This window comes from Myotis daubentonii, chromosome 11, assembly GCF_963259705.1.
Source record: "Myotis daubentonii chromosome 11, mMyoDau2.1, whole genome shotgun sequence".
Taxonomy (NCBI): Eukaryota; Metazoa; Chordata; class Mammalia; order Chiroptera; family Vespertilionidae; genus Myotis; species Myotis daubentonii.
The window spans coordinates 37,902,052-38,046,230 of NC_081850.1; the positions used below are offsets into that span (position 1 = coordinate 37,902,052).

Sequence of the window (144,179 nt, forward strand, 5' to 3'; positions counted from 1 at the left end):
TCTACCCAGGGAGTTGTAAATGGCACGAATTAAGGCATCACGCCAAAGTAGATGGGCTATAAAGTTTTACAGGGGAGCAAATGAATTACCCCTGTGATGGCTGAACAAGGAGAAGGAATCATCTTTGGCTACTCCTCTTGCCCTCCTTCTCACATTGTGAGTGGTAGCTACAGGGGAGGTGCTTACCTGCCCCATTTCTGCTTGGGCAGAGGGTGGGGCTGCAGCCTGCCTTGGCTCCACGGAGGAGGGACCTGGGATTTAAGTGGAAGACTCCCTTATGGATTAGCATGCTTATTGGGGGATCTCCAACGGATGGGTGTGACTAGGGATGAGGCGAGGGTAAAGAGTGTTTTAGGAGCTCTCAGCAGTCACGTGCCCCGTGCCCTCACAGCCAGCCTGTTCCCCGAGAGCTGCAGCTGTCCCCATTCAATCTTCAGGGAGCACCAGGGCACTGGGACCAAGACTTCTCACCAAGTCCCCATCGAGACAGATGTCCTCCATCCCATTAGGACCGCTGCAAGTGTCAACCAGGTAATACCTGGCAGATCTTCCAGTCCACCCCATGCATTTCTTTTACTTTTGCTTTCAATGAAATTCAAAACAGGACCCCAAAAGTGCAGATCTGTCTTCTCCACTGTCCCCCCTGCCCCTAAATCCCAGCCTTTCCCACTCACCTTTTCGTTAAGCACCGCTGCCAAGATGCTGTGCATCCTTCCAGCCTTTTTTCTACTCAGTTGCAAATATGTGTGTGTATTTAATGTATAAGCAGGTTCACACAATATGTATTGTCCTGCAACTTGACTTTTTCCTTAGCAACATGTCTTGGAGAATTTTACACATTGGTTCATGTAGAATAGCTCACTGTTTTTAACTGATGGAGAGCATTCCTCAGTCAGTCAGATATACCTTAAAAAGCTGTGATTCCGAAATCAAACAAAGCCAAGAAAACATCCAGATGTCATTTCAATGCAATCCCCCCATACTATTTTTAAAAAAATATGTTTTTATTGATTTTTAGAGCGAGATGAAGGGAGAGGGAGAGAGAGATAGAAATATCAATGATGAGAGAGAATCATCAGCTGCCTCCTGCACACCCGGGGATGGAGCTGGGAATTGAACCAGTGACCTCTTGGTTCCCAGGTCAATGCTCAACCACTGAACCCACACCAGCCAGGCCCCTCCTTACTTTTACATAGAAATATTTCAAACATACAAAATAGTGGACAGACTAGTACAGTGAACAACTTAAAACATTCTTAGAAGTCAAAACCCCCAAAGGACATGGGATGATAAATGTATTTCTTGGGTGAGTGGAAACAAGAATCATTCCTGTTGGCTACAAATTCTGATCTTCCAATGATCTGACATCTTTTCTCTAATGTTCGCCAAGAAAGTAAATGTCTGCCTAGAGGGTGGGCATCTTTTTATCCAAAGGAAAACTTAGAATCAAGCATGGAAAGGAGATATTACATAGTAGTAAAATTGGGTGAAATATAGCTATACTCAACATTACCTGAATAAATCTGAGAAATCTAATTTTCAGTGAAAAGAGCTGGTTGCAGAAAACTACATTCAGTGTGAGTCTATTCCTACAAAGCTCAAAAGAAGCAACTCCAAACAATATATTGTTTTAGAAAGATTGTATATCTTGGTAAAACTTTTAAAAAAAAGACTGCATAATTTAAAGTAGTGATAACCTCAACACAAATATGGGGGAGGGTTAGGATTTGGAAACATGTGGCTTCATTAGAAGCACTGGTAATGTTTTATTGATTATTGTGTGGCAGGACCAAAATACAGTTAGCACATTGTATGCTGGCACCATTGTTTATTCAGCCATTCTTTTTATGTCAATTAATTAAAAAAAATTTTTTTTCTATTTAAACAGAGAGGAATTCTTGAGCATATTTCTTTCAATGCTTGTGTGAGGATTGGGGGAGGGGAGATAGAGACCTAGAAATAGAGTTGCTGGGATACCATTGTAATAAACCCAGTTGTTAATAACAGGAAAGGAGCAAGGGAAGGCCAGATAATATAAGCATGCCACTGTGCCAGGAAGCTGCAGTTTATCACTTTCCAGGTCTGTCCCCCACAGATCCTGGGGGAAGGGGCTGACAAAGGAGGAATAAATGACTGCCCAGTCAGGTCTGGGTGACATAGGGAAGGTACTTTCCTGTCAGTCACACCTGGGAACAGGTCATTGGCCAGAGTAGGTGTGGCCACTGCCAGCACGGGAAAATTTAAGATACTTAAGCTCCTAAAGGAAGGAGTTCTCTCTCTTGGGACACTTGTTTCAGGGAGTCAGCTCTCACCTCCCTGTTTTCTGCCCATATGGCCCACAGCCATGCAGGCCCGACACAGTGACTAGCCTAATGCTGTACTGGACCCAGCTCTGCCATGGAACAGACACTTTGGACTCTGGCTTTGCTTTTAGCTCTGCTGAATCCCCAGCTGTACATTTTCCAGGACCGGATTAAGGGAAATGGGACTTTGCAAACCTAGGGATGTAATTCCACGAAAATAAAGACCACTCGTCCTCCCATGCGAGTCTCAGAAAATTCTTTTTCTGGAGATATCATAAGGACCCAACCCCCAGTATTCAGTGGGGAAAGGGATCCCCCCATTTCCACCAGTGGACACCCCATTTCCACCACCAACAGCGGGGTCAAAGAGTGAGGAGACTGTAGTTGAGACTCCCGAGAAGTTAACTGTAAAATTCAAGGACCACGCAGGCAGCGAAGTCCAGGCTGGAAACAAGGCTCTTTCTGGGCCTATGTGGTGCACCTATTACCAGCAAAGCAAACACCCGTCTCACCAAGGCAAGTGCCCCACTTTAAACTGTGATTTGACGCTTTCCCCATCTTGTCTGTCCAGCCTGCAGGCAAAGCACAGTATCAGTTTCAGAACCTCAGGACACAGAACACAAGAGCTGCTGTCACAGAGGCAGCAGAATAGGGCTTTGTCTCCGGGGAAGGGAAGGTGGTTTTTCTGGGACTGCCCTGGTGCCAGGGGCAGGGGCGAACCTCCGCTGGGCTCTAAGTCAGAACTCGGAGTTCTTGCCCCATTTTCCTGAGCACTGCCTCTGCGGCCCATGGAGGCGTCTCTTTTTAGTTCTCTGAGCGGATTTTGAAATGTTTAGTCTTCAGAATGGAAATGTTTATTAGTTACTGAAAATGCTGTGTTGCTGGGTACAGGACAGCACAGACAAAGGAATACATACAGCATGTACCCAGAACCAAAAGGGTGGGTGGGAAAAACAAAGATAATGTCAGATACCAGCGATGCCGGCCAGAGTCCCTTTCTTCCTACCTGAACACATTCAAAGAAAACCCCGAACCAAGCCTTCTTTGAAATGTTCATTTCACACACAGAAAGAGATTAAGCAGATGGTTGGTTTATTTTGTGGGTGTATGCATAAAAAAGTATGTAGATACAAGGTGGGGCAAAAGTAGGTTTATAGTTGTGAGTATGTGAAACATAGTTTATTCTTTATTATTAGTTAATTATTGTGTTGATTTCCAAATGAATAAATGTAAACCTTTCACCCCACTCTGTACATAAAATAAATATGCCACCCAAACACATGTAAGTGGCAACATCAACTTCATACCAGATTAAATCAGTGGCATGGATTAAAACATTTTTTATCTTTTCCTAATTTTTTACTAACTTAGGGAGTATCAAGTTTCCCCAAATACCTTATCATTTTTTTTAGGGATTGGTTGGTTTGAATCAGGAATGAAACAAGGATTACATGTTGTTTCACTGACATTACTTAAGTCTTTGAATCTATAGGTCCCTTCCCCACTCCCCATCATTTTTAATGCATTGCTGCTTGTTGAAGAAAGTGGATTATTTGTCTTTTTTAGTTCTGGATTTTGTTGATTATACCTGGGTAGCAATGTTGTTTAACACATTTTTCTATTTCAATAGTTCCTATAAACTGGCAATTGGGTCTAGAAGCTTGAGCAGGCTCAGGTTTGTTATTGGTAGCAAGAATGTGTCCTTTGTGATGTGTATTTCCTTCAGATTGCACATGTCTAGTGATCTTTTCCGCCTTGCTCAATTATTAAAAATATATTTGTATTGATTTCAGAGAAAAAGGGAGGAGAGAGAGATAGAAACATCAACGATGAGAGAGAATCACTGATCAGCTGCCTCCTGTATGCCCCTTGATGAGGATCCAGCCCGCAACCCAGGCATGTGCTCTTGACCGGACTAGAACCCGGGACCCTTCAATCCGCAGGCCCAAGCTCCATCCACTGAGCCAAACCAGTCAGGGCTTGCTCAATTGTTTTATGAGGGTTTTGGAAAGTGCCGATATTCTAATTTTGTCACCCCCTTATTTATTGCTTAACTTATTTGATTTTTATATCTATCTCTTTTATACTGAAAAATGTTAATTCTTAAGGACGTTAACATAATTACTTACTACTAACATTATGATTGCTGAGAAGCAGTCTGTTTTTTTTTGTTGTTGTATTTTTTAAAAAACATTTTCTTCGTCTTTAGGGTACATACCCAAGGGATGTAGAGTCAAATACTTATGTTTTAAAGTCACCTGACATAATTTCCCTTTACATGGGCAAGCCCCCAAATTGGTAACTACATTCATTTGTTGCATTTTGCTTTTTAAATGTTTGATTTAATTTTTTCAGAATTATGTAAAATTTAATCATTCCAAAGTCAAATCTATAACAAGTTATAGTCGGAGAACTCTAGCTTCTATGCCTGTGCTTTCCATCTTTTCCCTCTCTCTCAAGTAGGTAGCCATTTATTTACCCTTCCATTAAAAAAAAAAAAAGGCAAACACATGTATGTTCCTGCTTTCTTAGGTGAACAGTGGCACACTACAATACACCTTTATTCATCTTGCTAGCACTTTGTTTCTGACAAACTACTGTTCATCTTTTTAAAAACTGTACTGTCTTCTAGGCTCAATCTACCCATTTCTTAGAATAATTTGTTGATAGGTACCTCCAGAAGTTTAAAGTAAATGAACCTGAGTTTTCTGAGAAGCAGTTATTCATTCCCTTACTTCTGGCAAAGGTTCATGTAGGGAGAGGGAAGGAGGTTTTGGCAGTCTGGAATGAATGAGAGGGCATGACCTTCCCAGGAATTTTTGTTATTGTGGTAAAATATGCATCACATAAAATTAACCATTTAAACCACTTTTTAAGCATACAGTTCAGTAGGGGGGTGGGGAAAGGGAGAGGGAACCTCATACGCCCACACCCGGGAACAGCCGGCTACTCGGACTTGTGCCCCCACCGGGAATCGAACCAGCAACCTTTTGGTGCACGGGCCAGGGCACCTCCCCAGGATTCTAAACAAGATGAGGTGAAAGGAGCACCTGCTCGCCAGGGGCAGTCTTGGACACTAGGCAGATTCTGCTCTCCCGGCTGGGCAGGGATTCCGGTTGTGACTAAGCGGACTCTGGGGTTAGCGCTCCCGCCCTCACCTATTGTCCCAGCGGGAGGAACCGGTATTTCCGGATTGGGGCCTCAGACCCTGTGATCCTGGCTAAGGGTGAGGCCGGTGGGGGAGGGGAACGGAAGCTGATCGCAAAAGTTAACTTTCCACCGACCTCATTAACCTGCTTCCCACCCACGCCCGCCAACAAAACAAAGACCCCAGTGCCACCAAACACACACACAATGGCCGGAGCTAGCCTCTTCCAAAAGCACAGCCCTGCAGAGGGCTGGAAAGCCGACCTGGACACGAATTAAGAAAGAAGTACAGCGCGTTCCGCTTGCCCTGGGCCGGAGGAAAGCTCAGGGCGGTTTTGCAGAGAAGGGAAGAGGTAGGGCAGTGCGTTGCGCTGGCTGGAGTGACTAGGCGATCCTTGCAGCCTCGGCCCCTGCCCCACCGCTGGGTGGCGTGTGGGAGCCTCGCATCCCCGTCCTTCCAGACACCCCAAAGTAACGCTGCAAAAAAAAACAACAAAAAAAAAACCACACACACACACACACACACAAAACTGCGTCTCCTCCCTCCGTGTCTCGGGGAAGCAGGTGCCAGCCGCTGCCCACCCTCGAACCCTCTGAACCGCCGCTCTCTGGCTCGCCGCTGACCAACTCCCTCTGCCCCCAACTTGGATATATATTTTTATTTCTCCCAAACCTCCAAACAGGAAATAGCTTGAGTCACAATAATACACAGGAGCGGCCGCGGAGGCCAACTGCGCCCGCCCATTCCCGGGGCAGCCTCCTGCTCTCGGGCTCGGGCGAGGCGCCACGAGCGACGCGCGCGGAGCGCAGGGGACAGCAGCCCAGCAGCCGGCGCCGCGTGGGAGCGCGCCCCAGCGCAGACGGGAGCCACCCGCATCCTGCGCCCGACTCTGCCGCCCGCGGACGCCAGCCGCCTGCAGGCGAGTACCGCGCCCTCCTCCCTCTCCTTCCCCGGCCCCGAGCGCCCGCCGCGCGGCGGGAAAAGACCTGCCCCAGGCGCCGCAGCCCGGGCTCTGGCGACGCTGGGGGACCTTCCTCCTGCCCCAGCTTCGGTGAAGGAGGGGTTTGCGGGGTGTGGCGGGGCGCTTGCACTCTTGATCCGTCGTGTGGACGGAGGTAAGGGGCAGCGCGAGTGAATGCGAGGTCATGTCTGCCCGTCCCCTCCCCTCCCCACTCCCATTTCCTTGAGCTCTTCTTGATTGAGGAGTGGGTTTTTTTCCTTCCTGGGGGGATGCTTGGCTGACTTTTGCTTCCCCATGCCCCCGGGGGACGACGGCGTATTATAGGGTTTGTCTGGGGAGCCGTTTGGAAGTGGGTTTGAGCACGTACCTGAGGCGACGACAAGTACCTGGGGGCCACTTTCTGTTTCCTACCTGGCCTTGCGCCATCTCCTCCAAGGGATGGGAGCGGTCTCGCTTCCTGTTGAGCTTCTCTGGAACCCCGTTTAAAGGCCTCTGAGTTTCTGTTGGCACTGCCAGCCTTTGCGGTGTTATCTGGAAGGGGCAGGAGCGGGTGCCTTGGATTTACGGGCGCCCAGGGTTAGTTGGAAGCAGGTAAGGCCGCCTGAGCTGCCAGCCCGCGGGGCCGGGGCACTGCGCACCTGGGAATCGCACTGCAGCCCCGGCCGCCGGCGGAGCGGGGGTCTGTGCCCCCTGCCCCGCAGAACTTTGGAGAACCTGTTTCCTTTATTTATTTGTTTATTTGCACTTTCTGACTCATTTGTAAGGGAGGGGCCGAGTTTGTCCACACGCTGGGCGTTGTCCGTTTTCTAGGGCTGCATTGCAAGGTTCTGCTATAGGGAACTCAGTCCAAACGGAGTTGGAAGTCTTTATGTTGGATAAAGGCCACTGAATTCCAGGCATACTTCGAGCTGGGGAAGGGCCTTTTCAAGACTGTTTTGAAGTCGGCTGGAGGGCTTTCTGCAGAGCTGCGTCTCTCCTCAGTCACTTCTTATCGCCAGTAGCTGCTTCCTAGTCCCCGGGGTGGGTGGGTGGGTGGGTACTCTTGGAAACCCTCTTCAGTCAGGTCTTCTAGCCAAGTTTCTCAACGCATTTTACGAACGGTGATTGGTTGGTAAGTGAAGTCTTTAGCCAATTGGCTTGCAAGATCAGCTCCTCTGTGCTTCCCTGTGAGAGGACCTGGTGCTAGATTTAGACTGATAGGGTGGCCTGCCCGGGGACCTGCTGCTTCCAGTGAGGTCCGCAGCCCAGCAGCGGCATCATCTGGGGACCTGCTAAAATACAGGCTCTGAGGCCCCACCCTGACCTGCTGAATCAAGATCCATACGGGATCGTTGGCATGTTCATGTTTCACCAGTCTGAGTTTTCTTTCCGGGGTAAGGAAGTGATTTTACAATGCATTTCATCTAGTCCTGCATTTGAACCGGCTCCTTGCAGGATTTGGACCTGTGGTTAGCATACTAGCTTGTGAGTTTTTTGTTTCTCAATATTTTTATTGTTTTTTTTCTGGTATGATTAGGATAAAATATACAGTGGGGCCTTGACTTACGAGTGTCCCGACTAACGAGTTTTTTGAAATACCAGCTGTCTCTTGGCCGATTTTTTGCATTGAGTTGATAGAGTAACTTGAGTTAACGAGCTCCTTAACAAGCTCAGAAGGAATTAAACTCGTAAGTCAAGGCCCCACTGTACACAACATAAAAGTTACCATTTGCCCTAACCGGTTTGGCTCAGTGGATAGAGTGTCGGCCTGAGGACTGAAAGGTCCCGGGTTCGATTCTGGTCAAGGGCATATACCTTGGTTGTGGGCACATCCCCAGTGGGGGGTGTGCAGGTGGCAGCTGATGGATGTTTCTCTCTCATCGATGTTTCTAACTCTCCCTCTCCCTTTCTCTCTGTAAAAATTAAATAAAATATATTTTAAAAAAAAGTTACCATTTTAACCATTTTGAAGTGTACAGTTCAATGGCACTAAGTACATTCACAATGTTGAGCAACCATCACCACTGTCCGTTTTCAGAACTTTTGCATCAAGACAAGGAGAAACTCTGTCCCCGTTAAACAACACCCCACGCCCCCTTCTCCCCAGCCCCTGAGCTTCTGGAGACTGCTAATATTTTTCATAGGGCACAGAAAAGGTTGACTAGGAATGTAAAGCAAAAGTAAAACCATGTTCACAGAGAATATAAACAAACATTTGGCGATCCCTTCGTCACTGGCCTGGGCAAGGCAGCTGGTTCCAGGTTCTTAGAGTGCACGTGCTTTCTTTGAATAGTGACAGCCCTGACCGCGAGGGTTTCTCTTTTGGTTTGTCTGGAAAGGACTGGAGCAACCCAGGGTTGAAACGGCACTAAGCTTTTAACTGGCTATCTTTGGCCTGTTTATATTGGGTTTAGTTTTTTTGTTTTTGTTTTTGTGTGTGTGTGTGTGTGTGTGTGTGTGTGTTTTAAATAATAAAACTCATTTTTGAAAGCAGTCAGAATAAACCCTAAGAAAAAACGTTGTTGCTTGGTATATAGGAGGAGGGATAGCAAGACTTCAGAAAGATTTGAAATAATTGTCTAAAATCCCCCAGACTATTTTGTTTCTGCTTTAGTGGTAAATTAGTCTAATGGTCCAACCTCATTATTTCTCATTGTAAAAACTGTTTGTATAAATTAGAAAAACCTTGTAATAATGAAAGTCATCTGCTTGCACCTGCTTAAAATTGTCCAGCTTTGTGGTTTGGTGAGACCATGAATGTGAGTGGGTGAACTAATAAAGATGGTTGGTTTTAGGATCCAAGAGAGTCATTGTTACAGATCAGGAATGCGGTTTGGAATCCATAAACTATCCAGGGATATTGGAAAGATCTAATAAATAGCCAAATAGTGGCCGATTCTTCAAATTGTTCCCGGATTATTTTTTCTCTAAGACCCTGGACTTTTCTTGTAGTACGACTTTCATCACAGTGAACCTATCAGCTTGTAGGAAGGAACTTTGATTGAAAAGGCCCTGTGAACGATGAATGAAGATCATTCAAATGGGCAAGACTTGGCAGAAAATTCTCCCATTTTGGGAGATTCTTGCATTCCCAGAATTTCAGATTGTTATTTCCTTTTCATTCTAGTAAGGCAAAAGAGAAAAGATTTCCCCTCGTTCACTATATTTTCTTCCAAAATATCAATCTCATTCAGTGTTTCATTTGGTGAACAAGTACACACTCATTCACACACACTCAACTAAGATATTGGAAAATTAATCTGGAGACACAAGAGAACACAAATTTTATATTAAACCTGAAATAAATTAATAATGAAGTCTTCCTTAAAATCAGGTAGTCATTGTTTCAGGTTTGGCAAATCCAGTCAACACCATTCTCAAGATCTGAGGTTTAGAATTCCCAGAAGAACCCCCTGGTCTCCATAGGAGAGATCAGGTATCAGGCTATTTCATTTTAGCACCCATGAACATTTGTTGAGTGCCTATTGTGAACTGAGTATTTTCAGATATATTCTGATTAAATTTTTACAATGACAGTGGGAGAAGTATTTCTTTCCCCCCTCATTTTACAGATGAGAAAACTGATGCCAACCTGCGTCTTCCTACTTTAGACCATGGTTCTTTCCATGTAGAATATTACCAGTAAGTCTCTGCCTACTGATTGATGCCTGAGAATCTACGTATTCATTAATATCTTTTGAAACATCAGATACTGCATGCACTAGGCCCTGAGGCACATAAGAAGACGAGCCCAAACTGAAATTCCAAAAGAACAAAGAGTTCTTTCCCTGTTACCACAAGATTTCTGATGAGTGTTCAGTTAGATTATACTTGGCTTGAATGTAGCATAAATGTTCATCTCCTAGAAAAATAAGGCAGTCTCCACATTGTGATTGGTCGGCTGTGCCATCTCTGCATATTGTCTTGATAGTATCTACGTGGCACCCTGAGATGCTATGCAATGTAGAAGTAAGGGCACAGGAAGAACTGACATCTACCCTGACCAGCCAACTGAGAGAGGGAGTAAACCTCATAAATGTGGAGCTACCACATCCCGGAGTATAAAATTAGGGGAAGATAATTATCTTCCTCTAAGATTATATCAAGGACTCAAAAGGACCTTATTTGTAAAAGAGCTTGTAAATTGTCAAGTGATAATAAAAAGCTATCTTTATCATCATTTGGGAGAAATTTACAGTGCAAAGGAGACAGAAAAACTCCCAATTTGAGGTTCTTAACACTCTTTAGTTAACTGAATTTGTTTGCAATTCTCTTCTAGATTTAGGCCGTTTAAAGAAACACACAATTGGCCTTGCTGGTTTGGCTCAGTGTTTAGAACGTTGTTCCATAGACTGAAGGGTTCCGGTTTTGATTCTGGTCAAGGGAATATACCTAGGTGGGTATGGGAGGCAACCAGTCGATGTGTCTCTCTCACATCAGTGTTTCTCTCTGTCTCTCCCCCTCCTTTCCACTCTCTCTAAAAATCAATGGAAAATATCCTCGTGTGAGGATTAGAAAAACTAGAAACACAATGGTATTGAGATGTAATTCACTTACCATGCAATTTACCTATTTAAAGTGTACAATGTATTGGTTTTGAGCAGAGGTCCTCAAACTTTTTAAACAGGGGGCTAGTTCACTGTCCCTCAGACATTCCACACATACACACTGCGGGCCCGGGACGAGTCGGCTGCTAAGTAGGACAGGCAGCGGTGGCAAAAACACCCGGCGGGCCGCATGTGGCCTGCAGGCCGTAGTTTGAGGACCCCTGGTTTTGAGTATATTTACAGAGTTGTGCAGTCATTACCACAATCAATTTTAGGACATCTTTATTGTCCTAAAAAGAACAGAACTCCTCCATAAACCCCTTCCACCATTTGGCTGACAAATCCCTATTTCCTGCATCCCCCACCCTAAGCAACCACCAATCTACTTTCTGTCGATAGATTTGCCTATCCTGGACATCCTATATAATAAAAGCCTAATATGCTAAGTGTTCAGTCACCCAGTCGGCCGTTCAACCAATCAAAGCATAATATGCTAATGCTATACTAAGGCCACTTAACTGCTTGCTATGACATGCACTGACCACCAGGGGGCAGATGCTTCAGCTGGTAAGTTAGCTTGCTGCTGGGGTCTGGCTTATTGGGACTGAGTGAGACGGGCCGGACACACCCTGAAGCCCTCCCGTGGTCCCTCTCCAGCTGGCCAACCTCCCATATCCCTCCCTGGCCCTGATTGTGTACCAGTGGGTTCCTTCGGCCTGACCTGTGCCCTCTTGCAATCCGGGCCAAGGGACCCCTCCCCAGAGTGCACAAATTTCATGCACTGGGCCTCTAGTATCCTATAAATGGAATTATACATGTAGTCCTGTATATCTGGCTTCTTTAACTTAACATAATGTTTTCAAGGTTTATTTATATTGTTGCATGTATCTGTGCTTTATTCTTTTTTTCAATCCAATAATATTCCATTGTGTGTGTGTGTGTATATATATCACATTTTTTTATTCACCTCTTTATGGACATTTGGGTTGTTTCTATTTTTTGGCTATTATGATTGGCCCTTGTGTGAGCATTCATGTACAAGCTATGTGGACATATGTTTTTATTTCTTTTGGGTACATGCCTACAGGTGGACACCATATGATGGCTCTATAACATTTTCTGGAACTGTCAGACTGTTTTCCAAAGTGGCTGCACCAGTTTACAGTCCCACCAGCAAGTATGAAGTTTCCAGTTTCTCCACATTCTCATCAATACTTACTGTCTGTTTTTATTTTAGCCATCCTAGTTGGTGTGAAGTGATTTTGAGTCATACTTCTCTGATGGCTACTGATGTTGAACATTTTTTCATGTGCTTATTTATTAGGCCATTCTGTGTTGATTTTTAAAAATTCTTTTCTAAGGAAAAGACTAAATAAAGAGGAAATCAGTTTCGAATAGATTCCCAAGTTCCAATGCTTTAGAAGAATACTAAATATGTAAATTGAGTCCATTGCTCTTTTGATATTTATTTCAGTTTGCTAGCTGTGCAGGCCTCACCTTCCCATCACTCACAGAGGTCACATTACCAGGTTCTGGGATGTGCAGTTTGGGGCCAAGGGGTCACGTGTGGACTTTCCTTCATAAGACAGTCCGAGGCCACAGTCCTGGAGTCCTGACTGACCACTCTGCTCCTCTTGCCTGTCACTGCTAATCATCAGCAACCTGGAGCCAAGCCGAGCTTTGTAAACCAGAAGCCAGAGCCCTTTGTGCAAGCAGTGACCGCCGAGTTTTAGTCTTCCTCCTCTCCCACGGTTGCCTGCCTGGCTTAATAGCTTTAATATCTGTGCTGTCCCGTGTCTAGTCTCCTTAGCATAACTTGTATAAGCCGATTCCGAGAGTGGGTGCTGACAGTTATGAAGGTCAGGTTTGCTACAGAAAAGAAATCCAAGAAGGGCGGTGGCCCCCTGCTGTTGGGACCTCTGAAGTTTATTTCACTCTTGGTGTGGTTTCACAAAGTTGGGGCAAACAGCCCCACATTTTATTGTATCTTATATTCTATTTCAAAGGAATCCCCATTGTACCTGAGGATGTAAGGCATTTCTCTGGGTTTTGGAGAAAGGGCAAAGCCTGCCCCTGGGTGTTCTCTGTTAGCCTTTGGGGGCACCTGTTATTAGCAGAGGGAAAGGGTTTAATACTTGCGGTTGTAAACTAATTGCCCGGCTCTGCCTGGGACTTGCTGGTGTCAGGAGCTGAGGAGCCACTGCCTACTTTAAATATGTTTAAATATGTTTTTATTTATTTCAGAGAGGAAGGGAGAGGGATAAAGAGATAGAAACATCAATGAGAGAGAAACATCATGCATGCCTCCTACTGGGGATGGAGCCTGCAACCCAGGCATGTGCCCTGACCAACTGCGAACTGAACTAGTGACCTCTTAGTTCAAGGGTCGACTCTCAACCACTGAGCCACACCGGCCGGGCTGTGGCTGGCTACTTTAGACTCTCGTGTTGTCCCCAATCCCTCTCAGCCGGTTGCATACTTTTCCATTCCTGCCTGGCCCCTGGAGGCCCTGGGAGTGAGTCTCTGGTTGTTGGACAGGATTGGACAGACAAGCAAAGCAGTATTTCAGCATCCTGCTTCTGTGGAGACACAGTGTCTGGGAGCCCTAACACCACCCTCAGTTTCGATGATTCTCCAGGGGTTCTCAACCTTCCTAATGCTGCGACCCTTTAATACAGTTCCTCATGTTGTGGTGACCCCCAACCATAAAATTATTTTTGTTGCTACTTCATAACTGTAATTTTGCTACTGTTATGAATCGTCATGTAAATATCTGATATGCAGGATGTATTTTCAGGGGTCGCGACCCACAGGTTGAGAACCGCTGCTAGGGGGACCCGCAGGACTTAGCATGAAGTTTGTACTCACCACTGTGATTATCACGGTGAATTCAGCAAAGGGAAAAGCACACTGAGTGAAATCCGAGGAAACCGGGCGCAAGCTCCCAGCGTCCTCCCCTAGTGGACTCCTATAGGGCCTGCTTAATTCCAACAGCAACGCGTTATGGGAACGCGTGTGAAATGTTGTCAACCAGGGAAGTTCATGAAGACGCAGTGCCTAGGGTTCTGGGGACTTACTACTTTGGCATCCTCTGTGTAGTACGTTACAAAAGTTCAGACTCCCAGGACGAAAGCAGGTGTTTATCATAAACTGCATTATTTGTGCAAATAGTTTAGGGTCAGTGAGCCACACTTATCAGTCCTGGGAATGGTGGGAACCTTCTCCAAATCCAAATTCCCAGATGCCAGCCTACCTTGTAAGCAGGCCTTTCAAAGGATGTTATTTTTTGTGTGTGTGCCCAGATGGGGATGGGGAGGGGATAGGAAGTGAGGCTGTTGCTTCAGTTTTCCTCCCTCTGACCAAAGCTGGAGAGGGCAGACATGCCTTGGGTTTGGCACTCAGATAGATCGATCTTGGTTTCAGGAAGGGTGGCATTCCTTTATTACAGGGACAGAGAAGAAGGGCGAGAGTACGCGTCGGCAGAGTTCAAAGGCCTGCTCATTCATGCATTCATGCACTGTGGGTGCCTGTACTCTGCCAGGCACCGTGCTAGGTGCTAGGGATGCAGTGGTGAGCAGAGCAAAGCCTCTGCCCTCACGAGACCCACGTGCTCCAGGGCGACAAATAAGTAAAGAGGCAATTACACTTCCCTGTGAGGAGGGCATGCTAAGGGCCACGGGCACCAGGCTTAGTAGGTGTGAGCAGGCATGGATTTCGTAACCTGGGTAGGAATCATACCTCCACTACTTGTTACCTGTGTGGCCCCAAGCAGAATACCTTAGTTACTTGGTGCCTGAGTTGCCTCATCTGAAAACAGGGAGAATTTACATCCATCTCGTAAGGTTAATGTGAGAACTAAAGAAGGTAATGCGTGTAGAACGCTTACCTCAGTGGCTGGCACAGTGGGCAAGTTCACTAAATAAGGTTTGGTGACATCTAGGAAGGGTGTGTTAGCCAGAGGGAATGACATCTGCCATACCCCCCGCTCTGTGCAGAGCCTAATGTCACAAGACATCCCTGCCTCCCTCCGGCCCTGCACTGCCTTCCTGCCGGCTAGCTCTGCTTACTGGTCCGAGAACGCTGTTCGCTGTTTTCGCTTTTTTGGGTCTTAACAAAATGTTTCCCTCTTCCTAAGAGGCCTCAGATCCTTTTGTCAGCCTAGGACAGTGGTCGGCAAAATCATTAGTCAACAGAGCCAAATATCAACAGTACAACGATTGAAATTTCTTTTGAGAGCCAATTTTTTTAAACTTAAATGATATAGGTAGGTACATTGTTATTAACTTAATTAGGGTACTCCTAAGGCTTAGGAAGAGCCACACTCAAGGGGCCAAAGAGCCACATGTGGCTCGCGAGCCGCAGGTTGCCCACCACAGGCCTAGGAAATGTTTATTCATATTATTGAGATCTAACTCAAGTGCCTCCTCTGTGAAGGCTTTTCCATGCTAAGATCCTCACACAGAATTGTCCTCTCTCTCCTTTGTCACATTCCTGTTCCACAGTCACTCACATCTCTGTGCTGGGTTGCAGTTAGTTGTCACCCCCTTAGACAGGGTGATTCTCTTGGGCAGAGATGGTTTGTATTATTTGTATGTCCAGTGTCAATCAGGGTGCTTGATAGGGAGGAACTCAGTGGTTGTCCAGGGAGGGGAGGAATGGATGAGTGTGAGGTTGGAGTAGAAAGAAAAGTGAACAGGAAATGGATGCAGTGTCAGCAGAAGAGGTCTCTGCCTTCAGAACAGAGCTTACAGTCTAGAGAAGAAGATGGGTGCTAAATAGCTAAACACAAACATATAATTAGATACTGAGAAGTGACTCAAGGAAGACAGTCTGGTCCAGCAGCAGGTGCAAGGGGAGCTGGAACAGAGACATGAAAGGTCCAAATGTCGATGCCCTGGGCAGTGTGCGGTTATCTTCTGGAGGCTGGAAGGACTGGGCAGGCGGGAAGCCACACCAGGAGTCTTTCAGGTGGGGCTAGGAAGGCGGATCAAAGGTTACCATACCTCAGTTGCCAAAGGGCACGGACCACGAGGAGATCTAAGTGGACACTTGGAAGGTCAAAGTGGTCCACTTGGGAGCATGGAACTCTGGGGTTTTGCATATACTCATTATTTTGATTCTCTCACAACCTTAACAAGCAGGTGCTATTATTACCCCCTGTTTACTGATGAGGAGACTGAGGCCCTGGTGAGATTAAAAGCCTTGCCCAGGTCACACAGCTAAGTAAGTGTGGAGCTGGGATTCAGATGCAGGCGTCGATTCTGGAGTGCAGGAGCTTAGCCACCTTGCTGATTTAATTATGAAGCAAACCCTAATATTATTGGGTGTCTATTATATGCTGGTCCGTGAGCCAGGAGAGACACTAGAAATACGAAGATAAATATGACATCATACCTACCACTTAGGTCATCAAAGAATACCGAGAGAGACAGATCTGTAAAAACATGATTTTTTGAAATCAGTTAAAATTGATTGAGACTAACAAACTCTTTACCTTTCTTTTAACTATAGTGTATTGAACCATTGGCAGAGGGAAGTGTTTTGCTATTTCAAATGTGTCTGGTGGCTGAAGTGCTCACAAAAAAAGATATTGTTTAGGGACTAGTGGGCTGACTCATTAAGTTAAAATTTACTATATATTTTTATAAGAACATAATAGAATGAGAATAAGTGATGGTAACAGGTGTCCTAAAATATATAATACTATCAAGATGTACTTTGAGAAAAAATAGAACCATTTATATAAGACAGAATTTTTTAAACTGAAAATAAATATATCTAATTTAGAAATATTTTATAGGAGAATGTAAAACAAAATGACTTAAAGCCTGTGGCATTTCAGGACCTTGACCATTCAGGGACTCCAGGAGGTAACTCACTTTCATTTTCTGGATGGGGGTTGTCGAGGGACAAACCCAGCCTATGAGGGGGAAGATAGAAGGACAGTGACCCATTGGTGGGAAGCCAGCTTGGTGATGGTAGTGGTAGGGCCTCCTGGAGAAAGAATCTTTTGCCACAAACTCCACATTTGGACCCACTGAAAACAGCAGATTTGGGAGCCAGGAGGAGAAGGAAGAGAAAGCCTGCAGCCAGGAGGAGGGGGTCTGAGGGCAGGGATATGACACCTCCTGTCTCAGAGGAAGCAACACCCCCTGCCCAGGGGTCAGGGAGCAAATGCTCTGTGTGGGTCATCAGATGCAGGAGCACCCACTCTGGAAGGCCCTAGAACAGAATCGTAGCTCCAATATTGACCCTGCCTCTCAGGGGCTGTATGATCTGGGGCAGGCTTCTCAACTCTGAGCCTTCGTTTCCTCCTTGTAAAAAGGGCTCATTCCTGTTGCCTTCTCCCTGAATTGGTGCGGCTCGAGTGTCGTTGCTCTTTCGGTTAGTCGTTGTCTCAGATCTGCAGCCTCTGTGCTCAGAAGGGGAAGGTTCTGTCCAGCCTCCCACACTCTGTCTAAATCAATGATCATGCGGTCTTTTTTTAAGGGATGAATCTGGCTTTGAGAAGAAGAGTGGGTCTTTCCTGCTGTTCTTCAAGGTCTTTGCATCTCTTTCTGTGGGTTTCCAGATCCTCACAATCACAGCTCATGTTGTTTTTTTTAATTTAAGCTTTTAATTATGGTTGATATTAAATATTTTATATTAGTTTCAGGTGTACAGCATAGTGATTAGACAGTTATATAACTTTTACCAAGTCATCTCCCGATAATGTTAGTACCCACCTGGCAAACATACAGTTATTACAATATTATTGACTATATTTCCTATGCTGTACTTTATCTTCTCTTGACTGTTCTGTAACTATCAATTTGTACTTCTTTTTAATGTATTGCTGGATTTAGTTTGCTAACATTTTGATGAGGATTTTTGTATCAATGTTCATCGAGGATATTGGCCTATAATTTTTTCACTTTTTAGTGTCTTTATCTGGATTTAGAATTAAAATAATGCTGGCCTTGTAAAATGAGCTTGGGAGTCTTCCCTCCTCTTGGATTTTTTTGAATAGTTTGAGAGAGATAGATGTTAGTTCTTTGAATATTTAGTAAAATTCACCTGTGGAGTCATCTGGTCCAGGATTTTTGTTTATTGGAATTATTTTGATTACTGCTTCAACTTTATTAGTTGTAATCAGTCTGTTCAGATTTTCTGCTTTGGTTTTTTTATTCAGTTTGAGAAGATTGTATGTTTCTAGGAATTTATTCATTTCTTCCAGATTGTCCAGTCTGTTGTTCGTAATAATTTTTGCTTTTAATTATTCTGTAACAGAGGTTAAAATCTGGGAAAATTGTAAGGGAGAATCTCCCCAGTTGGTGGGTACCACCTGAACTGAGTCCCAAGATTCTATGTTCCCCTCTTTTTAAAGGTTTCTGTCAGTCACTCTCGCCCCGTGGGTCTCTCTACCCCTCAGTCAGTCTGTTTTCCAATCTTTGTTTTTCCTACAAAACCACTCAGCCTTGGACTTGTCTGGTTCTTTTGCTGTGTTAAAGGAAGTTGTAACAGCAAAGGAGAGTTAAGTCTGTAATTGTACCCTGTTCTTGCCTGTAGAGAAGTGAGGATTGAGGAAGAATTCTTGAAGAGGTATTGGGAGCAGAAGGACAGGTGGGAGAGGTGGAAGGGAGGGAAGAGATGAGGAAATGACATCCATTGATGCATATACATCACCTCATTTGTTATTAAAATCACCCAAGTGGTGTGGTCTTATTCCGCTTGTATGGCAAATGAAATAGGTTCTGAAGGGTCAAGTAACTTGTTCAAAGTCACAAGGTTTTAAGCAGCAGCAGTAGGATGCAAATCAAGCCTTCCAGTTGTCTTTCCTTATGTCATGCATGGAGTTGGTATGATTGGGCACCACCATAACGGGTGAGGGTGGCTTCAAGGTCTCATGCCAGGAGAACTAGAAGGAGGATGCAAGAAACAGGAAAAGGCAAGAGGCGTCCGCTGCTGGGGCTGGGCAGGGGTTATTTCAGAGAGCTACTGTGTTCTGTGGGATGAGAGGCTTGGAGTGGCGCATTATGTCGCATCCAGTTCAAGGTAATGTTTAAACCCAATAGTGAGTGCGTTCGGAGGATGACTGTGAGGAGAAGGGGCAGTTCGGGCTACGGGGCCTGAATCCAGAAGAGCCACAACTAATCTTCTTGAACTCTTTAATAATTCTTCTGTATAATGTAACCTGTATGTTGGTTTTTTAAGAGCTCTGGTCACCAGAGTCGCAAATATGTAAATATAGACTATGCATGGCGATATTAAGCAGGGGAGTGAAATGACTTGCGTAAAGTTATCTGGTATTTGTAATAGAACTTAAAAAAGAAAGAAAGAATGAGGAAGAGCTGCTTCCCTGGCTCTCCTACTTTTAGTGAGGCTTTTTCCAGCTCCCTGAAAAGCAGACCACACCCTGTAAAACAGCCTGTTTGTGGCATTAGTTCATTTCCATTTATATACTTCTAGAGCACAGGAGCAGTTAAAATACCCAGTGGAGAAGGCTGCCCATTGTGTTTCTCCAGCAGAAATAAAGTAGAACTAACCCATTCAAAGGGAACGTCAGCCTGGCCTGTGAATTTTTACATTCAAGTTGAATCATTCAGAAACAGATCTTGAGCATCCTGGCAAGAAAGACATTTTGAGCCATGTATATTATTGAAAAAAAAAAAGGATAACTGATTTTTAATCAGAGAGTTGCTGTTGTAAAGAATTTCTAGAATTAATCAAATTAATGCATATTTCTAAGGAATTTCTAGAGTTAAAAAGAAAATGCCACATATCTGGATGGGGTGTTTTGACTAGATTTTTCTCCCCTATGTTATGGCCTTACATACTATTATGAAGGAGTTCTTACAAAGATGACAACTTAAAAAAATGAATACATAAATAAGAAAACTGAACAGTCTCATTTATGGGAGAAAAGCAGATTCTTTCTAATTATTTGCTAAGGCAGAATTCTTTTCCTAATGAAAGACCCAATTTTAATTTTGTATGAGATCATCATAGATAAGAGTCACTTTGTAAGAGTTGTGTGTTAAATCATAAAACATTTCTATAGAAAATGGAACTTTAAAACATGCCATTTATAAAGTGTCACTTTCACTGTAGTAAAACAGCTTCCAATGATAACAAGTTTAACTGGATTTTTTTTTTTTAAGCTCAGGCTTTATTTCTTATTTGAGGGTTGTATAGTAATTTTTATCATGCATCATTACAAATACAGTTTGTTAGAACAAAGCCTGTTGTGTAATTCTAATTACATCTTCCTGTATGATTAAATGAGGGCTGTATTGGAGGGTTTTTTTCAGCCGTGGCAGCTGTAGCCAACCAAGAATTCCTGTGACTAACTGGTACTAATTGTTTGTAGAACAACCAGTGGGAGTAATATTCATGAATACTATGGAAATGGAATATTCCAAATCCAAATGGCTTGTCCCTTGTTTTCACCACTTTATTGTGGTCAGATTATTTGTACAACTAGGCCAAGTGAAGTGGGAGCTCTTAGTCTTTTGTTGTTAGAAGCTAAATTGAGGCTTAGGGAGCAATTGAAGGGTTATTTAAGTTACTGACCTTTAAACTTAAAAAAAAATTGATTTGCGAGAAAGATCTATTTGTTGTGCTACGTATTTATACAGTCATTGGTTAATTCTTGTATGTGCCCTGACCCGGGATCAAACCCGCAACCTTGGTGTATCGGGGTAACGCTCTAACCAACTGAGCTACTGGGATAGAGCCCTTTAAACTATTTTGCTCATACATACACTCCAATCTGAACTCTACCATGTATATGAGTATATTAATTTATAAATGGTACACCTTAATGTAATTTAATATATTAGTTTTCAAAGTACATATGAATATTTAAAAGCATAAATCCTCAAACTATATTCTTTTAAAATATATTTTTATTAATTTCAGAGAGGAATGGAGAGGGCGAGAGAGAAAGAAACATCATTGATGAGAGAGAGTCATTGATCGGCTGCCTCCCGCAGGCTCTCTCCTGGGGACTGAGCCCGCAACCTGGGAATCGAACCCTGACCTTCTGGTTCATAGGTTGAAGCTCAAGCAGTGAGCCACGCTGGCTGGGCCAAACTAAAATTTTAATTGTTGAGAGACAAAAAGGAAATAGATGGTTTAATATTTTCTTTTCATCCCCCCAAAGATTGTTGGTATGTGCTCCCCACTTTGGAGACCACTGATTTAGATCATTCAGGTTAAGAGAAAAAAATGGCGGGCGGGGGGGGGGGGGGAGTGGCTGGCGGGGGAAGAAACTTGTGATTGAGGAAAGAGAGAATCTGTAGAAGAAGGTTCAAGATTTGGGGGGCTGAGTCCGGCCAGTGTGACTCAGTGGTTGAGTGTTGACCCATGAACGAAGAGAAGAGATCACGGTTTGATTCCCGGTCAGGGCACATGCCTGGAGCATGCAGGAGGCAGCTGATCAATGATTCTTTGTCATCATTGATGTTTCTATCCTTTTCTCCCTCCCCCTTCCTCTCTCTGAAATCAATAAAAATATATAAAACAAACAAACAAACAAAAGATTTGGGAGCCTGGGGGCAGGTCTGAGAAACTTATTCATTGTAGGTATTTAAGTTAATCAGGATTACTACATAATGACTCCCTGTTCTATTTTAGTTCCTTTGTGTGTGTTGTGTGTGTGTGTGTGTGTGTGTGTGTGTGTGTGTGTGTGTGTGTTTAGACAAGGAGGAGCACAACTCCTATAGCATATTAAATAGGGGGGAAAAGCTTGAGAAGTTGGTGAGGGAGGTGTATAAGTGAGAACTCCTTCAGAGTGACAGAAATGCAACTAAAACTAAATTTCACAAATGCCAGTTTATTAGCTTAATTAAAGGGTACCTTGGGTCTCCTGGGATGACAATGGCCTTTAGGTATAGCTGGACCCAGAAACTCGATGACGTCATGTTGCCATTGGTACTGTTATTTTCAGCTACTAATGATAAGGCCTCTCTACATGATGGGAAACATGACCACCAACAGCCCTAACTTCCTACCAGCCCTGGTTAGCAACTCCAACGAGAGGGCATTTTTCTCTGAATGTCATATTCTCGTCCCCGTTAAGACTGGTAGACCCAGTCTAGGTCATGTGTACTATGATCGCTAGGTGGGCCCCTATGATGGACGATCCAACCTTACCCCAGGGAAAGCTGTCCAGAAGGGTCCTCAAAGCTGAGGGGAGACACCAAAAAAAAGGGGGGGGGTTAGTAGTTTCTGAACACCTCAAACAGTGTACCATTTTCATGCTAGCGCAGCTCACCCATGTTGGGTTCTAGAGGTATTTAAAACAAAAAACAATCCAAAAGAGTATTGATTCTCAATGAATTAATCTTTGCTATTGACTCAAGCATTTAGAAACGCATTGCTCTAACACGACGACTGGACCCCCTTCATTTGTCAGAGTGCAGCCTTTTAGAGGTTTCTGTAGAAAGCCAAATCTGCTTCTGATTTTAGTTCACCCAGGGGCACGCAGGCTTTTTGGACCAATTATTATCAGGCCTTGAGATAAGTCACCTCCTACGCCATTAGTACTTGAAGGATTATCTGCCTCAAAGATTTATGTGCGGATTAATTGGGAGGGTACCGTAGTAGATTGCTGTGTTTAGAATCAGGGTCATCCTGCAAATCATTTTCATTCGTGCTTTATTCAAAATTCTGTCGCCTTACATAATACTGACGGTGCAGGGCAATCTGAGTGAGCCCCTTCATTATTTATCTGGGGTTTGGCCTCAGCCTGCGCCTCCCCCTCCCCGGCACTCCCTCCCCGCCCCCCGAGAGTGTAATAGTTCTGGCTGGGGGTCACCCAGCATCCAAAAGCACAGCGGCTTCCCGCTCCCAGTATTGCAGATTACTTCAGTTGCTTCAGTTGAACAGTGAGTGAAATCTGCAAGACCTAGTAGTGAGAGAGAGGGAGACAAGATGAGGTACAAAAAATACATGGCTATTCTGGAAGCAGCAGTTGGTATCACCCCTCTTAACAAAAGAGAACTTCTACCTGAGAGCAGAAGACACGTGAACCTTTGGCAGCACCCGGGGTAAGCAGGGGAGGCCAGAGGATGCTGGGTGGGTGCGTGGGGGCCTGGGTGGAGAAAAGGGTACCTCTGTGATAAGGGCAATAAATGTGGAATTCTTCATTGAGAACTTGGCGGATGTGGCCTCCCATACGGATTTAAAAATAGTCAGTAGTGAAATTAATGGTAATGATACTCTAGGAAATTCCGGGTGTAATAGCCAAGAAGATGAAGATGAAGTCTAAAGTAGAATTTTACATCTAGATATTTTAGTTTCCTGATTTTGAAAATATTTCCGTGGTCTAGCAATATAGCAGTTCTTAAAGACGGAGTAAAAGTGTCTTATTGTTTTTCTACAAGGCAAGTGCTTCTCTGACTGAGGTGCATGTACAGACTATGTTTCAGGCAAATACTTTTTTTGAAACAGCAGCTTTTATTTCACATCTTTTTCTGAAGCCCAATGCTTTTCCTTGTTGAAGAAGGGGTTAGACATTCTTTTCCGAATGGTTAGAGGCCTCAATCCTTACTTTTTCCCCTGACGTCCCGATGAGAAACAGTTTAAGGTGTCTGTATGGTGGTATTTTTAGGGAATGGATTTAATTTTCAAAACTGAATGAGCCACACATTAGAACTCACCCCAGGATCAACTCAAGGAATCTGTGTAACATTTCTTTTTTTTTATGTATGTTTTTATTGCTTTTTAGAGAGAGAGAGAGAGAGAGAGAGAGAGAGAGAGAGAGACAGAGACCCTGGCTGGCTGCCTTCCACATGCACCCAGCTGAGGATTGAGCCAGCAACCTCAGCATGTGCCCTGACCAGGAATCCAGCTTGAGACCTTTTGTTGCAAGGTACGACACTGAACCAACTGAACCACACCAGCCAAGGCCTGATAATATTTCTTTTTAAAAAGTAGAAAGTCACTGTCTTTAAAAAAACAACCATATAAACAAATTACATTTATTATGGAAGATTCGGAAAATGCATAAAAACGCGGGAGAAGAATCACACATAGTCTCATTTCCCTAGGAAAATTATAATTATTTAGGTTCTCAATTGGGGTGGAAGTGGTGCATGGTGGTGGTGGAGGGATTTGCCCCCCAGGGACATTTGGCAATGTCTGGGCACATTTTTGTTATAGCTCAGGGGGCGGTGCTACTAGTATGTACTAAGTAGAGGCCAGAGATCTTAAAATGGACAGGCCAGTCCCCCACAACAAAGAATTATCCAGCTCATATGTCAGTAGTGCTGCTGTTGAGATGTGTGATGGAGGTAGATTTTCTTCCCATCTGTCAAAGATAGTTTTTATTAGAAATAAGTGAGATATTTCTCTCCGAAATTTTAGGGATGCTTTAGAATGGAACTCTGAGACAGCATTATTCTTATTACTTATTCTTGTATGTTGTTATTATCATGTTACTATTCTCTTAAAAAGTAAAAGGAGTGTTTATATGTATGGAGGTGACTCGAGGAGAGTCCATGTGGGTTAATGTTCTTTCCTGGGGGGTATGGAAAACATGTTGTAATGGTCAAACTGTGATTCTTCATGTGGCCCCTAGAGATTGGACTTGCTGTAACCCAGGACCTCTGCCAGAGAATGATGGACGATTAGAGCTGGAGGAACGTGTGTCAGGGCAGTAAATAGGTTTCATATGGCACGCCAGAGCCAGCTGATGTGGAGGCTGCTTAGAGAGTCAAGTTAGGGAGGATCCCGGAGTCAAGTCCGGGCTTAGCAGGAAAGGACTATCGCAATTGTTGAGGGATGTTTGTTCTGAATGTATAATTGGAGGACTGGAGAGCTGCAACACGTGGCCTGCATATTTACCATTCCTCAATTTTCATTTAGCCTCCACATTTTACAAGTATGAAACTCACTGTCATTTGAGTCATGATCAAGGGCTTGGCCCTCAGACGGCAACTGGAAGCTCTCAGTTTCTGGGTCAGGGTCATTTATGAAGGGATTCATCCTACACAAACTCACATGATGCAGATGTGTGAATTGATTGCCAAATTATTACTATTTTTTTTAAATGTTTTTATTGCTTTTCAGAGAGAAAGGAAGGGAAGGGAGAGAGAGAAACATCTATTGGCTGCCTCCCACATACACCCCCATGAGGGATGGAGCCTGCAACCTGGGCGTGCACCCTGACCGGAAATCGAACTCTCAACCTTTCAGGGCCCAGGACACGCTCCAACTAACTGAGCCATACCAGCCAGGGCTATTCATTTCTTTTCCAGCAGTTGGAATAAGTACCTTCAGTAGAACCAGCTCTGCTTCTCCTCATTCCCCCAAACAAGTGAAACAGAAGTCAAATTATTCATTCCATCATAATCCTATTAAAGGAAGGTGAATGTTCTTTTATTTTTTTCTTAAAGAGACATTCCCTTAGGCCTGGTGAAAGTAGCACTGGGCACAGGACAGCAAGGTCTTGTATCTATAATACTTTGAATACACATGGACAAAGTACTGTTTTGCTGATCCCCATTTTTTTGTTAGACTCCCTTGCCACCTGACACAGCCTTCCTTTGGACATACTATTATCCTTCACTAAGGATGGGTTATCTTCTACTTTCATTTTATTAATAATTCTAAATCTTTCAGCAGCACCTCAGTGTCTCATTTCTGAACCTTTAATGTGCATAAGAATCACTCTGTTAAAGTGCAGATTTTAATTTTGCAGTCATGGCGGGGCCCGAGAGTCTGCATTTTAATAAGCTTCCAGGTGATGCTGCCAGCTCAGGTGAGCCCAATGGATGGTCCAAATGATGCTAATGGTTCAGCCCAGGAACCACACTTGGAGGAGCAAGCAGCTAGAGAAGTGCTTTTTATCATAGCCTACTTGCTTTTTCTTGACCTCGAACTTTCTGATTTTCCTAAGGACGTCCCCTCCCTGCAACGGTGAGAAGTTAGGTGGTTGTGTTCTGTGGAGGGAAATCTGCCCATGAACATTCTGACTGGAGATTTCTAATTGGGCTGGTGGACTAAATAGTGAAGCCAATATTTCTTCTAAGAATTCTGTCTCTTCCATTCTTTTCAAGAAGTATTCTGATTACTACAATGTGCAGTAAGTCCTCACTTAATGTCATGGATAGGTTTTTGGAAATTGCAACTTTAAGTGAAATGATGTACTATAATGAAACCAATATTACCATAGGCTAATTGATATAAACAAGAGTTAAGTTCCTATAGTATATTTCTGGTCATAAAAAATCACCAAAAATAAGCCCAAAACACGTTTCATCTTAAACATGTTAGAAATAAATGTGAGCTATACAGACATTTAGGAGAGATTTCTAAAAACAAGATAATTCCTTTCCAAACTGCTGGTTCTAGTTCAGGGCCACTGGTGACCACAGAGAATCTCAGCTGCTCAGGGTGCAAGGTGGGAACCACCTAGGACAGGACACCCTTCATCGCAGGGCCACCCACATACACACACCCACACCCACACCCACGCCCACACTCACTCACCTTGGGTGCATACCTGTGGGATGTGGGAGGAAATGGAAGGAAACCCAAGTCCCGGAGAAAACACATGTGGACACGGTGAGAACATGCAACTCCAGCAAACAGTGGCCTCCACTGGGAATCAATGTTATCTTTTAATCAACGTTATAATGAAACCAGGTTGAAAGAAATGACATTGCTCGAGGACCTGATGGCCTTGTAATGCTGCATAGTATTCAAGGGGGGAACATGCAGGACATTGGTAACACTCTTAGCAATAAAATAAAATTTAAAAATGTACGGCAATAAAAATATGCAATTGACTAGACAAATAAGTGTTTCAAAAAATTGCTCATGAGTCAATGTTTGTACATTTTAAATATGCTAAGAAGCTGCAATGTTGGCACCCTCCGATGAATTATTTGGATAAATTCCTCTTATAAGAGAATAAAACTCCAATATGTGTTTTCTTTTTAAATATATTTTGATTGATTTCAGAGAGGAGAAGGAGAGAGAGATAGAAACATCAGTGATGAGTGAGAATCATTGATTGCTGTGCCCTACATGCCCCACACTGGGGATCGAGCCCACAACCTGGGCATGTGCCCTGACCGGGAATCGAACCATGACCTCCTGGTTCATAGGTCAATGCTCAACCACAGAGCCACGCTGGCCGGGCCCAATATGTGTTATATAAAAAAAAAAAAGGGAAAAAAAGCAGCTGCTTTTGCATTTTAAAACATAATTGGAAGCCAGGTCATGATTCAGCTTTCAAAATGTCCTGGAATTCATTCAGTACCAACTCTGTCCTTTTTGTACTTTTTCTTGTCTGTTAACAGGGCTGTGCTCTTTGACATTCTACTCTGTAAACAGTACAGTCACATGATAAGCCCAAACCACCAGCTAGCAACCAATTGGCTGAATGTTGCAAGGTCGCTGAAATGCAGATTGGAGGACTTGTAAACATGCGCATATTTACCCCACCGCCTGGCACATAGTAGGTGCTCAGCAAATATTTGCCCATGCTTACTCAGTTTTAGTATAGTCACAAGTGAAGAAAAGAGGATATATAAGAGAAATTGACACCCAAACACAAAAGTACCAAGCCACCTGTGGATTTTCCTTGTAACATTTTGTAGTTTTCTAGCTCTCGCTCAGGTTACCTGAGAATAATTTTAAATATTTGTTAATACTGTTGCAAACCAAGAATATAATTGAGTTCTTCCTGCCAAGTTTTCTCTTAATTGAAAGGTGGCCCTAGTCAATAATGGTGTACTTCAGAAATGGCTGCCTGTTCTTGGTGGTTCCTACACAGGTCAAAACCTTCAGGAATGTTATGAAAGAAAGCTAAAATGAGGGTGTCATAGAAGTGCAGAAACCAGATTTAATTGAAAGGCAAACCAGTTTAATAAAAGAAGCAAGTTCTTTTTGGAGCTGATACCTGTAGAAACATTTCACATTAAGGCCAAAAGCATAGCCAAGCCCATCTTGATTGGCTGGCAGTTTATTTATCTTTGGAAGTAATAAAAGAAACCATGTACGGGGCAGGCTCTAATCCTGTTGCTTGCTTTGTAGGATGTCCAGATGGCCTTGCGTTAGCCAGTGCCTACATTTCCTGCTGATCCTTGGAGAAGGGAAATGTGTCCCCTGCCTGTACAAATAAAAACCAACACTATCTTTTATTTCTCTTTCATTGTGTAGGGAATGTTTTGCACACACACCACAGTCTCACTTTGTCTGGTAAACAGGAGAGTGTGTCCAGAACTGGTGAGAAGCCACATTCTTCCTCCCACTGGAGCAGTTCTCTGTGACTGCCCTGTGCCCAGGCCCAGGCCCAGCCCCGAAGCGAGCATGCTTCCTTGTGCTGTTTGAAAGGCACATGCGGGATTAATAAAAATGTCCGGAAGGGCTATTTCTTGGATTTTCTAAGGTTAAGGCGTAAAAAAAGAAAAAGTACTTGCCATCTTTTCTATTTGTGGGCAAACCACACACATAAAGATGAACCGGTATAAATGCAGTGGAAAATGAATTCCCGTTTAGTTTTAAATGCTTTTCTCTATTGTATACTTTAAAATGGTAAGTTTTATGTTGAGTGTATTTTACCACCATTAAGAAAAAAGTTTTCTCTTAATATTTTTCCACCTGCTGAGTATGTTTGTAATCTCAAATTCTTATAAGATCTTGTCCTTCAGGATGACCTTCAGGTAGATTGATGATGCCAAATTTTAGATGGGTAGTCATTTTCTCCAATTAAAAAAAAATTATTAGTGAGAGAGAGAAAGAAAGGAAAGAAGGAAGGAAGGAAGGAAGGAAGGAAGGAAGGAAGGAAGGAAGGAAGGAAGGAAAGAAGGAAGATCGATTTGTTGGTCCAATTATTTATGCATTCATTAGTTGCTTCCTGACTGGGGATTGAACCCGCAATCTTGATGTATTGGGATGATGCTCTAACCAACTGAGCTACCCAGCCAAGATGATTTTCTCCAATTTTTGAAGACTGAAAACATTAGGGGCAGCAATTCCGTTTTTAGATATAGACCCAAGAAAAATTAAAACGTCCACTTACATTCTTTTTAAAAAAATAGGTATTTTATTGATTTTTTACAGAGAGGGAGAGGAATAGAGAGTTAGAAACATCAATGAGAGAGAAACATCAATCAGCTACCTCCTGCACACCCCCTACTGGGGATGTGCCCGCAACCAAGGTACATGCCCTTGACTGGAATCGAACCTGGAACCCTTCAGTCCGCAGGCCGACGCTCTATCCACTGAGCCAAACCGGTCAGGGCCACATACATTATTGTGTTCACAACAGCCAAACAGTGGAAACAACCCAAATGTCCACCAGCTGATGAAGAGATGAGTGAAATATGATCTAACTAAATAGAATTGTATTTGGCCATAAAATGGAATGGAGTTCTGATATTGCTACAACATGGATGAAACTTGGGAAATATTATGCTAAGTCAAAGAAGCCAGTCACAAAAGATCACAAAAGATCACATATTGTCTGAGTTGATTTGTATGAAATCTCCAGAAGAGGTAGATAGCAGTGATGGCGAACCTATGACATGCATGTCAGAGGTGACACGCAAACTCATTTTTTGGGTTGATTTTTCTTTGTTAAATGGCGTTTAAATATAGAAAATAAATATCAAAAATATAAATCTTTGTGTTACTATGGTTGCAAATATCAAAAAATTTCTATATGTGACACGGCACCAGAGTTAAGTTAGGGTTTTTCAAAATGCTGACACGCCGAGCTCAAATGGTTCACCATCACTGATCTATAGGGATAAAAATTGGACTGGTGGTGCCTAGGGCCAGGGTGTGATGAGGAGAGGGAATTAGAGGATGATGGGTAATGTCCAAGGGGTTTCTTTTTTTGAAATAGTGACAACTGTTCTAAAATGGATTGTGGTGATGGTTGTACCACTCTGTTGGGGTCCAGCCCCAGCAGGTCCAGGGGTTCCCAAAGGTGTGGACAGTGTCGGCGAAGAAGGAATGACACAGAGGCAGCAGCGTTCAGTTGATCAGCATAGCCAGGTTCTCCAGCCAGGTTTTTTTTTTTTTATTATTATTCTCCTGTTACATCTGTATTTATACCAGTTGATTTTAATCCTATCCATTCTATTCCAAAGGTTAGAGCGTTTGTTATCTCCATTCCAAGGTCACTACTCTATTCTGTTAAGCTACAAGGAAGTAACTGAAGGAGATTATCCTAAGTAAAGATTGTGTAGCTTAAGCGTGATTGTTCGTAGTTAACTACCCACCTGGCACTAAGTTAAGGGGTTTTATTCCCTTCCTTAGTCCTGTTAATCCCTAACTCCAGGGAAAAATCCCCACCTGGGGAAACAACCTTTCTAGGAGAGGTGACCTTGGTTAAAACACATAGCGCCAAGAAGGGGAGCAAACATATTAAGAACAGTATGCCATCTATGCCAGGTCCCTTGAAACATATGCTGTGCAGATGTTTCTTCCCTGCAGCGACTGTGTCAAGCAGCAAGGATGGACAGGCTTCTGGCACTACTCTGTGAATATACTAAAAACCAAACTATAAATGGGTGAATCATACACTAGGTGCATTTCCCAAGATCTCACCGTGCTGGCAATGACCATGCTGGGTTTTTAACAACCCTTTCTTTTTCAGGGCACGAAGTACCACATTGTTATCATCTCCCTGTGAGTGGGACTGGCACCCCAGCTGTACCTCCGGGCACAGGTGCTCCACGAAACACAGACTCCTGCCTCTGCACAGCCTGCTCCCCCAGGTACTTGCTTTCTTCTTAAAACAAACAAACAAAACATTTTTATTGACTTCAGAGAGGAAGGGAGAGAGAGAGAGAGAGAGAGAGAGAGAGAGAGAGAGAGAGAGAGAGAGAGAGAGAGAAACATCAGTGATGAGAGAGAATCATTGATTGGCTGCCTTCTTCATGCCACTTTCTGGGGATTGAGCCCAAAATACAGGCATGTGCCCTTGACTGGAATCGAACCCAGGCTCCTTCAGTCTCGCAGGCTGACACTCTATCCACTGATCCAAACCAGCTAGGGCGGTACTTGCTTTCTTTGTCTCTCATCAACCTAGTTACTGGTTCTCCTCCACCAAAGTTTGATATAAATTATTTCATGTCCTTGAGGTACCATTTTCAATGTTAACATCCTATTTACTAAAAAACAGAATCATCTTGCCTGCGTTTATGGTCTGAATTGATAGGTATAACTTTGGCTATATGTTAATTGAGGTTCTTCCTGGCTAAAGCATGTAAGTTCAACTCCCATGCTTCAGGATAAATGCCTAGCAAGGTGTTTTGGTGTCTGTGGTTGTAGGTGATTCTGGCAGGTCACCTTTCTCCCATTATCTTTGAGGTAGAAGAATTATATAAAAGGCCGGCCTCTAAAGATTAATTATGTACATGCTTTTAGTGGAAGATGAAGAGTGAGTATTATCTATTTACTGATTCAACTTTAAGTATGAATTAAATGGGATTTACAAGGTATTAAACTGTATTTTGACAGATGTTGTGATGTATTCTTAGTTACACTTTAAGCCCTGATTATAGACAGTCTATGATGGCTGGCTGGAATGGGGCTAGAATTTTTATTTTTTTTATGCGCTTGTTTCGTCATTCCTGTCTGTTTAAACTCGCAGCCCCTGCTGGGGTGGATTCCAGCTACACGTCAGCGCTGGAGTTTAGAGGCGTATGAATAGCATACAGCTGTTCATTTCCCAGTGTTTCTGCCTTTTAATTGTGTGATCTCGGGCACATGTCTCCATTTCTTGGAGCCTCAGATCTTCGTCTATAAAAAGGGAATATTAACATGAAGCTAAATGTGTTAACATATAGCGAGCACTGGGCACGTACCAAGGCCAGGCTTGGAGTCCCGTTGTCCAAATGGGGACACTAGAATGGGGAAGTCCTCAGTTTCCACCACCCCAACAGTCTGGTGTGGGGTTGTTTATGAGATGAAGAGCTCTTAAAGCTTCCAACGTAAGAAGACATACGTACTTGCCTAGACTCTAGAAATAGTTGTCCTGAAAAATTTCTAGGTAGGATCTATCGATCGAGTCAAATGTGTTGGGACAGCATGGAATATGGCAAGGTGGGGTGGGGAGGGGGGTTGAAGCTGACATCATTGGAGGAAAGGATTTTTCTGACTTAAACACAATCCCTCCTGATAAATACCTCCCTGGTTCTGATTTCCTGTAACCATACACCTTTCCACACCAGTTTGGTTTCCCAAGGCAGTGCCTTTCTCCAAAGCTCCTTTATGTACGAGCACTGAAGGGTGCCCTTCCAGCTGCTGGCAAGCTTGGGTGAGGATTTTCCCCGCAGCATCCACATGGATCTAGTTTCAGATCCAGCAAGTATTTATCCAGAGCTTTTTGTTATCCTCAGAACAACCCTGAGAGGAAGGTATTCCTAGCTCTCTTTTGCAAATAAGGAAACCTTGATTCAGTGATTTTAAATGATTTCCTCAAGATGTACAGCCCCTGGCTTCCAAGTGCAGCGAGATTCCTAGAATACCAGCTGGTTTCCATACTAGCTCTACAGAGTTTGAAGCCTGAACACATAAACCTCAGATAGTAAACAGCTTTTTCTCAAGGGCCAGTTCTGATCAACTGGTAGTGGCTGCCTAGAGGAAGGATTCATAGGCAAGTGTGTTGAGCAAGAATGTTGGGATCCACTAGCAATGTCTGGCATGGGGAGAGGAAGGTGCCTGTAGAACCTGCCTTGACCTGGGGTTTTTGATCATCGGTCGCTACCTGTTCTGCCCTCCTTTTCAATCTTGGGGTCTGGAGAGCACTGTTTGCCTGGTGTTTGTTGCTTGATACTTCACCAGGGGCTTTGGTGATCATGTTTTTGACATGGCAAAATCATCTTCACTTCTTTGCTTTTAGAAAGGATGTTAAGAATTTGGGCAGAGACTCACTTTCCTAGACCTGGATGCTCATTGTTAGGCAGTCTGGGTATCTTAGCGCTATTACCAACTCACCCCATAGAGTGGGCTTAGAAAAAGTGAGCTGTAAGTGAAGGCCCCTCTGCAGTCCTCGCGCCCTTAGGGGCTCCTGAGTCTATAGTAATACTGTGCTGGGGGAGCTCACACCAGCAGCCAAAGCCCGCCTACTGAACTGGATAAACCCAGAACAGTTGTTCTCAAACTTAAGCTGCAACAGAATCACCTGAAGGGCTCATTAACAAAACAGATTCCTGGGTCCCAACTCCAGAGGTTCTGCTTCAGTCAGCCTGGGGCGAGGTCCAGGAATTGGCACTTCTAACAAGTCCCCAACAGGCTGATACTTCTGGTGCTGGACCACACTTTCAGAACCATCCACCTGGAAAGTACCTGTGGCAGCTGCTTTAGAACCTGGGCTTGCTTGGGCACGGTGGGTGCGGCCAGTTTCCCTGCACATGGTGAAGAGATTCTTCCTCAGCATTCAATGAGCACCTCACAGCACTGCCTGAGGGAAATCCAAGGCATAGAAGGCTTGTCCTGGGGGACAGGGGATCTAGTTTGGAATCAGTAATTGCACTGCTGTGTGGAAAGGGCTGCACTCACCCCTGTGAGGGCGTGTGAGCAGAAGGCTGAGGCGGTGACTAAGTGGGGGGAGGGCGCAGGGGGGAGGGGGGACCCTCCGTGGGAGGTGATATCTGAGAGGAAACTTGAGGATGAAACGTTCTTGGCCAGGTATGCAAAGAGGGGAGAAGAGCCCTAACTGGTTTGGCTCAGTGGATAGAGCGCCAGCCTGCGGACTGAAGGGTCCCAGGTTCGATTCTGGTCAAGGGCATGTACCTTGGTTGTGGGCACATCCCCAGTAGAGGGTGTGCAGGAGGCAACTGATCAATGTTTCTCTCTCATTGATGTTTCTAACTCTCTATCCCTCTCCCTTCCTCTCTATAAAAAATCAATAAAATATATTTTAAAAAAGAAAAGAGGGAGAAGACGCTCGAGAGCAGAGGCTACATCAAAGGGCCTAGAGGTGCTGCAGGAGGCTGGAAGAAGAGCGGTGTGTGTGGTGAGACTTCCATTGTAATTCCAGTATGACGTGAAGTGGCAACCTGCAGTGAAAACAGGGAGAGCTTAATGATGATTTGGGTGCTCTGACAGTATAGTTGGTGCTGTGCCAGATGTTTTACCTGCGTTGTCTTCATTTAATTCCCATACCCACGTTCTAAGGTGTCGGTCCAACTATAATCCCGATTTGTGTTCGTTTCCTCGGGCTGCAGTAAAAAACTGGGTACCTTAAACAACAGACATTTATTGTCTCCGTTCTGGAGGCTAGAAGTCTGAGATCAGGCTGTTGGCAGGGTTGGTTCCTTCTGAAACTTAGGAGGGGAGGACCTTTCTCCACGCTCTCTGTCCTTGGAGGGTAGATGGCCGTCTTCCCTCTGTGTGTCTCACTGTGTCTGAATTTCTCCTTTGTATAGAGACACCAGTCATATTGGAGGAGTGACTACCCAAAAGGCATCACTTCCACTTGATGACCTCTGTAAACACCTACCTCCAAATAAGGTCACATTCTGAGGTACCAGGGGTTAGGGCTTCAACATGTAAAATTTTGAGGGGTCACAATACTACGCATACCACCATTTTACAGAAGAAGAAATGGAGGCTTAGGGGGTTTAGATGAGCTGCCCAAATCACAGCCTTTAGCCTGAACCATGTGAATGGGCCGTTTTTATACGTCACAGACAGTCCAATAGTGGCAATGTCATAGGTTAAACCCAAGAAGTAGCAGAGCTGGGACTTGTTGAAACACTGGTTTGTTTGACTTCATAGTTGTGCTCTGTCACCCAGTGCTTTCCTGGCTTCTAGCATTTTCTTTGTTTCTGCTATGTTTCCTCCTGTTTCCTGGGAAAAGTAATGATGTGGATGGAGATAGGGTACCAATCCGCCAGCTTCTTAGTTTGAGGCTCTCGAGTTTCTGAGTGAAATACTCTTATATTACAGTTTTCTATATTACCTGTTTAAGAAGACCATGGGAAATTATGAAACACTTAACATTCATGAAAGAAATGGGCTATATTTTTTGAGATGATGTGCTGTTTTGCTATTAAAATGTTAAAATTCCTGTAAATACACAGACTGTGTATAGATGCCCTATTCTTAATTTCCTACTTAAACCAGCCTAAAGGTTCATAAACAATGAGTTAGCCTTACACTTGTATTACAAGTACATTTACTTGGAATTAGTTCAGTGTTCATGGATTTCAAGCCACTTAATTTGTAGTCATAGGGCTTTAGACAAGTGGTTTTGTCACAATAATTCCATGTTTTCCTTTCTAAGTATTTCAAGTAAAAGAGCATTGCTTCAAATACTTGTCTATAAAGACTTCGTCATTTTAGCAATTTCAGCAGATGTTCATCATGAGAAATTGATATACCATTTAAATGGAAGAAAAGTAAAAATAAGATGGGCTTATTCTTACTTTTGAGTGTTCTTGTTATTGTCTAACATGTTTTCCAAACAAAAGTTAGAGTGCATGGCTTACCCATGAAATCAGTAAGACAAGTGCTGGCCACCTGGCCTATCTCTGGAAATCTGAGCTGTCTGGACATTTTCAGTGTAGCACACAGATGAGTAATACTCAGAAGCTAGCTTCTGAAACATAAAATGTTAATTATACTCCTGCTTGTTGAATACAAACCAGAACCTAAGAATTAAACGATGACCAGGGGATTGCAAACCCAGAGCTCTCTCTCTTACCTTTCACAGCCACATTTCTGTTTTTCTTTTTTTAAAGTATGTTTTTATTTGATTTTGAAAGAGAGAGAGAGAGAGAGAGAGAGAGAGAGAGAGAGAGAGAGAGAGAGAGAAACTTCAATCGGTTGCTCCCTGCACACACTTCAACCAGGGATTGCAACCACAACCTAGGTATGTGTCCTGACCTGGAATCTACTCAGCGACCTTTCGGTGCAGTGGATGACCTTCAACCAACTGAGCCATACCAGCCAGGGCCTCACAGTCACATTTCTTAAAAGAATTCTTCCTGCTTATTTTCCTTACCACTACCTACCCTTCTTTCCAACACCTTCTCCTCTGCCTATTCTAGCCAATTCTGGGTCTAGTACCTGGTGTCAGGTACCCAGTGGGCTAGGCCCTGCACTGCCTGGGGACATTTTCATGGTGTCCAGCTCCTCCCTGGCTGGGAGTTGCCGTCTAATTCGCAATCAGCAGTCACAGTGCTGAGCGGCTGCCTGTGTGGGGCCGCTGTGTGGGGTTCCTGTGCTGTGGTTGCATGGGAAAGCCTGGGGGCAGCTTATTTTATGATTCCCATGTAATCTGATGAAATTGAGGTAAAGAATTTGCAACTAGCTTCTGGTTGGGAGGGGTGTCATTATTGGAGCCCTGATTTTGGTACTGTATCACATTTCCATCAGTTGAGTGGTTGGTGACAGCAGTTTTCAATTCAGCCAAATTTTTTATTTGTGTAGAGATAATCTAGTTGTATAGTGAGATTAGATAAAACATCCTGGACAGGATTTCCTCACCTCATCATAATTATGTTGATATTTGAAATAATTATGGGTTTTTGAAAATGTAATTATTATTATTAATATATTTTTTAAAAATACATTTTTACTGATTTCAGAGAGGGATAGAAACATCAATGATGAGAGGGAATCACTGATTGACTGCCTCCTGCACACCCCCCACTGGGGATCTAGACTGCAACCTGGGCAGGTGCCCTGACCAGGAATCAAACCGTGACTTCCTGGTTCACAGGTTGATGCTCAACTACTGGGCCACACTACCTGGGCTATTATTAATATTTGATATTGGTATTATAATTATTGACATTTAAAACAATCAAAATAATTATATATAAGATTACTTTTAATTCAGATGTTGTCTGGTTACTAAAATAACTCTACCAACCCACTTGGAAAAAGGTTTCATAGTATGCTAAAGATAAATGTGTCTCTTCTGATAGTTTTAGCTCAGTAATAAGAAAGAGGGATGCTTTCCCAAGAATCAAAACATTTTAGCCACTGGTGAATGGTTCTAGAGGCAGAACTAGATCAAGAAGAGAGAAGATAGGTAAAAATTAAAGTGTCATTGGGAATAATCGCTAGGATTGCTTCTGTAAAATAATAGAAAAACACCTTATACAGAATGTAAATCTCAGAGAGCTCTAAATCTCTTGGAAATAAATCTTGATTGGTTTGTTTAAAAACTTAGTGAATAACTTTAGAGACAGGAAAAGCTGAATGCCCCATACATTCCTGAAACTGAATGGAAGATTTCACTCTAGTGTTAATGTCCGTCTCACGTCCCAGGTTAGCAAGGAATGTGATGCACCTTCGGTAAGCCCGACTTGGTTCGTGTGGCTCCCCGGCCTGCTTGCGTCTCTGCAGTGCTCTGGGAGTGGTGGAAATTAGCCTGATGCAGTCTTGCTAAGGATACCGCCAGGCCAGCTTTACCAGAGATCATGGGACACAAAGGCTCAGACCAGAGTCAGCTGCCCTGCTCACACCATTTATTCCATTTGTTCAACTTGAAAACCCCCAGCAAGAAGCAAGGGGAAAGAGATGAGAACACATCGACATAATTAGGTTAGGATGCAAATAGGGTAGAGGGTCCACACTTGTGGAACCCTGTGCTCACACTGTCCGTCCGTCCTGTTCTCCCTGCGGTGCCTGCTTTCCTACATGATGGTGTGGTCACAAAGAACAGAGTTGAGATTGAACAAGGGTCTCAGTACATAGAAGGTATCTGAAGCCAACTCATGCTTGCTCTATTGGAGGAATGCGGGGCAAGAATGCCTGGCCAGTAGCTGTAGCTCACCAGGTCTGTTTTATCTGTGTTTCGGCACAGAATATACTTGAGGCTAGAATTGGACATATTGGGTGTCACCAATGGTGATCAATTTAGGGATGACATAGCTGTCAATCAAGAGGTAATATGAGATGAGCTTTACATATTATTAATATTTTATTAAATAGGAAATACTTATTAACAATAAAAATTCGAAGTTACACAATACTTTATATTATGTTATATCTATAATTATATATAAGCTATTAAATTTATTAATATACTTTATGAAATATAATTACTATTTAAGATTTACTTTGTCCTTCCATCCCCTTCTATTAACAAGTAACTCTTATTTGTTTCATTCTTTTCACCTACATTTAACACAACAGTTATTCTGTTTATCTTTTAACACATCTTACAGTTACTAACTTACTATCAACACTAGACACATCTTATGAATTCTGCCTGAGTCCCACTAGCTACTTGCTTCCTCATTATCACTGCAAAATAAACCTTAGGAGTTTCATCCACCTGGTTTTTCTCCTGTCCTCTATACCAGTTTTAAAAATAACTTCAAATAGAAAAATTTATTTAGCAGATTATAGTACTATATTCATACAAATGGAATATTATGCAGATAAAAAAATGATGATATCACTCTGTATTGCCATGAAAAAATAGTTAAGCAGTATTCTTATGTGGAATAACAGGGGCAGAAGGGCATGTCTGGCATAGCCCAGGTGTAAGAGGTTGCATACGATATCTGCATGCTTACCTGGTCAGAGAGGTACCTGGAAGGATGCTCCTCCTGTCACTAACAGTAGTTTGCTCTGGAAGGGACTTTTGTTTGTTTGTTTTTGGTTAATCCTCACCTGAGTATATTTTTCCACTAATTTTTAGGGAGAGTGGAAGAGAGAGGAAAAGACAGAGAGAGAAACATCAATGGGAGAGAAACACATCGATTGGTTGCTTCCTGCAGGAGCCCTTATCAGGGCTCGGGCGGGGGAGGAGCCTGCAACTAAGGTACATGCCCTTGACCAGAATTGAACCTGGAACCCTTTGGTCCGTAGGCCGATGCTCTATCCACTGAGCCAAACCAGCTAGGGCTGGATAGTGACATTTTAATTGCATGGTGCTACATTTTTTAAAAAATATATTTTGTTTATTTTTTCACAGAGAGGAAGGGGGAGGGATAGGGAGTTAGAAACATCAATGAGAGAGAAACATCTGATCAGCTGCCTCCTGCACATCTCCCACTGGGGATGTGCCCGCAACCGAGGTACATGCCCTTGACCGGAATCGAACCCGGGACCCTTCAGTCCGAAGGCCGACGCTCTATCCACTGAGCCAAATCGGCCAGCCCCATGGTGCTACATTTTTATGTACTCTATGGTTTGGGTAAATAAACAAGTATCAGTTATATAAAAATGATTGAAATCCAGATTATGTCTGCATATAAACACATATGTAAATAAACATAACGAAAAGAGTCGGAGGACTGTACCTTTTCTTTTGTAGACCAAAGACAACACTTTGCAAAGAGAAAATTTTTTTCTGACCTGCAACATGTTTTACCTTCCTTCCATAGGGTAACCTTCCGTCCTGTGTCAGAGAACCACAACACTGTCCCTTTCGCAGAATTTCCCAAACCTCCCTCACGATGAGACTCGCCTGAGGCTGAATGCTAAAAATATCAATTCCCCAGGCCCTTTTCAGACTGACTGAATCAGAATCTCTGGGGACAGGTCTTGGATGCGTCAGGAGATGCTTATCATCAGAGGCATTTCAGACTCTGTGCTATAGGAACAGAAATGTTAGCAGCCACATTTTCCATTTTTATTGAATGCCTCCTGGAAGCGCCCAGGCGAGGCCAGTTGCCTTTGTTTTAAGAGGCTGTGCTAATTTGCATGGCTGCCCTGGAAAACTCTCTGTTTGCAGCCTTTTTTTCTAAGGCCCCTTTCAAGTCTGAGACTTCTTTGAAAATGTAGGAGGCTCTTCAACAACTTTAATCTGTGTCCATCAGGGATACTGCATTCTTAGGGTTAGACGATTCTGGTGATAATTTTTTTAAAGCAATTCAGGTGTTGCCAGAGGCCCCTCTGGTTTCCCTGGAAGGCCTGTGTGCCTCATGCAGACAGTCCCCTGAGCCTCTCTCACCTCAGATGCCCTCCCTCGCCTGTGACATGAGGGCCTTTTTACCTGTGAAGAATTTTTGTGCGTTTATTTGAGCCAAACTGTTGACAAATGCCGGAAGCAGAATCTCAATGGATTGAGATAGTGCTCTAGAGAATGGCAGTTTTTCACCTTGTTTTATACATTAGAATCAAAAGAGGAGATGTAAGTGGGTTACATGAAATCATTGGTGACAGATGATTAGGGAGGTGGGAGAAAGCAAAGGGCGGGGAAGAGAAGCCCCTGGGATGGGGTAAAAAGTCAAATGATAAGACACATACTTCTTTTACTTAGGTGGATGCAGGATAGTTAACAGTCAACAATTAACTCAATAACAATGAGGAGATTTGAGGTCTCCACAGAGCAGTGCCTGTGCTTGGAGAGGTCCGGCAAAAAGGACAATTACTTTGACATTCCAGTGACATGTTATTGTAGATGCAACAAGACCAATAGGCTAGGTTTAAGGTAAAGATTGACTTTGGTCAGGGAAGATACTGGCTTAGGGTATGACTACCCGCCATAAACCACATTTAAGTTTAAAAAAATTTAATTTCAGACCATCCTTTGTGGTTACTTTAGGTCTCTTGAGTCTGCAAGGCTGCCGTGCAGGCCTTCCCTGAGCTAGTCAGGTTAGCGTGTGGCCCCTTTTCGTCCACAGCTCTATGCTCTTAAACATTTGTTTCAGCAAAATACTCAGCTGGCCTCCACCTCTTCGCTTTAACTTAAACTTGGCTCTCTCCGGAGGGCCTGGCTTTCTGGTAGCTTCCCCTCAAGGGGGTGCTTCCTATTTCAGATGGAAAGAGAAATCTAAGGAGGAGCTGGCTCTGCGATTCAGGCAGAGAAGCTTGAAGAAGGGCTCTGGGGCAGGAGTGGGCTTGGTAAGGTCTCAAAAGCAGCAGCCACAAGGGAAGGCCAGTGTGGCTCCAGGAAGTAAGCTTGGGAGAGTGGAGGATGAGTTGAGGGTGGAGAAGGGAACAGGGTCAACTCATCCTAGAAGGTAGGTTTTAGAGGCAGTCTTAGCACAGGCTGCTGTAACAAAATACCACAGCCTGAGTGGTCTCTTCATTCCTTGATACTCTTCTTATTTATTCCCTTTATTTGGAAAGCTCTCCCCCCTCTTTTTGTCTCGAAAACTCATTCCTGCCCATCCTTTGGAATATGTAAGTAACCCCATCACTGGAAAGCCTTCTCTAATCCCCATCCCCTTAGTCTGGGTGAGGAACCTCTTCTGAAAGCCCTCACACCACCCTGAGTCTGCCAGGAATCTCAGAATTTACACAGGTCCTCCCTCCCTCCCTCCCTTCCTTTCTTTTTTCTTCCTTCCTTTTCTTATTATTTACCGATTGCTACAATAGATGGAGCTCCTATAGGTAAGAGCCTAATAAGGCTTTTATCAGGAGGTTCTGGCTTCACAGAAGGTGTTAAATAATTTCTTGTTGGACAGAAAAGTTCTTTGGAGAAACAAATTCTAGGAGTGGGGTTCAAATAAATGTGCAACTCCACATATGGAAAATCTATATATAAAAAGAACCAGCAACTGGAATGCCATAACGACCAGAATGCCATAACGCCGGAACAACCGGTTGCTATGACACCCATGCTGGGCAGCAAACTGGCCAGATCCACAGCTGGCCCCACCCCTGATGGGCCCCCACCACCCCGATTGGCCTGCGCCTGGCCCCGCCCCCGATCAGCCCTCCACACACCAATCAGGGCAGGGTTGGCTGGACCCCAGTGCACAAATTTGTGCACTGGGCCTCTAGTATGGACTATAAATTACTTCTCCAAAGAGTTACATTGATTTTTTTTTTACTGCTGCTAGCAATGCTACTCTATCGATTGAATCATGTGTTTTCAATCATTATCTGAATCAGAACTATTTATTGTGCCAGAATATTGGTCTTTCTGCTATATGAGTATTTCATCATGTGGAGCAGTGTAGTTCATTAGGACTCTCTGTGATCATAGGAATATTCTCTATCTACGCTGTCATATATTGTAGCCATCAGCTACTGACTGAGCACTGGAAATGTGACTAGTGTGATTCAGAAACAGAATTTTTCACTTCCTTTAATTTTAGCTAATTTAAATATATTAAAAATCCACATGTTCCAAGTGCTTATCATTTTGGATAGCACAACTCGAGAGAGAGAAAAGGAATAATGGGGCAGATGTAATTGCCACATTCTGGATTCCTTTCTTCCTTTCTGAATGCTGGTGGTATAAGCTCATCACTAAGGTGTGGCCGGTTCACAAAGGCTGGCATTGTTATTATTAGTCATCACCACCTAATTTGGGAAACATTTTTTAAGTGGTGCTCAGGTCGGGAGAGTAACACCTTACATCAGGAATACAACCGAAACCTCCAATTCTGAGGACCTGAAGGAACTGGGCAATGTTACTCACTGTGCTTCTTATTCAGAGGCAAGCACTTAGCGACTCCAAAGGAGGCCAGGAGCCTGACACTTTCCGAGAGGCATCTGCCGGACTTGTTTTTCCACGGAAACTGCCAAACTTGTTTTCATTAGGCAGGAAGTGAAGCAACTTTTCAGGGAACGAGCCGAACGTGTGTGTCCTATCAGACCTTTTACCTTTTACCTTCTACTTGGGAGTCTAAGTGGAGTTGTGCTTTTCAGTGTAAGAGAAGAGCAGGGTGGGCTGTGGCTTTTTTCTCCTACAAGGGGGTTTCCTTGGATTTCAAATCCTAAGTCACATTCGTAATCACTGTACCTGTGTTGATTCTCCACATAATTTGCATGCCCTTAAAGGAAGGAAGCTTTTATCTCGCACAATTCTTTGTCCACAGAGTTCTCTAATACGAGTACATGTACTGAGTTGAATTAGATGAATCCTGCCATTAAGTATATGTGACCTACCGGTAGGTAGCCTTGGACAAGCTGATATGATGGGAGGGAGTTTGTCTCTTTGTTTGGAGTTGTTGGAAACGTGTCAAAGAGATAACCTCAAAAGTCATGTTTTAACATCAACACCTTATACCCCTGGAATTCGGTAATCAGTTGTGGAGCAGAGAAATGTGTTAGCTGGCCAGGCAGGCCTCTAGGCGGGACAGAAAACTTTGGAGTTTCCCCGGCTCTTCCTATCGGAAGAGAGTTGAAGAGGCTCTGCAAACCTCTCCAAAAGGTGTTCGTACTGGATGCGCACGCGATCGCAAGGTTAGCAGGCCAGCCCCCAGCTCACAGCGCAGCACTATTCGCAACTCACAGCGCTTCCCGGGCGCGCGCGCTTGGAGCGAGACCTGCTGGCCCCAGTGTGCGCCGCGGAGCGAACCATCGGGCCGGCCGGGGGAGGGTGCTGGTGCGGCCGTGGGGCGGCGGGACGCTACGGCCACGGGATCCCCTTGCTGCCGCCGCCGACTCCGGCTCCCAGCCGGGAGTCGCGCGTGACTCATCCTGCTGCGGGGGGCCTCGAGGGCGGGGCGCCCGTGAGTCCTCCCCTCCGGTCGCGCAGGGGGTGGTAGCGGCCCATTTGAGAGTTTCCCGGGCCTCTGGGCCAACACAGAGGCGCTGCGCTCGGGCGGGGGGCGGACCTACGCCGGCGCCGCGGGAGGAGGGACAAAGGGGTGGGTCCCCGCTGGCCTGCACCCAGGCCACAAGTCCGAGGACTGACCCGCGGCGCGGAGAAGGAGGAGGAGCGGGGCCCGCGCGGGACCCGCGCCCGAGATGCTGGTGCGAGGAGATCGCGGGTTTCCACCCCGGCGGGAGCTGTCATGTTGGCACCATGTAAGTACCCTCTTGCGCTCATTGGTGGGGAGGAGGGTCGCCGAGAGTGAACCTGGGAGCGCACGGTGGGCTTCCCAGATGTGCTGTGGGGAGCTGGGATTCTCTCCCCCCTGGGGAGGGCTGAGGGCAGGGGCTAGGCTGGGGGCCTTCGGGGCTCCTGGGTTCTGTTCTCTTCTCTTCTCTTCTCTTCTCTTCTCTTCTCTTCTCTTCTCTTCTCTTCTCTTCTCTTCTCTTCTCTTCTCTTCTCGGGTTTCAGATGAAGTCACTGAGTAGGGGAGACTGTCTTGAACTCTGTCTGGGATCCCTGCTACCTTGGAGGCATCTCTGGAGCCGGTCTGTCACCTGCTGTGTGGCTTTGTGCTTTCCCTCTCTGTTTCAAACCACACTCTGTACTTGGCTAAAGTTACTGGTGTTCCTGTGCTTGAGGCAGACTGACAACTCCGTAGAAACCAGGCTCTTCATTTCTCCCTTGGAATCAGCTGCCTCTGCGCGACACTGTAAAAATTGTTCTCGGCCGGGAATGGAGATGGAGCTTCAGAAGAAACCACAACAAGGGAGCGCTGAGTGCTTTCTACTCTGGCATTATCTTACCTGTCATTAGTTCCTTCTCTTTTATGTCTTCATTTGTCAGGTTTCCGCTCTTACACAGTAGTTGAAGTTATAAATAATCAGGGTTTTGACTGCCGGGTTTTGACAGTGAATACTCCAGAGCTTAGTAATGGAATAGCCTCCCACCTCTATTTTAGCTTCAGTTCTCCGTCAGCGCGGCTTCCCTGGCAGCTGTGTGCCCTGAGTAATGGCTGTGGTTTCCCTGCAGTTCCCAGCAGGTTCTTACCATCCTGGAAACTGCCCTCCTATCACACACTCCCTTCCCTCCGCCCAGGGAACCCCAGCAGAGAGGGAAAGAGGCCCTCTTCTCAGGTCTGCCCGTGGTCTGTGCCGGGTGCGCCGAAGGTCATTTTGGGAGAACAGGGCCCTCTTTGTCAGGACCCCTCCGAGAGGAGACCTACACACCTGGGAAGAAGATGTTTTAAGTGAGAAGTTAGTAGGAGTGATTGCATTTGTAGCAAAGTGCCACGAGAATGAAGTCTGTTTATTCAATGCATTTTCACAAACCACTTCACTTCGGTGTGGGGAATACAAATGATAAGAGGGCACCTCTACCACATTCTTGTCGGGGAAGCATGCATATAACTCAGACTGATGGGTTCCAGTGAGAAATGCGGCCGGTGCTGCGGCTTTCCTTCTGGGGAAGGTGAGGGGTGGGTGTTTCCTAAGGCGGCAGTGGCTTTGGATGTGTTTCTTGAGCTTTGCCAGAGCAGCTGCCAGACATTGATGAAGGGGAATTTTCTTCTCGAAATACTGCCTGTAACTTTTTTTTCCAGGACGGGGCAGCTAATCACGTAGTGAGCACCTCCTGTGCTCATCACCGCCCGTGGTTTCTGGATGAGCCACACTCAAATTCTGCCTCGAAGTGTCTCTGCTAGACCTGAAAATTGAGCACTGTGTTTCTGCAATGCACGCTGCTGGGGTACCCGAGCCTGGGGCAGGGAGTGTGCAGCACAGAGAGATGTCCTGTGTGCGCTCCCTTCAGGGATTCTGGCTGGGAAGAAAGGGTGGCATTTGAACAGATACCTTACAACGTCAGCCAGTATAGGAAGATGGGGCGAATAGGGTTGAGTGAGGACTGGATGAAATAATGTAGGGGGCCTGGCATGTAGTGGGTGCTACGTAAATGGCAGCTAGTAATAGGAACCATAAAGAGCTCCCACTATGTAAGTGTAGGTTCCAAGGCTGAGAAGGGATGTGGGATCTAGAAGTATAGACAGGAGGTGCCCTGTGGGTGTCCAGGGAAAAGAGGAAGCGTTGGTTACACTCTCTTGAAAGGCCTTGAATGCCAGTAAGAGAACTTTAAGGGGGGTTGGGTGAGAAGATGGAGGAGACGTGATAGAAATCCCTGTTGTGTTAATGACTTGACTGTTTATATACAGAAGTGAACCAGGTTCCCAGTAAATACTCCACCCCAATCCCTACACAGGGAAATATTACTATTTTTGAGGCACGCATATGCTTAAGACCAATGCATTTTTATATCACCCCCCCGGGAATACCATTTGCTAGGACTTCTCCCTACATTTGTTTAACTTTTGATCTAGTTTTTTGTACATTGACAAAAGGTCACAGGCCAACCATTTATCTTCTGCAGAAGTGCCTGGGAATGCAAGGGAGGTGATAACATTCCTACAGTGACTTTTGAATTTGCAAGGTTTTCTCTCCTGAAGGTTTTGTTGTTGTTGTGGGTGGTGGTTTTCTTTTTTAGGAGGCACATACGTTCTTGAAATTGTAGTTTAAAAAGTCATGCAGATTTGGTTTGGGAGTGGCATGAAGTGTAGGCGTGCCTGGGGTGGGGTGAAGAGGTAGGAAGGGTTAGTAATCACTGCTGAAACTTTCAACATACTTCTAACAAGAATGTGAGCCATCTGGGAATTATTTTTTTGCCTAATCCCTGAAACAAATCCCAGTAACGAGTTGTGGCTTCAGATTAAATTGTCTAGGTTGGGAGCTTACTTCCTATAACATGCCTCATTGATGAATTAGACCCTAAGCAGTTATCAGGGGGCTGAAATTTGCTGGCCAGGATGGCCTTGGGCCAGCCAGCCTTGGTGTTGAGAGGCATTTTTCCTAGAAAATTGGGTGGGTGGGGCAAAACGATTATCTCACGTGTTTTACTAAGTTTCTTGATCCTCAATCCAAGGGTATATAAGGCTCAGAAACAAAGACCCAGGTCAGAATTAACACCTATTTATGGGTTAAGAACTTCAGTGTTTATGTGACCTTTTTTAAGGTTAAAAAAGAAATCATCCCTAAAGCTACTTCGGACCTACTTCACCCCCACAAGAATTTTTGTCATGACCCTTGTTATTGGACGCCTAAATAGCTAGCAAATTTGTGAGGGTCTGGAGTGGTATTTCCATTGAACATTTTTTAAAAGACCGTGAAACAGCAATGGGAAAAGTTACCAGGTACTCACTCGCAACATCCAGTGTTGACGGTAGCTGGGTCCAGGCTGGAAGGGTACCTAGGAGAGCAGTGATGAAGCTTGTACATCGCCCACATTATATTGCAGGAGAGGCGGAGCTCTGAGTTGGAAAGTGCCTGCTCCCACTTTCTTAACTTGATTAGGAAACGCGCTTCTCAGAATAGCACGTGGTGGCTGACTGCTGAACTTGGCGATTGACTACTAGAGCCCCACAGGCCTGCAGAGGCCTTCCAGTGAAGGTGCCGGTGTCATTTTGGGTTTTCAACGATTGGTGCCTCCATCATCCAGCCAGGCATTGCACCCAAAACTTCATCAGCCTCCATAACCTGTGAGCTCAGCGGAGAGTCTAGGGCAAGGGTGGGCAAACTTTTTGACTCGAGGGCCACAATGGGTTCTTAAACTGGACCGGAGGGCCAGAACAAAAGCATGGATGGAGTGTTTGTGTGAACTAATATAAATTCAAAGTAAACATCATTACATAAAAGGGTACGGTCTTTTTTTTCAATAGTTTTATTCATTTCAAACGGGCTGGATTCGGCCCGTGGGCCGTAGTTTGCCCACGGCTGGTCTAGGGACTGGCATATTGAAAAATTACCTAAGAGTTTGATTAAGCATTTTGTCTGCCTCGTTTGCTGTCCCCCAAACTGTGTTTTCCAAAGTGTGCTTTACAAACAGACTTTCTTGCTGAGAGGGGCATACCCTGTCTTTCCATTACTGTGCATGAATATTGTGCTTGAAGAATAAAAAAACATAAAGCCAGCTACCTAACTAACTTATTGAATGGATTAGGTTACTTAGAATGAGGCAAAAATAGGTGTTAAGTAACAGTTCAGTTTAAAAACAGTAAATTATCAGGATGAGTGTGCCGGGAGCCGGTCCATCCTTGCTGTTTCAAGGGACCTGGCATATATGGCATACTGTTCTTAATATGTTTGCTCACCTTCTTGGCGCTGTGTTTTAACCAAGGTCACCTCTCCGAGAAAGGTTGTTTCCCCAGGTAGGGATTTTCCCCTGAAGTTAGGGAGGGAATAAAACCTCTTAACTAAGTGCCAGGAGGGTAATTAATCACTTTAACTACGAACAATCATGCTTAAGCTACATAATCTTTACTCCCTGGAATGGAGATAAGAAACGCCCTAACCTTTGGAATAGTGATTGATAGGATTGGAATCAACTGGTATAAATACAGATGTAACAAGACAGAACTTAGAAGACAGAACCTACACAGAACCTAGAGACAGAAGAACTTCGCTGGAGAGAACATGGCAAAAGATCCTGGACTGAACCTGACTACAGAAATTGGCAAGAGAACCTGACTAGAACCTGGTGACTGAACCTGGCTGGAGAACCTAGCAAGAGAACATGGACACAGAACCTGGCTGGAGATCCTAACCAGAACTTCGCTGGAGATCCTGAACAGAACTTGGCTAGAGATCCTGGCTAGGCTGCTGATCAACTGAACGCTGTCTCCGTGTCATTCCTTCTTCGCTGACTCCGTCCACACCTTTGGGGACCCCTGGGCCTGCTGGGGCTGGACCCCAGCATGAGTGGTATGAGACTAAGTCAGAAATCATGAAGGTAGTCCTTCAAATCTAAGACGTGGGAAATACGGTGACGTTTATGGAGAGCTAGGTATACCTTAACGTCACCTTCAGGAAAGTTGGGCACAGAATGGCCCAGAAAAGCCAGGAAGGTTGAACTTGACAGATTTTATGTCTTAACATGTGCATCTTGCTCTTCTTGTCCACGTAGCTCTCTTACTGTTATTGAAGACTTTGTGAAGCTCTTTAATGTCTTGCCCAATTCTCCTTCCTTTCTCAGCTTCCTATAAGCCCTCGTGTGAGCAGTGTTTAAGGTTTGTCGGTATGGCGTTTACAGGGTAGAATGAAAAGGCCACTCCTGAGGGAAGTCACCCTATGATCAAGTGCATCTCCTTTGCCATCCATCAGTGCCCAAGAATGGAGAGAGCCAGTCTCAGGTGTAAATGCATTTAACTTGAAAAGTGTAGTTTCCATTTGTCTGTGAAGTAGGCTATAACAAGGATTGTCATAGAGAATCCTTGACCCAGAGCAGTGGTTGGTTCTCAACCTTCTGGCCCTTTAAATACAGTTCCTCATGTTGTGACCCAACCATAAAATTATTTTCGTTGCTAATGCCTAACTGTCATGTTGCTACTGTTATGAATCGTAATGTAAATATCTGATATGCAGGATGGTCTTAGGCGACCCCTGTGAAAGGGTAGTTTGACCGCCAAAGGGGTCGTGACCCACAGGTTGAGAACCCCTGACCTAGAGAAATGAGAGATGTGAAGCTCACGTAGGTAAATAAAACCAGGATAGAACAGGCTTTGTTTGGGTCACCAAAATCCCTGCTTGTGTTTGTTCACGCACACCATTTTTGAAAAATCCTAAGCCTTCAATTAGTAACTTGTACTTTAGTCATTTTAAATCAGCACAGATATTTGTTTAGTGCCTCTGCCAGGGAGTTAAAGTTAAATCAGGTCTTTAACCTTAAAAAGATAACCAAACTTTCCTGCATCACTTGCACACCATTGTAAGTGGCAGACCATAGCAAGGTACATTTTTGTAATGTTTATTGTAACTTTCAGACTTAATACTTAGCCTAATTATAATATTCATGGATTATAGTTTTAATTTATGTTTCTTTTCCCCCAACATTGTGTGTGTGTGTGGGGGGGGGGGGGCATGGAGCGGTGAGATTTGGGGTTGCAGGAATGGTACTGGTGGAGAAAGCATATTCTTGGTAGATCTTCATGACTGAAATACATGTTTGTATTTTAGGAAGCTGGATAAACCAGAAAATTTCAAATTATACCATAAATCATGGCAAAGAATACAGATGTTCACTAAACTTTACCTATGTGCATATGTAATCATGGATTTAGAATTCATTAATATGGTGATTACTATTTCTATTGTGGACTTTAATCATTCATATGAAATATAAACATTATGTTTGCAAGAAAAAAATGGCATCACCTTTTGAAACTTTAATTATAGTGTGCCTCATCCGATAGATACCCTGTGTAATCGTGGGACTAAATATATACTGTAACTATTTATTAACAGTATGTGACAGTATTGTTAGTCAGAGTGAGAGGTGTTTGGAGGGAATGTATATAACACATTGTGGGAGAGAATTATTGGGATAGGTGTTGGTAAGTAACAGTTACTAAGCTGCAATGAATAGATAATGATTAAGAGCCAGTTATATCTTTGCCATTGTAGTAAAGAAAGCTTTGGTAGAGATGAGAGAATACAGCAGGTACCTGAGTGGAAGGTGAGCAGGGGAAAGAATGCTTTCTGGTCATCAGAAGGAATTAATGAAGTCTTCTACTACATGCAGCTTCTAGGACTTTTGTTCTTCCTAGGAGGAAATAAAGTTCCGCATTTAGCTGCCTGTTTTCATTCATTGAGAACCATTTGTAATCACAGTCTGAAAGGAAGTGTTTCCTGTTCGAGGTTGTGGGGTGTCTTTTATGCTTATATAGCAGTGTGCTCCTGGGTGGAATGAACTTGATGTTGGGGAGAGGGGAATGTGTGCTGTGAGAAACCAGCAGCCCATTCCCAATCCTGGGAAGACAGTGGCCAAGTACATCTGGCAAAGCAGAATGAACTTACTTGAGGGAATTAATTTAGCAAAACTAACCGTTTCTGGTCTTGAAAAGAGCAGTCCTTTAGAAGAAACTTCCTGGTGAGCTCATTCCTAGGAGCCCTTTCCTCCCTACCTTCTTCGCTCAGGCTGAATCAGCCGCCTTCTCGCCTGTGATTGGTTAGTATGCACATGCTAGTATTTATTAGAGCTCTTATCACGTCTGCCAGGGCCAGTCACTTCCGTCAGCCGGGAACCCCTCCCTGGCCTGAGTCATCTTGCAAACCCCAGAAGACAGGGCACCAGGAACATGACTAAGTACCACATCGAACTGCCTTGATTTGGGGAGGGCTTGTTGCATACACTAGTGAGAATTGAAGATGCATTGAGAAGTTAGAAGAGTGGATTCCTGGCACTTATACAGTGAGGAGATGATAGCTCGTAAGGGAAAAAAGTGTAGAATTACGTACAGACTATTTTTGTGGGGACATATCAGCTCTGCCACTAATCAGCTGGGTGATTTCAGCAAGGCAAGCAGTTCTAGTTCTCAGTCTCTTTGTAGGGAAATGAGCTGTTACGGTTGATGGTCTCTGAAGTCTTTTCAGTGTTTAAGTTTCTGAGGGTTCTAAGTGTTTGGGTGTAAAGCCTGGAGAAAGAACATTCTAAATAATTTCTGTTAACTCTTGTCATCATAAAGTATTTCCAGGCTCCGTAACAACTTTGTTTCTTTCTGTCTTTATTTTTTTTGTCTTTTAAAAAGAGGCCCGTGTGGCTCAGTTGGTTGGGTGTTGTTCCGTGTACTGAAACGTTGCTGGTTCCACTCCTTGGTCAGGGCACATGCCCAGGTTGCAGGCTCGATCCCTCATAGCTAGTGTGCAGGAGGTAGCCGATTGATGTTATGCTCTCACATAGGTATTTCTCTCTCTCTCTCTCTCTCTCTCTCTCTCTCCTTTCTCTTCCTCTCTAAAAAAAATTCAATAAACTGTTAAAAAAATAAAATAAAATAAAAAGAGATCCAGTGGGTTCTCTCTGAAAGGCATTGGTCTCGAAGACAAACTGGGAACCTGAGTGGCTATAGTTGTTTAGCTCATGAAGTGATGGAAGGATCTATTATTCAGTTGCAGCTTAAATAATGTACCAGCCTGGTGCGTGCTGGATTCTTTTCCTTACTCTGCAGCCCAGGCAAGCAAACAAAACCATCATTTTCTCCTTCCTCTTCCCCTCCACCCTTCCCAGTAAAAGCAGCATACGGGGAGACTCCAGCACCCCCTCCTTTCCCATGGGCGTCTCCCCCAGGGACCCCATTGCTGTGGCATGAAGGTGGACTGTAAGGCAGGCCTGCAGCTGGGAGGCCTCTCGGATGTGTTCTTAGCAGAGGCGCTGAAGATGAGCCTACTGGGCACTCTTGTGAGACCTCCCTGCTCACTAGCGTAAACTCTCTCTGTCCTCTGAGTCTCAGCATCCCTTCAGGCACCCCTGAGTTTTTCTGCCTCCTTTGGGCCGGCCTGTTTAGTGTCTGGGTGAGTTTTAAGAGGGGAGAGGGATTTGTGGCATCTTAGACACCCATTGACATTTTCCAGAAATGGAACTGGAAGCATTTGTGCTTTTCCGTCTGGTGTTATTGTTAGAGACCAAAAACAGGCAAGTGGCGACACATGGCAATGAAGAGGCTCTGAGTTCATTTTGATTATCAGTGGCCTTCTTTCTCGCAGTACCTAAATTCGGATTTTAATCAAAGGTCCGGGAGAAATTTTTAGTCTACTGATAACTGCTTAGGCGCACAGTGTGCAGATGCCTTTACTCAAGAGGCAGGAAGAGGCAGGAAAGGTTGACTCGATTTACCGAAGAACTGAGGTTAAAAATATTGGTTTGAAACTGGGGGAAAAAATCTCCCATGGAAACAGTGGTGTCCAGAGTCTGTTCTCCCGAGCCTGCTCACTCACCCTGAAGCTTTTTCTACATTATTATTTTTATGGTGTTTCCTTGAAGCATAATTTTCATACAGTAAAATGCACAAATCTCAAGTGGAGAGCTTGGTCAATTTTTTTTTATTATTATTGTGGTAAAATACACGTAACATGAAATCAGCCATTTTAAAGTCTACAGTTCAGTGGCATTTAATTCATTTATCATGTTGTGCAGCCACGAGTTCCAGAGCTGGATGAGTGTATACATGAGTGCATTCACCTGTGTGGTTACCACCTAGATCAAAAATAAGAACTTTCCATCCCCCTAGAAGGTTCTCCGGCCACTCTTCCGACTGTTAGCACCCCACCTGCAAGGAATAAATAGTTTTGCTTGGCCTTGATCCATGGACATGAAATCAAGATTTTGTGTGTGGCTTCTTTTGCTCACTTGATCTTTGTGAGATTCCTCTGTGTTGTAAGGTGGTTCCACAGTTCTGTTTTATTGCTGAATAGCATTCCACTGATAGGAATGTATCGTAGTCTGTTTAGGCATTCTTTTGTTGGTAGGTATTGGGGTTTATTGCCAGCTTTTTTTCCCCCCTATTATGAATAAAGCTGCTATGAACATCACCTACACCTTGTTTTGTGGACTTACTAGTAAGCTCATAGTTCCCTTGTGTAAATTCCTAGGAGTAGAATTGCTGGGTCATGGCTTGGGGATATGTTTAACTTTCATCCTGTAATTTCTTTTTTAAATGTGTTCTTTTATTGGTTTTAGAGAGAGAGGGAAAGGGAGAGGGAGATAGAAACATCAATGATGAGAGAGAATCATTGATCAGCTGCCTCCTGCACACCCCCTGGGGATCTGGCCTGCACTCCAGGCATGTGCCCTGACCCGGAATTGAACTGTGACCTCCTGGTTTATAGGTCGATGCTCAACCACTGAGTCATACCGGCTACTCTGTGATTACTCTGTGATTCTTGAGAGTTTTTTTTTTTATGAGTTTGCTTGAGAAATTATAATTTGCAAGACTACAGATTAATGCAGAAACTGAAAGGTGACTTAATTCTAAGACCTGCTGCTTTGATGTATAACTTAATGAAACTTAATGAGTGTTTTCTTTTTTAAGTCAATCTGACTTGTTAGCTTCTAATAGAGTAAGTAAAAGGTGATCTATAAGTCTGGTTTATAGATGGGCTAAAGAGGATATTCTCCCCCCCCCCCCCCCCCCCGCCCGTCTTTAAGTTTATCTTTTGACAAGTGAAATGGAGATTATTTTGTGCTGACGGCATCTTCCAAAACATGGGCAACAGTGGCTGTCCTCTTTCTAGCTTATATTATGAAATATGAGCTATAATGTAGTGCTCTTTTATTTTTATTAAATTTATTGGGGTGACATTGGTTACTTAATGTATTGCTCTTGAGACATTTAAAAATCTTGAATCAATTTTGGCAAAATCCTCCCTATAATGATGGCACATGTGGAAAGAACTGAGTTTTTCTAATGTCTGAATCTTCTCTCATTCGCATAATCTTCCTTATAACTCTGACCGATGTTACCTCTTTGAGGACCTTACTGTTATTGTTTTGAAAAGGTGGTTAGCTAGAAACAGAGGGACCAAGTGATTTATCGATTAATGTTTTATTTTTGGCTTATATCTGTAGTGTTATTTCTGAAGGCTCCTTGCAGAGAAATTTAAAGCGATAAGGAGAGCAAGGAGGATTTGAAGTTCCCAGATAAGCATGATCGGTAACTTCGTTTTAGCCACTGGTTTCGCAGGCCCGGCTCCTTTGCAAAAGCTTCCTTAAATTTGAATGTGCTAGAAATACATTGACAGAATCCCCTGTTTCATCTCTTTTTCGCCAGACTTACCCAGTCGGCCAGGGCTGACAATGGGTGTCCAAACAGTTCACCGTGGCTGATACAATGGACAAAGGGCTTCACTGTTGGGAGAGTGGAAAGAGGAGCTGAAGGGGAGCTTCTTACGGGCATTGACCTAATTCACTCCTTCGACAGAAATGACTGGTTTTAAATATATATGTCTGCCCTGTCTACCAGTGTTACAGCTGGCAGTGCCACAGCCTGGAGAGGAAACCCGTGGTGCTGCTGCTTTGTGTATTTTTGTGAAGTGCGGCCTTTATTTCTATGTGCTAATATCCTTAAACAATTTTTTAAAAAGCCTAAGTAAAGTTCTGCCATGAACTGATATTCCACCAAAGGTGGGGGATTGAGAAAAGCAGCAGAAACTGCATTACCACCCATCTGGGTCCCAGAAAACCTCCTCACCGGTGGGAATGGGTTAGTCACCCACTTTTCTTTCTTTTTTTTTTTAAAAACATATTTTATTGATTTTTTACAGAGAGGAAGGGAGAGCGATAGAGAGTTAGAAACATCGATGAGAGAGAAACATCCATCAGCTGCCTCCTGCACACTCCCTATTGGGGATGTGCCTGAAACCTATAACAATGCCTTTGATCGGAATCGAACCTGGGACCCTTGAGTCTGCAGGCTGACGCTGTATCCACTGAGCCAAACTGGTCAGGGCAGTCACCCACTTTTCAAAGATGACATTCTTTGTGGGCCTTTTCTCTGTGAAATGTGGGGAACCCGAACTGGGTTAAAAATAAAAATTAGTTGAGCCATTGCTAAATATCGAAGTTTCGTGTTTGTGATTTACTTTGTCCGGAATACACATCGGCGATGCCTTTGCTATTTCTGACCACGGATATCTGCAGCCGGCAGGCACTGCGGAGACGGCCTCTCCCCTATTAATAGAAGAGGCGCAAAGGGGAATGCCCATGTCATGGTGGGGAAAGAGCTCACTGGGCTTAGTAAGCTCCAGCCAACAATTGCATTGTTGTTCTGAGTTGTTGAGTGTGATTAGATGATTAAATATAAATGTTGACCTGATTGGATTCTATCCCAGCAATGAACTGTCCTGAAAAAACAGCAGTAGCATATCATTCCACCAGACTTGTTCTTTGGGCTTTATATGTGGGATAATGATTTATGCAGTGAAGTGTCATAAAAACTGGGGCATGTGGTGTATCTCAGCCTCTCGTTTGTTCCCGCTTGTGTGTATTGGCTCGATGTGTCGCCTGCTACATGGACAGTCCATTATCTTCATGGGAAGCAACATCAGCTTTTTTTTTAAAAAAAAATATATTTTTATTGATTTTAGAGAAGAAGGGAGAGGGAGAGAGAGATAGAAACTTCAATGATGAGACAGAATCAATGATCGGCTGCCTCCTGCACATCCCCTACTGGGGATCAAGCCTGCAACCCAGGCATGTGACCTTGACCGGAATTGAACCTGGGATCCTTCAGTCGACAGGCCGACGCTCTATCTACTGAGCCAGACCAGCTAGGGCCAACATAAGCTTTTTGGTTGGGTTGAATTGCATCACAACGAATGCTTGGAGACACCGAGCTCTGCAGAATGTCCCCAATAAGACATAAACTTCCCTGCATGTGTCCGCCCTTTCGGAAGAGCGGTGTGTTTTCGGTGAGGCCTGGGTCCTCCCTGGAGTGGGGAGGGGGCTCAGTTTCACGTGGAGGGCAGCTCTGGCTCTTTGCATTCTTAGCGGAGAATGGCTGCTCAGTAAATGAAGGAAGGAGAAAGGAGAAGGCGGGCCCCAAAGGACTGAAATGTGGGCGGCATGGGTGTGCGTTCTCTCCCCTTTCTCCCTAGATTCTCTACCTCCCAAGAAAGCACTTGGCGGGCGGCTTGGAGACTATGGGAACCTGAAAAACTTTGCATTATTGGACTGACAAGTCGAAAATGTGCATTGACGGAGCTTGTAAAACAGCTCTGGGCTGTGCGCTTGTTTTCTATAAATGTTATGGGTGTGTCAGGGCAGGCTCCCTCCAGCTGACTCCTGAGGTTTGTGTGAAACGCCCGCTCATGAGGAAGCGCAGGGCACAGGCAGATGCAGCTGGTTTTGCTCTGTGCCCTGAGACGTCACGTTTCTCTTGGGAAGTGAGGGAAGGAAGCCATGCAGTTGATGTCCTGTTAGACCCTTGGCACAGGTCTCGTTGAACAGTCCCAATCAATTGGGGGCAGGTGTTAAAACTCACTTTTATAGGGGAAGACACTGAGGCTCAGAAATGTTAAGTAACTTGCCCGAGGTCACACAGCTCTTGTGATCGGGAGGGATTCTGAGCCAAGGTCCGTGTGATTCATTTGAAACCTGCAGGTTTTTGCAGTCGCCCCAGCCTCTGCTTTTCAGAATCAGATGCGCAAAGAAATAGGGGGAGACGCAACAGACAGCATCCCTCTGTTGATTGTTAGGAGTTTAAATACTATCATCGAATGTGTAGAGGACCCTCTCCCCTCTGCCTGCCCAAGAATCACAAGTGACAATAATATGCCAATGTTAAGAGATTGATTGATACCTTCTTCAGTGACCTCTGTTTATCCACCACTGTGTGAGGCCCCAAAGACCCTATCAGATGAGCAAGACACAGCCTCACGGGGAGTAGATTACATAGACAACTGGCTAAAAATCACAGTTTTATTACAGAAATATTAAGAATATGTCTTGTCAAGTGAAAGTCTACTTTTTTCAAGTTCACAGTCTCCAGTTAGAAATGACTGTGCCATTCCATCCACTCTCCCCACAAAAAGCAGTGGTTACGTGAATGGCTACAGAGCACGTGGGTAGTGGAATCAGAAAGAGCATCTTAGATATGCTGTGTTTGGGAACTTGCCTGTTAAAGGTCAGAATTCCACCACAAGTTCCCTGAGGGTCAAAGTACATCTTTTAAAATATGAAATACCTCCAAAGAGGTTTAGGCTACCAGACACTCACACTTTAGTGTGACATAGGACAGTCAGATTATTCTGATATGTATCCGACACCGTGTGCATGGATAGAGTAGGAACTTTAAAATATGTTTTTATTGATTTTTTTAGAGAGGGAGGAAGGGAGAGGGATAGAAACGAAGATGAGAGAGAAACTTCATTGATCAATTGGCTGCCTCCTGCATGTTCCCAACTGGGGATCGAGCCCTGCAATGGAGGCACATGCCCTGACCGGGAATCGAAATGATGCTCAACCACTGACCCACACCGGCCGGGCAAGTGAGGCTTTTGAATGGGGATACAAGTGAGGGGGAATTTTAGAGCCAGAACATTTTGGTGATGGACCAAGCCATTATGGAGTGCCAGGTGTTTCCCTTTGGATGGGTGGGGTAGGAGAACATCGAAAACCAGAGCAACCAGCCCCAAGGGGTAGAAAGAGCAAGGAAATCTCAAGAAATCTCTAGAAGTTATTTCTTTCCTGTTCCTTCCTGCTATTAAGAGTGCTTTTGTCTCTTCCTCACCTACTCCCGCACGGCTTTCTCCCCCAGGACCCAGCATGGATGAGTTAGATGTGCTCCCACGGACAGTGTGATGAGGCTGACACTGTATGACATGCCGATTCTTGGTTGTATGCTCAGCCAGGACAAATGCAGGATATATAATTTTGATCAGATTGAGTCAGACTTCATGGTCGGTAGTGGAAACTTACAGTCTTGCTCTTTACCAAGTTTCTTCTAACACAGGGCTTGCCTGGGGCCATGGGGCCGCATCCTTGTGGTCTTTCTGTGAGGTGCCCAGATAGCATCCCCACCCGAGAGCAGGAGCCAAGGTTTTCCCTTCTCTGTGTCCATCACATTTCTTTGCAGAGTCTTTTTTTTTTTTTTAAATATTTTATTGATTTTTTGCAGAGAGGAAGGGAGCGAGATAGAGAGTTAGAAACATCGATCAGCTGCTTCCTGCACATCTCCTACTGGGGATGTGCCCGCAACCAAGGTACATGCCCTTGACCGGAATCGAACCCAGGACCTTTCAGTCCACAGGCCGACGCTCTATCCACTGAGCCAAACTGGTTTCGGCTCTTTGCAGAGTCTTGCCCAGTGCGTGTGTTGATAATACTCACACATGTAGTTAATCATCTACTTTGAGGAAAATCTGAAGCAAGATTTAGATCTCCGGCCAGCTTCCCCCTCAGAACGTGATTGGAAATGGTGGACAAGTTCAGATTTTAGATTAGGTAAAAATATCACCAGGGAAGTCCCATTGTTACCAAAACCAAGGGTAGTGCCCTTTGAATTGACCTGACTTTTGGATTATGTCCCCGCTAAGAACCCACTCATTATTAATTTAAAAAGCAAAAGAAATACACAGGCAAACAAAACAGGATTATCCCCAAACAGGGACCGGCTGCTCAGGACAGTCCTAGGCTTGTTGAAGGTACAAGTGAGGAAGGAAAGCAAAGATCAGAGAGTGCGTGCACCTCCCTCGGCACCAGTGTGAGCACCTTGCAGGAAAGGACCAGGTCTGGGTGAACAGACACCTGCACATTAGTCACCTGTCACTGAATTTTGCATAAGTTGAAACTAGGGATTGGCAACTACAGCCGGCTGCCTGTTTGGTTCGTCTTGTTTGTTTGTTTTTTTGCCCACTAACTAAGCATTTGTTCTTACATTTTATTTATTTATTTATTTATTTTAAAAAAATATATTTTATTGATTTTTCACAGAGAGGAAGGGAGAGGGACAGAGAGTCAGAAGCATCGGTGAGAGAGAAACATCGATCAGCTGCCTCCTGCACACTCCCCACCGGGGATGTGCCCGCAACCAAGGCACATGCCCTTGACCGGAATCGAACCTGGGACCCCTGAGTCCGCACGCTGACGCTCCATCCACTGAGCCAAACCGGTCAGGGCTCTTCTTACATTTTAAATGGTAATGTCAGTATCAGTATAATGCTAAAATATATCAACTATGTGGCCCTTTAAGGAAATGTTGGCTGGCCCCTGGTTCAAAACTCCTAGAATTTCTCACATGTGCTTTTGACATCATAGAATAGTCATGTCAGGATGCTGACCTGGGAACGATCCTGGCTTCGCGAGGATGCTCTTGTCCGAAGGCCCTCTTGGCTGTGGGAAAGCGAGAGGGAGAAGGGGTTGGATGGGCGTGCCAAAGGCTGGTTTGCTTCTGGTGTCAGTTGAGGCAGGCCACAGACTGATAACTGGGGCCAGTTGGGAAGTGCTGAGTATAGACTTCTTCTAGGCTAAGCAGTAACATCAGTGAAAATGTGGAGGAAGTATGCTTCAAAGTGCATTTGGTTTTTAGGATTTGTTAGAGAGGGAGAGAGGGAGAGAGAGAAACATCTGTGTGAGAGTGAAGCATTGATTGGCTGCCTCCTGCACGCCCCCTACTGGGGGTTGAGCACACAACCCAGGCATGATTGGTTGTTGAACTGGGGACCTTTCAGTGCACGGGATGCCGCCCAATCAGCTGAGCCTTACGGACCGGGCAGTTTGGATGGCACAGTTTGTTCCCTTGGTCCTTTGGCTTCATCTGGTGTGCGCGCCCATTTATCAGAATGCCTAGGAAATCTCTGTTACAGGCCCTGATAGCGGTTTCCTGTCCACCCTTAAGTAATGTGCCCCAAAGCTGTCTTTGGAACCTGCCTTCAAAATGATAGTTCTTCATTCTCCCTCACAGGAGGAGATCTTGGCTGTGCCTAAGCCGGGGCTGGGCAGCATGCCTCAGCTGCACATGGACCCCGTGCCAGGTCTCCCTTACCTCCTCCCCAGCTCCTGTATCCTGCCGTGGCTGCCCACCTAGCTTACATTTCTTCCCTGCTTCCTAGTAAGATGAGCAATTTGGACTCAAATTGCTAAAAATACAAATCCACTGATCCTACCTCAGACTTTTTACTTATTTTTGCTCATTAATGAGGCCAAGGTCCTTCCCGAGACCCTGTTCTCCCCCCCTCCCCCCCTTCTATAGTTGCTTGCTGGCCCCTTGATTTATGCCTGGGAAGGCAGGACCATGTGCATTATCCTCACTGTTTGAGTCTCCAGGGCTCCGTACAAAGCCTGGTATGAAAGAGGTGCTTAATAAATATTTATTGAATGAACTGACGGATGGATTCCACTTTCCACGTGAAACTTTAACTCCTGTAACTTTTTCTGGAAAATGATGTTCTTCCGCACCTATAATTAGGTCCAGAGATCAACAGTTGGAAAGTGTTATTCCTCTGAATATCCCACAGTGCCCAGAGCAGGGTCAGAAACACTGTAGGGTGTTGATTGACTGTAATATGCTTTTGTGTTTCCATTTAATGTTAAGAAATGACAACTAAAAGTATTATTGTTCCCTTTTAGTCATCGCCACCCCCTTCACTATTTGCACATTTACTTGGCCTCTTATAAAAGCTATAATGGTGGGATTTTATTGTGATTATTAAAGTTTGAAGGGAAACAGTCTCTCCCCTTTTATTATTGTGCCACCTAGTGGATTATGTCTGTTTACTATGCAGTGGCCTTTGCTGATTTCCTGATAATTATAGTATATTCAAAAAAAGGGGAAATGCTGGGAACTTTTTTTATGCTTTAAGACTGCATACAATTTCTTCCCACAGTTTATGTCACTAGGCAGAAACGGATTTTTTTTTTGAGATGAGCTCAACATTGTTTAATTTAGGATTTAGTAAAGAAGTTGCCCCGTATCTGAAATGTCCCATGTTACCGACAAAGGAAAACAGTGAGTTGGGAGAAGGGTGTGTCCTACACATTTTTGTCATGGACTGTCAATTTTAACTCAGTTTCTGTATTAATGGTAAACAAGATACTAGATCTAAGAATGAGTAGTTTATTTCTAAGTTTGGAAACAGGGCTGTTTCAAACATCTGAACTTCTCTTTCCTTTAAATTTTATCATAAAAATAATTTAGAAGCCTAACTATTTTCGTATAATGTGCTTTTCAGTTTCATCTACTCTGTTTTATTATTAAGTCAAAGTCATTAGCAAAGTTTGTAGATTTGCATTTTCATTATTTTTAATAGCTTGTCATCTGGGAGGGAGGTGGATGCAGGAAACTCCACCTTTCTTTCCCCTTCCTGCCTCTGGTCTTCGTTGCCCCCTCCTCTCTTAACAACTAAAAGAGGAGGTTGTGTACTAGTGTCCTCAATTCTGAGAGGAAAGGCATGGCGTTGAGACTCAGGATGCTGCGGGTGGGCGTGCTGGCTCTCAGGGGCTGGCGCAGGCACACTGATAAGTGCCGGGAGCATTGTGCCTTGGGTCTGGGAGGGACAGTTTACCTTGGGTGTCTCATACAGGGCCACCCTGTATTGTGTTGTGTACTAGTTCCACCGAGAATTCTTTTGTTTTTCTCCCTCAATTTCCATGAGATGCAGTGGACACGTTCCATTATCAAGTTTATGATGTTTAAATATGTAACAAATACTTATGCAGTTGAAGCCATAAATTGTAAACTCTTTAATCGCATCTGTAGATGAATAGTTTAATATAAAATGTCATTTACTGAGAGCCGGTTACATTCATGTTTTCAAACTGTCATTTGCTCAATGTTATCAACCACAAAGAGTTCACAATCTCCCTCCCATGCACCCCCCCCCCCATCTTTCTTTAAAAAAAATTTTTTTTTATTGATTTCAGAGAGGAAGGGAGAGGGAGATAGAAACATCAGTGATGAGAGAGAATCATTGATAGGTTGCCTCCTGCACGCCCCCTACTGGGGATCGAGCCTGCAACCCAGGCATGTGTCCTTGACCATAATCGAACCTGTGACCCTTCAGTCCGCAGGCCAATGCTCTATCCATTATGCCAAACCAGCTAGGGCACACACACACAATCTTTTCTTGCTGAAACATTTTTTTAAAAGATTACCAAAATGATCCCTGAAGTATGGAAACAAATACTGTTTCTGTAAATAAATAGTGTTTTTCTTTTTCCTTCTCAAAATGGCATTTGAAAAAGATGGCATTTTACTCACCTTGACACAGAACTGTTTATTGCTAGAACTTCTTTTTTAAAAATGTTTTTATTGATTTTTAGAGAGAAAGGAAGGGAGAAGGGATAGAGAGATAGAAACATGGATGAGAGAGAAATATCATCGATTGGCTGCCTCCTGCACGCCCCCCCACTGGGCACTGAACTCACAACCTGGGTATGTGCCCCAACCAGGAATTGAACAGGTGACCTCTTGGTCCCTGAGTCGACGCTCCACCACTGAGTGACACAGGCTGGGCTAGAACTTCTTTTTAAAAGTAGTGGGGTCAATACATTTGGTTAATCCACATACACGCTACACACTAGGGGTGGGATGCCCCATGTACAACAATGTTTGCCTTAGTATTAATTATAGTAGCAAAAAATTGGAAACTGTTGAAAAATTGCTAGGGATATGGTGAATTTCAAGTTTACTACATGTGGCTGTTTACAAGTTTAATTTAAATTAAGCCTTCGGTTCCTTAACTGCAGTAGCCACATTTCAAGTGCTCAGCAGCCACATGTGGCCAACTTATTGGACCCACAGCTGCAGAACGTTGCCTCCCGGAGCAGAGTTCTGCTGCAGAGCTGCAGGACCAGGGCCTCTCCATCTTTAACGTGCGTGTTAATCCCACAGGGGCTCCGTAAAGTGCACCTTCTTACCCGCAGATCCTAGGCAGGACTTGAGATTGTGCTGTTCTGACAAGCTCCCAGGTGCTGGCAATACAGTTTCTAAGGGTGAGGGTCTTCATGGTCCTGCCTTTGTTCCCCAATTCTGAGAGGAAAGGCATGGCGTTGAGGCTCAGGATGCTGCGGGTGGGCGTGCTGGCTCTCAGGGGCTGGCGCAGGCACACTGATAAGTGCCGGGAGCATTGTGCCTTGGGTCTGGGAGGGACAGTTTACCTTGGGTGTCTCATACAGGGCCACCCTGTATTGTGTTGTGTACTAGTTCCACCGAGAATTCTTTTGTTTTTCTCCCTCAATTTCCATGAGATGCAGTGGACACGTTCCATTATCAAGTTTATGATGTTTAAATATGTAACAAATACTTATGCAGTTGAAGCCATAAATTGTAAACTCTTTAATCGCATCTGTAGATGAATAGTTTAATATAAAATGTCATTTACTGAGAGCCGGTTACATTCATGTTTTCAAACTGTCATTTGCTCAATGTTATCAACCACAAAGAGTTCACAATCTCCCTCCCATGCACCCCCCCCCCCATCTTTCTTTAAAAAAAATTTTTTTTTATTGATTTCAGAGAGGAAGGGAGAGGGAGATAGAAACATCAGTGATGAGAGAGAATCATTGATAGGTTGCCTCCTGCACGCCCCCTACTGGGGATCGAGCCTGCAACCCAGGCATGTGTCCTTGACCATAATCGAACCTGTGACCCTTCAGTCCGCAGGCCAATGCTCTATCCATTATGCCAAACCAGCTAGGGCACACACACACAATCTTTTCTTGCTGAAACATTTTTTTAAAAGATTACCAAAATGATCCCTGAAGTATGGAAACAAATACTGTTTCTGTAAATAAATAGTGTTTTTCTTTTTCCTTCTCAAAATGGCATTTGAAAAAGATGGCATTTTACTCACCTTGACACAGAACTGTTTATTGCTAGAACTTCTTTTTTAAAAATGTTTTTATTGATTTTTAGAGAGAAAGGAAGGGAGAAGGGATAGAGAGATAGAAACATGGATGAGAGAGAAATATCATCGATTGGCTGCCTCCTGCACGCCCCCCCACTGGGCACTGAACTCACAACCTGGGCATGTGCCCCAACCAGGAATTGAACAGGTGACCTCTTGGTCCCTGAGTCGACGCTCCACCACTGAGTGACACAGGCTGGGCTAGAACTTCTTTTTAAAAGTAGTGGGGTCAATACATTTGGTTAATCCACATACACGCTACACACTAGGGGTGGGATGCCCCATGTACAACAATGTTTGCCTTAGTATTAATTATAGTAGCAAAAAATTGGAAACTGTTGAAAAATTGCTAGGGATATGGTGAATTTCAAGTTTACTACATGTGGCTGTTTACAAGTTTAATTTAAATTAAGCCTTCGGTTCCTTAACTGCAGTAGCCACATTTCAAGTGCTCAGCAGCCACATGTGGCCAACTTATTGGACACACAGCTGCAGAACGTTGCCTCCCGGAGCAGAGTTCTGCTGCAGAGCTGCAGGACCAGGGCCTCTCCAGCTTTAACGTGCGTGTTAATCCCACAGGGGCTCCGTAAAGTGCACCTTCTTACCCGCAGATCCTAGGCAGGACTTGAGATTGTGCTGTTCTGACAAGCTCCCAGGTGCTGGCAATACAGTTTCTAAAGGTGAGGGTCTTCATGGTCCTGCCTTTATTCCCCAATTCTGAGAGGAAAGGCATGGCGTTGAGGCTCAGGATGCTGCGGGTGGGCGTGCTGGCTCTCAGGGGCTGGCGCAGGCACACTGATAAGTGCCGGGAGCATTGTGCCTTGGGTCTGGGAGGGACAGTTTACCTTGGGTGTCTCATACAGGGCCAACCCTGCTGCAGGACTTACCCAAGGACTCTAATCATTGTTTTCCTAGCCTGCCTTTTGCCAGTTAATAATTTTCTCTGTCTTGGTGCCTGTCATGGGGTGGTGGTTTGTATGTTTGTTTTTTTAAACTGAAGCTGTGTTTTAATGTTTTGCAGGCTGAGTCAGGTTGAAAATCATAAAGCAGACAGGGATGTATCTCTGTTGGCAAATTAACACCTTCCTTTTGGTCTTATTAATGGCTTTGTACTTACAAATGAGAAAGGCCTGTTTAAATGGTAATTACACCGTACTGGTTAGTGTACCAGAACTGTGAACACAGAGGCCTTAAATATAATGTAGTTATCTGCTGATGTTTCTTTGCCTCATAGCTTGTTAAAATTAGACTCATGCAGGCCAGGTCTGGGTTCAGATTGTGACCAGCCACCTAGTGGCTTTGGGGCCAAGTGCAAGTTCCTTAATATCTCAGGACACACACACACACACACACTCTCTCTCTCTCTCTCTCTCTCTCTCATATATATATACTAGAGGCTTGGTGCACAGGATTCGTGCACTGGTGGGGGGTGTGTCCTGTAGGGATAGGTCCACTATGGGAGCGCCACTCATCCAGGTCAGGCGAGGGTCTGTGGACTGGCGCTTTGAGTGGCTGCTCCCTGGTCTGGCATCTTCCATGGAGCAGTCACCTCTCCAGGGGCCCAGGGACAATAGCACTGAGAGGCGGCGGAGTAGGTCTTAGTCCAGTGGCATCCAGAACCCACCTCCCAGCCTCCGGGGTCAGCTCTGCGAGCCCAGCGGTGGCCCTGCTGCGTGGCCTGCGGGCATCCAGAGGAGGCGGCAGAGAGCAGGAAGGAGGAGCCCTTGGCTCCTGCATTGAGCATCTGCCCCCTGGTGGTCAGTGCACACCATAGCGACTGGTCCACCAGTCGTTCTGGTCGTCGTGCCGGTCAGTCACTGGGCTTTTATTATGTAGGATAGGATAATGTATAATGACGTGTATCCCATACATATGTGTGTGTGTATTTTAAATTAAGACTTTATTTTTTCTAGAGCAGTTTAGGGTTTGCAGCAAAATTGAGGGAAGAGTACAGAGATTTCCCATATACCCCCTGCCCCACCCACGCACAGCCTCCCCCATTATTAACATCCCACACCAGAATGGTACATTTATTACAGTTGATGAACCTACACTGACACGTCATTATCACGGAAAGCCCATCGTTTACCTTATAGTTCACTCTTGGTCTTGTATGTGGGTTTGGACAAATGTATAATGACATGCATCCCATCATTATGGTATCATACAGAGTATTTTCACTGCCCTAAAAATCTTTCGTGCCCCGCCTACTTAGTTCTCCCTCCCTCTAACCTCCTAACCTCTGGCAACCACTGATCTCTTTATTGTCTTCTAGTTTTGCCTTTTTCAGATGTTACAGAGTTGGAATCGTACAGGATGCACCTTTTTCTGATGGGCTCCTTTCACTTGATCATGTGCATTTCAATGTTCTCCACGTCTTTGCATGGGTTGATAGCTCGTTTCTTTCCAGCTCTGAATAATGTTCCATTGTCTGGATGTACTACCGTTTATCCACCCACCTACCAGAAGGTGTCTTGGTTGCTTCCAAGTTTTGGCAATTCTGAATAAAGCTGCTCTAAACACCGTGCGCAGGTTTCTGTGTGGACATGAACTTTCGTTCCCTTTGGGTGAATACCAAGGAGCACAATTGCTGGGTTCTGTGGTGAGGTTTAGTTTTGTAAGAACCCATCCGACTGCTTTCCAAAGTGGCTGTACCGTTTTCCATGCCCACCAGCCATGAATGAGAGTTCCTTTTGCTCCACACCCTCACCAGCCTTTGTTGTCAGGGTTCCAGACTGTGGCCAGCAGTAGCTAACTCACAGGATTATCCCGTGAGCAGTTGTGTAGGGTCCTTGGTATAGTGCTCTGCTGTGTGTTAATGACTTCCTGTCTTTGCAGCTCTCATAACCTTCTTATCTCTTGTTCTTTTACCACTACCACGCTGTAGAGTAAGTTATTTTGACATCTCTGCCCATGTTGAGAATGTGTGCTAAACAGTTGACTGCCCAGGCACACTGAGTACTTGTAGCGTCTTGAATGCACCCTGAAGGTTATTCCTCCTGGCTGTGACCGTGCTGTTCCCTCTTTCTAGAAGGTCCACCCACCCAACACGCCAGTCACCCTCCAGCACTGAGCTTCCATAGAGCCCTGAGTGGGAGGGTGGGCCTTCCTTGGGGCTGGTGCACATCCCCCTCCACCCACACCTCCCATCCCCAGTGAGTAACTTCCACCCATGCCATCGATTTCAGTTTCCATCCTTGCCGTTACCCATCACCCACCTTCCTCCAGCCCCTTATGGCCCTTTTTCTTTCATGAACATAATAACCTTGTTTCTCCTCAGGGCCTTTGTGTTTGCTGTTCCCTCTCTCCAGAGGTCTGTCCAGAGTTTCTTATCATTAGTTCTTTCCAATGTCACATCTCATGGCCCTTACTGCTACCTGAGATTATAATATGTTCACTTGTCCGTTGTCTGTTTCCTCCTTTAAACTCTTCCCTGTGAGGGAAGGATTTGGGCTTGTTATCCCCCCAGAATCTAGAACAGGGTCTGACACATCCCAGGGATCCCGGGAACGTTGGTTGCATGAACGAGCCTCGTTAATTTATTTGTCCGCTGTTGTCTTTGCAGAGCTGTGCTTATGGTCCCACTTCCCCACGGGGCTGTGACTGCCTTGGGGTGGGATTCAGTGTTGCTTGTCTTTCAATCCACAGGACCAGTGAATTGCTGCTCACTGAATGTGCTTGAATATGTGACTATGGAAGTGAGGAATCTGTGAGACATAAATCCCTAAATTCTTGAGATCTTCTCAAGGAGGCAGCTGTCCACCACAAAATGCCCATTTGAACAACTAACTGCTCGTCAGCACAGGCTGCGGGGTTTGGATGGCCTTTGTCAGGGTCTTGGCCCTGTGTTGTGCTTTAGGCCCTGAGTGTTCTCTCCCCCCCCCCCCCCACCCCCTTCCTCTCAATTGAGTTCATTGTTCAGAACTCATCCCAATGTCCTTTGCTCATGGTGAACACCCTGAGTCCCCACCCACTCTGACTACATCAGATGCTGGCTCTTGCCAAGCTTCCCGAGGGCTGTGCTGTACATGGATTGACCTTCATTTGATCCTCAGACCTTGCACGCTGCACTTGGTAAACATTTGTTGAATGACTACAGAATGAGTGGTAGCGTATTTGCAACACCCATGTTCGTAGCAGCGTTCTTCACAGCAGTCAAGAGGCGAAAGTAACCCAAGTGTCTCCATCGGCAGAGGATAGGTAAACAAAATGTGGTCTGTACATAACAATGGAATGTTATTCCCCCCAGAAAGGAAGGAAATTCTGACAGATGTTACAAGGGTGAACCTTGACATTGTGCTAAGTGAAATAAGCCAGACACAGAAAGACACATACATTATGATCCCACTTACGTGAGGTACCCAGAGTAGTCCAATTCATAGAAATGGTTGCCAGGGGCTCCCAGGAGGGGGAAGCAGGGGAATTGTTTAATGGGAACAGAATTTCAGTTTTGTAAGATGAGAGTCCTGGAAATTGTGCAACAATGAGAAAGGACCTAATGCTACTGAGCTGCACGCTGAGGAATGGTTGTGATTTTATGTTGTGTTTTATTAGCACAATTAAAAAAAAATAGTGCAGGAAGAAACTGTGACTTCTGGAAACCTGGAGTTCTTAAATTGTAGGATGCCTTTGACTTCTGGGCAGTATGCATGAGTTTAAGGGGAAAGGTATTCATTTCCTCACCAGAGAAGCTCAAGTGATTTCCTGAGGACTGTCAGAGTGTAGGCGTGAGCTGCCTTAAGCAAGCCCTCTTTTCCTCCACCTGGATTCTCTGCACCTGGCACCCAGGGCCGAGCGCGGGGTGCAGGGGGCCTGCCTACACCTGCACAGCTGGCGTGGAGTCCTAGGCAGCCTCAGTTTCCAAGATCCTCCTCCAGTAGGGTCCCTTTAGTGTGTGTGTGTGTTGTGTGTGTGTGTGTGTGTGTGTGTGTGTGTGTGTGTGTGTTTTGTTGTTGTTAATCCTCACTTGAGGATATTTTTCCATTGATTTTCAGGGAGAGTGGAAGAGAGAGGGAAAGACAGAGAGAAACATTCATATGAGAGAAACACATCGATTGGTTGCCTCCTGCACCAGGGCCCAGGCCGGGGAGGACCCTGCAACCAAGGTACGTGCCCCTGACCGGAATCAAACCCGGGACCCTTTGGTCCGCAGGCCGACACTCTATCCATTGAGCCAAACTGGCTAGGGCAGTAGGGTTCCTTTGTACTCTCTGCGCTCTTCAGTGTAAGATTTGAAGCAAACTTTCATTAATTTCCCATCCTGTTCTTCTGTTCCAACACTTTTTTTTAATTTTTTAATTTTTTTTTATTATTAGTTAAGGTGTTCCAACACTTTTGAAGAACTTATTCTTGCCGTGGCCAATGTGGCTCAGTTAATTGGGCATTGTCCTGTGCACCAAAAGGTCACTGGTTCCATTCCTGGTCAGGGCACATGCCCAGTTTGCAGGTTTGATCCCAGGTAGGGGGCATGCCGAAGGTAGCCTATTGATGTTTCACTCTTGCATCAATGTTTCTCTCTCTCCCTCTCCCTTCCTTTCTCCCTAAAAATCAATAAAAATATATATAGTATTTAAAAAACACACACTTAGTCTTGTAGAGTCCAAGGGAAGGACACGAACATGTTGAGTGCCCATGGAACATTGGTAATTCAGCATGCACGCTGGGTAGAGGTTGCCATTGGCCCTCTGAGGTGTGGGCGGTATGATCCCCATTTTATAAAGAAGGCGACAGATATCCACCCACGGCTCACAACAGATGGAGATTGCACCCCAGACTTGATGTCATTAACACTCGCATTCTTGCCTCTGTCCAGGTTATGTCCTCTAGGGTCCAAATTTATTCACATCTCTGCCTCAAACATCGGATGGCACACCGCTCATTGCAAACTGCCCGCGTGCACTGGCGTAACATACACGCAGTAGTGAGAATGGTCGCAGGTTCCCGGAGACCATGCTTCCGAAACCCCACACCTCGACCTCAAACCCCAGGCGCCCCTTAACATCTTTCCTCAATGTTCAGAGACCTAAAATGTGCTTTCCAACACTGACTCCTCCCTTCCCCCTGGGGAGTAAAGACAAAGAAAGAAACAGATAGGAGGCCCTTTGTTTTTCTTCTGTCCTGTTACATTGACAGGAAGGTTGGAGGGAAGAGAGAAGTGCTGAGTGAGCAACTCTGTCCTTGGCTTGGCTCTGAGTTGTACTAACTCCCCAAGTCCTGTCTTCCTCTAGCCAGCAGACCTCATGATCTCCAAGGATGTGAAACGCTGAGCTTCATGCCTTTTAATTTCTGTGTAACATTAGCATTTAAGTTCACCTGAAATGGTCACAGCTTCTAGCAGCTTACACTTGCGCGCGTGTGCATGTGTGTGTGTGTGCGCGTGGTGATTGTAGGAGGGTCAATATAAATAAATAAATCTGCAAAGATTCCTTTCTATAGCATTGCTCTCCAATGCCCTACTTACTTAATTTCTACCTAGATCCGGAATCCCTAGGAGGAATATTTACCCTGATTCTCTAGGTCCCTCACATGGGCGAGAGGAGGAACGGAAAGCTGTGAAAGTGATGCACATCCAGGCTGCTTGCTTTCTCCCCCACAAGTGATGCTTTTCAGAGCGTTTGGCGTCCCTGCTGGATGGGCGTCACTGTGCGAGATGACCACAGGATTTGCTGGGGATGTGGGCCACTATTGTATCGGCCTGACGTAACCACGTGTGGGGATCCAGTGGGCGCGCAGCCTGGAGTGTGGGCAGTGGCCTGGCTGGTCACTCCCCAAAGTGACCATGAAGACGGCTCAGGTCCTGCAGAGGATGTGGCTCCAGGCCGGTAGGAAGCTGGGGCTGTTGAAAGGCCATGTGAGTCTCTTTGCCAGCTCTCACCCCCTCTTCTTTCCCAACCTTTCCTTTCAGGAGGGGTTGGGCGGGTGGGCAGCAAAATCCCTCCCATAGGGCCCTTTCTCCGTGGGTTTATTCATGCTGGCAGATTTTTGTAACAAATTGGGAGATGCAGATGGTAGTCGTGTGGGCTTTTTCATAATTTGCCTCATTTTTAGCGGACTTCTGTGAAACGCATGGCCGCTCCCGGGATTTATGAATCAAAGGCTGCTGTTTCCCAGGGACTCTGGGAGCCGGTGGTGCTTCCTGGGGAAACTTCATAGACGGCCTCGTGGAAGAGGTTGGTGTGTCGGAACGTCTTGTTGTTTTGGGAAGAGCTTTTTGCTTCCTTATTCTGCAGAAATCCATATTCTTATTCTATGCTTAGGCTTCTAAATGGGAAGAAAAAAAAGGTTTTCTCATGGGTTTTTTTGTGTGTGTGTAGTTTGGATAAATGTAGTACTGTAACATGTAGGAGTGTTTATTTTTGTGGCTTGGGATTTTTGCCGATTTTAATTCATCTTCACCTTGAGCTTTGGCCTCCATCACTGGGGAGCAGCAGTTTGGCTGTCGAGGGGGACACAGGGCACTGAAGACTTTGGGCATCTGCCTTTTGGTTGAGTTTTCACATGTTTCTATATATATATATATTTTATATTCTTTTTTATTTTTTTATTATTAGTTAAGGTATTTGTTTCTATATTCTTTATATAAAATACAGGATGTTTCCTGTTTGGCCAAGATTGTTCCAAAGGAAAGAAACTTTATAACAACTGGAGGGTATTGTTAAAAGACAGGTCAAATAACTATTTGTCTTTGTTTCTTTCTCTTCGTTTTTTCACGGAAATACCTTACGGCTAACACAAAGCTTTTCTATTTATGGTAGATAAAAATGAGCTCTCTTAACCTCCCATGTCCTGTAGAAATGATTCCTTCTAATATCGAGGGGCTTGTTATTCATACTACTTTAATGAAAAATGAAAATGACGAGAAAAAAGTGGGGACAAGCACACGGATTCCGGGCCGCTGGAATGTTGACTTGGGGTGAGAAGGAGGCTTGGGGTCTCCTGCACCTTGCAGCCCCCAGAGCTAGGCCCATCTCCACCTTTCATTCCCTGCCATGCCTTCATACGCCCTCTCACATTACTGCTTCTGCCTCCTGCCTTGCCCTTCCTTCAGTAGAAACGATCACCCTTTCTTCTGCCCTTTCACCTTGCAAAATCTGTACTGCATTAGAGAATATTTGTGTGTGTGTATGCATAACTCATGGACACGGACAATAGGGTGGTGAAGGCCTGGGTGAGCTAGAAGGGGTAAGTGGGGGGAAAATGGGACATATGTAGTACTTTGAACAATAAAGATTTTTTAAAAAAGAATATTTGTATAGGGGTCTCAGCCAGGAATCAGGTAGCCCGTGATATTGACTCATGTGCTCCTCCATTTTTTAATTCACGAAATAGTTGGTACACATAAAAGAATCCTATCTCTAAATCAAAAGCATAATTATAACACAAATACCCGTGAGCTCAGCACGCGTGTCCATGACCCTTCCCCGAGGAGGGCACAGACCTTGGTAGCCTTCCCTATCTCACTGCGCCTCATTCCTCAGCCATTTCATCCTGAATTTCATGTTTCTCATTCCCTTGCTTTTTCTTTATGGTTTTACCCTACACACATCCATACACAAAAATATCCCTAAGAGATTAGTTTTGTTGCCCCCCCCCCCTCATAGTGATAAAAACGGCATAACCTAAAATTTACAGTCTTAGCCAAATTCTTACAAGTCCAGTAGAGTAGAGTTACGTATTTTCACATTGTTGGGAACAATGATCTCACACTCTACAAATTCTCCTAGGACGTTTCTCACTCAGTGGTACGTGTGAGATGCATGTGTTGTAGTATGTGTGGCTCTAGTGCAGGGGTGGGCAAACTTTTTGACTCGAGGGCCACAATGGGTTCTTAAACTGGACCGGAGGGCCGGAACAAAAGCATGGATGGAGTGTTTGTGTGAACTAATATAAATTCAAAGTAAACATCATTACATAAAAGGGTATGGTCTTTTTTTTCAATAGTTTTATTCATTTCAAACGGGCCGGATCTGGCCCGCGGGCCGTAGTTTGCCCACGGCTGCTCTAGTGTGTCTTCGTTGCTGTAAAACTTTGCATTTTAATAATAGGTCATGATTTTTTAAAAAATATATTTTATTGATTTTTTACAGAGAGAAAGGGAGAGAGAGAGAGAGTTAGAAACATCGATGAGAGAGAAACATCAATCAGCTGCCTCCTGCACATCTCCCACTGGGGATGTGCCCGCAACCCAGGTACATGCCCTTGACCGGAATCGAACCTGGGACCCTTCAGTCCGCAGGCCGATGCTCTATCCACTGAGCCAAACCGGTTTCGGCAATAATAGGTCATGATTTTTATGTCCTGTCTGCTTTTGGTGGATATTTGGCTTGTTTATTTCTTTTTTTTTTTAAATATATTTTATTGATTTTTTACAGAGAGGAAGGGAGAGAGATAGACAGTCAGAAACATCGATGGGAGAGAAACATCGATCAGCTGCCTCCTGCACATCTCCCACTGGGGGTGTGCCTGCAACCCAGGTACATGCCCTTGACCGGAATCGAACCCGGGACCCCTCAGTCCGCAGGCCGACGCTCTATCCACTGAGCCAAACCGGTCTCGGCGGCTTGTTTCTAGGTGTTGGCTATTGAGGGCTTTGCTGCTAAGAATACCCTCTTGTGCACCCTTGTGCACACATTCACACATTTCACTGCGTCGTGGAATACGGAATATCTTTATCTCTGACACGTGTGCTCTTCCAATGGCCCTGCATGCAAAGTGCCTAATGCTGAACAGCCGCCCGCTGGCATTCACGCAGACAGTCTGAGTATTGGTAGAGATTCTCTGATCTGTGCACAGCCCAGCACAGGGTGGGTAGGACCCAAGGCCCGGGGTTCCATTGGAAAGGCATGAGCTCGGCTCTCAGCTACGCCGCTGCACCCTGGCAGCCTGCCCCCAGGGATGCATGCAGGGCTGGTGTTCTGAGGGATGTGTGTGATTATGGGGGGCGCTGTGTGCTTCTGAACAGGCAATCCTGTGTAGAGAAGAGGGAGGGAAGACACTCAGTGGTTTGCTTTTGGGGCACAGCTTGGTGGTAAACTCCACATGGCCTTTGGCTGTTTTACTCACCAATGTATCGCAAGTTCCAGGAACCACCTGTTTGGTGCGTAGGGGGTGTTAATAAATATTTTCAAATGAGTGAGTGAGTGAGGGAATGAATGAAGGAAGGCTCTCAATCCATGAAGGGTTTCCTCTGAGACCTTTGCAAAAAGGTCACAGCTCTGTGGACTAAATAAATACATACACATGGTTCTTGTATATTTTTAATGCTCAAAGGAGGTATTAAAATTTATTTTTCTTCAATTACCTTACCTTTAAGATTTTAAAATTATCACTTAGTTTAGCAGAACATATATTCTTTTAATATTATGTTTCAGTAGTGAATGCGTTATGCCACAGTTTCTTAACCCGGAATAAGAAGACGACCCTTGCAATTTGATGAGAGTCATATCTAAGTTGGTGAGGCCTTTAGGCACCTGGTAAGGTCTCATTGATTAAGAATTTGACTTAGTCCCGTTGGTAGTGGTAGGGGATTAACCCACTCTCTGGCAAATCAGATTTTTTTTTCATTTCTGCCACCTCCCCTTTACCCCACTAATCACTCCCTCCATCCAGTAAACCTGGGGCAAATCTAATTTAAATCACCCCTGCAGGCAGCACAGAAATTAAGACAGTATAATCTCATTGTGGAAGAACAGTGAATTTCAAAATCTAGGCTTACTCGGGCAACATTAAAAAAAAACTATAGCAATTCATTTATTTGCCTAAACAATAAAAAATATGTAAATCTAAAACTTTGAAAAGGGAGTTTGTTGTTTTTGTTTTTAAAATAAAAATGTAGCCCTAACTGGTTTGGCTCAGTGGATAGAGCGCCAGCCTACGGACTGAAGGGTCCCAGGTTCGATTCAGGTCAAGGGCATGTACCTTGGTTTCGGGCACATCCCCAGTAGGGGGTTTGCAGGAGGCAGCTGATCAATGCTTCTCTCTCATTGATGTTTCTAACTCTCTATCCCTCTCCCTTCCTCTCTGTAAAAAATCAATACAATGTATTAAAAAATGTATTCTGAAAGTAATGTGCTCATATAAAAATATTTTCTGCCATTCCACAGCTCTTGGGGGAAGTTTGACATTTTTTGGTATTTATTCTTCTAGTCTTTTCCCTAGAAGCACATATATGAAAACAGGAATGGAAATATGGGTGTTTTGTATCTTGATCCCCACAGTAGACATTTAAATATAGAGCTCTATGTATACATATATGTAACTACTCTCCTATTGTTGGATATTTTGTGATTATCTGTTTAAAAAAATAAGCAGATATAAGCAAATTTATAAGTATGTTTCTGTGCGCTTGTGCAAATATTTCTGTAGAGTAAACTTGTAGAAGTGGCATTGATTGGCCAAGGGATATGCAGATTTTACATTGTGGAACACACGGGTAATTTGCCTTCTGGAAGGTTTGTACTGATTTATATTCCCACTGCTTCCACCAGCAGTGGACAGACCAGAAAATGAAAAATTCTCTTTAATTGAACACACAGTCATCATGATGAAGAAACTTTTAAACACACTGATGGAAGTTAAATAATTCTTTTCGGTGCCCGGGCATTTCACTGTGTTGGTTCATTTAACCGAAATATCTCTCTCTTTTTGGACACTCACCCGCATAGCATTGCTTAATCCTAGGGGTGATTGCCGTGGCATTGCTTAGTTTTTCCTGAGCCAAACCAGCTATGGCTAGTTTTTGTGTTTTTAAAAAATTCTTTTCTGCTCTTTTAATCAACAGGTATTGTTTTAAAGATCTTACTGTACTGACTTCAGGCTTCTATTATTGCTCTTTAGAAGTTGACCTTAATTCTAATTGTTGTTCTTTTAGTAGTAATCTCTTCTGTCTAGCTGCTCTCAAGTCACTGTATCTTTTTCTGCCGTGATAGTTCCATGTGTTTTTCTTTTTTTTATTGATTTTTAGAGAGAGGGAGAAACATTTATGTGAGAGCGTAGCAATTGGCTGCCTCCTGCACGCCCCCTAGTGGACGAGAAATGGAACTGGCGACCTTTCAGTGCCTGGGACGATGCTTAACCAATTGAGCCATACGAGTCAGGGCTTTTTTCTTTTTAAAAACTTGCCCACCTTGTCATGCACGGGGCTTTCTGAACCGGAAACATCCTCAATTCTGGAAGAGCCATGATCTCTTCCGGTTTTGCACCTCTCCTCCACTTATCACCTCCTTCAGAACATATAATTAGACACACTGTGATCCTTTGTCACTCTTCTCTGTCCTGTTTCACTTTTCAAATGCTTTGTGCTGCATCCCAGTTAATTTCTTCACATCTGTCTCCCAATTCATTGATGAGTGTCTTCATCTGTGTGCAGTACTAGTATGTGGTTTAATCCATTGTTTATCTAATTTCAGTCACCACATTTTTTCATTTCTACAAATTTTGCTTTTTCTTTTTCAGATTTGCTTTTAGTCATTCTTGATGGTCTCTTGTTGTTGTTTTTTTCATTATACTTTCAGTATCCCCTTTTAATTTCCTATGGTAAACATGGCACATATTTAACATACTTGTTTTTTGGTCTGTGGCTGGTATGTCCAGTATTGACCACATTTGATTCTGCAGCTTTTGGTTTCTTTTAACTGTCAGTCACGCAGCTTGTTGGATGTGTGTGTTTAGATTGTGAACTCTTGTCCCTCAGATGTGTAGCTCGGGCCTTCTTGGAAGCCTGTGCTTGAGTGAGTTCCTTGGAGAGAATTGGCATCTGCCTCTGGGTACCTGGTCCTAGCAGAGCAGAACCGCTTTGGGCCGGAGTGTTTGGGTCGTGTGTGTTCACATCCATAATATGAATTTCAGTCCCAAACCTTTGTGAGTACAGTTCTGTTGATAGGAATTCTCCAGCGAGATATTTTTAGTTATTTCCATTCTACTCGGCACCAAGGATGAGATGTCTCCATGCCATCTCCCTCTGCCTGGGTTTTCCCCGCCCCCTAATACATCTACTTTGATCTCATCTCCATCCTGTTTGGATCCTACAATTTATCTCTCTTCCCGCAGCTCCTGTAATGCCAGTGTCAGGGCTGGCTTATCTCTCCAGCTTTGAGCTGTCTTGGCCTTTAAGGATTTCCCTTCAAGGCAGCCTGTACTAACACATTATTATTATTTTTTAAACGATGCCCACTATTTCCTGGTTTTTCTATACATCTATTTTGGAATATTGTTAGAACCAGAAGCCCCAGTGGTCTGAATATGCAGGCATTTTCATTTTTCACATCCAGCAATACTGATGGAAAAAAGGGATTTCACAAGTTACACAACTTAACACTTTTTGTGATAAGACCGTGGATTCCTTTAGATATAAAAACGCAGGAAACTTGCCTAGGAGATTGCCTTTGATAGGAAAAGCAGAGACTGGTTAAAAAGAAAAGCAAGCCCTAACTGGTTTGGCTCAGTGGATAGAGTGTCGGCCTGCGGACTAAAGGGTCCCAGGTTCGATTCTGGTCAAGGGCGTGTACCTTGGTTGTGGGCACATCCCCAGTAGGGGGTGTGCAGGAGGCAGCTGATCAATGTTTCTCTCGCATTGATGTTTCTAACTCTCTATTCATCTCTCTTCCTCTCTGTAAAAAATCAATAAAAAAATATATATTTAAAAAAAAAGAAGAAAAAAAAAGAAAAGCAAGCCCTGGCTGGTTTGGCTCAGTGGATAGAGCGTCAGCCTGCAGACTGAAGGGTCCCAGGTTCGATTCCGGTCAAGGGCACATGCTCTGGTTGTGGGCTTGATCCCCAGTAGGGGGTGTACAGGAGGCAGCCAATCAGTGATTCCCTCTCATCATTGATGTTTCTATCTCTCCCTTCCTATCTGAAATCAATAAAAATATATTTAAAAAAGAAAAGCAAAAGAATGAAAGATAGCTGCTTGAAACTATCTAATTCTTAAAAAAAAAATATGTTTTCATTGATTTTTTTTTTTTTTAGAGGGCGAGGGTTAGAGAGAGAGAAACATTGATAGTCTGCCTCCTACACGTCCCCTACTGGGGATCAAGCCTACAACTCAGGCATGTGCCCTGACCAGGGATTGAACTGGTGACCTCTTGGTTCCTGGGTCATCACTCAACTGCTGAGCCACACTGGCCAGGCTAATTCTCTTTTTTAAGGTATTCTGTAGTGACAGTGTTTTGGAGTGGTGATCATAAAAAGGCTCCACATAGAATATTTTATTCTTTTTAGAGCATATATCTCATTATGTATTTTAGTAATTTTCTAGGATTGTTAAGAATGCCATTTCATTCAAGGAAAGAGTGTTTGAAAATAGGCAGCATAATGTTCCCAAACACACCAACTTTTGGTATATTCAAAGTCTAAGCTGGACTTTTTAATATTGAGCTATTTTGAGTTCTGGTTTCATTTCTAGCGTTGAAATGTTTGAGGTTTTAATCAAATTGGTTTTGCTTGTTTTACACAGGCCTCAGGGATGGAGGAAGTGATATGGGAGCAGTACACTGTGACCCTGCAGAAGGTGAGTGCCGCACGTGCTGCACAGGCCACGGTCATGTTCTCGTGTTTACAGATCGTAGGTCTTGCTCATTTTGTTCTAAACACAGTGGTTTTCCCCTTCAGGTGGATAGTGCATTGTAGGGAATAGCTGGCAATAATTACCGCATTAACAAAGATTTGCACGCTATTACATTGTTTTGGTTAAGGTCTGTATAACATAGAAGATTCTAGAGGTTATTCAGTGCATTCATCTATTTCCAGACAGAACAGGTTGTGAAAAAATAGAGAAAAAGAGAGGAGGAATGGAAATAACCTGTACTGTTGAAGGACATTGAGATAGTAGCCTCTGCAACTCTAATAATTTTGATTCTAATATATAGAAAACTTTTAACTCCTTCTGTGAGCTGGAGGTCTAAACTAAATTTAAAACATTGGCTTAGCAATCAGGAGACATGGGTTGTTTGCCTTTCTCACTCCTTATTGTATTAAGAGGTGTTGAGTTAATTAGATATAAAATAATATCCCCTCATCCAGTGGTATTTAAGGTAGAAGTAATATATGTGAATAGATTGTACTTAATTTTTTAAAAATTTAAATATTTTTTATTGATTTTATTTATTGATTGATTGATTGATTTTAGATACAGGAAGGGAGGGAGGGAGAAAGAGAAACATTGATCAGCTGCCTCCCGCACGCCCCCTGCTGGGGATTGAGCCCTCAACCCAGGCATGTGCTCGAACCCAGAATCAAACCAGCAACCTTTTGGTGCATGGGACATGCTCAACCAATGGCGTAACACCTGCGAAGGCCATTTTACTTAGTTTTAAAAGTCATTTCAGAGGTATTGCTCCTCTTGATTAAGTGAGGTAATACAAACAGCTTCCAATGCAGGGCGTCGTGGCTTAATAAATGTTAGCTCCGTTCCCTTTTATTCTGAGCAGGTTTCAAGGTAGGCATGATAGGTGATAACCCCACTCTAAACCAGCATAGCCACCAACAGTGTGTGAGTGATTTCTGTGCAGCTGAGCTGGACGAGAACTACACTCGTGGTCCCCAACTCTCATTCCATCAAGCCGCCTTGGTCAGCATCGCTGTGATTTTCCTGGGCCCTGAGGGTCTTACTCCTGCTCTGAATCCCTCCAGTCTCTGTCACTTCTTAAAGGGGAATGGTCAGTTCCTTAAATGGAGTCTTCCTTCTTCAACTTCTGTCTTTAATGAAAATTTGGTTTCTGAGTAAATATGTATTAAATTATGCAGATAGGGAAAAACACACAGATCAGTGTTCAGGTGCTGAAACTTCCGGGCTAGTAACCTTGGGTTCATCAGTGGAGGGGTTCCCCCCTTAGGCCTCATTTTTCAGTTCTGTCTCTTCTCTGTGCCCTTCCACCAGCATTTCACATACCCCTTCATTTGTGGATGCCAATCTGGCAAAGGTGAGAGACATCTTAGGCCTGGAATAGAGGATGGGGCTGCCTCTGTGTAAACCAGGCACGAGTGATGGTGCTGCCAAATCCAGAGCCATGTGATCGGCCTGTTTGTGTTGGGGACTGTTTGTCCCCCTAGAACAGTGATGGCGTGTCAGCATTTTGAAAAACCCTAACTTAACTCTGGTGTTGTGTCACATATAGAAATTTTTTGATATTTGCAACCATAGGAAAACCAAGACTTATATTTTTGATATTTATTTAATATATTTAAATGCCATTTAACAAAGAAAAATCAACCAAAAAAATGAGTTCGTGTGTTACCTCTGACATGTGTGTCATAGGTTCGCCATCACTGCCCTAGTGGGTCCCATGTGGGAACTTTTCTTGAGGGGGAATTTTTTATTCTCCGAGTAGATTTTTACATAATCAAACTCTGCTCTAGGGATATAGTCATATCTACCCATATCACCCTAGCTTTCCTGAACACTGCACTGAATTAAGATTCTGTGTTATCTGGGCTCACTGTTAACAGTTCTTGACATGGAAGCAATTAATCTGCATCCCCATTTTATGTGCATGTAGAAAAGAATTTAATGCGTTGCTGTCTCATAAGACCTCAAAACTAAGTTTATTTTCAGACTTGATCTTTAAAATCCATTTACTTATTTTTCACCCCATATTTAAAATGGACCCACTAGCTCCTCTAACTTGGGAGTGAAAGGAATACTTTACAAAATACTGTGTCAGCACGGATTCAGCGATGCCTGCAGCTGCTCCAGCTCAGGCTGGGATACGAGAACGGGTAGGATTGGTTACTCAAATAGCACGGCCTTCTTCGGACAGAAAGTGTTATTTCCCATCGCCTGCCAGCTTCTAGGGATAACGCCAGTCAGTGGTATCCATCTTCCCCAGCCTTCACAGGGCTGTTTCTTTTAGATAAGGAATTTCCCTTTATACACCTGTCGGCTAACCAGGATGCCGCTTTATTTTGTTTCTGTAAGCCCGCTCTTCCCGAAGCCGGTCTGGTGATTGGGTTGCCCTTCACTTTATTGAGTGCTTGCAATAAATCCTGAAAGCCACGTAGGGAAGGTGTGTGGCTTTTTTTGTTTTGTTTTTTTAAATTTTTCTCTTCACTTCAATGAACAGGATTCCAAAAGAGGATTTGGAATTGCAGTGTCCGGAGGCAGAGACAACCCCCACTTCGAAAATGGAGAAACGTCGATCGTCATTTCTGACGTGCTCCCCGGTGGGCCCGCGGACGGGCTGCTTCAGTGAGTGGCCTCCCTTCCCTTCCCGCCCCGGCCCCTGCAGCCCACTGGGTCGGCCCCAGACAAGATGCTGTGGGTGGTGTGCATTATAAGATAATATTTAGAAACCATATTTTGTTATCTATATGTTTGTGCGCGTTTTTATATACATACATGTGAATTTATATGAGAATTAGGGCCAGAACACATCAGTCCTTTGGGAACATCCAAATAGAGGAAGGAGAGCGGTGGTTCCTGTGAAGGTAGTTCTAACGATCACCGCTGTCATTCCTGGGCTTAGGGGCCATTTCTGAACATGGAATCGAAGATTGGCATTGCTTCCCCACCGCCCCCCGCAAAGCATACCCAATGCTGCTTATTTTAATTTATGTTCATTAAGAATTTAATGAGGATACTCTCTGGCTTAATGCTTGTCTGCTTTGTAAGAGGGATGTGGAAATTGGGAAAATTTACTCCATGAAAACACAAGTTTTCCAGCTGCCACCCTTTTCCTGGTCTGAAGAGAGAATGCTGTTTGAAAGAATACATGTCTGAGCCCCTCACCATCATTTCTCAGGGCAGAAGCGAAAGTTAGTCACGTGGCTGCCATGGCCAGACAGCTCCAGAGTGTAGGTTCTATTGGCATTCCAAGTCTCTGCATGGTCCTGTCGAAGTTTGTAGTGTTTCAGAGAGCAGAGTGGAATTTTGCAATCGTTTTTGGGGTGAGATAAAGTAAGAGGGTTCTGTGACCTCAAAATTTCTTTATGACTCTGAGGCATGCTCTTGACTTCTTCCCGTCCAGAGCACAAGTGGATACAAACCTTCTTTGAGGGTCTGTGTAGACTTCCTGGCACCCTGCGTGCACCGGGGTGAGGAAGCCGGCGCAGGAGGCCCTTGGTGCTCAGACCTCGCCATTGTCCGGTGGCTCCTGGGGGCCCCTGCGGTTTGGGTCCTTCTCCCCCACTGTTCTCAGTAGACACAGTCGAAAGTGGGCTGCTGACTCCTGGGTTCCTGCCTCGGGAGAACTCACACTGACTCGGCTGAGGAAGCCTTGGGAGTCCTCAGACATGGAGCCCCTCAATACGTATTTCACATCCATTTGCTGTCTCTGTTCCTCAGTAAACAGTTGACAGTGAATGAACGTGAGTTTTTCACATCCCATTTTTATTTTTTGTTTGCAGAGAAAATGACAGGGTGGTCATGGTTAATGGCACCCCCATGGAGGGGGTGCTCCATTCATTCGCCGTTCAGCAGCTAAGGAAAAGCGGGAAGATCGCTGCCATCGTAAGTCCTGGGTTTGTTTCCTCTCGCCTCAGTAGAATTTTGTTTTTATCCCTGGAAGAAAATGACCACTCACCTTTAGGCACTTGACATACCTACATCATCTAGGGGCCGCGACTTCTTATATCCTCAGTACTTTAGGAGGGCGATGCAGTGGATGAGATAGGGGTGTATGTAAATAATGCCTCCCTGCCTCTTTCTCGTCTTTCTCCTAACTTCGTACGACCAATGATTCTTTCATCTGAGTGAGCTTCACCTTCAGAGCCAGTTAGACAACTATTCTCCATGAGAACTGACTAGATTGAGAACAATGATAAAAGAGCATTCCTTTAGAAAATACGTTGTAGCTCAAAAACTCATTTGTAAAGGCCCAAACAAGATGTGTTACATCTTCATAAACTAGAGTTTCTTAGGAGCCGGTGGCCATCTGTGGCATTCATTCATTTGCTCTCTCATTCATGTAGCAGACACTGGTTGAGAATCAACAGTGAGCCAGATGCCACTTGGCCCTGGAGCAGGTCTGCCCCACTCTAGCGGGGCCCGTGGACACACACAGCAAGAATTTGGAGTGTAGTGAGTTTAAGGGCAGTGCTAGGGGATGCACTGGGTATGTGGTATTTTATTTTTTTACACTTCATATTATGAAACTTTTCAAACAAAAAGTCCAAAGATTAATGTAATAAACACATGTATCTTCTACATGTTAATATTCTGCCATATTTACCTATTTTTTCTTCATTTGTGCATAAAAGCACATACATATTTTTAGCAAACCATTTGAAGGGAAGTTGCAGTTCTCTTTCAGCATATGTCTTTTGTAAATAAGGACATTCCTCTACATAACTGCACTATGATCCTCTCTAAGAGAATTAACAACTCTGCCATAGCATCTACTATCCAGTCCACATCCTAAGATTTCTTTGATAGACTTTTTCTTTCTTCCCCCAGGGATTCTATCAAAGTTCATTCATTGCACCTAGCCCTTGTCTTTTTTGTCCTTTTTAATCTAGAACAGGAGTTCTCAACCTAGGGGTCGCCTAAGACCATCCTGCATATCAGATATTTACATTACGATTCATAACAGTAGCAACATTACAGTTATGAAGTAGCAACGAAAATAATTTTATGGTTGGGTCACAACATGAGGAACTGTATTTAAAAGGCCAGAAGGCTGAGAACCACTGATCTAGAAGGATTTCTCTTTCTCCCACCTCTTCCCCTAATTTCCCCCACCCTCCTTTTTAATGACGCTGACTTTTAGAAGAATCTAGGCAGTTGTATATAAACTGTCTCACTTTCTGGATTTCTGTTTTTGTAACTTAGCAACTTAGAGTCCCTTGGTACTTTTCACACTCTGAGTACAGTGGGGCCTTGACTTACGAGTGTCCCTACTGACGAGTTTTTTGAGATACCAGCTGTCTCTCGGCCGATTTTTTGCATTGAGTTGACGGAGTAATGTGAGTTAGCGAAGGCCCCACTGTATAAGCCAATTTTGCAGGCATTGTCTTGAGACCTTTACACTCATTGACTTGATTCTCGATCCTATGAGGTCTTTATTGTCCCTTTCTCCAGATAAGGAACCGGAGGCTCTGGGACACAGTTTTACTGGAAGGGGAACCAGGGCTTTTAACCGTTTCATTCTCTTACGTTTAATTGTGATCGTCCTTCCTCCCCTCCGTGCTTTGGTGAACAGGTGGTCAAGAGGCCCCGGAAGGTCCAGCTGGCCCCGCTGCAGGGCGGCCTTCCGCTCAGTGAGGAAGACCGGGCTTTCGAGGTGATGGATGAGTTTGACCGCAGAAGCGCCCGCAGCGGGTACAGTGATCGGTACAGTGAGAGGAGCCGGCTGCACAGCTGGGAGAACAGCCTGGAGAGGGGGCATCCCCACGACCGTCCGCGCAGCCAGGAGCGGGACCGCGGCCGGAGCCTGGAGCGCGGCCTGGACCACAGTGACTATGGCCGATCCCGAGACCGGAGCCGTGGCCGGAGCCTGGAGCGGGGCCTGGATCGTGATGACTATGATGGAGCCCGAGACCGGAGCCGCGGTCGGAGCCTGGAGCGGGGCCTGGACCAAGATTACTATGATGGAGCCCGAGACCGGAGCCGCGGCCGGAGCCTGGAGCGGGGCCTGGACCATGACTATGGGCGAGGCCGAGATAGCAGCCACGGGCGAGGCCGGAGCATTGACCAGGCCTACGACCGGGCCTACAGCCCGGAGGTGGAGTACAGGCACCGGGGGCAGCCCGACGCCCGCTACAAGATGTCCCGGAGCTGCGAGCACCTCCGCTTGGGCAGCCCCACCCCCGAGCCCAGAGGGCGGAAGGACCACGAAGGTGACAAGCCCATCGGAGTCCTTCTGACGAAAAGCAAAGCAAATGAAGGTATCACAGCTTGATGAATAAAAGCACTAGTATAATAACAGCTAGCTCTGCCATGGCCCTTACTGTGTGCCGGGCACTGACCTACATGCTTCGCACCGACTAGCTCATTACATCCTCATGACTACCTCATGTGGGAGTTAGGACATCTTTATTTTATAGACGGGAAAACAGAGGCACAGAAAAGTTCATTGACGTCCACATTGAACTAGCACGGGCTGCAGAAATCTGCCTTTAAATTACTAGGCCAGTGGTTCTCAAAGCAGCGCAAGCAGCACCTGGGCACGTGTTAGACATGCAGATTCTCAGGCCCCTGCCACGGACTCAGAAGCACTGGGGTGGGAGCCTGGAATCTGTTAACAATGCTTCCTCCCCCCCCACCGGTTAGCCTGGTGAAGCTCACACTAATGAGACCACAGGAGAGAACAATAGCATTTTGGTTGCATTTTTCCTCTATGCCAGGACCTACAACGCTGTGTAGTGGGTTGGAATTTGAAACTTCAGAGAAGTTTTGGTATGCCTAGGATGGCACAGGGACTTGGGCCTCAGGAATGGAAAAGTACCCAGTGGCTAGGAAGCCAGGTTATGGCCAGGTGGCCAGAAGGAAGGCCAGATAAGCTGACCACAAGAATGTACCACCCCTCCATTCCCAGCTTAAAAAAAAAAGTGCAGAATTTTATCTTTCTTCTAACCGCTTGCTTTTCCTACCCTGACATGGAAAATTCCAGAAGCCCACCTTTTTCTGAAAGCCATCATTTTGTGCAAATCCGCGTTGTCCCCAGCTTATAAAAGCACCTAAGCAGAGCCGGGCCCTCAGCCAGGTCAGAGGACCTTCCTTTTCCTCTGTGTTGTCTCCCTCAGCTTATGCTGGTGCTTGAGCATAAGCTTAATAAAATCTGCCTGGCGATTCCTCTAGGGTTTCCTCTTACATTCTGTCTTGGGAACCCAAGAGCCCCAACGCTGGTAACGTACCCATGCATGAGGCAGGCCGTGGTCCGGCTGCCGGGCCCACACTCCGTCCTGGGGCACTCGCACAGTCACACCCAGGATTCACTAAAACCCTGTGGGCAGCGAGGGAAGCCACTGGCCCCTGCAGTTTAAGTGAGGATTCTGGAACTTGGAGGGGAAGCAACCTGCCCACATCTTGAAGCCAGTGGGTGGTGGAGCTAGAACTCAGATTTCCATGGGTGAGAGGAAACAAGCAGGCGAATGGACAGGGCGATAGAGCCTGGTGGTGTGATATTCCTTGCGTTGGTTTTTGGCTTCTGACTTTTTACAGTCCTTGTAAACACATCTTTTCTCTTGTTCTCTAATGGTTCTCCTTCCAAAGGCGGGGGGGGGGGGGGCGGGCGGGGAAAGGGAAGCCAAGTGAAAAACTTGGTGCTGTCCAGGTCGGAAATTTGCATTAAATAGCCTGTCTCTGAGGTATATGCGTCTCAGGAGGTTTAAGGATTCTATAGACTTTTTCTAACCATTTATAATGACACTAGGGGCCCGGTGCACGAAATTCATGCACTGGGTGTGTGTGTGTGTGGGGGGGGGGGTGTCCCGCAGCCCAGCCTGCCCCCTCTCACATACTGGGAGCCCTCAGGCGTTGACCCCCATCACCCTCCAATCGCAGGATCGGCCCCTTTCCCAGGCCTGACGCCTCCGCCAGAGGTGTCAGGCTTGGACAGGGGACCCCCATCTCCCCCTGATCACTGGCTCTGGCCCCCGCCCAGGCCTGAGGCCTCTGGCCCAGGAATCATGCCTGGGCAGGGGACCCCCATCTCCCTCTGATTGCTTGCTACACCCCCCGCCCAAGCCTGACGCCTCTGACCCAGGCTTCAGGCCTGGGCAAGGGGACCATCATATCCCCCCAATCCCTGGCTCCGCCCCCCACCCAGGCCTGATGCCTCGGCCAGAGGAGTTGACCCTCATCACCCTCCGATCACCAATCACCGGATTGGCCCCTTGACCAGGCCTGAGGCCTCTGACAGAGGTGTCAGGCCTGGGCAGGGGACGCCCAGCTCCCCGCGGTTGCAGGCTCCGCCCCTGCCCAGGCCTAACACCTCTGGCCTAGGCGTCTGGCCCGGGCAGCGGGGACCCGCAGTTGCAGTGGCCCCGCGATCGTGGGCTCCGCTTTAGGCCCAGGCAAGGGACCCCTAGCTCCCGGGACTGCCAGCTTTGACCGTGCCCAGCTCCCATCGCTGGCCCCACCCCTACTTCCTGCTCTCACTGGCCAGGGCAGCAAAGGCGCCTGATTCTCCAATCATGGCTGGGGGGCAGGGCAAAGGCGGCCCCAGAGCCGCCTTTGCCCTGCCCCCCAGCTCTTAGCTCCCCCCTGGGTTTCTGATCACTGTCAGTGGCAGGGGGCTTCTTCCTGCTTTCCCTTTCGCCTCCCTGCATTGTGCCTACATATGCAAATTAACCACCATCTTGTTGGCAGTTAATTTGCATATAGCCCTGATTAGCCAATGAAAAGGGTATCGTCGTACGCCAATTACCATTTTTCTCTTTTATTAGATAGGATTAATTCATCAACCCACAAGAATTGCAGAGCCGTACTAAGTACAATGTTTTTTCTTCTGAGAGCAATCCAACATCCATAAAACCTCCGAGCTATGCTGGTTTTAGTTAAATACTTACTTTATTGCTTTGCCTGGTCTGTTTACCCCTTTTCTTCACACACTGAAATATTTTCAGTGCTAAACCCCACACAATCTAAACTGTTATAGATGAAGGCCTTTCTGTGGGCAGCTGCATTGCCAGCAGAATATGCCCATTAAGATGTACTGAGTTGGTTTTTATCTCCCCAACATTTTATTTCGAAAAGTGTTCACTTTATAGCAAATACTCATACAGAGCCTTCACCTCGTTTTAACATCATTAACAGCTTTAACAGTTGTTAACATTTTGCCACATTTGTTTTCATTTTCCTTCCCTTTCCCCACTCTCTCCTGCTCCTTTCCCCTCTCCCTCATCCCTCCGGCTCCCTATCCCCTGTCTCCCAGGGGTGTTCTGGAAATCCTTGAAAGTATGTTGCAGGCAACGTACACATAATTCACCTTACATATTTCAGCAGGTAAACCCTGAGGCTAAGAACATGCTCCTACAGAACCATAATGCCTGTATCACGTTAACATTAATATCCGTTTTAATAAATTACAGTACAGTTTATTTTGCAGTTGCTCTAAAATAATGTAACCCCCCCCCCCCTTCCCCACATTGGACCAAGGATCCTGGTGAAGGTTCTTGCATTGCGTTTAGTTTTTATGTCTCTCAATCTGGAACAGTCCCTGTGCCTCTTTTATTTTGTATGACATTGACTTTTTAAAATATGTATTTTATTGATTTTTAGAGAGACAAGGGAAAGGGGGAGAGAGAGAGAGAGAGAGAGAGAGAGAGAGAGAGAGAGAGAGAGAGAGAGAACATTGATGTGAGAGAGAAACATTGATTGGTTGCCTCCCGTTAGCACCCCAACCAGGGATCAAACCCCCAACCTGGGCATGTGCCCTGACTGGGAATCGAGCCCGTGACCTTTTGGGGCAAAGGACAACACTCAACCTAGTAAGCCACATCATTAACAGCTTTAACAGTTGTTAACATTTTGCCACATTTGTTTTCATTTTCCTTCCCTTTCCCTGCTGTCTGCCAGTGAAAGCCTTTCCGTTAAGCTTAGATTCCAGAAGAGAAATGTTCGGTTGTTACTGCCTTATTAAAGTGTCTGCTGAAATCAGGTTTCCCATGCGAAATTCTGGTGCACTTGTGACCTGCCAGGGCGACATTGACTTCTTTGGATGACCCAGGCCAGTTGTCTTGCAGAATATCCCACATGCAGAATTATTTTTTCATCAGTATTTTTAAATCGTCCTGAAAACCAGACTAAGTTTTCTGAGCCAGTTGCTGAAGTTGGTGTCTGCTTCTGTCTTCTAGAGTATGGCCTCCGCCTGGGCAGTCAGATCTTCATAAAGGAGATGACCAGCACCGGTCTGGCAACCAAGGATGGCAACCTGCACGAAGGGGACATCATCCTCAAGGTGGGTGGACAGGGTAGAGGACGGTCGGCTTCATGCTTGGCTCCTCATCTGCGTTTCCGCATCCAGGTGCGAACACAGTGGGACTTTGTCGCACTGGGACGCAGAAGTAAGACAGAGACTGGGAAGAGCAGCACAGTGACATCATTTTATCAGAAAAACCAGACTTGGAGAGCGCTGTCATAGATTAATAGCAGTTTTTAAAACATATATCACTGAGTACTTTTTTTCCCTTCCCTGTTTGTTTCAAGTTTAAGCTCCTATTCCCTAAATGAAGGAAAGATGAGAGGGCGAGTTGGTGGTATATGAATGCTGAATATTTAATAGTTCTTGTAAACCTCTCTGGTCAGGAGACACCTTCCGGTAGTAAGCCAAACCAACGTCTTGAGCTTGGAAGTTAAATAAATTAGCAGAGTAACTTAAGTACACGACAGCGCTCTCGTGCCTGTATTTGGGATCCAGGCATGCAGGGTTATAGTTAATTTAAAGGATAATGCATTTTTATTCAGCCCCCTCTCACCCCCCCCCCCCCCAAAAAAAAACACTCATGTCTGTTTGAATAGATGAGCAAAGTCTTTTACATTTTTAGTGGGGGAAAATGTGAATTTTCTCTTTTGCCGTGAATAAACACAGATAAATGGCACTGTAACCGAGAACATGTCTTTAACGGATGCTCGAAAACTGATAGAAAAGTCAAGAGGAAAACTGCAGCTGGTGGTGCTGAGAGACAGCAAGCAGACGCTCATCCACATCCCGGCGTTAGATGACAGCGACTCAGAAGGTAAAGAGGAGGCTGCGAGCGAGGCCGGAAGCAAGGGAGGCTATCGCTTCTGCGTTCTCACCTCTGTCTGGCCCGGCCATCCCACGGGAAGTTTGGCTGCCAGTGAAAGCCTTTCCGTTAAGCTTAGATTCCAGAAGAGAAATGTTCGGTTGTTACTGCCTTATTAAAGTGTCTGCTGAAATCAGGTTTCCCATGCGAAATTCGGTGCACTTGTGAACTCCCGGTGGACACGGATTAGGCCACTGAGAACAAAACATGTTAGTAAGAAATGTATGTACGAGAAGTTCGAAGAACTAACCACATACATTTGTAAATTGCTCGTTCTTGCACGTTTTTTTAATATATTTTTAAAATACATTTTTATTGACTTCAGAGAGGAAGGGGAGAGGGAGAGAGAGATAGAAACATCAGTGATGAAAGAGAGAGTCATTGATCAGCTGCGTCCTGCATGCCCCCTACTGGGGATTGAGCCCCTGACTGGTTCATGGGTTGACACTCAACCACTGAGCCACACTGGCTGGGCTCCTGTGTTTTTTTTAAAGTGGCTATTAATATTTCCAACAAAGAGAAGACCATGTGGAGGATAGCATAAACTGGTAGACACTGTAATGTTAAGACTCAGAATGGTTTATATTGTGTATTCAGTATTAGCAATCCATGTCACCTTTTCTCTTTTAAAGCATTATATTCATTTCTCAAATATGAATTATACCCAGGATAATACTTGAACCATCTACAAATTACCAATAAACATAAGTAATCATGATATATCTTACTTAGCCATCTCGCATTGCCTTTGTGTAGCAAAGTTTAGAAAAAATATTAGGTTCTCAAGTTTTAAAACAGATGTTGATTTTGAAAAGAATTGCTGTCTAGAACTTAGTTTAGTTTCCATTATATCCAATGTCTAAGCTGTTGTTACTGCTATGAACAGTGCAGAGAAATCATCCCAGCATGCTGAGAGCCTAGAGCAGGGGTGGGCAAACTTTTTGACTCGAGGCCCACAATGGGTTCTTAAACTGGACCGGAGGGCCGGAACAAAAGCATGGATGGAGTGTTTGTGTGAACTAATATAAATTCAAAGTAAACATCATTACATAAAAGGGTACAGTCTTTTTTTTTTTTTTTTTTAGTTTTATTCATTTCAAATGGGCCGGATCTGGCCCGCGGGCCGTAGTTTGCCCACGGCTGGCCTAGAGTGTATGGCCTGGCTTTTCAAAGTGTGGTCCTCACCCCACTGGCAGCCTCAGCAGCATCTGGGAGCTTGATACACTTGCAGTGTCTCTGGCCTCACCCCAGAACAGCTGCATTCTCACCCCAGAACAAGAGCGCGGATGATTTGTGTGTGCATTAATGTTGGAGAAGCATATACGTGTGACCCAGTAATTGAATCTTGAGTCTTCCGTAGCAGCTTTGATAGAAAGTGTGATGAAAGAGAGACCTAAAATTCTTTATTTGGCTTTGTCTTTATTAATTAATGCCCTCCCCTTCTGACAGAACATGTTAGTGAAAAATGTATGTACGAGCAGTTCATAATCTGACTATCAGATTTTTTTTTTCCACCTCAGGAAGACTATTAGACTAATAGCACATTTACTGCCTGCCTTTCTTCCGTTTCCCATGTTTCCTAACCAGAGAGGGATAATTTCTGGTACAGGTCTTAAATATTTTATGGCAAAGTCTTTTCTTATTTTTGAAACCAGATATCTCGGAAATAGAGTCAAACCGATCATTTTCCCCAGAGGAGAGACGGCAGCCGTATTCTGACTATGATTATCATTCCTCAAATGAGAAGCTGAAGGAAAAGCCCAGGTAAGGCGATGTGTATTTTCCCTCGCACACGCCGCTGTGTGCACACATAGGTCTGTGTGAATCTGTCACATCCTATCCAATAATAGACAAACATGGTAATTGACCATACCTTCGCTACGCCTCCCATCAGCTAATCAGTGCAGTATGCAAATTAACCGCCAACAAAGATGGCTGCTAATTTGCATACTGCAGGCAGGGCGGGACAGCACCATCCCACCTGCCCTGCCGCCATCCGGGCCTGCTATCTGCGACCTGGGGCGGCAGATGTCCCGTGTGCGAGCCGACCTGGGGTGGCCAGGTGGGGCAGCGAAGGCTTGAAGGTGACTCTGGCCGGAGCGAAGGCCTGGGTCACGGGTGCTGGAGGAAAACCAGTGCCGGCAGCCAGGGGAAGGGAAGGTCTATTGCATGAATCTTTTCATGCAACAGGCCTCTAGTCTATACTAATAAAAGGGTAATATGCTAATTAGACCGGGAGACCTTCTGGACAAAGCCATAGTGGTGGGGCCAAGGCAGAGATGGTTAGGGGCTATCAGGCCAGAAGGGGAGGGCAGTTGGGGGTGATCAGGCCAGCGGGGGGGGTGGCAGTTGGGGTGAGGGGGCAAGCAGGCCGACAGGGAGGGTCAGTTGGGTGTGATCAGGCCAGCAGGGGGGGCAGTTGCGAGCAAGGAGGCTGACAGGCGAGGGCTGTTGGGGGCGATCAGGCTGGCAAGGGGGTGCAGTTGGGGGCGAGAAGACCGGTGTGGGGGGCAGTTGGGGGTGAGAAGGCCGGTAGGCAAAGTGGTTAGGGGCGATCAGGCAGGCAGGCAGGTGAGCGGTTAGGAGCCAGTGGTCCTGGATTGTGAGAGGGGTCACAGATTGGAGAGGGTGCAAGCCGGGCTGAGGGACCCCCCCCCACCCCCTGTGCATGAATTTTGTGCACTGGGCCACTAGTTATGAGATGTTTACATGCTGTATGGTTAAGTTCGAGGGAGGACATCCAGAACAGATGGTCCCGGATGGGCTCCACACCCACTCCCTTCAAGTGTGCGGGAGATATTGCAGCTGCTACCGAGACCAGCCAGGAGCCCAAACACCAAGAGGAAGCTCCAGGTGAGGCTCATTTTATTTATTTCAGAGAGGAAAGGAGAGGGAGAGAGAGATAGAAACATCAGTGATGAGAGAGAATCATTGATTGGCTGCCACCTGCACAGGGGTTGAGCCTGCAACCCGGGTATGTGCCCTGACCAGGAATCACACCATGATCTCCTGATTCATAGGTTGATGCTCAACCACTGAGCCATACCAGCTGGGCGGGTGAGGCTCATTTTAAATAAATAAATAGTCCCTTTCAGAAGTTTCTGTTTGGTAAATCCAGAGGATGGCTGGAAGAAGAGAGAAAAATTACTTGAAAAATCATTCTCAAATATGGAAGAGACACCTTGCATTTTAGAGGTTCATTTCTCACTTACTTAGAAAGGATTGGCACCTGCTATCTTAAAATTAAACTTCACTGTAAAGACTTACATTTGTTGTTTACTGTGATGACACATATGTAGCATAAGGTATAGAGTTGAATTTTGGGTGGGTTTTGTGATCTTTCTATTTTGAGACAAACACACTCCTTTTAGTCCAAGTGGATAATGACAGGTGCTTTCTAATCCACAGCTCCTCAACCGAAAGCATTGCCGAGGACTTTTCTTCGTCCCAGTCCTGAAGACGAAGCGATATATGGGTATGTATTCCCGTCTCTCTTTCCCTGTCTTCTTCCACATAGCTCTTTCTCCTTCACTGAAATCCAGAAGAATGGCGTTTTTTTTAGCGACGGATGGTGATTTTGCATGTAATCAGCCACCTTGAACCAACCCCTGTTGCTAGTGTTCATGAGAAAGAGAAATCGTTTGTGGGAGAGTAAAATGTGGAAGCGGGTGAAGTTCGTGACGTTAGTTGGGTCTGCGGTGTCGCTTACCTGGCCACGTCTCCAGAACGTGATTCTGGATATTTGAGTTGGCAGCTGCGTAACAACAGACAGGCGGCGTGCTGCTTACCAGGTGCCTCTGTGGGGCTGCAGAGACAGGAGGGTCCCAGGGTGGGGGAGGGATGGGGCGCCATGCTTTGCACTTGACCATGGTCAGTGTTCAAGAGCAGCAGCTCCTGGATGCGGAGGTGGCTTTCTTGAACGCAGGCTGTGTGTCCGTTTGACAGGAGCCCTGGCGCAGCGACAGGCTTGATTAGTTTGTATGGCCTTGATTTTAACCCCAACCTTGCCCTTTCTTTGCTTTCAAATCTTGAGTGAGCTCCCATAAACATTCTATGTTTCCACTTTGACACTGGCAAAGTGGGCCTGTTATATTCATCTTACAGTCCCAAGGAAGATAAAATTACACATGATAGGAGAAAAATGAAACTATACATCGCTCTATAGAAAGAAGAAATTAAATCTCTCATCTGCTCATGTTGGTCCCCTTTTACAAAAGTAATCTTCATTTTTTCCTCCCTGAAACCGAACCATGGAAGCCCCAATACCAAGATGGTGAAGTTCAGGAAGGGGGACAGCGTGGGCCTGCGGTTGGCCGGTGGCAATGACGTCGGGATATTTGTGGGCGGCATTCAAGAGGGGACCTCGGCAGACCAAGAAGGCCTTCTAGAAGGCGACCAAATTCTGAAGGTAAGGAAAGCCCCGTCCTGTGTCTGGAAGTTATTGGGAAAGAATGGGGTGTCTGGCGGCCTTCCGTAAGGGAGGGGGACGTGGTCCAACTTGTGAAAATAGGTCGGCTGCAGGTTTGTTGATGCCTGGCATCAAGGTCTCAGTTTCCCTGAAATGGGTCCTGTTTTCTCAGTTCTGGAACCCAAATGTCACTCCTGGGTGGGAATTTATAATGTTCAAGACCCTTGCAAAGATTTGTATTAGCTTGATAAAAAAAAAAAATCAAGACTGTAACTAGAAAGAAGATCTTTCAAAATATCTTGCTGCCCTAGCTGGTTTGGCTCAGTGGATAGAGCATTGGCCTGTGGACTGAAGGGTCCTGAGTTCAATTTTGGTCAAGGGCACATACCTCCTGCCCTGGTTGGGGCAAGTGTGGCAGGCAACTAATCGATGTATATCATATTGATGTTTCCTTCTCTTTGTCTCTACCTTCCCTTCCACTCTGTAAAAAGTCAATGGAGCCCTAACCGGTTTGGCTTAGTGGATAGAGCATCAGCCTGCAGACTGAAAGGTCCCAGGTTCGATTCCGGCCAAGGGCATGTACCTTGTTGCGGGCACATCCCCAGTAGGGAGTGTGCAGGAGGCAGCTGATCGATGTTTCTCTCTCATCAATGTTTCTGACTCTCTATTCCTCTCTCTTCCTCTCTGTCAAAAATCAATAAAATATATTTAAAAAAAAAAGTCAATGGAAAAATATCCTCGGGTGAGGATTAACAACAACAAGAAAATCTTGCTAATTTGGGTTTATTTTTAAAAATATATATTTATTGATTTCCGAGAGGAAGGGACAGGGAGAGAGAGAGAGAGAGAAATATCAAGGATGAAAGAGAATCATTGATCAGCTGCCTCCTGCACGCCCCCTACTGGGGACCAAGCTCACAACGCAGACATATGCCCTCACCTGACCGGGATTCGAACCATGACCGCCTGGTTCATAGGCTGACGGTCAGCCACAGAGCCATGGCTAGCCGGGCTGTAATTTTGTCTTTCATCGATTTCCCTGTCTGGTTGTCACTCTCAAGGCAGTGTGCTGTAATTGAACAGAGGTGGGTGTTGGCACCAGATTGTCTGATTTGAGTCCCGTCCCAGGCTCTCATTAGTTCTGTGACCCCGGCTCAACCTCTGAGGCTCGGGTTTCTGTCTCTGTTCAGCGGGGATAAGAACACCTGCCGTGCCGGGACCCTGGAAGATGAGCGTAGATAACACAGGCACCTAGCGGAGTTCCTGGCACAGAGCACGAAGGTCCATGTCTCTTCTTCACCCACTGGAAAAGGATAAGGCGCTGCCACTGAACATGTTATTGACATCCGAAGCTGCCCAGGAGGGGGGTTTCTTGGTTAATATAATATTAGTACTTTTAAAGTTACTATATAGGAGTTTGTAATAAGCTCTTGGTTTTGAAAAATGATAACCAACTCAGCTTTGACATTTTATGAGTTAGGTGTAATGTATTTCCCAGGGACTTCAGAATAAACTTCAAGAGTGCCAAGTACCTCTTGACTGTTACAAACACAGAATGCTAGGGAACTGGCTTCCCTGGAATTCCTGCTTCTGTAAACTTGCATCTCTTCTGTGGGAGGTACTCGGGGGTCTGGTAAGAGCACCTGGGCTCAGAGGAGAGGGGTGTGAACGCGGAATTCCTGAGGAAGCAGGGTGCAGCGCACCAAGCGGGCAGCCCTCTTGCTTCTTGGCTCTTGGCCCCGTTGCCGTAGTTCAGCTTTCGTTTCTGGAGCACACGAAGGGCAAACCTTGATCGTGAGCCTGGCTGAAGCTTTCCAGTGACATTCTAGACCCGCGTTGGCTTTGGTCAGGATCCTAGAAACTAAGTGTACCTGCGTGAACCTGGTGGTGCCACATGATCCTAGGAAACGTCACTTACCAAGTGTTACTGATCAGCACCCCATCTAGTGCCAGCTCATACCAGTGTACTCCTGGGCCGATGCCAAAGAAGAGAAAATGGGTTTCCTACCTAGTATGGCGGCCATTGGAAGCCAGGTAGGAGTTTGGAAGCTTTTGCTCAGGAAGGATCAAGGATAAAAAAAATTTTTATTCGGGGCGGGTGGGGGGGGGGGGGAGATTTTCTGAATTTCCATGGGGGAAAAAAAAGGAATTCACAGAGGGAGGGGCTTGGCAGGTTGACCTCAATGTAAGTGGCTAAAGATGGAAGAGTCACTTCCATGGGTAAAAGCCATGGTATGCAGCGTTTATACTTAAGAAAGTGTCTTGTTTCCTGTTTTCACTTGGCGACAAGGAAGAAACCGTGGGGACTGGCTTTCTGGCTCCTGATTGTGAATAAATTTTCTGGGGACCACAAAAGGGGAGAAAAAGATGGACCTCGCCTGCTGGGCAGGGAGGCCGCTCCACCCGCATGAGCTGAGGCTGATACACACTCCTCTTTGGGCTCCCAGCAGACACGGGAGACCCTGTAAGCTACTGAGTAGATAATAAGAGGATATTTCTTGGAGAGGACTGTACAGTCTAACTTTCAAAGAGTCAGCGCGCTGCCCTGTTGTTGTTTTTTCACTTTAATTTGTTTCAGAGCTCCTTTACATGGTGACATCGAATCTATGTGGTGAACTGTGTACATACGCCAGCCACTTTTTCGTATCACAGGGGTTTTAAGTGCGGCTCTTCCTTTTGTCAGGTGACAGCCTGACCTGTGGAAAGGAAACGGGAGTGGGCTGTGCTGGGGCCCACAGAGTGTGTGGCTTGTAAATAACAGATACAGACATGCCCTGGGGTGAGGCCCAGCTGTCTCTCTGCTTATTATTGGTCTGGTAGGGTTGTCATTTCCCTTTCAGAAACTTTTAGGTGATGGAAAAGAGAAAAAAACGCCTCTAAGTTTGCGCATGTGGATTTGACAATGTAGCTACCGTGTGTGCTTAAATTTTGACTATTAAAAGTGTTTTGGCTTAATGAAAGATCAGTTTCATGTGGCCATAGAGATGGACAGAGAGACCTTTAGGGCAGGGGTCCTCAAACTTTTTAAACAGGGGGCCAGTTCACTGTCCCTCAGACCTTTGGAGGGCCGGACTATAGTTTAAAAAAAAACTATGAACAAAGTCCTATGCACACTGCACATATCTTATTTTGAAGTAAAAAAACAAAACGGGAACAAATACAATATTTGTATTTGCATGTGGCCCGTGGGCCATAGTTTGAGGACCCCTGCTTTAGGGTTTTCTCCAGGCCTATGTCCCTCTTATTTAAGTAAACAAATAGAAGCATATACATTCATATAAAAACATACACGTGGCTGTTGATAGACACAGATATAGATCTACAAATGGCATAAGAAAGGATCAGTGACGAAGTGCAATCAATGATCCCTAATTGGGGGATGGAGAGATGAGAATGACAGTTGTCTTAAGTGCTAAATGTTGTTTCAAAGGAAATGTTAATGTGATTGCTTTAATGATAGCAGATCATTTTATTTTAAAAGTACCAAGTAAGTTTTAGTCTACTGCCTGTTTTCATTGAATTATAAATTCTAACACATTAAATCATACGTTCTAACATTAATGAATGAACTACTTTTCGGAATAAAGTAGTGCTCTTTGTTTAAAGGATTCTACAGTCCTCAATGACTGAAGAGCATATTTCATAGGAATTCTGTACTTTTTACTTCTGTCAGACATTATTAAAATACTAGGGACTTTAAAATAATTTTTGTATTTTACTTATTTGTCATCTTTCTCTTGTCACGTGGTTTGAAAGGCACAAAACAAAGATGTCAAAATGTCTTTTCCCTCCCACACTTCAGTTTTACTTGCTTTATAACTTCCAGATGCTACTTACAGTGTCCCCTCTTGAATCCGAGGGGAATAAATGTTGTGGTCTCCTTGCTAGAAATAAGTGTGTGTCAGAAGCTTAAATATATAAGCCTGTATATTGGGCTATTTGCCTCCCATATAAGGCCAATGCTCTTCAATTTCCTAAACTCCTATTAAACGACTTTTAGGTGGTAGAAGCTATAGGAGGAAGGCGGAATGGATCAGAACTTTATTTTCAGGCTTTTATTTGAACTAATTTAAAAATAGAGTTAATGCCTTCAGCTAGGCCAGCATGCTTTTTTGCCAGAGACCCCACCACTCCCTGTTGCACTATAGTTACCTCTTTCATGATTGTTCGTTTCCTCCCTGGCTACCTCATGGGAGACTCAAAGAAGACCAAACACAACCACAAAAAGTTCCAATCTGATCTACTGGCAGGTCTTGGACAGGATGCATCTTCCTAAGGGGCGGTTGGCAGGGTGGGAGGCAGGAAGGTGTGGTGATGCCCCCACAGGGCAGGCCAATAGCAGGGTGCTGGGAGGGCTTGAGTAGGGGTACGAAGGACTTCTTTACATCTGAGTTTTGCTCTGGGAAGACCCTGATGAAAAGGCCCAGATAAAAAGCTAAGGCGGCACCTTTTTATAAACAACTTCTTGTTTTTTTGTGTTTTTGTTTTTCCTGTTTGCCCTTCCCATCAGGTGAACACACAGGATTTCAGAGGGATGGTTCGGGAAGATGCTGTTCTCTACCTGTTAGAAATCCCCAAAGGTGAAATGGTGACCATTTTAGCTCAGAGCCGAGCTGATGGTGAGCAAGTCTGTTCGTGTGTTTAATGGTGGGGGAGATTGTGGGGAGGATGAGAGAAGTGTCTTGGGACCAGAAGAGGGAAACTTGGGTATTAAAAAATGGAAGTGGATTCTAACACCTAACCTTTGGAGACCATTTGGGTAGCATTTAACTTTCTGTAGGAATGTTTCCTATGCACCCACTGAAGTAGTAATTTCACTGGTTGTGTCCATTTGGAATATATAACTGCCTTTCTGAACAGTGATCCATCCTTAAGCACTGCCTAGAGTTATTGTTGAGTCTTTCATATGATGGATGCAAAGAGCCCTACCTACTGGTCAGCTCCCACATTAACTCTTACCGGTCCGACAGGTTGCTTCACCTTACCAGGTCTCATTGTTTTCTCCTATAGAATGGGAGTTGATAGTGCCCTTCCTGTCTGCTTCAGAGGGCTGATTGACAGTGGGGCCAGGGCTCTCCAGAGAAACAGAACCAATAGGGTGTGTGTGTGTGTGTGTGTGTGTGTGTGTGTGTGTGAGAGAGAGAGAGAGAGAGAGAGAGAGAGAGAGAGAGATTGAAATTGAGATTGGTTGATTGATTATAAGGAATTGGCCTACATAGGCTGGCAGATCCCAAAATCTATAGAGCGAATGGCAAGCTGGAGAACTGATAATTTAGTTTTAGTCCAAGTCCAAAGGCTGGCAGGTTTGAGGCCTAGAAGGAACTGATGTTTCTATCTGAGGGTGAAGGCAGGATAAAGCTGGTGTCCCACTCGAAGGCGGGAAGAGTTAGTTTTCTCTAAGTTGGGGTTCATCTTTTGGTTCTATGCAAGCCTTCAACTGAGTGGCTGAGGCCCACCCACATCAGGGAGTGCAGTCTGGTTTACTTAGTCTATCAGTTTAAACATGAATCTCTTCCCAAAACACCTAAAATAATATTTGACCAAATATCTGGGCATCCTGTGGACCAGTCAAGTTGACATAAAATTAATCATCACAGTAACGCATAAAGTTAGCTTTTTATTCTTCTTCCTATTTGAGCGCTGGTTCCCGTAGGGCCTGTATACTGAGTTTGCTAAGTGGACAGAAGGTAAAGGGGGTGATCAGAAATAGGAGAAGCTGATAACTCTTCAAGAAGAGACCTCTCGCTAAGCAGAGCGCAGCGTACAGCAATGCTTTTGCCTTTCAGTGTACAGAGAGATTCTGGCTTGTGGCCGAGGGGATTCGTTTTTTATAAGGAGCCACTTCGAATGTGAGAAGGAAACTCCACAGAGCCTGGCCTTCACCAGGGGGGAGATCTTTCGCGTGGTGGATACCCTGTATGATGGCAAGCTGGGCCACTGGCTGGCCGTGAGGATCGGAAACGAGTTGGAGAAAGGCTTAATCCCCAACAAAAGCAGGTATCTGAGATCACACGCCCCTCTTTCACGGTCCCCCCACAAATAAACCACAGTCCCGCCCTCCTCAAAAAGAAGCCGCACTTGGCTTCACGATTTGTCTCATCGCCTCTCCCATCCTCTACTTCCTGTTTATGAGTGGCCTAGAACTGTGAAATAGCTGCCAGCTGGTTTGTGGCTTTGAACGATGTCCTAAGGCATGTCCGCTGCCTCGGTGGGACGCGAGCAGATGCCGAGTGGCTGTAGGGAACCAGCACACCCCTAGGGATGTGTTGCCCCTGTCCAGTGCATGTCCCTCATCCTCGCCCTCAGCCCCAGGGGACTCTTACTGGTTTGCTGACGCCGGGGAGAATAGCCAGGACACCTGTATTTTGGCCAGGGTTTCAGGTCTGTTGCCTGTATAGCAGCCTGTCAGAATGAGCCACGCTTAGTGTGCTCAATACTCGGCTACTTCTGGTGGATTTTATGGGGACCAAGCCTTTATCCACCTCCGTCGGGAAGGGAGAGTCCCGCATTTCCCACCTGTGAGACCTCTTCATTGTCCAGCTGCATCTTCCCGGGCCCATCAGAAGCGCTGAGCAGACTTGGTGATGGCACGCACATGCGCACATTTCTGGCCCTAGAGGTTTACTTCCTGCGGTTTCTTCCCTCAGAGCTGAACAGATGGCCAGCGTCCAGAATGCCCAGAGAGACAACGCTGGGGACAGGGCAGACTTCTGGAGGATGCGTGGCCAGAGGTCGGGCGTGAAGAAGAACTTGCGGAAGAGCCGGGAAGACCTCACGGCTGCTGTGTCGGTTAGCACCAAGTTCCCGGCCTACGAGAGGGTTTTGCTGCGAGAAGGTGAGGAGCGAGCGGGGCTAGGAAGGGATCTGACCGGGCTCGTAGCCCGTCCTTTTTCATTGTCAGATTGTAACTGTCAAGGTCAGACGTATCTATATCACTGAGACCAAAGCCAGGTTATAGAGTTGGACTTGTATCCAAACACTAAAAAGACAACATGGCGAGCTGCACAAACTCATAAATGGCAGCGTATCCACAACCTCAGTTAGTTGTTTTTGTTTTTTTAAAAAAATACATTTTCATTGACCTCAGAGAGGAAAGGAGAGGGAGAGAGGGATAGAAACATCAATGATGAGAGAGAACCATCGATTGGCTGCCTCCCGCACGCCCCTAACCGGGGATCAAGACCACAACCGGGGCATGTGCCCTTGACCGGAATCAAACCCGGGACCCCCCAGTCCGCAGTCTGATGCTCCATTCACTGAGCCAAACCAGCCAGTGCCTCAGTTAGTTTTTAATACTGCCATTCAACAGTGTTTACATATTACCTATAGAGAAGTTTCTCTTTAATAGTAGGGGAATGAAGGCATATTCTTTAGAAGAGAGCTCGGCTGGATTGGGGTGGGAGGACATACAGTTTCTTTCACTGAGACGTTATCAGTAGCCTAAAAAGTACTTTTGCTTCTTATTTTAACGGCAAAGGAAGTGTATGTGTTTTCATTGTCTATCTTGTCTCATTTCAGCTGGTTTCAAGAGGCCTGTGGTCTTATTTGGCCCCATCGCAGATATAGCCATGGAAAAGTTGGCACATGTGTTACCTGACCTGTTCCAAATTGCTAGTAAGTCTGTCAGTGATATTTTTTTCTCACCAAATTTTAATTTGAAAATACCTAATGTACAGAAAAAATGAAAAAGTAATAAACACATACACATCACCTGGAGTCACCAGCACAAGGTAACATTTTGCCTTTTTTCTAAATTATTGGGTGACATTGATATCGTGAAGAGTCCAAGCCACTTGTCTCACCGGTGGCCTGTTTCTCGTGATTAGATTTCGGCTTAACAGCCTGTGTGGGTCCCTCCCATGGCCTCTCATTAAGTGGCACCTTATGTCCGATGTCCCGTCATTGCCAAGGCTGGGTTGGAGTACTTGATCGCCAGTGGTTTCTAAAAAAATTACTTAGCTCCTTGTTTTTGCTTTTGCAGAGTCAGAACCGAAAGATGCAGGATCTGAGAAATCCAGCGGGGTGGTGCGGTTAAACACCGTGCGGCAAATCATCGAGCAGGTGAGAGAGTGAATCCAAAGGCCATGTTGTCAGAAAGAGCGAGCAGTTCACTGCAGTCTCTCTGAGAATGGAGTCTGTATTTTAATAATCATTAAATGTTAACGATAAAAAATGAGTATAAATGCAGGATGTTTCTTTGTATGGAAACATGATATTCTGTGGTGGTGATATGTTTTTTTCCAGGGTTCTCAGCATTGTACCAAATAACCTGTTAACTCATTTCCTCAGAAATTCTAATAGATTGGTAATATTAAGTGGACATATGTGAAGAGAACCGTCATCTGCTTTATTATTTAAATTGGCAAGTTTTCCTGATTGATGCCACCTTTACTGATTAGGGCCAACTCTTTGATGCTGTATGACTTTACATGCCATTTACACACGTTTCCCCATTTCTAACAGGATAAGCATGCCCTATTGGATGTGACTCCTAAGGCCGTGGACCTGTTGAATTACACTCAATGGTTCCCGATTGTGATTTTTTTCAACCCAGACTCTAGACAAGGTGTCAAAACCATGAGACAGAGGTTGGATCCAACATCCAACAAAAGTTCTCGAAAGCTATATGATCAAGCCAACAAGCTTAAGAAAACGTGTGCACATCTTTTTACAGGTAAGTGAAATTTAAAATGTAGTCCCTTTGCTCCAAAGTGAGAATTAGAGCATTGAAGGATGAAAGCAATAAGAAAATAATCTGAATAGTAATAGAGAATAGTAATCTGAAATATACTACTCATGACTCCTTGAAAAGTAGCTAATCCTATAAAATGGGTGTATTAGACTCATGGCATTTGTATATGTAATTTTGAAAAATGGTCATAAACAGGAGAGTTCATTAAACTTTCTACTTTTGTATATGTTTACATTTTCCACAATAGAATATTTTTTTTAAAGTTCTTGGTATGAAGGCCACTGCTTCTGTTACTCATGAAAGTAAATGATGTAAGACTGTGACGTGTTTTAGTAACTGATTATATGCACTACCTTTATAAATGTCTCATTCTGTGAACATGGTATAATTAAGGGTTTAAAAGGGTTACATAAAGTTTTGGAGCTGCATGAGGAGACTGTCTGGATGTAATATCCTTAGGATAATGATAGCTCTTTTGAGTTCAGTACCAGTCATTGTCAACCTGTGCCATATTCAGCATATCTGACACTGGGTGAGGGGAGGGGAGTTGAATCTGTGCCCACATTGGACTCTTGTTTAACTGTCACTGGCTTTTCTCATTAAAGAGGGAGCTGCACTACTTACCACTGTGGCAAAATGCTATACCTGAGAGGTCATTTAGCCACATGCAAAGGATGGAGTGGTCCATCATAAACCGGAGTGTGGAGGCATAAGAGCTTGTACTTTTGATACATCCTATATAATAAAAGGCTAATATGCAAATCAAATGAATAGCAGAATGACCAGTCGCTGTGACGTGCACTGACCACCAGGGGGCAGACCTCAACGCAGGAGCTGCCCCCTGGTGGTCAGTGTGCTCCCACAGGGGGAGTCCCGCTCAGCCAGAAGCTGGGCTCACGGCTAGAGAGTGCAGCGGCAGTGGCAGGAGCCTCTCCCGCCTCCGCAGCAGCACTAAGGATGCTGGACTGACAGCTTAGGCCCTCTGGAGCAGGCCTAAGCCGTCAGTCGGACATCCCCCAAGGGTTCCTGGACTGTGTGAGGGTGCAGGCTGGGCTGAGGGACTCCCCCTTCCCCCAAGTGCATGAATTTCATGCACTGGGCCTCTAGTTCATACATAATCTTTCCTCTGTTGTTTTTACTACTGCTACTACTACTAGTAATAATATAACAGTAATAATTGTTATTACTATTTTTATTATAGTGACAACTCACAGTGGTTCAGTCTTTCCTGTGCCCTGCCTTTTGGGGCCATAAAAAAGGCCAGGCGACTGCAAGGTCACATATTTAGTATATGGTTGAGCCCACACTGAAATTATAGCATCTCTGAGTATGTGTTCAATATTCTATACATGTTACAACACAGGCTTATTTTTCTAATGTTGAAAGGGGTCACCTAGTGCAGTTCCTCCATTGAACAGGTCATTCATCCATTTAACAGGCCCATGTGACTGTGACATGCTCAGCCTCTGTCTACTTCATCCCGCCCTCCACTCCCCCTCGTCACTCAAACTCAAGTCCATTGAATGGCTTGGGCCCTCAGAGAGTTGAATTTGGGCTTCACGTGAGGATACGAGATACCAGGAAGGGACGTAATGGGTTGTAGAGGAAGAACCAGGCTGAGGGAGGCTGGATGAAGGGGAGGACAGGGCAGAAGAAGGAGCCAGTGGCTCTGGGGCACTCCCTTTCTCTCCCTTGGAGTCGGCATCATTTGCTCTTTGGAGCATAGGCCACGACAGCGGGATGGGTCTGATCGAGGATCTGGAGGAGACCACATGTGGAGGGTTTAACAACTCCTGATTCCGCCCCACTGATAGATTGTCACATCCTTGAAGCTCTGTGTGCTGAAGGCCAGCACTGGGCTTAGCCAGTGGGCAAGGCGTAACTGTGACCTAATTAGAACTGCCTCTGGCACACCAAACCATTTCTCGCAAAAGCTGATCAAGAATTTGAAGGTCTTAGGGTAACTAAAGTCAGAGGCTGGAATGGAAACGTAGACACTGTGGACATCTAGTTTCACCTAGAACTTGGAAGTGATCCATCCTCACCAGATGTTTCCAGCCCCTTTAAGGGTAGATGGAGCGGAGTGCCGGATGACTGTTACCAGCCAGCCCCAATATCTACCACAGGGCCTTGTGCAGTGTTGTTCCAACTTCCCGTTTGACTCTTCAGAGCTGCGTGGATGGTTCCACTAAGCGGTTCCTATTCCCCGTCTCACTCGGCCTGACCAGGTTGTGACTAGATTGTGTGTGTTGTGGCCAGAATCAGAGGCTTTTTATGATTTTAAATTTATGGCATTTTTATGAATTAATACATAGGGATAGTAGAGCTGCTTTGATGAACATATCCTTCAAAATCAAGGGTTATGTTGCCCGTAGTGTCACTAGGCTCAATATCCTTCTTTTTCCTCGTTGAAAGTAACAAGGAAATCAGTAATAAGAAAATTCAGTGGGGCAGAGTTATACAGCCATCACCACAATCAATTTTAGGGCATTTTAATTATCCCCAAAGGAAACCCCCTACCCATTAGCAGTCGTTCCCTGTTTCTTCCCCCACCCCCCACCCCCAGCCTTACGTGTCACTTTTTGCTGTTGCTCTTGGCACTTCCTAACCTCCTTGGCTGGGGTGGGAGTCATGAACACACTCGTGCTAGGGCTGGGAATGGATGCTCTCAGAATCCCAGGACTCCCAGCCAAGACAGTGGCTGACTGATGAGCCTTTCACTGTTTCACTTTCTTGAGTTTGAGAAATGTACTAAGCCTGTTCAAAGGAACATACGGGTGGTCCAGAGGTGGGGAGGAACAAGAATTAATGAATGCTGCTAGAAATCAAAGAATCTGAAAAACCTAATGAGCAAAAGCCAACAGTAAACCAAAGGTATTAATTCTAATTCCAAAGAAAGGAACTATTAGCATCATAGTTGTGCACACACCCATTAAAAAGAGGTCCAGCGCATGAGATGGATGTTACCTGTATCTGGGGCTTAGGAAATCAGCTACGGTGAAGTCTTTTTTTCTTTTCTTTTTCACATACTTGATTTAATGTGAATTGAGTAAAAGGTTTTGTGACCTTTTCATTTTATCGGGGGACACGAACATATATTCTGTATTTCATAAATGGCCCTTTTTAAAAAAAATGTTTTTATTGATTTCAGAGAGGGAGGGAGAGAGAGAGATAGAAACATCAGTGATGAGAGAGAATCACTGATCGTCTGTGTCCTGCACGTCCCCCGTCCCCCACCCCCCCATTGAGATGGAGCCCACAGCCCAGGCATGTGACCTCCTGGTTCATAGGTCAATGCTCAACCACTGAGCCACGCTGGCCAGGCATAAATGTCCTTTTTAACTTGGTTTTCAATACAGACGTACTCGTTTCATACAACTCCAACTTAAAGCTCAGAAAGGCATGTATACATTTAGTGCAGATCACACATTTTGTCTCTGGGGTGTGCAATCCTACATCTATATCAAGTACTAGTACTTACGGTATCATGTCTTACCCAAGAGCACAGTAATGTTGGCAAAGTACCATGATAAGGATGCAGAAGTCCAAGGAATCAAGGTTAATTTTTTTTGAGTTGTCCAATGGATCAGTTGATTCTAATGCTATAAATAATTAATGACCAGGGAAATTGTCAGCTCGCTCAGGAATTTCCAAGGTCAGCGCTAGGACTTCTTAAATGAGAGAATGGTATATGTTACCCGGAAGAAGGCTTGAAGCATAGTTGCTTACAGAACTTGCTTAATGCTGCTTTTTTGGCTGTCTGTAGAGAATTATGCAGACCTCAGCTCAGGACAGAGGAAGCAGGGTGCCAAACAACTTTACCAACAAGCCCCAATTTTCTTTTGGGTGTTAAGAAAAGGCTATGACCTTGTAGCTTGAGAAAAATCCTAATTTCCCTGTAGTATGATCAGTTTAGGTCCAATTTAGTTTATTATTTGGGACCAATGTGCTTCTCTGGTTTATCCCCATTAGGCCCATAAATACCTATTGCTGAAGAATGATTTGCATGTGCTTACTTGGTTGGTATTTTCTCTTGGTGCTCTAAATTCATGTTTTTAGGTGGGCTGTGTCCTGCACTGGCTAAGGCCACAGGCTCTAAAAGCAAACTTCTGGGTTTGTATCTAGACTTATTCACTTACTAGTATTCGGTGTGAGGCCTTGGGCTAGTTTCAGTATTGTGCCTCAGTTTCTCTCCTATGAGGCATACCTACCTCACAAAGTTTGTTGCACATGAAATGAGCTAATCCGTGTCAGATATTTGTAAAGTGCATGGTCAATCCATGGCAAGTGCTACTATGTAAGATACATTTTGTTCTGAATAGAAACCGTATATTATTTGAATGTATACCTGTAGATCTTGGTGAATCTGTATGCCTATTCTAAAATGTTTCAGCCTATCAAAATGATATAGGTTTAAATATTACCTTCAGTATTTTATTGGAAATATCCAGCAGCACACTAGTGTACAGCTTTATTCTTTATATTATACATGTCTATGTAATGGTCTTTAAAATACGGTACTTTTATATCTATTTTAGGCGTGTTTTCTTTACTCCTGAAAATATACTCTTTAAAAACATTTTTAAAGTTAGCTTTTCTGAAAGATAGACAATCTGAAATGAAATTCATCCATTTTTAGCATCCATCTATAATGTAAACTCAACTAAAGGGATTTAACATTCAAATATGTGCAAACTTTCTCTTGCATTTGCCAATGTTTCAGTTCAGATATGACAGAAATGAGTATGAGTGATGTCGGATAAGTTTTCAAGTAAACATTGCTTTGGAAATTGATGCAAACCTTTTTGCGTGCATCTCTATAGCAACAATCGACCTAAATGCAGCCAACGATAGCTGGTTTGGCAGCTTGAAGGACACAATTCAGCATCAGCAAGGAGAAGCAGTGTGGGTCTCTGAAGGAAAGGTATGTGGCATAGATACTCTGCTGCGAGGTGAGAGTCCGTGTTTTGAATCTTTTCTCAAGAGGGTAGTGAATGTAGTAAAGCCATCCCCATTTGGAGGGATGCCAACATATGCGCGAATCAGGTTTGCAATTTTATAAATTCTCCTAAAAAGTAATAACATGAAGGGGCTTTTAGAAGAAAAGCAGAACATGATACATGCAACCCTACATTCACTTCCCTTCTTCTTTTAACGTAGTAACTAGTGTTGTATTCCAAGCACACTAATCAGAGCTTACAAGATCTTGAGCTGAGCTCCGCAGCTTACTAAGGATGGGGGAAGCTCAGACTGGAGGGGAGAGATGGAGTTGAGGGGTGCTTAAAAATTAATAGAAAGAGGAAAAGCAATTGGAGGTGGAATCATTTGCTTCAGGATTGGCAGAGAACGGGCCCTCAGCACTTGAGTAGGCGAGAAGAGAGCGTTAGGAAACTTGCGCAGGCTTCTGAATTGGCTAGCTTCTCCTCTGTGGACGATGTTGATGCACAGCTCTATGCAAGGAGGATGCAGAGAGGGTATAGAATTTCCTGTGGTTCCAGGAGCCTACAGGGATAGTCTTCTGTAGTCCAGCTGAACTGAGGTAGCCGAGAGGGACAGTTTCATTGTGGAAATGAGTCCATTACCCATGAGATTGTTGAGCCTAGTCTTGCTCTTCGGGAACTGCACGTGTAGTCAGGGTGTCTAGCATCTCCTGAGCGCGTACAGCCCGCTAAGGCTCTGTGGTGGTGACAACAAGTTGAGCAGGACAGAGGTTCTGCCCTCAAGGATTTGATAATCTTGTGGCTGCGTGAAGAGGTGTGCAGCACAAGGCATTTATCGCTAGGAGACAAGTACCAGCCGAAGAACCTGAAGAGAAGCCTGGTTCTGGAAGACACAGCCCAGCAGTCTGAGCAGGCATGACTCAGTAGCACTGTATAAGATGGATGGTGGCAAAGATAGATAGGGTGGAGGGTTCCTAATTCGAGTCCTTGCACAAAAAATGAACCCAGTCATTTCAAGCCAAGCGAGTTCAGGAAAATAAAGTTGACTTCCCCGTCTAGAACCCATCAAGGTTTCAGTCACTTGGCTGTGCCCTTGGGCATTGTCTTGAGTCCCCACTCCCAGGGGCCATGACCCTCCAAAACCCACTGACCCTCCAAAACAAATTCCTCTAGATGGAAGGGCTGGATGATGACGCTGAAGACCGCATGTCCTACTTAACCGCCATGGGCGCGGACTATCTGAGTTGCGACAGCCGCCTCATCAGTGACTTTGAAGACACCGACGGCGAAGGAGGCGCCTACACTGACAATGAGCTGGATGAGCCAGCTGAGGAGCCGCTGGTGTCTTCCATCACCCGCTCCTCAGAGCCGGTGCAGCACGAGGAGGTGAGGCGAGGCAGGCCCCGGGCTGCGAGGCCACGGGCAGGAAATGGAGGTTCTGGTGTTCACTGGAATTCTTCCGGACAACCGTTGATTCAGGGTGCTGTGGAAGGTATTCCTGAGGGTTGAAACAGATGACGTAGGGAGTCTCATTCCCAGGCAGTGCCTGCGTGGTTGTGATAGTGGTCCCTGGGGAAGCAGGACAGGAACTAAGGGGCCTTGGATGTGATGGACAAACTGAACAGCTTTATGGGCCGGCTGTCCAAATTGCAGGTGGAATATGATTTTTAAAAGACAATATTGTTGTATTTACTTGTAACCTTTGATTAGGCCTCTCTGTACTCTTAGGTATGTATCCCTGCTCTTTCTTCTCCATCCTCCCTTTAACCTTTCTGATCTTGCCAAAGCTCCTGAGTGTTTCCCCATCAGTTTCCTTCTCCTGTATTTCAATTTTTGAATTGAGTTCACGATCAAAACACACAGTCACGTGGACTGTGCATCCACCGGCCAGTGAAGAGACAGCCTCAGTGATCCTAGAACTCACAGCGACAGGCGCTGAACTAGGACCAGAGCAGTTATTAGTTGCACCTCAGAGAACATTGGGATAATGACTTTGGAGATGAGACTGTCCATACTTTTGGATAATGATGGCTATGGACTTCCAATGAGCAACTTCACTCATTTCAGGGAATGATTTTATTCTTTATGAAACAGAAGTACCAAAAATTAAGGTGAAGGGTGGGGGGATAAAACCCACCGTGACAAAAACAGTAGTATATAACGCTGGACCAGCTGTAAAGAATAAATGAGCTCCCTCTATAGCTACAGATAGCTAATGCTTAAAAATGCTAAAAGCTTTAGGGGACAAAAGAGAGCTTAGACTTTTTGTACTTTGAAGGGGAGACTCCTACAGTGGACGCATCTAGTTAAAAAAACGTATCATAACCATTTGCTCATGGGACTATGCCTGGTCTCTGCCTTTTCGGTGCAGAAGCACCGAGTCAGTGTCTCCACGTCTGCAAGCGAGGGATTTTCATGGAAGGTGTGAACCTCATATTCCGAACTCACACAAGTGCTTGGAACGCCAGCAGAGCAGACAAGAGCTCTTTTCTCTCTGCTGCGACGTTCTTGTTGTGAATGAACCTTTGTGTCTTGTAGAGCGTAAGGAAGCCCAGCCCAGAGCCACGAGCTCAGACGAGGAGGGCTACTAGCAGAGATCAACTTAGGGACAATAGTCCACCCCCGGCATTCAAACCAGAGCCGCCCAAGGTATGTGTGTGGGAAGCCCAGGATGGGAAGGAAGAGGAGCTCCCTGCATAGCCAGGGAAGAGCACACACAATGAGATGGTGTTGCATTGTGTTTTTAACTCACTATTTCTCTGTTAGAACCTGCCTTTTGGCCTGTCGGGCGAGCCCCAAAATGAGGGAAGGGAGTAAAGATAGGAAGGAGGGAAAAGAAGTTTTAGGAGAACGTACAATTTTAAAACAGTATTTTTTAAAAAATATATTTTATTGATTTTTTACAGAGAGGAAGGGAGAGAGATAGAGAGTTAGAAACATTGATCAGCTGCCTCCTGCACATCTCCCACTGGGGATGTGCCCGCAACCCAGGTACATGCCCTTGACTGGAATCGAACCTGGGACCTTTCAGTCCGCAGGCCGACGCTCTATCCACTGAGCCAAACCGGTTTCGGCAAAACAGTATTTTTTAATTAATTAATTGATGGAGAAAGAGAAAGGTTTGACAAATACTGCATGCCCAGAATCGCCAAACTCAGACCGTTTTTCTTTTTCTGTCCAATTAGAGTTTTCTGCCCACAATCTGATTCAGATTCACCATTAAAATCCTTACTTATGATTTGCTAAAGAAAACCACCACCACCATCGTTTACAATGCCTCTTATTAGGAGGGCAGCTTAATTTATTTTTTAAGTAAGACATCATCCAGGAAAAAAAATCAATATAAGAACCCATGTCATATGATTCTTTATCTCTTTCCGAATCAAAGTTATGACTACAGGTTTTTCCTTATACCCCAATGGCATTTGTCTATTTCACTCAATAGTTTAGATGAGAAGAAAGTAGTATGTGATCATGTGAGCTACCAGAAGTAATTAATGACCTCATAAAATATATCAATGAAAATTTACAGGCAGGCCTAGGATCCAAGTATCAAGGGAAAGTGGCACAACATGATATGTCTTCCCCACTCCCTACACCAGTCTCATTCATGGCCTCACCTCCGAGCCAGGGCATGTATCTCCATGTGGCATGAACTCAGGAATCACTCTTGGATCCTGAAGTCTGACTGGTTCTGAGGTCGTCTCCGAAATTTTAATCTTCTCTTGAGTGACATTAAGTCTGATCTACCCCTCGCATGTGCAGGGCTCCCAGCACTTCCCAGCACCCTCTTGGTTTGCAGAACTCTTAATACTCTTTGGTAGGAAGTGAGGAAGGGATCGGGATGCCTGGCCAGTGGCTGTTGGCCCTCCCCTATTTGATTCTTTGTTGATCATCTATGGAAACTGATCAGGAAATGGAGTGTATTAAATCACTAATATCGAGGTGACAATAAAATGCAAGCCTAAGGTAAAAGTATGTCATTGCTCTCCGCAGGCCAGGACCCAGAAGAGAGAAGACTCCTTTGACTACTCCAGATCCTATGAATACATGCCAAACTCCCCTCCAGCTGTAGCCGGTAACGAAATTCCCGGGGCATCTGCCAAGGGTCCTCCTCCTCCTATTGCAGCAAAACCTACCTTCTGCAAACCTATATTGAAGCCCTCCACTCCAGTCCTTCCCCCAGAGAGTGAGGAGACAGGAGAGGGCAGCGAGGAGCAAGATAACGCGTCCAAGTCTGTCCTGGGCAAAGTAAAAATATTTGAGAAGATGGATCACAAGGCGAGACTCCAGAGAATGCAAGAGCTCCAGGAAGCGCAGAATGCAAGGGTAAATGTTTTGAACCACTGGGTTCCTCCAGCATGCCAACAATAGGAATTTTAAATAAGTTTCATTTCAATAAAATGCTTCAGTCCTTTTTCTACGGCACTAACACAAAGGGGATATTTACGTGCATGGTACTAAAGGCATGTCCTCGGTGTGTGCCATTTCCAAATTGGCAGCTATTTGTGCATCCCTTTTTCTTCTAATCGAGAAAACCTAACGGTATAGGTCAGTGGTTGGCAAACTGCGGCTCGGCAAACCGTAGCTCGCGAGCCACATGCGGCTCTTTGGCCCCTTCAGTGTGGCTCTTCCACAAAATACCGACTTCTGAGCATGGGCCACGAAGTTTCAGTCGCATTGTACATGCGTGCCCGCACATGGTATTTTGTGGAAGAGCCACACTCAAGGGGCCAAAGAGCCGCATGTGGCTCGCGAGCCGCGGTTTGCCGACCACGGGTATAGGTGAATGAGATTCTGCTTTTTGTATTTCAGAGCTTTATGTTGGGTTCTGGGGAGTGAAAGTGTGACAAGAGAATCAGTGCCTCTCAGAAGTTACTTTTTTGTTAAAACATTTGTTGTTTGGTATCTGAGTTTTGATTTGCTCCCAGATTTGCCTTAGAAACCTAGCGAACGCCGGGTTCTAAAATTGATAGGCCCACAGATTGTACTTTGTGCTACTGCTTGTATTTTTGTGCCATGTGCAAACATAACCTTTTGAAAGTTAAAGAAGAGTTTAGGGAAAAGTGTGTGGAGCACGTTCAGCCCAGTGGATGCGGGAGTTCTCGTCGTTAAGTCAGCCACAACAGCAGGGCTTCCTAGCCTTTCTCCTTTTCTTTCATTGTGAGAAAATGCACACATAGCAAAGCCCTGGCCAGTGTGGCTTGGCTGGGCATCATCCCAGTTCGATTTGAGGTTGGGGCACATGCCTGGGTTGTGGGCTCCCTCCCTGGTGGGGGACAAGGCGGGTGGGGGGGCCAGTTGATGTTTTTCACATTGATGTTTCTCTCCCTCTCTCTTTTAAAAAATCAATAAACTTATTTAAAAATAAATAAATTGTACATGATATTTACCATTTGAATTATTTTTAAGTGTTCATTGACATTAAGTACATTCACGTTCTTGTGTAACTATCTCCACTATCCATCTCCAGAACTTTTTCATCCTCCATAATGGAAACTCTGTACCTATTAAATTATTAAACAGTTACTTCCCATTTCATACACACCTCCATCCCCCCGGTAACCATTCTACACCCCCCCCCCCCCGTGATTTTGACTACACTGGCAACCTCACATAAGTGGAATCATATAATCAACCTTTTGTGACTGGCTTATTTCACTTAGTATAATGTCCTCAAGGTTCATTCATGTTGTAGCACGTGGTAGGATTTCATTGCCTAAAACGTTTTTCCTATTTGTACCACTAGGCATCATACAAAAGCATGGAAACTAAAGTTGCTTCTATTTTTCCTCTTCTCCTTAAAGTGGGATTGGAAAATGGGACCAGCAGGAAATTAGCAAGCTGATTGTCTAGTGCAGTGGTTCTCAACCTTGGCTGCACATTAGAATCACCTGGGAATCTTTTTAAAATCCTGATTTCTGGGCCTCATCCTCTAGAAATTCTGTTCTTTGTTATGGGATGGGGCCACAACATTAGTAACAAACAGAATTTCCGGAGGATGAGGCCCAGAAATCAGGATTTTAAAAAGATTCCCAGGTGATTCTAATGTGCAGCCAAGGTTGAGAACCACTGGTCTAGTCACTAGACTCTAGTGATTCATTCTTTCCCTCTTTTTTTTTTTTTTTTTTTCTTAATCACAGATTGAAATTGCTCAGAAGCATCCTGATATTTATGCAGTTCCAATCAAAACCCACAAGCCAGAGCCTGGCTCGCCCCAGTTCACAAGGTAAGGGCTGCTCAGCAGGTCTAGGTCTGCAAGAGGGGCTGACCTAGGACTTGGACTCCTGGGGAAGAATTTTTTTTTTTAAATCTTTAATTTCTTTATTGGTTAAGGTATTACAAGTGTGTCCTCATCCCCCGCTTTAACCCCCAACCTCCCCCCCCTCCCCCCCACTCATCCCCCTGTTGTCCATGTCCATTGGTTTGGCTTATATGCATGCATACAAGTCCTTTGGTTGATCTCTTCCCCTTCCCCCACCCTCCCCTACTTTCCCTCTGGGGATTGATAGTCTGATCACTGTTTCTCTGTCTTTGAATCTGTCCCTGTTCATCAGTCTATGTTGTTCTCTATATTCCACAAATGAGTGAGATCATGTGGTGTTTATCTTTCTCTGACTGGCTTATTTCACTTAGCATAATGCTCTCCAGTTCCATCCATGCTGTTGCAAATGGCAAGAGTTCCTTCTTTTTTACTGCAGCGTAGTATTCCATTGTGTAGATGTACCATAGTTTTTTAATCCACTCATTTGCTGATGGGCAATTAGGCTGTTTCCAAATCTTAGCTATGGTGAATTGTGCTGGGGAAGAATTTTCTTCACCTGCATTTCAAAGTACGAAGAAGATGTTTTCCCTCCTGATCAAAAATTTGCCGTACTTTTTTAGACAAATTTAATTGTAAAGATTACAGAGTCAGTTATTCATGGTAATGTTGCGTGTGTGCTAAAACTCTCTGACAAAGCATAATCATTGGCATTTCAAGTCAGTTTCCCTTGGCACATTGGAGCACAGCTATGTTAAACGGTGTTAGGATAGCCCATGAGCAAAATTCCTGGGGCCTAACCCATTTCATTGCTACTGTTTTCTGGCTGTTAGCCAAGCGCCTTAATTCCTTAGCATCACCCAGCTGAACTGTGGTCTGAAGGGAAGATGACAATCAATTGACTGTGGGTAAGATGCTGCATTTAAAAATTGCTACATAAGCACTAGGAATGACCACAGTGTCTTCCCATGGAGGTTTTACACTGGATCATTTCCTGCTTCCGAGAATAGGCACTAAAAACAAAACAAAACAAAAAAATCACATTTCTTGTGGCTATTCTGACAGGAAGCTAGAGTCTAGAGCAGCCGTGGGCAAACTACGGCCTGTTTGAAATGAATAAAACTATTGAAAAAAAAGACCGTACCCTTTTATGTAATGATGTTTACTTTGAATTTATATTAGTTCACACAAACACTCCATCCATGCTTTTGTTCCGGCCCTCCGGTCCAGTTTAAGAACCCATTGTGGCCCTCGAGTCAAAAAGTTTGCCCACCCCTGGTCTAGAGATTTACAGCAGTAGAAAACTAGGGACAAATTTCTTTACCAATCCAATAGTGGCACTTGTAGCCAATAAACTTAGGGATGGGGAAGGCACCCCCTGGTCCAGCTGAGAATTATAAGGCCAAGGAGCACCTGGATGGCTTCCTCTCCCCCTACCCAGGTGGGCATCAGCCTTGACCTGTTACTCCCATCCCCCACTCCGGGAACCTGCAGCGGGCCCCACAGTGCCCCTGGTTTGTCAGCGCAGAGTGTGGCCCCGAGGTAAGCCACCTACCTTGGGTGACTGCCCGCTGTGCCTTTAACCCTCCCACTGTTTTGGTTTCAGACCCCTGGTGCCACAGAAGGGTCCTTCCGCACTCTACCAGGATGCCAGAGGAAGCTACGGTAGTGACATGGAGGAGGAAGAATACCGCCAGCAGCTGTCAGAACACTCAAAGCGCGGTTACTACGGCCAGCCCTCCCGATACCGGGACACGGAATTATAGGTGCCTGCGGATTGGCTTTGCTGTACCCTGATGTCGCCACCTCGGGGCAACACTCCTGCAGAGCCATGGGTGGTTCTGTCCAGCTAACACGCATCGTGGAGATGCGGGGGGGACCCGAGCTCCCGCTTCCTCTTGGGGAGCCCAGGGGACACCCACACAGATTCAGAGCTGAGAAGGCTCTATTTGTGGGACTGGGTCTGGGGGAGTTTGTGGCTTTTGCTCAGAATTAAGAGAGAAACCACGTTTGATGCTGTTCCCTGCTTCAGTGGACCAAAATCTGTATTAATTGTGTTTGTGTATTTTTAACATGTATATTAAGAAGTGATAACTATTTTTCATTAATAGCTGTATTCAAGGACTGTTTCAGTCAGACAGAATGTGAAGAAAAAAAAAAGGAATAAAAATACTGTCGGACTCCAACTAAATTCAAAGAAGTATTTTATTACAACGCTAAGTGCCTTTGATGAGAAGTGTCTTAAATGTTCTTCCTTTGAAGCTTTATGCAAAGCCATAAAGGACTAAAATGTTGTAACTAAATTTTTATGCCAGTTTAAGAGCTGTGGTTTTCTCTGCACTGTGTCCTCTTTTTGAGGCATCTGTCTTTTTTAGTATTTTCCATAAATTCTGACTGTATATAATCACTATTTTTGGTTGTTTGGCTACCAGTGCTAAGTAGCTTGAAGACCAAGAAAATGGTATAGAAATGTTTTGTTTGTGCTCCACAAAAGCACATACTTGAGACAAACACATTTTCCCCCCCAAAAGTGTGTGTATTGACAACAGTTTTGTAATTTAATAAAAAGGAGGACATTGCAATCAATAACTTGCTTTATGGTGGATTTCTGCACTAATTCCCATTTTGTTAAATGCAACTTAACGATCATAAAAGTGAGCACATGCCCATGGCTGAACACTGGAAAATGGAGACATAAAAAATAAAAATTACCCATAATCCCATCCCTCAGATAATTTTGGTGTCTCTATCAATATGGGTGCTATAATTCATAAACCACTGAGTGCAGTACCTTGAATTTCTGAGCAGTCCTTTGGGCACTGACTCAAATCTGCTTATTTCATAAAAGCTACCTCTTCAATAGAAAAAAAAATACACTAAATACATGATGATTTAATTTGCTTATGCCCTTTAATTACAGGAATGAGCCCTTTTGCAAACCCAGGGACAGGAGGAGAGGGGGAGGCTTTTCAGCAGGAGCCGGGCTGTCATCTGGCTCCAGCACTTTTTACGATACCTTCAGGGGTGCAGACAGCCAGGACCTGTATTCCAGAAGGTCCTCTAGTGTGCCCGATGGACAGCCAGTGCCTACCCCACCCCTTTCTAATTCATATTCTGCTTTGTTCTGGGAAGGATTGAAGTAGTGTATGTGGAGTAAAATTAAGAAAAAAAATGGATGTGCCTGGCTGGTGTTGCTCAGTGGTTGAGCCTCTACCCATGAACCAGGAGGTCGCTGTTCCATTCCTGGTCAGGGCACATGCCCAGATCTCGGGATGGATCCCGGGTGGGGGCATGCAGGAGGCAGCTGATCAATGATTCTCATCATCTATTTTTTTATCCATCTCCCTCTGAAATCAATAAAAATATATTTTTTAAAAATTTAAAAAGAAAAAAAAAAGGGTGCTGGGTGCATGAGGAAAGGGAAAGTATCAAAATAGAAAAGACAAAGCCATGAGTGAGGGTAGTGTTCACCATGCAGGCTGTCAGGGTTCCTGTGCTTTCCCGAGGCCACTGTGGTCACAAGACGCGGCTGGTATGCAACTTGATTCAGGAGGTCCCTGAGTGGGGAGTTGCTCCAGCATTTCCTCCCATCCCTCATTATTTTTATTCCGTGGGGCCTTAGGTTGCATCATGCAGTCACGGGCACTTGCAAGGATGATTTTGGAGGCCCGTTTTTTACGTGACCTTCGGGCAGTAGCACAATTCCAAGGGCCACTCAGTAAAAGTTTGGGAGAGGCTGGCATGGTTGAGTGTCGACCTATGAACCAGGAGGTCACGGTTAGACAGGCCAGGACACAGGCGCAGGGTGTGGGCTTGATCCCCCGAGGCAGCCCGTGCACAGCTCTCATCATGTTTCTATCTCACTCTCTCCCTTCCTCTCTGAAATCAATACAAATATATTTTTTAAAAAATTAAAAGTTCTGGAGAAAGCACCCAAAGCTGCAAGTGTGGAAACACCACTCTGCAGTCTGGCCTAACCTAACCCAGAGATCAGTTCTACAGCATCCAGGGCCAAACGCCTCCCAAAAGCAATACGACAAGCATGAAGCCCCAAGGGAAACGTGTATGCATCATCCTGGAAAAATCAGAGTGGCGGCGGGGGTGGGGTGGGTAGTAAATACAGGGTAGATCGTGCAACATGAGGTAAACCTCACACGAATGTGCAGGACGGAACACGGGACACTTGAAGCTTTGCACCCCCAGCGGGTCTCCGGGCCACACCCCCACCTGCCCTGCGCCCAGGCTCCTGGAGCCTGCGCAGTAGCCACACCTCAAGGCGCGTGCTGGGTCTCCCCCCCGGCGGGAGAAGGAGAAGCGGTGCACAACTCTGCGTCCACCCCTCAGTCCACTGTTTCCATCAACCCCGGTTTTGTTCGGTGAGTGAACAGCAGTAACGTGGGAGCTGGGGCAGGTCTTCACGTGGGTAGCTGACCCGTGGCCCAGGCTGTGAGTGGGAGGCAGGGAAGTACAGGGAAACCCACAGCGGGAAGACGGAATTCAATCCGCCCGGAAGCGCAGGTGAACCCGGTAAAACACGTGCCTGCGAGCTTCCCACCCAGGCCGCGGGGGCTGGGCTGTTGGCTCACCGATTGGCTCCAGGCTCTTGGGGCGGCTCTGTGTGCGCATGCGTGCCTGCGTTGGTGGAGGGGGGTGCCCTGGCCACTGACTGGCAGCTGGAAGGCTGGACGGAGCCCCCCCCCCCCCCCCCCCCGCGGTGCAAGGCCGAGCACCAGGGCGGAGGTGCCCCGACACTGATGGTGCATGGGCTGTGCATCCACCGAGGCCGACAAGGTGAGAGGTTTTTCTGTATCGGGCCTAGCGTGGGCTGGGAGAGGCGTGAGAGGAGCTGGAGGATTATCCCCAGAGAGAAGGGCAGGGGAGCCTCCATACCTATATTAGTGGGGTTCTCTAGAGAAATGTTTCCCCTACAGTGTGACTTAATCTGAAACCCAAGTGACTTGGGGGTGTGGGGGGGTGGGGGGGTGTTAAGGAATTAATTGGCTCCTTTGATTTTGGAGCTCGGCAAATACAAAATCTGCAGGGTCGGCCTGCAGGCTGAGGCCCAGGGAAGCCGCCGTCTGAGTGCAGGGCTGCCTGCCCACAGGATCCTTCCTGCTCTGCTCGGGGAAGGTTCTGACTCAGGCTTTTCACGGATTGGATAAGGCGCATCCACATATGGAGGACAATCTGCTTTACTCCAAATCCACTGATTCAGATGTTACCCTCATTCCCCACAACACCCTTGTAGAAACATCCAGGATAAAATTTAACCAAATAACGTGCTCCCTGTGGCTTCCCCCAGACAACTGGACAATAAAATTAACAATCACAATACCCATCTCCTTTACCTTATAGGCTACCACTGCAGCCCTACTTCTTGTCCAGTGTTGAAGTGTGAATGAATGAACCAACCTACCAGAAGGGAGAATTACATATATTTACACACAGGTATAGATTTTATGATACATTTATATACTTTACATATTTGTATATTTATATTTTATTTTAAATAGAGTAAATTTAATTTTAACGAGTAGAAAAATCTTAAAAATTAAAAGAAAACAAAAGAGATTCAAGAATTACAGTTGAGAAATCCCAATAAAAATAAACTATTTGATATTTAAAAATAATATTCAGTGAAATAAGTGAGATTAAAATAAAGACTGTGGCCCTGGGCTGGTAGCTCAGTTGGTTAGAGTGTCATCCTGATATGCCAAGGTTGTGGGTTTGGGCACATACAAGAAGCAACCATTGAATGCATAAATAAGTGGAACAAAAAAATGATGTTCTCTCTTTTTCTCTCTCCCCCCACCTCCCTTTCCCCTCTTCTCTCCTCCTTCTCCCTTCCTCTCTCTCTCTAAAAGTCAATAGAATATGTGCTTATAAATTCCCTAGTTAATCCCTCCCTACCCACCCACCCACCCCTGCTTTACCCATATATTTAAAAAATGTTGTAAAAGTGGAATGAATGGAGAAATGAATTGGAATGCAATGTCTGTCTTTTATCACAGAAGCAGGGCAGTGATAAAAGACATGCTCAATTTAAACTTCAACACTGATACTGTTGATACAAACGGGAGAATATTAGTAAAACCAGTTGAGGAAAGCTGCTAAGAACTTAGTTTGGCTAGGAAAAGACAGGCTAATATTATGTATAATTTGCAAAAAGATAAAATTATGATTCTGATGCAAACATAAAAGGAACACATGTCAAAGCTTTTATGTAGTCCATTACTTAATGAAAGAACCAGTAAGATGTTAAGACTTGTTTAAAGAACATTTGAGGAACCAGGTATATATAAGCAATTAGTTAAAGGATATTAGGATAAAAATACTAAGTTAAATACAAAACTAGTTAATATCTACAGCTGAGTAAATGATAACCTTTGTAGGTATCTTTTCTATGAAACAAAAATTATTTGCATATATGCATCTCTACCAGATCAAAATTGACACATTAACATGTAAATTACCCTGAGTGAGAAAACTTTAATCAATAGTTTTAGCATGAATTAGTCATCAGATGAGTTATTATGATTAATAGTCACACGAACTGTTTTGTAGTGCATTAAAAAGATTAATTGTCTAAATTTGGATTACTGCAGGAATTCTGGCCAGCTAAGGCAATTAAAAATATGTATTGACTGTGTCTGTGTGCAGATAAACACAGTCACTGTGTGCGAAATGTGACCTATCGTCTGCCTTCCAAAAGTTTGTACATTGTGAGTTCCTTTATTTGCATGAGAATTTTCTGAACTGATAGTCTGCTTTGTCCTTTGTAACAGCACTGCATAGTAAGCATGGCAGGAGTGCCAGCACTGCTTTTCTTAGTAATCCAGAACTTAGTTATGCAGCTTGCTCAAATCCTTCAGCTAATGAATCACAAGTATGGTTTGGATTGAAAACAAAGTTTTCTGCTTCAAGTCCAGTCTTCCTCCTTTTCATCTAAAAGTTCCATCTTTGGGCCTCTCGAAATAGTTGGTTGATTATTTTGTGTACTTTTTTATTTAAAAATTTAAAAAAGTAGCACGTTAGAACTGAGTCTGCAAATTGCCAGAACCCATGGAACCCTTTCACAAATACGTTTTGTTTGACCTGCACAGGGCCATAAAATTTTTACTTATTTATTTAAAAATTGGCAGATTTTACATACACATTCGGATGTGGTGCTTTTCTTTAAAAAATGGTATAGTTAGCGGTTCTGGACCCACATCTTTGCACGACAACCGTAGGCTAGAGCTGGGTGGCAGCTGCCCCAAACAGACAGCACTTACCAGCCTCATTCAGTAACGTGGCCTTCATGCTGGCTGAAGGCAGTGAGTTCGAGACCCTTGCTCACCTCCCCCCGCTGCTTCCCCATTCCTCTTCCAGACCCTAGTGCTGTGCAAGTATGTGCGCAGCTGCAAGGGGCGCCAGGGTTCTGAACCTGCAGAAGGAACTCAACTCTGTGGCAGGTTTGCAACTTACTCTGCCAGATGGGCCAGACATGTCACCTGGCCTTAGAGGGAAATACCCTGTCAGGTCCTGTGCTCTGTGGCTACTACAGTTTAAATGGGTTGGAATAAGTAGATATTTGGGGAAGTACGGCAGATATATTTTTGTTGCTTAGAAAATTACCTCCTGAAGCTCAGCTGAATAAGAACCAAATGGGATTTCCGAGTGCTGACTTTAAGACGGCACAGGGACGTGGGCCAGGAATGGAAAATACCTGCTGGCCAGGAAGTCAAGTTAAGACCAGGTGGTCAGAACCAAGTCGAGATAAATGGACCCAAAAAAATGTCACCAGCCCTCCATTCCCTACTCAAAAATGCAGAGTAGTTTATCTCCCTTCTAATTGCTGATGTTGCAACTGCTGACCTGTACACACAGTTGACCAAGGTTTGAATGCTATATGACCTTTGTGGGGTGGCAGTAATGAGTAGTCTGACATCTTATCCCCAGAGCACAAGCAGCAACATAGTCACCAGGCAGTGCAGCTGGGAAAGGAAGTTGCCCCACCCTGAAATGGAAAATTGCGAAAAGCCGCCTTTTTCACGCACGCCCACTCTGTCCGCAGCTTATAAAAGCGGCCAAGCAGAGCCAGCCCCCAGCTGGTGCAGAGGACCTTCCTTTCCTCTGGGATACCTCCCTTGTGCCCAAACATAAGCTTAAAAGTCCATCTGAAATTTTCTCTCGTGTTTTCTCTCCATGTCCCTCTTGGGGAACCCAAGAACCTCAATGCCGGTAACAGCAGTCCATCTTTATTAGAAAGGTCAGAAATGTGGACCCCGTCTGGGGAAATGCATTCTGAAACATTCTCTCAAGAGGGAATGTTGTCTCGTACATCAACAGGAGATTTGGTAATAGTTTCAGGCCCAGCTGCAGGATTTGTCCTTGTGCCTGTATTCCCCTTCAGGCCTAAATTAATTAACATCTCATAAATAAGTCAATACTTAGCCATCAATAGATATGCACATGTCAGAGGGGAAAGGAAGCCAACTCTGCAGTGTTCTGTAGTTGGACTAACTGGGCAGAAAGGGGGTCGCATGGAAGGATGGCAGTGCTCATTCTGTGGGCCAGGAAGGGGAGGTGAGTGCCTTCTCTCTAGGGCAGTGATGGCGAACCTATGACACGCGTGTCAGAGGTGACACACAAACTCATTTTTTTGGTTGATTTTTCTTTGTTAAATGGCATTTAAATATATATAAAATAAATATCAAAAATATAAATCTTTGTTTTACTATGGTTGCAAATATCAAAAAATTTCTATATGTGACACAGCACCAGAGTTAAGTTAGGGTTTTCAAAATGCTGACACGCCGAGCTCAAAAGGTTCGCCATCACTGGTCTAGACAGTCCTTCTTGTTTGCTGCACAGATGATTGAGCTAAACAAGGGAAGGGGTCCTGTGAAAGACAGCCTGAGAGGCTCCCATAGAGCTAGTGACTTCCATCCTCAGTTTAGAGCAAGGGCGGGAGTCTCAGCTGATCTGCCTGCAGTCTACTCATTGGGCCTGTGACCTGGGTAAGTTGCCTGGTCTTCCTAAGCCTCAGGTTCCTCATCTGTAAAATGGGCATAGCAGTAGTTCTTTCTGCAAAGTGTGGTTATAAGAATTAAATGGGGAATCTATGTAAGTGACTGACCCAGAGTAGGAACTACAGAAATATTAGCTCCACCCCACCACCAGTACATGTGAGCTTCTTTCTTCTTTGACAGAGCATATGCCATAGGAAGTAGAATGCCTCTGAAGGCAATAAGTTAACAAAGCACTGGGATTGCAAATAGTGGTCCCTGAGCAGACTTCCTGTGTTTGAATCTCTCTCTGAAAACTCCTGATTATGTGACCTTGGGCTAATTATGTAACTTCTTTGTTATTGCCTCAGCTTCCTCATCTATAAACTAAGATAAAAGCTGCACAGATCTCAAAGGGTTGATTGTGAGGACCACATGCTGTAATATAGGTGAGCACTCATCATGTGGCCTGGCTTATACAATTGACCCTTGAAGAACTTGGGGGTTAGGGGCACCAACCCCATGCATAGTAAAAAATTCACGTATAACTTTTGAATCCCCCAATATTTATAGTAGCCCCTTGGTACTCACAGGATTGGTTCCAGGACCCCCAGCAGTTACAAAAATCTGAGGATGCTAAGGTCCCTTATATAAAACTAGAGGCCCAGTGCACCGGTGGGGTCCCTCGGCCAGGCCTGTGCCCTCTCGCAATCCGGAACCCTGTTGGGGGATGTCAGAGAGCCAGTTTTGGCCTGATCCCCATAGGCCAGGCTGAGGGACCCCACTGGTGCACGAATCCGTGCATCGGGCCTCTAGTATGCATATAAGATCTTCGGTTAATCTCTTCCCATCCTCCCCTCTTCCCCTCCCCTTTGAGAGTCATCAGTCTGTTCCATGTTTCCATGCCTATGCGTTGAGTATCTGCCCCCTGGTGGTCAATGCATGTCATAGCTACTGGTCGAACAGTCTAATGGTTGCTTAGGCTTTTATATAGATAGATAGATGGAGGCAGCTGGAGCGGTATAGCTTAGTGGTTGAGCGTTGACCTATGAACCAGGAGGTCATGGTTCCATTCCCGGCCAGGGCACATGCCTGGGTTGCAGGTTCGATCCCCAGTGGGGAGGGGGTGTGCAGGGGGGAGCCGGTCAATGTTTCTCTCATCATTGATATTTCTATCTCTCTCCCTCTCCCTTCCTTTCTAAAATCAATAAAAAATATATTTAAAGAAATGGATATAGTCCTCTGCATCTGCACATTCCCAACCACAGATTTAAATACCCTTTTCCATCCATGGTTGGTTGAATCTGCAGATGTAAAACTTGGGGATACAGAGGGCCAACTGTATATTTGAAAAAATCCGAGCATGAGTGGCCCCATGCAGTTCAAACCCATGTTGTTCAGGGGTCAACTATAGTAGATGCGCAACAAATGTAAGCCTTTCTTCTTCTCCTTTTTTTATAGTTCTTTATTGTTGAAAGTATTACATATGTCCCTCTGCCTTTTTTTAACTAGTTGTAAAAAGTTTATCGTTATTTTAAAATTTGAAGTAAAATTCACATAATGTAAAATTAACAATTAATTATTTTATTTATTTATTTATTTATATTTTTATTTTTTTTTGAAATATATTTTATTGATATTTTACAGAGAGGAAGGGAGAGAGATAGAGCGTTAGAAACATCGATGAGAGAGAAACATCGATCAGTTGCCTCCTGCACATCTCCTACGGGAGATGTGCCCGCAACCAAGGTACATGCCCTTGACCGGAATTGAACCCGGGACCTTTCAGTCTGCAGGCCGACGCTCTATCCACTGAGCCAAACCGGTTATGGCAACAATTAACTATTTTAAAGTGTACAATTCAGTGGTATGTAGTACATTCATAATGTTGGGCAAGCATCATATCTCTCTAGATCTGAGACATTTCCATTACCCCAAGAGAAAAACCTGAACCCATGAAGCAGTTATTCTCATACACCTCACCCCAGGCCCTGGACACCAGTAGTTTGCTTTCGGTCTCTATAAATTTGCCTATTCTGGATATTTCCTATAAATGGAATCATAAATGTGTCCTTTTGTGTCTGGCTTCTTTCAATTGGCATAATATTTTGAGGTTTAAAAGCCATTGTTTTGATTATTACTACTCTCTAAATGCCTCTGGCTAACATTCCAGAATTATTGGATTCTTTTTTGGAAGTGAAGATAAAATAATAATAATAATAATAATAATAATAATAATAATAATAATAATAATAAAGTTAATGATTAAAATGCTTTTGTAGGACAAGTACAGCTTCCTTCCCTGCATGTTTGGGTGTCAGGTACTTTGGGGGAAGTGGGAGACAAAGGTGTTACTGGGTTGCTGCAGCCCCGTGGTGATCACAAATGAGTGTGATCAACAACCAGACCAACCAGGTCCTTCCTGTAACATGCACTCATTGAATGCCTGGCTACTTGGGCCACAGAAGTGACCAAAATGAGGTTACATTCCTAGGGACGTCTGTGTCATGAGGAATAAGTGAGTAAATCCAGATAAAGGCTTTAGATGTCAAGTAGTATTCAGTTGACAGTAGGAGTTATTATTATTTTTGTTGTTATATTAGTGCCTTTGATTGATATTTTCTGACTATTAATTATAGTAGTAGAAGCAGTAGAAGTAAGATAGATAGATCGATTGATAGACAGATAGATAGATAGAAATGTGTAGATATAGATGGATACAGCCCTTTGGGGATTCTTCCAGTTGCTGCTTAGATCAGTTCCAATTATGCATTCCCAAATGGGGAAATAACTATATAGGTGAGTTTGGGAACACCATGAGATAGACCGGAACCCCATGATCACTTGACCTAAATAAGGCCTCTCTGACTGGTGGGCAACAATGGCATTTTGGGTCTACAGAATGTATTATCAGTTCAAAGCCAATAACTAGGAGTCCCACAAATTCTGATTATTTCCCCTTTTCCATTCAATCTGCAGTCACCTGTAAATGGCGTCAGGTCCCTTGGAAGGAGGCTGGGAGGTATAAATTTCTGATGGTGTGGCAAGTTCCCTCCTCAGTAGGCCCAGCCTTCCCCTCATTCAAGGAGCTCTGGGTGTGTGAACTGTCTCATGTCTGGAAATCGGCTGAGGGGCCATGCCTTCTCCATTACAGTGATTTAAGTTGGACATCCCCTGAGGGGTCCCAGATTGAAGAGGATGCAGGCCCGGCTGAGGGACCCCCCACCTCCATGCACAAATTTCGTGCACTGGGCCTCTAGTGAGAATATGTTAATTTTAAAAGTACAAGACAACAACAAAGCTATTTCTAATTTTCTAATCTGGCAAAATGAATAAAGAGAATTTTTTTAAAAAAAAACTTACAACAACTCTGTACTTTGAATTTGCTTCTCCTTCATAAAGCATTGTTCCTGCAACAAAACCAGCTGTTCTGGTCTTTTCCCTAAGTAAAAGGGAAGGCCCTGTTACAGGCGTTTCTGGGATCCTCAGGGAATACTCAGACCCTCCCTCCTACCCGCCCAGTTTCCCTTAACAATTTAGCAGCGTCTGCTGGCTTGCTCTCCCCGCTTCAAATGATCTATTCTGGGCCCCTGTAATTATTCAGCCAGTTGAGAGTTCTTTTCAGTGACAACTGAGATACCTCAAACTAAGAATAGGGCTCTGAGTGATGAGGGAAGGCGACAGCAATGGGGCCACGAGGAGCCCTGTTCTCTGCCAATTCTTCCTTGAAGACCTAAAACTTAGTTTTGTTCTTTGCGCTGTTTTGCCACTGGTCTGAGGTTTTGCTGTTCCATGTGTGTCTGTGAGATCTTGTCCGCTGCATAATCACACACATATGGGCTGGAGACGCTTATCACAGGTGCCGAGAATGTTACTTCTCTGCCGGCCTTCCAGCTGGAAGCCCTGGGTCTGAGTTTGCCAGGTCATTATTGTGCATGTGGGGACTTTTTCTTCAGAGGCTTTTGATTTGGGGCCAAAAGGATTTTTTTTTTTTTTAGCAATTGCAAATTTTTGTATTTTCCAAGAGCTTCTGAGAGCAACGGATGACACTGCCCTCTTTGCACCATAGATGCCACACTGCCCTCTTTGCACCATGGATGCCATTGGTAAAGTGGCAAAAAGATTTTGAAGGTAGAGGGTGGGGCTCTATTCTGCTTAATTCGGTAGCCTTGGGCAGTTTGTTTTTAAAGCCTCAGCTTTGTCATCTGTAAAATGGGGGAAGGGGAGTATTTAAACCCGCCTCCCAGTGTTGTGGTGGTGACTAAATGAGCATTTGGAAATGCAAAGCCTCTCAGTGCCCAACAAACACTAGCCAGTATCATGCTACAGGGGCGGAATTCCACATGTTCCTCAGGAAGTCCTGTGGAGTCACGCTCCACTGTCTGGAGTAGCAACCTCAAAACTGCTCCCTTGTATTGGTTTATCCGCCGTCCAGGTCCCCCTTCTCTCTTCTCTGGCTCCCTGGAGTCGAGAGAGCATAGGGGCGTGGGCTCTGTAACAGGAAATACCGGGTGGGCAGGAAGCCAAGTCAAGTCCAGGTGGTCAGAAGGAAATTTGGATAAGTTGATAGAAAAAATACCATCACCCCTCCACTCCCTGCTCAAAAATGCAGAGGTGTCTGATGTTATCCCCCTTCTAATTGAAACTGCTGCCCTGCCCGCGCAGCTGACCAAGGTTTGATGGCTGTACGACCTTTGTGGGTGGCAGTAGCAAGCAGTCCGCCATCTTGTCCCCACAGCACAGGCAGCAACATGGTCACCAGGCAATGCAGCTGGGACAGGAAGTCACCCCACCCTGACATGGAAAATTGCAAAAACCTGCCTTTTTCACGCAAGCCCACTCTGTCCCCAGCTTATTAAAGCACCCAGCAGAGCTAGCCCCCAAGCCATTCAGAGGACCTTCCTCTCCTCTGGGCTGCTTCCCTTGTGCTCGAACATAAAAATCAGTCTGGAAATTTCTCTGGGGTTTCTTCTTGATTTCCATCTTGGGAACCCAAGAACCCCAAGCCAGGAATAGGATCACTTCCCATATAGATCACCTGCACACAGGTCCTTGTCTTGGGCCCTGCTTGGGGGAGCCCAGGCTGAGATGAGCCACAAATGAATAAAAGCAGCAGGCTGTTCTTTCTTTATAAGATTAAGTGTGATTGTATCGTTTGGTCATATCAAAAATTAGAAAAGTATTGATAATAATTATGCTGATTTGAGATTATGTGGGTGAGGGTTGCTAATGGTACCACGACTATTGGATATTAAATTCCCCCAGTTCTGGTTTTAGCAAGCTAAGCAATAAGGAGCAGATGTGCATGAATGAAAGAGAGGCCATGACACAAGCTAGAAAGCTAGAGATGACAAGGCCTAGCGCAGTGATGGCGAACTTATGACACGTGTGTCAGAGGTGACACGCGAACTCATTTTTTTGGTTGATTTTTCTTTGTTAAATGGCACTTAAATATATAAAATAAATATCAAAAATATAAGTCTTTGTTTTACTATGGTTGCAAATATCAAAAAATTTCTATATGTGACACGGCACCAGAGTTAAGTTAGGGTTTTTCAAAGTGCTGACACGCCCAGCTCAAAAGGTTCGCCATCACTGGCCTAGGGGGAGGTACCGATTCAAACCCTCATTCCCCACATACCTTTTCTTCTTTCTTAAAAAATAGCAGGAAGGACTATAAAATGCCAAAAGTTGAGTTCCAGCAGATGTAACATCAGGGTTAGAAATGGTCAGTGTTGGGCAAATTACACTCTATACACTCTACGGTCAGTTCCCTAGTATTCTTATGCTTCTGCCTGTCTCCTTCCTGTTTCCCATTTCTTTGCTTCCCTCCTGGCTGAGCTGACTCCGGCAGCAGAACCCTTCCTGTGGCTATTCCTCCACTCTCAGAGCATTGCTTCTGTGACACAGTGAGGGTGAGTAGAAATGCAGATGCCAAGGTAATGAAGAGGTCTTGCAAGGTTCACATTTTGTGCTTAGTTTTCTGTTCTCGTTACTATGGCTGTCTAACAAATTACCTTAAAGTTGAATGGTGGAAATGGCCATTTTTAATGTTCACGGATTCCAGGGGCCAGGAATTTTGCCAGGGTGCAGCAGGGGCAGCTTGTCTCTGTTCCATGAGGTCTGGGACCTCTGCTGGAGGTCTTGAAAGCTGGGGGCTGGAATCCTCTGAGGGCTCCTACACCCCCATGTCTGGCAGCTGATTCTGGCTGTTGACCAGAGACCCAGTTCTTCTCCACTCAAACTTTCCCATGTGGTTTCTCTGTCAGAGTTGGTTTGGACTTCCTCGTAGCATGGCAGCTGAGTTCTAAAGGCAAGTGCTCCCAGCCAGGGAGCCAGGAGGAAGTGATGTCTCCTATGAACTTGCCTTGCAAGTTGTGCATCATTATTTCCACCGCATTCTATTCACGGAAGTAGCTCAAGTCCTACTCAGGTTCAAGGGGAGACTAACTAGAATCTGCCTCTTGATAGAGAGAGGCAAGGTTCTAGAAGAGTGTGGGACTGGAAATTTTTATGTGGTTGTTTTTGAAAAACACAGGCCACTAAAGGAATATTTTGAAAAACACAGGCCACTAAAGGAATATTTTAAGGTGCTTCCAAGACTCTGGATAATTATAGGTTGAAATAGGGAAAAAAAGGTGATGGTGTTGAGAAGGAGCAATGGTTGGCTCCACCATGATAAACAAGGATAATGGTTGGTTGAGTTTCCCCGCAAGATTCCTAAAAGAGAGTCAAGAAGAAGGAGGGCCCAAGGAAGGATCCTAGATAAAAAACAGTCACCGGGTATGTCAGAACATCCTGCCCCAAGTTAGGGATCTTAAGTTTAAACAGTTCAATTTTCTGACAAACTTGAAGGACCAAGTTGGCCTTGTTTTAAGATGTGTTCAAAGAGCGTCAGCAACATGCGTGGACAGGGGGCCAAGAATAGGGCTAGGTGTCTGCAAAGATGTGAGAGTAAAGATTGAGTCCCCAGCTTGTAACTCCGGTTACATTCCAAGTGTCCTAAGTGAGGGCTTGTGCTGTCAACATACGGACATTCCAAAGGTGGAACAAGGTTTGCAAACCTCTGGGGAGCTCTCTGCCTAGGACCCCTGAGACTTCACTCATCCTATTTCCCCAGGAAGGGGACCGAAAGTTGGAGGTGACGCCACTAGAAATTCAGTCCCTGCTGGGAGGGAGCACGATGAATTGCATAGGTGCAGGTACTCCGAGTGAACTTATTGGGTGGCTGTAGGCGCCGGATGTTGGCTATTGGTAAGATTGTGTCTTACTGACTCCATGGCCTGAAAAGGCTCTAGCATTGGAGCGGGAAATGCTCACCAAAGGAAGGGAGAAGGAGAGAGAAGCAGGGTTGGGAGAGGTGACCTGAGGAAGAGGGAAGAGAGGAGAGTGAGACTGAAGCTTCTGCTCCCTTCCTTTTACTGGGACTTTTGGGCTACCCCTTAGAGAGGAGTTCACACAAAGTGCCCTCTGGGTTCCCAATACTGACTCGCAGGTAACTTTCTGCAGACACCACTCAGAGCCTAAAAGTAGATGAGAGTGGCCAGCTGGGGAGGGGTGCTTCTCTCCTAAAAATCCAGACTTTACAGGCTCCTCCTTTCCTTTAACAACATATCCTCCCTCCGGAGACACAGGGACTGGAGATAGAATGTTGCGGAATAGAGTCTCAAACTGCTCAGGGCTCTTGCCTGGTTTGGAGCATTCCTCAAGCTTCTTCCAGGTATTCTCCCGGGTCAGGCCTCTCACCTTGATCCTTGGATCAAACACCTTGCTCACACCCACTCTTTCATGCCCAAGTGGAATATACTTCCTACCTACCATGCACACACCTGCCAGTAATGATGGAATCACAGGCTCTGGGGATTTGGAAGTCAGAAAAAAAATAACAGGTAACCTAAAGTAAGCAAATGAAAGGAAATAATAAATAAAATAATATATATCAATAAAATTGGAAACAGTACCAAGGAGTGGCACTTTGACAAAAAACATGAAGAAAAGTTCTGGCATGGCTGATCAAGAAAGAATATGAAGACAAATATAAAATATTAAGATCAAAATAGTGAAAATAATAGCACAATTGAGATTTTAAAAATAAAAAGAGAATCTATAAACAGTTTCACGCCAATAAATTAGAAAACTTTGATGGGGTAGAGACTGCCAGTTGTCCAAATTCATTCTTCTCTTCTTCCTCAATAATGGAACCCCCAATTTTTATTTTTAATTATTTCCTTTCCTTTCCTGTTGATTTTTAGAGAGAGAGGTAAGGAGAGGGCTAGAGAGACAAGAATATTGATGAGTGAGAAACATCATCAATTGGCTGCCTCCTGCACGCCCCCTACTGGGGATCAAGCCAGGAAACCCTGACTGGGAATCAAACTGGTGACCTCTTGGTTCATGGGTCAACACTCAACCACTGAGCCACCTGGCTGGGTGAACCTCTGATTTTTAATTGGGCGCATGGCTATAAAAAATACATTTACTAGCGTTCCTTGTAATTAGTAAGGATGGCTTCTTAGGAGTGGCTCTATGACTATGTTCTGATTAATGAAATACAATAAATTTTCTGTGGCAACTTTTGGGAAACTCTAGAAAGTCAGCCCGCACTTGCCTTTGGCCCCTTTTCATTTCTTCCTCCAACCAGCTAGCTGGAATATGGACATGATGTCTGGATATGAGGCAACTATATTAGACCCCGAGACAAGAAACGTGTAGAAAGCAGTAGAATATTAGATTAAACAAACCTATGTCCCCGATAGCTTTGTGATGCTGTCTACCCTACAGGCTTCCTCTGGAATTCTTTTATATCTCAGAGAAACAAATGTGTAGCTTGTTGAGCCAATGGTATTTCAGATTTTCTGTGGGTCACCAGCATCTTTGAAGATGCAGCAATTCTTAAGGGAGTGCTTAACTATTGATTATAAGATTATTTTTGGTCCAGCTTCTGACACCTCAAAATTTTGTGGCTTAACACTTTTGCACAGTTTCTTAGTATGTGATAGGCCATTCTCTAGCATGCATTTCAGTTACAAAATATAACCGAGTGTCATCTAATCCTTTCTTAGGTCTCACGAAGCCCAGCTCTACAAGGAAATATCTCTCTCATCTCGGTCGTTTTTTTTTTCAACAATGAAAATGTGTTTTACTAATATCAGTTTTCTACCCAACTGGTCTGTTTCCGCACTTTTCTATATACATAGAAACTTCCCATTTCCATACTGAATTATAGTGTCATCTTTTTTTGTTGTTGTTAACCCTCATCTGAAGGTATTTTTCCCATTGATTTTTACAGAGAAAAACATTGATGTGAGAGAGACACATTAATTGGTTGCCTCCGGCATGTGCCCCAACTGGGGGCTGGGGGTCGAGCCTGCAACCAAGGTATGTGCCCTTGACTGGAATTTAAACCTATGACCCTTCAGATTGTCGGCTTACACTCTAACTACTGAGCAAAACCAGCTAGGGTTAGTGTAATCTTTTTAAAGATTGCTTAATTCAACACATGCATACAACGTTGACACTAGCCAACTGAAGTGTGATAATATGAATAGCCATGATCAAGTTCAGTTTTGTAAAGGCAACAATAAATAGGTCCCTACTGCTGCCTGGGGAAGAGGAATCACACAATGTCATAGATGATTAAACCTTTGCAGCCTAATTTCAAAGGTAAAATATGTCTTAGAATCAATGACAATAAGTTTGGATACTTAATAGGGAAAACCCTTCCATCTTGATGGCTGTTGTTTTAAGCCACTAAATTTTGGAGGTGACTTGTTATGCAACAAAGGCTTAGCGATACAATCATTTATAACAATAACCAGGAAGTGCATCTGTTTCTAAGATTATACAAATACCTCATTAAATAAAAAGTTAGACATCTGTACAGCATCAGTTCTTGACCACACATTTTCTGTGCTTAAGATACAAGGAGAAATACTAACTTCTTAGCCATTGCCTTTATTTAAGTGTCGACTTGTTCTTTTTATAAATAACCATGTAGGTTAGGAAAGCTGAAAGTCACCAAGATTAAGCCAGGCAGGAAAGACAAGTGAGCTCCGATAAACCACAAATCACATTATGGCCGGGAACTCAGACTGATATTTATGAGCATTTGTCGCAAAGATTCAGTCATTTTAAAGTATGTGCTTTTAGTGACGAATAATAAACCTTTCCAGAATTAAAAGTGTTCTTCATGCTGTCAGCTCCATTCCATTCTGGTTCTCTCCTCCAGAAGACTGAAGTGTCAGATAAAGTAATGCCTAGCTTTTTTTTATAAATCCTTATCCGAGGGTATGTTCCCTTACTTTAGAGAGAGAAGAAGAGGGAGGGGACAGGGGGAAAGAGAGGGAGAGTGAGGGGAGGAGGGAGAGAGAGACAGAGAAGTGTCGATCACCTCTCTACCCCAACCAGAGAGCGTTGACCCAGGCCTGTGCCCCCACTGGGAATGGAACCAGTGACCCTTCAGTGAATGGGATGATGCTCCAACTAACTGAACAACACCAGCCAGGGTTAATGTGTAGATTTTTAAAATGAGTACTACTGCCCAACTGGCATGGCTCAGTGGTAGAGCGTCGACCTATGAACCAGGAGGTCATGGTTTGATTCCTGGTCAGGGCATATGTCTGGGTTGTGGGCTCAATTCCTAGAGTGCGGCGTGCAGGAGGCCACTGGTCAATGAGTCTCTCTCATCATTGATGTTTTTATCTCTTTTTCTCTCTCCCTTTCTATCTGAAATCAATAAAAACATATTAAAAAAATAAAATAAGTACTTCTTTGATAGTCATTGACGCTGGGTGATCTGCACATGGTGGTGGTGGTCGGGGGGGCGTCATTGTTCAGTTTTCTCTAGTTTGTAGTATGTTTGAAAATTTTTTATAATAAAACATTTCTTTAAAAGGCTGCCACTTTTAAACAACATTCCAAATAATGATTAATATTCAATGAGCATTTACCCATATTGGTGTTTAATAATTTGGTGCTCACAGTGTACATTACTCCCTAAGACATATATAGGTAATTTCTGCTAGAAGTAGACTGAAATATTTATGAATTACAATGTGGTGTCTGTGGTTTACTTTAAAGTACTCTACTGGTGAAGGGAGTAGAGCTTTTGGATGCAACAAGGTTGGCCAGGGGTCAGTAATGGTTGGGGATATTTATACTGTCCTGCCCACTTTTGTGGATGTTAGAAATCTTCCATAATGAAAACAGTTTTAAAAAAGAGATGTCTATGGTTCAGCAGATTCACTTCTAGATGCGTGCTCTCGAAGAATGGAAGGCAGAGGTCTGTTTGTACACCATGTTCATAGCAGCCTTGTTCACAATAGCCAAAAAGAGAAAGCAACCTACTGTCCATTCATGGTTGAATGGATACTCAAACCATATCATATATGTTCAATGGAATATTATTATTCAGCCTTAAAAAGGAAAGAAATTCTGACACATGCTGTAGCATGGATGAACCTTGAAAACATTATGTTAAGCGAAATAAGCCACAGACAAAAGGCCAAATTGTATGATTCTGCTTATTAGAGGTACCTAGAGTAGTCAGATCAAAGAGAGAGTAGACTTGTGGTCGCCAGGGCCTGGGGGGGAATGGCGTTTTGTTTGATGGGTGGAGAGAAGAAAACCTCTGGAGATGGTTACCCAACAATGGGAATGTGCTTAGTGGCAACGAGTTGTACACATAAAAATGGATAAAATGGTAAGCGTTATGTATAGTTTACCACAATAAATTTTTTTTGAAAGATACTTGTTTTTAAAAATGGTACTGGGGAGAGAGGAGAGAGAGGAAAACTCAAAGTGTATGTGAGTGTGGTAAACGCTGCTTGATCTCTAAGACCTGCGGTAATCCTTTCCATCTTCACACACAGCGTCATTTCCTTAAACAGGTTCTCTGGTTTCCCCTCTTGCCTGGACCTTCTTCCCCCAAAGTCCCTGTGCTTCAGAGTCAGGAGCTGATGTGTCTCAATGAGCCGGTCACAGGCCAGCTGTGGAGAGCACATCACGGCCCTGCCTCTCACCGCCTTTCACTGCTCCCAGGAGTCCCAGTCCCAAGCCTGCCCACTCAGAGTGCTCCACGCTCCTCCTGCCCGTCTCTCCCGACAACCAGGCCTAACCACCAAGCAACTCCTCATTCTTCTGAGGAGAACCCCGAGGCCCAGAGGAGGAGGGCGGGTCATTGACTATGGCCAGCGTAAGGAGGCCAGGGGAAGAGAAAGACAAGTGTGTCCAGCTCCTGTTCTCTGCATGTGTTAGTTCACACCTCCGGGCTCTTCTCCGCTCGCTGACTCTCACCGCTGCCAGGTGTGGCGGTGCTCCCCGAACGACCTAGAAGTCTGTGCTGTCTTGGAAGGGCTCCCGGGATGCTCTCGCAGGATTCAATAGATGCTCTTTATGGCACATTGTTTGGAAGAAGTCCGATAGTGGGAACACAGCTCTCAAAGTAACAAATATCAATGGTCATTTAAAGATACATTCTACACCTCAAATGGCAGATGATGTAAACACGGCCATTTAAAGACAGATAAGGCAAGTTTACAAAAAAGACAGGAGTAAAACTGTTTTAAAACAAGTTGTTTCTGTCAGTTACCCATCTGATTGGTTTGTTCACTTGTGTATACCATGGCTCTCCTCCCAGAGTGTTTAAAATGGCTTGCAGAGATGCGAGAGTAAAATTGGATTAATTAAAAATGGGCGAAGGCAGCCTGGTGCAGGAGAAGAGCTTGGCCCAGGGAGGGCTCGGATACACGGCGGTGCCGCAGGGTCCTGTGCTCTTGGCCCACACAGGGTGACTCTGAACTTCTTGGCAGTCAAAACAAAGTGGGTAGTGCTGTCAGTAACAATCACACAATTGTTCAAAATAAGCCTGCTATTCAGGAGCAGCAGCACTTTTCCTGGAACTTCCTTTCCTACAATTCCCAGGAGGCCCTGTGGGATGTAAGAGACAATTTCCTCACAATCACCCTTTCAAAACAATAGGTCGTTTCAAGGAGATCTTTTCTGAATGTCATTCAAGGTGAGAAAGGACTCTCCAGCCGTGGCCAGTAGACTGAAGTCCAGGTGCACAGCTCTCTGATGGCCAGACGTAATTGAAAGACCATGTTTTAGACGATCAGGTGGACTGAAAATAGTGTAATGCCACATGACTGCTCTTTCCAGAGCAATATTATTATTATTTTTAAAAATATATTTTATTGATTTTTTACAGAGAAGAAAGGAGAGGGATAGAGAGTTAGAAACATCGATGAGAGAGAAACATCGGTCAGCTGCCTCCTGCACATTCCCCACTGGGGTGTGCCCGCAACCGAGGCATGTGCCCCTGACTGGAATCGAACCTGGGACCCTTGAGTCCGCAGGCCGACGCTCTATCCACTGAGCCAAACCGGTTAGGGCAGAGCAATATTATTGACGCAGATTAGACAACAGCCCCGGCCCGAGTGGCTCGGTTGGTTGGAGCGTCATCCTGTTCACCAGGAAAAGGTTGTGGTTCCATTACAGTCAGGGCACATGCCTAGGTTGTGGGTTCAATCCCTGGTTGGAGTGCATATAGGAGGCAACCAAAAAAAATGTTTCTCACATCGATAGTTTTCTCTTTCTCCCTGTCTCCTTTCTTTCTCTCTAAAAGTCAATAAAAACATATCCTCAGGTGAAGATTTAACAAAAAAATTGGACAACAAACAAGAGACCTATCCGATATCCTCAGGGACTTATCTATGAAACTCGTACCTACTCCTTGCCTGGACCCTTCCCCTGGGTATCAAAAGCAATACATGTAGCTTTTGTGACCTGGTTCTTTTTCTGGCACACTGTATTGGCACAGGCCCACCCACACCTTATGCCCTGAACCCTCTGAGCTGGGGGGCTGGCTCTTGTAATGTTCTGGTCTTCTATCCACCAGGTATTCAAAGACACTGTCCAGAGTATGCTCAGCCTCTGTATCTTTTGACTTGACAAAAAGGTTTTTGTGCCAAGGTCAAATCTACTTCCTCTCCTAGGCTCTAAATGGCTTTGTTATCTTCCTGGCTGTGGAAGTGACAGAGGAAAAGCATTCTGGGACGAGGGCTGATGTATTTATGGGAGTGAAAAACTATAGCAATTTTTCCACCTACCACTTTCATTGAGTGAAACAAAAATATTTTCATGTGAAATCCAGATGAGAAACAATTGTTTGTTTTCAGTTTTGGTTTAATCAGTGTTTTACAGATCAGTAGTTGTTAACAAAAGCTCAGTGTGGGGCCAAGTTTGGGCATTTTGTTCTGCCCTGCATACGTGCTGGGTTTATGGGCCTGATCCTGTGTGTCCCATGTGGGCTCTGAGTGGCCAGGAGGAGAATGACCAGATGTCATCAGTCACTCGGAGGATCTTGAGTGCCAGGGACAACCTATGTGGATCATCTGCTTGAAAAGACCTCTCTCCTGGATCTTAAATAGCCCAGCCGAGAGAAGACTCATCAGTAGGCATTAATTTGTCTTTGGGATTTCCAAGAGTTGGAAGGAGGGTCTCAAAGGGGAACAGTGTCTTCCCACAACAGATATTGGGTCTATTTGATGAACACACAGCTGGCTACCAGGAAATGTGATAGTCTCACTTAGAGTCCCTCACAAGGAGTGTGGTCCCCTCTCAGCCCACTTCCCACAGTACTGGCATATGCAGGCCTGCCCTTTGTCCTTCAGGAGGGAGGGATGGGGTAGTCAGAAGGAGGCATACAGGTGGGTCTGTACAGGACTTTCCTCAACTCTCTGCATGCACCCATCCCTTAAGATCTCTCCTCTTAGCAGATTTCAAGTATACAAGACAGTATTATTAACTGTAGTCACATTGCTGCACGTTAGATCTCTAGAACTTAATCATCTTGCAGTAATGAAACCCCTTGGCCAACTTTTTCCCATTTTCCCTCCTATTAGCCCCTGGAAACCATCATTCTACTCTCTGCTGCTATGAATTTGATTATTTTAGATTCTGTGTATAAGTGAGATCGTGCAGTATTTGTCCTTTTGTATCTGGTTTATTTTACTACTTAGCCCAAGCATGTCAAACTCAAAAGCTAACACGGTCCAAATAAACAAGCCATGCAGCCTGCAGGCCGCGAGTTTGACTTGCTTGAGTTAGCCTCTAGGTTCATCATGTTAAGAAGGAGGATTTCCTTCATTTTTGAGGCTGAATAACATTCCATTGTGTGTGTGTGTATGCACACACATATATAATACCCATTGTGTGTAGATGTATATATGTACATACATATACACACATACATATGTAGTGTATGGATAATGCATATACAGTGTGTGTTCATTCATCAGTCAATAGACACTTAGGTTATTTCCATATCTTGGCTATTGTGAATAATGTTTCAATGAACATGGGAGTGTAGATATATTTTCAAGATATTGATTTCATTTACTTTAGATACATACCCAGAAGTAGGATTGCTGCATCATAAAGTAGTTCTATTTTAATATTTTGAGGCACCTCCGTAGTATTTTCCATAATCGTAGTAACAATTTACATTCCCATTAACAGTTTACAAGGGTTCCTTTTTCTTCACACACTTGCCAACACTTACCTTTCCATAGCTGTCAATTTCTCCTGTCAGATCCTCAATATTTGCTTTATACATTTAGGTATTATAATGTTGGGTGCATATGTATTTATAATTGTTACATTTTTCTGCTGAATTGACCTTTTTATCATTGTATAATAAACTACATAATTTCTAGACGCAATTTTTGACTTAAAAGTCTGTTTTGTCTGATATAAGTGTAGCCATCTCTGCTTTTTTTGGTTACTATTTGCATGCAATATCTCTTTTCATCTCTTCACTTTCAGCCTATGTGTGTCCTTAAATCTATCCACTGAGCCAAACCAGTCAGGGCTGTGTGTCCTTAAATCTAAAATGAGCCTCTTGTAGACAGTATATCACTGAATCTTTTAAAAAATTAATTCATCCCTTCCATTCCTTTTGACTGGGGAGTAATTCATTTACATTAAAAATAATTACTAATAGTACTGGCTGAGTGGTTCAGTTGGTTCGAGTGTCATCTTGTACACCAAAAGGTTGTGGGCTGGATTCCCCGTCAGGGAATATACCTCGATTGCAGGTTCGATTCCCAGTAGGGGTGCATGTGGAAGGCAACTGATTGATATTTCTCTCTTCCTCTCTCCCTTCCTCTCTCTCTAAAAATCAATAAAAACATATTCTCAACTGAGGATTAAAAAAATAGTAATTATTAATAGATGAAGACTTACTAATGTCATTTTATTCATTGTTTTCTATCTGTTTTGTAGTTGTTTCCCACCCTCCTTCCTCTTTTGCTGTCTTCCTTTATTATTTGATTATTTTTGCAGTGATTTGCTTTGATTATTTCCTCTTTATCTTTTATGCATGTATTTGTTATAGATTTTTTTCTTTGTGGTTATCCTGAAGCCTCCATAAAATATCTTGTAGTTACTACCAAATTGATAACTTAAATCATATACAAAAACTGCTAGATCATTGTTTGCTGGGGGAATGGGGACTGAGACCTCTTCGTCTGCCATCTTATTGGTGTCACCTCTTTGATATGGGACTTAATTTCCTAAGATATCGCGACACTTTCTTCCCAACCCATCCATTCCCCTGATGCAAAAACACCTCCTAGTAATTTATATTGTGGTCATTTTGTCTATCCTTCCACCACTTTCCATCCCATTCCTTGAGCCTGGCACTCCTGAAGGTTACAGCATAGAAAGGGGCATCATCACCTTGAAGCTCACGTTGGTTGGATTATGTTGCCTGAGCCTGAACGAAATACCTGGTAGGACATTCTTTGAAGCTGTGCGTAGTTGGCTTCCCTGGCTGAGAGACGGACCGCCTTTCCCCTCTCATATCAGCAGTGGAGACCTTGGTTCCTCTGGGGTGGAAGATGGGGAGGCAGAGAGAACGTATGGGGCCAGCTGCCCAGCTTGGGGATAGCCCTCCTTCCAGTGCAGCGTGAAGCACATGGAGCTGTGCAGGCTCCCAGAGCTGGAGGAGCTAAGTGAGGGGACAGAGCTAAGGGAACCCGGGGAAGACGGAGCAGAACCACCGTCCAAGGAAGGAGAGGCAGCCTCGGCTCCTGGGCTTTGGGGGGGTGACACCTGTCCTTCCAGAGCAGGTTTCTTATTTCCTCTTCCCAGGGTAGGACAGAACGAGTTACCAACCGTTAGACCTGTTCTCCAGCAGGTAATTTGTAAGTGAGAATCTAGGGACTTCCAGACAGGATAATTCTGGGCTCTGCTCCATGGGGCAGAGGACATTCTGGACATTTCTTCCGGCGCTGCTTCCATCCAGTGAGGCTGGTTTTTCCTCAGAAACTTAGGGCCTTTCATTAATCTAGGTGTTTCCTTAACCCTGAACTATGCTTATCAGCCATGAGTAGGCTCGTGTTTGTTTGTTTGTTTTGTTTTTACATTAAGTTTGAGATGATTAAGATTTATATGCAGTTATAAGAAATACTAGAGGTCCGGTGCACAAAAATTTGTGCACTCGGGGGGGTTGGAGGGGCCCCTCAGCCCGGCCTGTGCCCTCTCACAGTCTGGGACCCCTCGGGAGATAACGACCTGCTGGCTTAGGCTTGCTCCCAGGTGGCAGAGGGCAGGCCCAATCCCTAGGTGCAGCCCCTGGTCGGGCTCAGAGCAGGGCTGATTGGGGAGTTGGGGCGCCGCCCCCTGTCATGCACAGAGCAGGGCGGATTGGGAGGTTGCGATGCCACCCTCAGTCACGCTCAGGGTAGGGCTGATTGGGGGGTTGGGGCACCGCCCCTGTCACATTCAAGGCAGGGTCTATGGGGAGGTTGCGGCGCCACCCCCTGTCACGCACAGAGCAGGGCCCATCAGGGGGTTGGGGCACTGCCCCCTGTCACGCACAGAGCAGGGCCCATCGGGGTTGGGGAGCTCCCCCCTGTCAGGCACAGAGCAGGGCGGATCAGGGGGTTGGGGCACCACACCCTGTCACACTCAGGGCAGGGCCGATGGGGAGGTTATGGCTCTACCCCGTCACACACAGAGCAGGGCCCGGGGGGGGGGGGGGGTTGTGGCGCCGCACTCTGTCACACACAGAGCAGGGCCGATCAGGGGGTTGGGGCACCGCAGCCTGTCACACACAGAGCCGCAGGGCGATCAGGGGGTTGGGGAGCTCCCCCCGTATCAGGCACAGAGCAGGGCTGATCAGGGGGTTGGGGCGCCTTCCCCTGTCACAAACAGAGCAGGGCAGATAGGGAGGTTGTGGCCCTGCCCCCTGTCACACACAGAGCCGCAGGGCGATCAGAGTGTTTGGGCGCTGCCCCCTGTCACGCTGATCCTGGTGCTGGGAGGCCTCGCGGCTCCGCTGATCCCGGTGCTGGGAGGCATATTACCCTTTTACTATATAGGATAGAGGCCTGGTGCACAGGTGGGGGCTGGCTGGTTTGCCCTGAAGAGTGTCCTGGATCAGTGTGGGGGGCCCCCACTGGGGTGCCTGGCCAGCCTGGATGAGAGGATGATGGCTGTTTGCAGCTGGTCACACACCCTTCAGGGTGGGGGTCCCCCACTGGGGTCCCTGGCCAGTCTGGGTGAGGGGCTGAGGGCTGTTTTCAGGCTGGTGGGTGACTGAAGCTCCCAACTGCTCCTTTTTTTCTTTTCTTTTCTTTTTTTTTTTTTTTATTCTGGGCCAGCTTTAGCTCTGAGGCTTGGCTGCTGGAAGCAGGTATCTGGTTTGTTTGGGTTCTATAATCGAAACACTGTTTCAACTCCAGCTCTGAGATCTCGGCTGGCTGAAAGCAGGTTTCTGGGGTTTTGTTTAGCTTCTATATTTGTAAGAATGTTTCAAACTACAAGCTCAGAGGCCGGCAGTGGCAGGCGGGGAACGTTGGAGTCCTCTGTCACTGAAGCAAGCAAGCCTCATGTTAGCTTCAAGCTGCCTGGCTGCCGGCCGCCATCTTTGCTGGCAGTTAATTTGCATATCACCCTGATTAGCCAATGGGAAGGGTAGCGGACGTATGGCTAATTACCATGTTTCTCTTTTATTAGATAGGAGGATTACACAGAGAATTCATACACCCTTTTGGTGGATTCTCCCAATACTAACATCGTGCGTAACTATAGTACATGATCGCAACCAAGAAATTGTCATTGGTACAATTGATACACCTTCTTGAGATCTTATCCCACTATTTTACATGCACACTGTGTGTGTGTGTATTTTATTCTGTGTAGTTTTACCCTATGTATAGACTCTGGTGACCACCACCACAGCCAACATACAAAATAGTTCCATTACTACAGGGGTCTCTTTTGTTACCCTTTTGTAACTACACCTACTCTCTTCCCCACCCCTAAACACTGGCAACCATGAATCTTCCCTCTGTTTATATTTCTTCGTCATTTTAAGAATGCTACATAAATAGAATCATACAGATTAGCTTGTTTCACTCATTGTCATTTCCTGGATAGTCATTCAAGTTGTGTGTATCAATAGTTCATTCCTTTTATTGCTGATTTTACATCTATGATATCAATGTACCACCGTTTGTTTAATTTAAAGGAAATTCAGATTGTTTCCAGTTTGGGGATAACAAATTAAACTGCTACAACATTCATGTATAGGATTTTGTGTGTAGAAATGCTTTCATTTCTGTTGGTTGGTTGGGGGGAGGGGGGGCAGGGAAGGTGCTTAAATTGCACAATAGTTGCATGTTTAGTTTTTCCAGAAACTATCAAACAGTTGTCCATAGTAGCCATACTGTTCTACATTTTACCAGCCATGGATAAGTAATCCAGTTAACTGCATCCTTGCTAGGATTTGGTGTTGTTACTATTATTTGTCAGTCATTCTGACAGTTGTGAAGTGATATTTGCATTTCCCTGAGGGATAATTAGGCTGAACTTCTTTTCATGTGTTTATTGGTCACATATATGTCCTCCTCAGTCAAGTGTCACTTATGCCTTTTTTTCTAATTGGGTTGTTGTCTTTTTAGTTTTAAGGGCTGTTTATATATTCTAGGTACTAATCTTCTATCAAACATATGATTTGCAAATTTTTTCTCAGTCCATAGCTTGCCTTCTCCTCCTCTCCACAAGACTTTTACAGAACAAAAGTTTAATATTGATGAGATTCAATTTCTTCTTATATATAGTGTATGATTGGTGTCAAAATTAATAACCCTTTGCCTAGCCTTAGAGTCCAAAGATTTTCTCTTTTTTTTCTAAAAGATTTATAATTTTAATAGTACATTTAAGTCTGTGGTCCAATTTGAATTAATTTTTGTATAAGGTGTGAAGTTTAGGTCAGTGTTCTCCACCCCCCCCACACCCCTCCCCCCCCCCTTTGGATATCCAATTGCTCCATCACCATTTGTTGGAAGGGTTTTCACTGTGACAGGTTTAGGGACACTGGAACAAAAATGTTGATTAGGTAAGAGGGAAGGATTGACCAAGGAGGAATTAGTTAAGTGCTGTTAGAAAATAGGGAGGCATTCGACCTGTGCATTTTCCATTTTTAAGGGGAAAAAGGCCTGGTGGGAAAGAGAATGGAAGAAATTGATCCGCATCTTTGCCACTAGGTGAAGTAGCAACAGTGGGCTGTCATGAATTCTAAGAAGTGAAGAGGAGGTGAGGAGAAAACAGGTGGCATCCAGGTGGGTGTTTGAGGAGGTCATACACAGCAAATAGGAACTTGAGGAAGACATCATTTTTCTCCAGGTCGCCTCACAGACTACAGTGGTGTCCACACCTTGCAGGGCGACCTAACTTCTCTAGGGCATGACCAAACTTGGTATCTCCCAGGAGAGGAATGCCGGGCTGCCTCTAACACTCTCTTCACTGCATTTGCCCCTTAAGCTTCCTTGTGATGTTGGAATGTAACTACTTCAGGATCAAGAGGCCTTCCACAAGAGACAGGAAGGCTTCGCATTCCAATTCTTGGTTCCCTGCCATGAGACTCTCTAAAAATTTCTATGTTATTTTTGGAATGGAAAAACCAAACAGGGCCTGGCTTCTTTGGATAAGCAAGGTGATTGCTCGTTAGCTCGTTTTCAGCAAATAGGCACTCTGGATAATTCTCTTGAATAGACATGTAGAATTCAAGAAGAGGGAGGCTGTAAGGAAGGAAATATTTTGACAGTGAATTCCGTGTGTTCATTTTGTTAGTGGTGGTAGTGGAATTTAGAGCAGACTGTGATTAAACATTTTGTCATTTATATGGAAGGAGCAAATAATAGGATGGGCAATACAACCCAATTTGAAAATTTTTGTTTAAAAAAAAAAGGAAAAAGAAAGAGCAACCTGGCTAACTGATTAGCTCTGGGATTCTTCCAGGGCAAGCTATTAACATAAAAGAGAGGAGGATGGGATTATTTAGATGGTGATGAGGATGATTTATTTTCTGTCTTCTTTATATGCCAGATTAGGTGGCACCTATAGCATACATTCAATCCATGTGCCTCTTTCACAGCTTTCCTTTTATTTTATTTTTTAACTTAGATTTATTGGGGTGACATTGGTTAATAGCATTATGTAAGTTTCAGGTGTACAATTCCATAGTATATCATCTATATATTGCATTGTGCGCTCAGCACCCAAAGTCCAGTCTCCTGTCACCATATATTTGACCCTTTTACCTTCTTCATCATTCCACTACCCCTACTCCCCTCTGGTAACCACCATACTGTTA

At 44.8% G+C, this 144,179-nt stretch overlaps 1 protein-coding gene across 7 annotated transcripts; it reads left to right on the forward strand.

Annotated features, from left to right (window-relative positions):
- The first annotated feature begins 6,187 nt into the window (after positions 1 to 6,187).
- Positions 6,188 to 116,114, forward strand: TJP2 (tight junction protein 2). Of its 7 annotated transcripts, none has more exons than XM_059656841.1 (24): positions 6,188 to 6,370; positions 30,539 to 30,659; positions 78,017 to 78,070; positions 80,622 to 80,746; positions 81,904 to 82,006; positions 83,697 to 84,381; positions 88,294 to 88,397; positions 89,028 to 89,175; positions 90,879 to 90,987; positions 91,949 to 92,076; positions 92,632 to 92,698; positions 93,481 to 93,631; positions 98,142 to 98,250; positions 99,418 to 99,628; positions 100,279 to 100,466; positions 101,150 to 101,245; positions 101,613 to 101,692; positions 102,095 to 102,305; positions 107,147 to 107,247; positions 108,437 to 108,649; positions 109,802 to 109,912; positions 111,260 to 111,592; positions 113,407 to 113,492; positions 115,132 to 116,114. In XM_059656841.1, exons 3-24 carry the CDS (start codon positions 78,026 to 78,028, stop codon positions 115,289 to 115,291), a joined length of 3,564 nt encoding a protein of 1,187 aa, XP_059512824.1. In that variant the 5' UTR covers positions 6,188 to 6,370; positions 30,539 to 30,659; positions 78,017 to 78,025; the 3' UTR covers positions 115,292 to 116,114. The 7 variants fall into 7 exon arrangements, with proteins under 7 accessions (XP_059512824.1, XP_059512822.1, XP_059512817.1 ...); XM_059656839.1 differs by lacking the exon at positions 6,188 to 6,370 and adding an exon at positions 12,033 to 12,115; XM_059656838.1 differs by lacking the exon at positions 6,188 to 6,370 and adding an exon at positions 80,174 to 80,277 and having other exon boundaries at positions 30,553 to 30,659.
- Positions 116,115 to 144,179: the final 28,065 nt, after the last annotated feature.

Coding starts and splice junctions, on each gene's coding strand:
- TJP2 (XM_059656834.1), top strand. CDS start 24,399: ATGGAGGTGACTCGAGGAGAGTCCATGTGGGTTAATGTTCTTTCCTGG. Junction 100,467..101,149: donor GAGGGTTTTGCTGCGAGAAG/GTGAGGAGCGAG, acceptor GTCTCATTTCAG/CTGGTTTCAAGAGGCCTGTG. Junction 109,913..111,259: donor TCAAACCAGAGCCGCCCAAG/GTATGTGTGTGG, acceptor TGCTCTCCGCAG/GCCAGGACCCAGAAGAGAGA.